The 142,971-nt window shown below is 40.6% G+C and overlaps 5 protein-coding genes across 5 annotated transcripts; 2 read left to right on the top strand and 3 right to left on the bottom strand.

The window, feature by feature from the left end:
* The first annotated feature begins 1,960 nt into the window (after positions 1-1,960).
* LOC141911003 (uncharacterized) lies at positions 1,961-2,972 on the top strand. Its single transcript, XM_074801934.1, has 3 exons — positions 1,961-2,035; positions 2,163-2,308; positions 2,419-2,972. The coding sequence occupies exons 2-3, from the start codon at positions 2,194-2,196 to the stop codon at positions 2,874-2,876; spliced, it is 573 nt and encodes a 190-aa protein (XP_074658035.1). The 5' UTR covers positions 1,961-2,035; positions 2,163-2,193; the 3' UTR covers positions 2,877-2,972.
* An 11,304-nt stretch (positions 2,973-14,276) lies between these two features.
* Positions 14,277-17,790, top strand: LOC141910545 (uncharacterized). Its single transcript, XM_074801237.1, has 6 exons — positions 14,277-14,415; positions 14,947-15,028; positions 15,791-15,947; positions 16,512-16,720; positions 17,140-17,406; positions 17,687-17,790. The coding sequence occupies exons 1-6, from the start codon at positions 14,359-14,361 to the stop codon at positions 17,788-17,790; spliced, it is 876 nt and encodes a 291-aa protein (XP_074657338.1). The 5' UTR covers positions 14,277-14,358.
* A 5,002-nt stretch (positions 17,791-22,792) lies between these two features.
* Positions 22,793-125,187, bottom strand: LOC141910544 (protein unc-80 homolog). The gene is made up of 48 exons (XM_074801236.1): positions 125,096-125,187; positions 125,012-125,021; positions 84,479-86,805; positions 83,439-83,689; positions 81,494-81,678; positions 80,670-80,818; positions 79,786-79,924; positions 78,851-79,022; positions 77,425-77,538; positions 76,303-76,635; positions 72,203-72,390; positions 68,823-69,042; positions 67,594-67,722; positions 66,032-66,514; positions 65,647-65,766; positions 64,914-65,033; positions 62,653-62,855; positions 60,770-61,000; positions 59,171-59,595; positions 57,943-58,147; positions 57,670-57,856; positions 56,053-56,187; positions 51,077-51,217; positions 49,989-50,176; positions 49,351-49,434; positions 48,566-48,664; positions 46,313-46,409; positions 45,735-45,856; positions 45,498-45,575; positions 41,513-41,665; positions 40,521-40,705; positions 39,538-39,667; positions 38,972-39,145; positions 37,913-38,073; positions 37,463-37,588; positions 36,390-36,603; positions 36,003-36,082; positions 35,407-35,626; positions 34,765-34,953; positions 34,434-34,557; positions 31,638-31,847; positions 30,490-30,674; positions 29,789-29,954; positions 29,544-29,705; positions 28,911-29,159; positions 26,934-27,110; positions 23,916-24,181; positions 22,793-23,209 (listed from the first exon to the last, which is right to left on the bottom strand). Exons 1-48 carry the CDS (start codon positions 125,185-125,187, stop codon positions 22,793-22,795), a joined length of 10,815 nt encoding a protein of 3,604 aa, XP_074657337.1.
* A 1,413-nt stretch (positions 125,188-126,600) lies between these two features.
* LOC141910543 (adenosine receptor A2b-like) lies at positions 126,601-127,701 on the bottom strand. The gene has a single exon (XM_074801235.1). It carries the CDS (start codon positions 127,699-127,701, stop codon positions 126,601-126,603), a length of 1,101 nt encoding a protein of 366 aa, XP_074657336.1.
* A 246-nt stretch (positions 127,702-127,947) lies between these two features.
* Positions 127,948-131,003, bottom strand: LOC141911430 (uncharacterized). The gene is made up of 3 exons (XM_074802450.1): positions 130,848-131,003; positions 129,852-130,123; positions 127,948-129,368 (listed from the first exon to the last, which is right to left on the bottom strand). Exons 1-3 carry the CDS (start codon positions 130,891-130,893, stop codon positions 129,015-129,017), a joined length of 672 nt encoding a protein of 223 aa, XP_074658551.1. The 5' UTR covers positions 130,894-131,003; the 3' UTR covers positions 127,948-129,014.
* Between the last annotated feature and the right edge of the window lie 11,968 nt (positions 131,004-142,971).

Here is a 142,971-nt window from a genome sequence, read left to right as displayed (position 1 = left end):
TCAAATATTCATTTCAGTTTAGCGTATAAATAGCTTATTTCATAGTGTATTGTTGGTTTATTATGGTGGCTGATAAGGGCCATAGCGTAAAATTCCTGGTATGTAAATGAGGGCGCCAGAACGCCAGAACGCCAAAACGAAAAAAAACGTCCAATTTTCTCTAAAAGTTCGTTTTGGCGCACCAAAACGAACTTTCAGAGAAAATTGGACGTTTTTTTCGTTTTGGCGTTCTGGCGCCCTCATTTACATACCAGGAATTTTACGCTATGGCCCTTATCAGCCACCATAGTTTATCTACAATAAACCATTTTAAAGTTGCTAGCCGCTATTTTGTTTTGGATACATTTTTCGATCGTTTTTCCCTAACTATTTAGAGGATAGGTATGAGAGGAAATGAAATAGAGCTAAAGAGAAGAATTGGTCAATAGCAGCTCTGATTAGTGTTATTTGTTATCATACGATCTGGGTTGTCCTGAAAGCTTTATATTCATTTAACTGGTATTTTGGTGGCATCAACCTCATATTGTCCAATTCCCCCAATTTCACTCAATCGAGCCGATAGAACCATTTGAGCCATATTCGAATAACAGAAATGTGGCACCCAGCCCAGAACTGAGGAATATGGTCCAGTAACTGTAGAACTGGGTCCAGAGCTGTTGAATTGGGTTCAGAACTGTGGAACTGAGTCCAGAACTGTGGAACTGGGTCTAGTAAGTGTGGAAATGGGTCCAGTTACTGTGGAAATGGGTGCAGTAACTGTGGAAACGGGTCCAGTAACTGTGGAAATGGGTCCAGTAACTGTGGAAACGGGTCCAGTAACTGTGGAAATGGGTCCAGTAACTGTGGAAAAGGGTCCAGTAACTGTGGAAACGGGTCCAGTAACTATGGTAATGGGTCCAGTAACTGTGGAAATGGGTCCAGTAACTGCGGAACCGAATCCAGTAACTGTGGAACTGAGTCCAGACATTGATCGCCGCATTTAAACATTCCTGGATATGAAAATATTACACAATTAAATTCATCTTCTGAATGAGGACGACTATCGCACACGAGTCTAATCGCATCATAATGGGTACGTTAATAACTGACTGTAATTAATGTTCACATGTCGATAGAAGAGAAGCTCACAGTTGAATTAATTTGTGGTTTTTGAACTGACATTTTAAAGTGCTATAGTCTCCGCTATAGATAAACAATTATTTACGTTATGACTAGAATCATAAAACAAATTGATTATGAATTCACCTGTACCATTCACACACATTATACAGACTTATCTATAGGAGGAATAATGATAGAGCTCCGCGGGTCTATTGAGAGTGAGTCATCGCGGGCATTTAATCCGGCCATATTAGTTTTCTTAGTGAAGAAATTGCCAGACCTAATTGCGAAATACCCTTATCAGTATTGGTAATACCCCTTATTAAGAATATATGGTGATCAGCAGATAATTATAGCGGATATAGTTAGTGAGCCACACCTGACTGTCACCATTCGCCACACTCTGCAGACAAACCTATAAACAAACTCAGTCACTACTGGTCTATGGTCTAGCGGTTAGCACATGCTCGGCTGGCATGCTGGAGGCTGCAGGATCGAGTTCTGATCGGGTTAGAGCTGTTAGGTTTAGGGTTAAAGGCATTCCGAGATATAACGTTACGCCTGATTTCATACCTTTTTACTGTTGGCATAAAACTGTCGGTTTCAAGCACTGTAACAACGTGTCGGGTTGTTAGAACTAACCAACTTCATAAGTGGGCCTACGAGAGCTTACGAAAGCCTCTGGGTTCGAATTTGTGCCGGCGTTTGGGCTATGGATGACCACACGTCTATGGGTTGGAAGAGCTGCGGAAATTAACGTTATCTTTATTTTATTGGATCATCAGCGTGGCCTGTATTTGAAGACAATAAATATATTTGATGATGGATATCTTTATTAACAATAAATACTGACATAAAACACGAATATAAATAGTCAGTGTCCTCGGCGATTGTTTGTAATCAATCGGTTCGGGTTTGAGCGGTCGAGAAGAAGGTAAGACAGTAGCGGGATGAAATATAAGTTAAACATGAAATAAATTCATGGGTTTTTAGTTTTTGTCATTTGAATTGAATTACATTTAACAAACGATCAAATATTGATAGTTATTTTCATTCCGAAGAAAGAAGTTGTTGTTCTTTGAAGATAGGAAAATGGTCAGGAATATCGTAGCTTTGATCGTCGTGTCTATAATCTGGGTCAATGCCACCGATAACGAAGTGTCTGAAGAGCAGTTGAATGGCGGTAACATCGAGGCGGTAAAACGAGGTAAAACGGTCTACCGGGGAACTCCACCGGAGACCTCTTCGTTCTAGAAGAATCGGGTAAGACTTTTCTGATCACCAGGTTTTCATAACGTTTTGTTTATATTTGTTCAGTACATGTCAGACACGAGGAACAGTGGAAGCGATATCTCAGCAACGACTTCGAGAACAAACATTTCATGACGACCTACGAATTCCAACAACTGGCGACCAACCAGGAACATTGGGATATAGAAATGACAAGACGGCTTCATTTCTACGATAACGATCCCGCAGTTATTCAACTTATCGTAGCCAAAGATTACTTCCGTCTTCAAAACGATGTCGCAAAAGAAGGAAATAAAATCGGAGGCGGAAATGTATATGAGACGAGAAATCGATATCGCGTGTATGACGTCAGTATCCGGGTACTTCTACGTGGCGGCAGGCGACGAGCGGTTGTCACTCGCCTTATCGATCGCGGAGTCGTGCATCTGATTTTGGGTTATAATCCAAATATAACGACGATGACGATGCATTTCAAACGGATCGTTGGTCCTGGAAGAAACAGACAAATTCACCTACATCAATAATATTTGATCCCGCTCGGTTTGCCTTGCCTTGCATTACTCAATACTGTCATTATTTGAAGAAATCGATCGACGAATAAAATTATTTATAAAAAGAAACTAACTGTACTTACTTACTTTATTTGTATTTTTATCAGTGTCATTTTTGCCGCTGACAACAAATACTTGGCCCGTGGTCTCTAGATTCGAAAACAGAGACGCAAAGTACGGAGCCTACACGGAAATAAACTTGTACACCGAGTAGCCTAACCAACGAACCGGGACAATCTTCGTATCAGAAGTGGTTGGAGACATCCTCCTCTAGGGTAAAACCAGCCTCACCCGCAGCGCAAATTTGATAAGCATTGACAAGGTGCGTGGATTTAAACGCGTTTAAAAGATACCGACCCCAAACGTATACTTGTTCAATCCACCGTCGGCAGGGATTTGAACCTGATTAACAGTAAATCCTGCTGAAATATCGCAGCGCCAGTTGTAAAACCAAAACACAAATTAGCAGTCGGTAATTCAAAAATGGACTTTTCACAGACCGAATGGGGCCGCACAAAATGAGACTTCAGATTTAAGGTAAACACATCAAAATCCTGCAATAGACCCCTTGAATTATTACATCTGAGAGTAATGATTGTTCTGATGCTGAATAGCATGTGTACAGTGGTTCCCGGATTCGAACCCAGTAATTACTAACACTGATTCAGAGTGGTCCTGATGTTGAATAGAGGATTTACAGGGGTGTCCCGGGTTCGAACTCAGTAATTACCGATACTGATTCAGAGTGGTCTTGATGTTGAATAGAGGATGTACAGGGGTGTCCCGGGTTCGAACCCAGTAATTAATGACACCGATTCAGAGTGGGGTCCTGATGCTGAATAGAAGATTTAGAGGGGAATAGAAGATTTAGAGGGGTTTGAACCAGCGTGTTTTGAATTAGCAAAACACTCATGAAACTGCGCGCTCTGGTGAATCACTCGCTACGTGAATTGAGGCTCGCTTTTATTATCTAGAAATATCAGGGACAGCAGAAAAAAAAACAAACTGGAAACCGCTCGTGAAAGCAGTTTCGGCTCCGAGATATCATTCAAACTAGAACAAAGTTCATATATGTTTACAGATAATGGTTTATTGTTGGCTGACAAACACAAATAACGCCATTTTACAAATCTTACAAAATGAACGTTTTAGTCCAATGACTATATTCCGTAGTTCAACGATCGTGATGTAGGCCTAGTCCGTTGATCGTGGGGTGGTATGTAGTCCAATGTGTTATAGTCCAATGATTTAGAAGCAGTCAGTTAGTCCTGTGGGTGGTAGTCCGATGTGTTAAAAGCAAATGATTGTGACGTAGTAGTCCTTTGGTCATGTGGGTAGTAATTTTGCTATAATTAATATCCCCGAGTATCAAACGGCTCCACTATATACTGGAAATGGAAAAGGTGACGCTTTGAGAAATTTGCAAAACGAAGGACTTTGGTAGCTGGCAGAATCTAGAAAACATTCACACACCAGTAAGTGTAAATTTGGGGTTTGAAACCAAGGGCACGAGGCACGTGGTATGTAGGTTTTTGGGTAAAAATGTTGGGTAAAATATATGGGTAATTTTTTTCTATATAATTGGAGGATGATATTTTAAAATTAACGTTAGCAGTTACTTTATCTAATTCAACAATTGATTATTTAGAAAAACAAAAATATATTCCTCTTATTGACGCATAATTTTTTACTAAGTAAATGGCACATAAAACATTCCCTGGGTAACGGATTCTCATCTGAAATTACATAAAATCTGCTGTCGTCGTTGTCATCGATCGTCAAGTGAACGCAGAAGTAGAATTCCATATGAAAAACCCTGCTATTTCTGTCCATATTACGTTGATTTGAGCCAGAAATCTCCAGGAATTGTAGCCAACGTCAATTTACTTACAAATAGAATTAATCAATTGACTCATTTTAGGGATCATGGTTCCGTGAAATTCATTTACGTCCTAAAACTCGCGATAAATTAAAGCCGAAAATGATTCAACCATCCGCCGTTGTTTATTGCGAACCGCTGTAGTTATTGTTCGCGGGAAATGACGGATCCAGACTGATGTAAGTCCGAATCCGTGTCCGAATCCGTGATTTACGGTTGAGTTTGAAGCTCAAGGTCGTCCGGTAATTTGTAGGCTTTTCGGGATGTACATTTATCAATAGATTATGAGGCTTGCGACATTCTTATTTGCTGTTTAGACCCAACAATTACGCGGAATTAATTCATAATGAATTACAATACGCAAATTCGAAATGGTCAGGCGCTGAGTTATATTTCTTTCATCATTGAAAATTACGTTTATTAGCTGTTAGCAGTCGAATCTGAGAGGAGTTACATTTCATGAAAAATGTTTGGCTGGAAAGCGGAAAATTCATGATAATAATAATAATGATAATAATAATCAACAGAATTACAAGAGGGTTTCTGCGAAAGCAGCAGAAACCCTAATAAAAATAAGAAATTTGGAACGAGTAATTCTGATTATATGATTATTCCTTATACAGATAATCCTGCCTATATCAGAAATTATGTGTTTAGAAAATATAATCCAGGTTTGAATTATAAGATGAATCATAGTTAATTGTTTTCAGAAATAGATTATTTGATTTAAAACAGAAAATTATTATCAATCCAAATCATTAGGATGTTCATATAATTTCTGTCAAAGTTGGATGGAATATCAATTTGATGATAAAATAAATCATGGAACTTTTGACATATTGAAAAATGTAACGAATCACCTTGAGGCTGACTTAACGTAACTGAACTGACTGGAACATTAGTCAACACACAGAATTACACCTCTCGGTCTCATTGCGTATGCAGCAGTAACAGTAACCTACGAATAATTAATAAGCAGTAAAAGAGTGTCTGGTTAGTTTGTGTACTATCGATTAGTATTACAAAATACTGGTAGTACGGCAGTTTGCAGCGGTATTATTTCCGGAATCATTTGAAATTTGGAATCCAACGAAAGTGGACAATGCAAGGAAAATTAATCATATTTGACTTAACCAATGAGTAAAAGCAGCCGAATGTAGATTCACATGCAAAACAGGGCAAAACACATATCTAAGTTGAACAGCGCGTTAAAGTTTTGTCGATGGAGCTTTAAAGTAACGTTCCATTATGTATCAAAACGACATCTCCAGCTCAGAAATTTAATAGAATAAATGTCGAATGTGTGAACACAATAGATTTACGCACGACTTAATAAAAGATATTTATTTGGCATCGTAGTTAGGAGCTCGTAATATGCTTGGATCATGTCAACAGCAAAGAATCAGACATTGTCTGACATTAGTTTATGGCATCCTGACCCGCGATGTGGAAAGACGATGCATCCGCTCTCCGAGGCTTTTACCACTGACTTTTACTATCGATATCAACTATCGATAATTCTTCTTCGTACCGTTTTAGTCGTAATAGGAATTTTTGCTAATTTCTTTTCGTTTGTGGTTATGAATGTAATGTCACTTCGAGGAAGCAGTGTGGTATATCTGAGATGTTTAGCGGTGTCGGATACGATAACCTGTATCACCGCCTTTTTCAGGGCGCCAGTTGTTTTGGTTGTACAGGCGAACGCGATATTTCGACCATCTCAAGAATGAACCTTATATCCACATGTTGTTCTATCCATATTTCTTCATTACGGATACCATATATCAAAGTTCAATACATTTAAGTGGAATTTTTTTACTGGCTTTGTCAGTAGATCGCTTTGTCGCCATCAGAAAGCCTTTACTCGCGCGTCGGTTGTGTTCTGAAGAAAAAGCAAAGAAGATTGCCATTGTTTTGTCCTTGGTGACGTCAGCCTTATGCATTCCTAAATTCTGGGATATCAGAGTCTACAAGCGTTTACATAAATGTACTGGTATTTTATTCGTTACTATAAAAGCTTACCTTGCACATAATCCGACTTATTCTTTATGGTACGATGTTATTCTCACTAAAGTCGTACTCATTTCGTTCCCTGGCCTGATCATACTTTCCTGTAACTTGCTCATGTTGATTACAATTCGTAAAGCAACATCCGAACGGAAGAATCTTTCAAATTCATCCGAAAAACCGGACACGAAACAAGGTCAACAAATAACCAAAGTAATCATTGTATTGTCAACTATCTATCTTATAGCAAGCCTAGTCGATGGCTATAACACGTTGGCGTGGCTTTTGCCAGTTTTACATGACTACCGACCGTATGAAATTGTCGATTTGCTTCTTTGTATCAATTCTTCAATTAACTTTTTTGTCTATCTCGCCATCCGTCGCGGTTTTGCGAAAACATTTATTTGGTGTTTATCTTGTACACTTTTTGGTAAATCTGGTTAGCAAGAATCAAAATGTCCTTTAATCAAACTCCTCATTGTCAATACGCCATAAAGAAGATTAGCAGTTAATATCTGTCGAAATAAGGCTCTCGACGAATATTCCACGATCCTTGTCACAAGGAGCAGGGGCGAATGGATGGGGTGGTCTCCGGGGTCCTGATCCGTTGCCTTCCCACTGAGGAAGCACATTTCACCAAGACTGGTATCATACATGCTGCAAATCTGACACTCATCCTTGCGGAACTTGCATATTCTCAGCTGTATTTCTTTGAAGATATTTGAAACCGAGGGTTGGAACCCGCTAGTCGCAAAGGAAGTGGCCGCTTTATCTGACGAAATGCTTTTTCTCTTCTTCTGGGTCCATGCCTTCCAAATTTCCAAGATCTGCCCCTGCAGGAGGTAATTGCAAAAAACCATTAAATTTATAATGCAGCAACATCAAACATACATTCGCTATTAAATTTCTGAATTGTATTTTCAATTCACTGGTGGTAAGTTAAGATGTTAGTGTATTCCACAAAATTCCGAACGTGTCCATCAAACCACATTTAGATTTTATTCAAATACGCGTTTAGAAACTGGTTTAGAAAAATGCTTAATAGTCTTGGCTGGATTGCACTCCACAGCCTTCAGCACTTGGAGTCACACTCCTTGTAAATCTGATCCCCTTTTAAAATACTGACAACGTCCACGATCACTACTGCTAGTGATATTTGACTGGAGACCGATGAGTATCAATCTGCCCATGTATCGTCGTATTGCATGTATCAATCTGTATCCTTAAAACACCCCTCCAAACATTCCGTATCCTGAACCAAACTTTTAAACCTTCTGTATCCCGAAAACCACCCCACCAGACATTCCGTAGCCGGTCTGGAGCCACCCCGTTAGGCATTATGCAGCCTTGAACCACTACTTTCGACATTCTGTCACCGGGAGCCACCCCTTCAGACATTATGTAGCCTGGAATCCAGTTGCCTTTTTAGTTCAAGTTATGGATGATCACTATTTGAAAGGTTTAACAGATGTCTTGCATTGTAACTTAATTTGCAAATAGAAATGCCATGGGTGACGGTCCTGGGTAGGAACATGATCCATACATCGGTAGTGATTCGATTCGGTTCTCCTTTTTCACATGATTCGAAGACTCCACCGACTGTACACGGGTAAAATGGTATACTGGGTAAGTGGAGGACCGGATGAATGGATGACCGAGTGACTGGACGACTGGCCAACTGGATGACCGAGTGACTGGACGACTGGCCGATTGGATGACTGGATTACTGGTTGTTCGGGTGACTGATCGTTTAGGTGACTGTATGACTGGATGTCCGGGTCACTGGATGACTAGCCGAGTGGATGACATTACCACCAGCCCCATCTCCATCTCCACAATCACCTTCTCCAGTACCATCATCATGTAGTGCAATGAAATCTTTTCTATTAATCTATCTTTATAATCTAGAAAGCTATGCCTGTCAACGCGTAAGTGTAGGATGCCAGTATATCATAATGATTAAATTGATAGATTTGCCCGTGTAAACTTTTGAAATGTTAGATCAAGAATTCAAGCAGGTCTTGTAAATATCTGGTGAAGCTAGAGGTTTTATTCAGCGGCTATAAGAGTTCCGACAGATTTCGGGCACCTTATGTTCGATCTTCATCTTACACTCTCATAATATCATTATGATAAAATCAAATGATATTTGACCGCCAGAATTCATTGAATCTGGCATCGCTGTGTGTGGATCATGAAAATATGTTTATTTGATTAGATTTGATAACATGTTCTAATAGATTCAATTCATATTCCTGCATCGTTCATAAACTATTCCAGCAATTTTCTAAACCAGTTACCCAACGCATGATTAAATAAGAATCTAAATGTTGTTTCCAAACTTGGGTAATGCGCTAAACATCTTGGAACTACGAGAACCAGTGAATTGAAAATGCTATTCAGAAATTGATGAGCTAGTGTGACTGCAGTATGCCTGAGGCTGCTGCTAGGGTAGGTATGATGTATAAATCTGTTCATATCTTTATTTGCAATTTATTCAGGGCGCGATTTATCTATTCTAGGATATTCGGGAGTCCAGGCTCCAGATGAAAAGGTATTTTCTTAGGTAAAGCAGTCGTTTCATAGGGGTCCCAACTTCGGTATTAGATATTTGCTTAGAAATACTTTGAAACATGCAATTTCCGCAAGGATGAGTGTCAAATTTGCACCAGCGGTCTCTGTCTTGATGAAATGGGCCACCTCAATAGGGAGCACAGGGTTGGACCCACGAGACCCCCTCCTAAATCCATCCTGTACCTTGCGAGGGTCATGGATTGTCGGTCACGTGCATCATTTTGACGGATAAATGAACCAATCGTCTTTATAATTGGGCCTCCACTCGAGCACAGCCTTCTGACTTGCCCACTGTCCTTTCGGTCCTTTCCCCTTTTTACAAAACATTCACGGCTGTATTTATGACATTGTATGAAATTTATTGTAAAAATGAGACAAATAAAGAAATATCATCAGAATTATCATAAAGTAATCACAATGAATTCAAAGGTTGTTTTTCGCTAAAGCAGATTTACCAAGAAGTGTACACGTTAAACACCAAAGAAACGTTTTCGCAAAACCGCGCCGGATGACGAGATACACAAAAAAGTTTATTGACGAATTGATACAAAGAAACACGTCGACAATTTGACGTGGTCTATAGTCATGTAGAGCTGGCAAAAACCACGAAAACGTAATATAACAATCTAATAGGGCTGATACAAGATAAATAGTAGACAATACAATGATTACTTTGGTTATTTGTTGGCCTTGTTTCGTGTCCGGTTTTTCGGATGAATTCGAAAGATTCTTCCGTTCGGATGTTGCTTTACGAATTGTAATCAACATGAGCAAGTTACAGGAAAGTATGATCAGACCAGGGAACAAAATAAGTACAACTTTAGTGAGAATTACATCATACCATAAACCATAGGTAGGATTGTGTACAAGGTAAGCTTTAATAGTAACGAACAAAATACCGGTACATTTATGTAAACGCTTGTAAGCTCTGACATCCCAGAATTTAGGAATGCATAAGGCTGACGTTACCAAGGACAGAACAATGGCCATCATTTTTGCTTTTTCTTCAGAACACAACCGTCGCGCGAGTAAAGGCTTTCTTATGGCGACGAATCGGTCTACCGACAAAGCCAGTAAAAACATTCCACTTACGTGCATGGAACTTTGATAAACGGAATCCGTAATGAAGAAATACGGATAGAACAACATGTGGATATAAGGTTCATTCTTGAGATGGTCGAAATATCGCGTTCGCCTGTACAACCAAAACAACTGGCGCCCTAAAAAGGCGGTGATACAGGTTATCGTATCCGACAACGCTAAACATCTCAGATATACCACACTGCTTCCTCGAAGTGACATCACACTCATAACCACAAACGAAAAGAAATTAGCAAAAATTCCTATCGAGAATAGAACAGTACGAAGAATAATAATCGACAGTTCATAGCGATAGAAAGAGTCGGTGACTAAAGCCTCGGAGAGCGGGTGCATCGTCTTGCCACATCGCGGGTCAGGATGCCATAAACTAACGTCAGACAATGTCTGATTCTTCGCCGTTGACATGATCCAATCATATTACGACAGACGATCCCAATGAATATCTATTAAGTCGCACATTCGTTTGCACATATTCGCACTTGTATTCTATTCGATTGAATAATACATATTTTCTGGAACGTTACTGTTACAATTTATTATAGCTCTGCCGCGACAAACTGTAACGCGCTCTCTGTTCTCTCAAATAAAATGTACCCTGTTTTGCATCTGAATCTAAACTCTCTAATGCCTGAACTCATTGGTGAAGTCAAATAAGATTAACCTTCCCGGGTTTTCTGCTTTCGATGGATTATACCGTATTTCAAAGGATTCCGAAAATAGTGCCGCTGCAAACTGTTGCTTATAAACTTTTCAAGTCACATCGGAGGAAAATGACAGCCTTGCAACCGGTTTTATGAGCTTATTTCCAATGACGATTCCCAAACTGATGCCGCTGCATACTGCAGTACTGTTGGTTCGTATGAGCTTATCAGCTTATTTGTAAACTAACTAAATAGAACACAAGTCGAAACAGTTTCCAGCAGCTCGGTGACAGTATGTTAGATAACCTGATGTGATATGATATGATATTCTTTATCTGGTGTATGGTATTTTTAATAACCATTTACTCTGTTACTGCTAATTTGATTGCTCGTAGGTTACTGTTACTGCTGCAAACGCAATGAGACCGAGAGGTGTAACTCTGCGTGTTGTCTAATGTTCCAGTCAGCAGTTCAGCTACGTTAAGTCGGCCTTGGGGCGATTTGTTACATTTCATTTTTGAGGTTAAAAACTCAGTAACTCAAACATTAGTAACTTTGAGATCTCCAGAAACAAAAAAAAATCGGGCTTAAACAACTAGGTTAATGATCAGCCGAATTAAGAAGAGCAACAATGTGAAGATTGAATAAATTACCTGAAATAACTGATATTAATAATTCAGATAAAAATTTTGATTCTAGAAAAATAACTTTCGAATTTGACACTCGTCCTTGCGGTTATTGTATATTTTCAGAAAATATCCGATACCGAGGGTTGGAACCCGTTTGTAGCAAATTACATGGCCACTTTATCCGAATAATGCTTTTTATTTTCTTCTAGACCCCAGCCTTCCAAATTTCCTAGATCCGCCCATGCAGGAGGTATAAACTGCAACAAAAAATAAAACATTAAGATATTTATGCAGCAACATCAAACATAATGTACTGTATTCGCTATTCAATTTCTAAATCGTATTTTCAATTCACGGGTGCTCGTAGCTACAGGATGTTTAGTGTATTCCACAAATTTTAGAGCATGTCCATCAAACAACACTTAGATTTTATTTAATTACGCGTGGGAAACTTGATTCCGGTACATAAATTCAAGTTAACCTTATTTATGATCTCTATTTGTTTAATTTCCAGCTTATATTATCTTATTGTATTTTAGGTCAATTGCTATTCTTTAATGTAGCTATATAAGATAATCTGCTATTATCGTTAAGGTGAAATGGTAAACTGGGTTACTGGAGGGCTGGTCGACTGTACGGCTGGGTGACTGGAGCGAATGGCTGGACGATTGGCCGACTGGATGTCGAATGGACGTCCGGGTGACTGGTCGACTGGTCGCTTAGGTGACTGGATATCTGGATGACTGGTGGACTGGATGACATTACCATCATCCCCATCTCCGCCATCTCCACAATCAACTTCTCCAGCATAAACTCCATCACCGCCATCATCTTCATCACTGTAAAGTCAAGCTGATATGTCAAGCTACATGTATTTGTTTTATAAAGTATTACCAGTTGTTGGTTGTTATTTTTGTCAGTACTCTACGTATAGTTTGTGTAGTATTGTAGTTGTTCTCTGGTATTATGCTATTTTCCCGCCTTAAAGTTTAGTGGCACATCCGGTTCCGGGTAACGCCCTCATAATGCATTGTATTTTGGCACTTGGGCGTTGGAGCTCTTCGGAGTAAGAGTGCTTGGTCACTGAGCAATATTCAAATCTCCCTCGATCGTCATGCAAGTTTTGTGCTAATCTATGTAAATTCATTGATAGAACTCATTAGAATATTTTCTACCCTTTGAATGTTTGTGTTTTGTAGGAACGAGTATGTATTCGTCGTGTATGTGTCGTGTTTATAAAGAATAAACGGTATAAAGAGATTTTGACTCCGTTTATAGTTCGCAACAATCACCTTCTCCAGCATCATCATCTCTATCAACATTACTACTCTCATCACCACCGTTTCCACCATATACACCACTACATTCTCCACCATCACCACCGTCTCCATAATTATCACAATTACCGTCTTTAGCATGACCATCATCACCCTAACCTGCTCCAGCATCACTATCATAACAAACTCAAGCATCACCATAACCTCAATCACCAGCATGACCTTCAACACCACTACATTCATCACCATTGTCCCCGACATATGCACCCCTACATTCCACCATTTGCAATATCACCACCGTCTCCATAATCACCACAATTACCGTCTCCAGCATGACCATCATCACCCTAACCTGCTCCAGCATCACTACCATAACAAACTCAAGCATCACCATAATCTCTGTCACCAGCTCACCTTCAACACCACTACTTTCATCACCATTGTCCCCGACATATGCACCACTACATTCCACCATTTGCAATATCACCACCGTCCCCATAATCACCACCATTACCATCTCCATCACCATCTCCAACATCACCATCGTCACCGTAAATTATATATTTCATGGATACCTATGTCAATAACGCGTGATATGTTCAATGATTTCGACTGATATTCGATAAACCACAAGGAACAGAAACATACACCGCCCTGAATCATTCATATCAAATCCAAAACCTGTTTTGATATAAGTCGAGGCTCGAACAATTAGAATAGTTTGTATGCTTCGGACAAATTCCTTTTAGAGATTTAAATATTGAAGAAGGCACCTTTTATTGAACGAGGAAACTTTTACTTTCTCATTATCAGTCATTAAAGTTAATCCATTATGTTGAACAAATTAATCATATATTATCAATTTGTATATAAATCTTGTATCTATCTATTGTAAATTATTCTGGAAATAAAGTATTATCGTCGGCTGTTGAGTTTAAAATGTATTCGAGCGATGATATGATTTGAAAATAGTTAAAGGATTAAATCGAAAAACTAAGCTGAATGTTTTCCCCGAAATAAGAGCCTGGTGTTATTGTAGTGTTTTAATCGATCGCCGATTATTCAATATCATAGTTTCATAACAGTAGACAGGATTTATCAACGTTGTTTTGGTAAAGCGAAAAGATCTTCAGACGTCAAAAAGGGCCAGGTGTTACATTCAGAAATTAGATCGACCTGTTTATTTTTTTGGAATTTGCGCGAATTGTTCGGCGCGTTTTGCCGTTGAAAAACACTTTAATTGAGGAGCGACCGTTCCCTAATCGTAATTGAGGTAGCGAGTGTTAGGACCCGGTTTGCATAAAACACGTAATGTTCCCTATACTTGAATTCACTCGATAGATTAAGATGATTAGTGTCCACGTTCTCGCAGCCGCGCTAAGTCTGTTCTGTATTATTCATCAGGTATGTTCGAATGATTATGTTGTTCCTTTACCGTAACCATGAATGCAAATATAGTCTATTTCAACTTCTAACTGAGCAACACAGGGACGGATCTAGCCTAGGTTTTGAGTAGTCAGGGGCATCAAATTGTTCTCTGCATCCACAAAATATGACATTTTGACATGTTAAACAAGATGAATCATGCATAAGAGATAAGAAGTTTACCCATTTTTGATTATTTAAATTGACCATTTTGAATTGCTTCTAACCAGAACTAGAAGATAGACGGACACTTCTACAATCGTACCGCTCGAGCAGTGTATATCTGTAGGCTGAATCGGCCCTTCCTTCATGTTTTTTTTTTCATTCTGTGTGTTCATCCTTACCATCTTTTGTTTGAACGTTTTTTGTCCATATTTTTTTTCCGGTAAAATATGACGTTTTGATCATTTGATGTTTCGCTTGTTATCTTCATTTGAAACACCTTTTTAGTTTCATGTATGAATTTCATACCATGCCGATCTAGAACGCGGTATACTATATCATCAACAGGTTTCTGGTTATAACCCTGATGCCAAGCAAAAACTTTGGGGCGATGCTTCACGAATCGAATATGTCCTAGACGAAAATTTATGTAAGCATTAACAAAAACCAATTCGTCGTTTTCATTTGTTATGTGATATTGTTTGAATCATGGAACGCGATAAATCTAGGAAACATGAGCGCTGCACCGAAGTGAAGCTGGCTACTGGTTCCTGGGTCCCGGTTCGGATAATTATTCAGAATATCAGTTTCGAATCGGGAACCAGGAACCAGGAACCGGCTCCCGGTTCGGCTACCAGTTCAAAATGTGAAGCTGGCTACTTATTGGGCAACTTAATAGACTTTGTTTGTTTTAATTGCCTCTGCCGTTAATAAAGCTACCTTATAGTCGATTCAACACTATAGTTTCAACATAAACGCATCTTCTGATATTGCAAACGTCTCAAATATACAACAGACGATTAGCTCGATAGGGGTCTTACCAATTCAAATGTCACGAACCGGGAACAACCAGTAAGCCAGCTTCATATTCTGAACTGGTATAGCGGAACCGGGAACCAGTTCCCAATTCCTGGTTCGAAACTGATATTTTGTACCGGTAGCCGAAACGGAACCAGTAGCCAGCTTAACTTGGTTATTTTACATTGACATTTCTTGTGACAAATATTCATATATCGTCGCAATTGTTATGCCGAGAAGCGGTTACGTTGCGTAGAGTATTTGTCGGTGCAGCGCTTATGTTTTTTTTTGCATTCATCGCATTTTATGATATATCGTATTCGTTTAGATGATTTTCCTCTTCGATTGTCATACAGTGCATAATTGAATGTGATTTCCTAATTTTCAACGCCAGCAAAACAGGATCGGAGTGATTTGAAAAGGCGATTAGATGGTTTTGCAACGCTCATTGGTAACATCAAGGACACCGACACACCCTGCATCGGATTCGTACCAAAAAACGATAGAGCGCGAACTGCGAATAACAGTTTCATCACATTCAAATTGAAAGGGTTAGTTTTTTCATTTTCCATATCATAAAACAGATTAGGTAAGACATAGGCCACAGGTGACAATGTTTCTCTGGTTTAGGATCGAATCTGTCGTCACAGATGTATGCATGAGGAATTTGCGTTTTTCCATTGCAGCATTGTGATTTATGTAGTATCTAGGCCAAAAGCTAGCATATAACATCGTGTCTAAGTTACATCAAGATCTATTATCAATATTGAACGAAGCTAAGTCGATGAAAGTCAGACACAGCGACACACTGTACGAAAACAGGCCTGTGCCAAGATTTTTCTAAATTTGGATAGAATTTTCAGTCATATTTCTTTTTGGAAAATCCCTGAAAAATAATCCATCTTCAAATGATTTATTCAGTCATGGAGAGTCCATGTTTCAGGTACGCGGGCACTTCATATCTAAGATCTGCCCTTTTTCAATAGGAAAGTGTCTTTTCTACGGTGGGCCTGGAAAATAAAGGTCTCGAAACGAAAGACCAAAAATCAACAGTCATTACAGTTTACACCAAGACAGATTAAAGAAACTTGAAGCAAATTTCAATTCATTTTCAGTTCCGTATGTGGGTCGTACTACAGCGGAAATGCTGGCAGCAGATTTAACGAAATTCGTCTCACGTCCACCTACAAAGGCCCGTGTAATTTACTGAAAGACCAGAACGGCTTCAACAGCGCTATGTTCAAACGACTCGGGCTGATGAAACAAACTAATAGACCGATTCGCGATGCCTTTGTTGACACGAGTACGGCGAATTGGATAAACTGTGCGTAATTCCATCGTATATATTCAGCTCCTAATCTTTGGAATGAACTACCTCGTAGCATAAGTCAGAGTCTCCATCCCGTCTCATTCAAATCCAGATTGAAAACTTTTCTTATTAAAAACAACCAATGATGATTTTCAACTTGTACTTTTATAATGTAGTTTTAGATTGTAAAGCGCGGTGGCTAAGATTTTATATCCGCGCTATATCAGAAAATAATAATAATTATTTGTTGTATAGAAGCGAATACAATGCTCCACCCATGTGGAGTTAGCTCCCATTCTCTGCTCGGGCGTCAGGCAATCGTCGGAAGTTGTCTATAAACACATTCTTTGTACTTTGTTTTATGTCTCGATATATAGAGTCCTTTGAACTACTATGGTATATCGGGGGTTGAGTGTTATATATGTTATTTTTAGGCACTGGAGCCCAAACCCTGGTGGCGAAGTTCCCGGACGACAGCTTCTACTTCCGCACGCCGTATAACATAATGTCAGCTTTGAGAGTGTACACGAAACGTAATTTCGTTCTAAGGAAGAAAATCGTCGAGACGGTCAACAAAAAACTAGTGGAACTCGGCGCAGACGTAACTGATATTGTCGCTATGTACAACCAAAAACCTTCGTGCAGTTATTTCGATATCGTGAATATTCGTCAAGCTTACTGTGAAGACACGGAATGGCTGAGTAAATAATCTTTTAATTAAATTACTATTCCCCGCTGATAAAGAACTGGTTATTGTAATACAGTCAACCCCCGATATACCGCCCACATCGGTGCAAAACGATTTTGGCGGTATAGAGAGTATGGTGGTATATCGGGGGTGTTTTACTATGTGTTTGTATAAAGATGTACATTGAGAAAACCTGGCGGTAGGTAGGCGGGGGTGGCAGTATATGGGAGGGCGGTATATCGGGGGTTGACTGTGTATACATTTTATTATCGATACATTCTATTTCGTTGCAGAAGATCCTAAGACTTTAGAACACATGGTTTGTATCGCAAAAGGAAAATGCTCGGAAAATCCTAGCGAAACCGATTTCAACTACAAGAAGTGGGTTGCTTTTTAATGGATTATGAAAAATCATTTGAAGTAGGATTATACGTCCTTTGGATTCAAATTGAATAAAGTTAGGATTTCAAATGATAAACTTCTTTATTATTGTATAGTGTATTGACTCCGATGTATCGATTTCTGGTGATTCATCACATTAAAATGGATTAGTATGACGATGTTTGCTTGCATTCATTGCTCCTGGGGCCTGTTGCAAAAACCCATTTCTTTCTATCAATGAATGAGGAGTGATGACACGCCAAGATGGCTGCCAATTGCGCCATGCTTGACTGATCAAACAATCTGTCAGCTATGTTTAAGAGCCTTTTCAAAGTATATATACATCAGGAATTGCAATGCAAAATGGCAAACCATTCGGAAGATACAGGTCTGACACAAGTGCTGCTTTTGGTGAACAGCAATGGCAGCCAGTCGGCCATCTTGATTCGGGTCGGGCCATTTTTCGGGCAGAAGGTGCTTCTAGGATAGATGTATAAACCGTTCATCAAGACTGTGACAGTCCATTGACGCTTCTTCAAAACTTTCCAAAATAACTGGATTCCGTCCACGGACAACGGACGGACGGACAAGAAGTCCCAAGTGGGATAATTACAGGGTTCGAACCCGGGCAACCCTACATCCTCGATTAGCATCAGGGACTTCTCTGAATCAGTATCAGTAATTACTGTATTTGGACCTGGGACACCCCTGTACATCCTCTATTCAGCATCTGCACATACTCTGAATCAGTATCCCCTCTATTCAGCATCAGGACCATTCTGAATCAGTATCAGTAATTGAACCCGGGACACCCATCTACATCCTCTATTCAGCATCAGATCCACTCTGGATCAGTGTCAGTAATTACTGGGTTCGAACCCAGGACACCCCTGTACATCCCCAATTCAGCATCTGCGTTACTCTGAGTCAGTGTCAGTAATCCCAGGAAACCCCTGTACACCTTCTACTCAGCATCAGCACCACTCTGAATCAGTGTTTGAAATAACAGGGTTTGAACTCGGGACACCCCTGTACATCCTCTATTCAGCATCAGTATCATGTAATTACTTGGTTTGAACCCGGGACACCCTGTCCAGTATTTAATGGTCTATGAGATACAAATAAATGAAAACAACAAAAGACATAAAAATACGATTTTTTATTTATAATAATCTATCTGTTTACAAGAAAACAACTTAACTTTTACACAATACAAAAATATATCAGCCTCCCCGGACCTCGGTTCCACACCTATCCACAGCCGGAGTTCCACACCAGACAGGTGCTTAGTGAATACGGTCCCTGGGCACAATTCCACAGCCTGAGTTCCATAGCTATCCCTCAACCCCGCTTCCACGCTGTCCTAACCCATGTTCCGCACTTAGCGGAATTTGTATTAGGGACCATCCATTTAGTATGTACGGAAAAAATATGCCGAATGTAAAATCCTTAGACCATGACACTTCATTTTTTATTTGAATTGCAGAATGAATGGTCAAGACACGTACACGCAATAAAAATACAATTAAAGGGGTAAATAGAGTGTATGAACCCCTGTCCCCTGTACGTACTAAATGGATGGTCCCTTACTTTCACTTGGGATGGAATCCTCACATGCCACAGTCGGATAATAACAAACATTCACATTCATTAGCTACTGCGTAATTAACGAGGAACTACGTATATCCTGTATAATACTGACATATCATTAAATATACCGCGGGCTTTAACACATAACTACACTAGGCCTCATCCAATTACGACATAACAACAGATCAGCAATTATTCATCTGTAAGACCCTGATAAATTAACATATATTAATATAAGTAGTGTTATCAAATTAGCATATCAATCAATAACTTAATTATCAAATTCATTATTCATTTTTTAACAATAATAATCGTCATCATAATTCCTTTACGTTATTTATAAATATTACTTTTCGATTAATGTTATTTTCTCGTAAAATTAGAAACGAACGTTCATCTAAAAACCGAACGGAAAAAACGTTAACAAAAAAAAGAGGAGATTCATCTGGCGAGTGCTATAGTTTAACAGGTGTTTATAGGGTTCTAACTATCGCATAGGTTACACGGTCTAAAACATCTTTTAACGCACAATATAAACATATAATATTTATACCGGAATACATCATCCGTCTAAAATAGACATGCAGCCATTGACACAGCATCATCAGCTAATTCATGGGTAAATTAATGTCTTATCTGTCGTCTCAGGGTTTTAAAATAAATGGAACCAAAATGAGCTTAGGTCTCGAGTTACCAGATTGGTTATATAATGTAGAACCAAAATGAGCTTAGATTAGTCCTAAGTTATGAGATTGGTTATAAAACTAAAATGAACTTAGACTGGTCTTAAGTTGTTAGATTGAGAACCAAAATGAGCTTAGATTAGTCCTAAGTTATGAGATTGGTTATAGAACCAAAATCAGCTTAGAACAGTCGTAAGTTATTAGATTGGTTATAGAACCAAAATGAGCTTAGACTGGCCTTAAGTTGTTAGATAGAACCAAAATGAGCTTAGATTAGTCCTAAGTTATAGAGATTGGTTACAGAACCAAAATGAGCTCAGACCAGTCGTAAGTTATTAGATTGGCTATAGAACCAAAATGAGCTTAGACTGGTCTTAAGTTGTTACATTGGCTAATTTGCTTGCAACCCACCACTCAAAATTCATGATCCTCTCAAAAATTCGGTTAGAGGAAAATCGAGTCATAATAATTCAATTCCACTTTTGTGGCTTTGTTACTACATTCCTGGGTATAAAAATGAGTAAAACGAATAAACAACAGCATTTTAAAGATTCAAAATAGTTTTCCCGATTTTCTATAAATACATCAGATATCTTCATCAAGACGTTTTTAAAATCTAAACTCTAAAATTCCTGATATCTCGTTCAATCCGACTACAAAATACTGAATAAATAATTACAGCCGTTATATTCAACAATCACGTACGAAAATAACATTATCATCGCTATGGTAACAATAATCTATAGCGTCCATTTTGTTTTACGATAAATATATATGTATATATCATTTACAATACATTTTCTATCTTCTATTTATCACATAGCTGGTTATATCGTAACAATGAATACACTTTACTACGTTTTTCAAACTTAAACTTTACAAACATTCGCTATTTTCAAAATATGGTTTTTCAACAATCTCGTAATAAAATGTAACGATTTGCTTGACTTTTACAAAATGCTTGCTTGCTCGAAACGGAGAGTTTCAAAATATAGAAGACAGCCCATAAACCGGATCATTCGCGGCCGATAAAATTCACCATGGCCAGGGTTGCAAAAGACAGGGAATCAGAGCTACCCCTAGGGATAAATCATCAGCCTAGGCCTGGTTTTATATATCGGTATGAACAGAGTTACCCAGGGTTAAATCCTCAACCTCGGCCCGGTTTCATATATCGGGTATCAAAGATACAACCACAGTTAATCTTCAGCCTGGGCCCTGCTTTATAAACTGGGTATTCAAAGCTACCCATAGGCAAAATCCAGATTGAACATCATATTTCACATACATTTATGATTAACTGAACCGCGAATATATCAGGATTACGCAAGGTCTAGAATACAGCACCCAGTTCCACAGTTCCGAGTCATGTGTTCATTTCTAATTGATTCAACCTTTAAGTCAAATATCTGTGGGCCAGGGTGCTGAATATGTTAGCGTGGACATCTTAACATTCAAAATATTTCAATTTGCAATTAAAATTACGGTTAATTAGCAAATTAAATGTTTTCACTCGAATACTGTGAAACTGCTTGAATATAACATAAGGAAGGAAGCACCCAGTATCTTACTGCGGGCACACGCCCGGTATCTTACTGCGGGCACACACGCCCCATATCTCATCGTGGGCACACACACCCAGTATCTTACTGCGGGCACACAAGCCCAGTATCACACCGCGGGCACACACACCCTGTATCTTACTGCGGGCACACGTACCCTGTATCTCACTGCGGGCACACAAGCCCAGTATCTCATTGTGGGCACACACACCCAGTATCTCATCGTGTGCACACACCCAGTATCTTACTGCGGGCACACGTACCCTGTATCTCACTGCGGGCACACACGCCCCATATCTCATCGTGGGCACACACACCCAGTATCTTACTGCGGGCACACAAGCCCAGTATCACACCGCGGGCACACACACCCTGTATCTTACTGCGGGCACACGTACCCTGTATCTCATCGTGTGCACACACCCAGTATCTTACTGCGGGCACAAGCCCAGTATCACACCGCGGGCACACGCGCCCTGTATCTTACTGCGGGCACACACGCCCTGTATCTCACAGTGGGCACACAAGCCCAGTATCACACAGCGGGCACACACACCCTGTATCTTACTGCTGGCAGACATGCCCCATGCCCATGGCTTCTCTACAATAGCACCCAGAAAGAAGCTGCAGGTCCAAACCATTGAAAAAATCTAGATTCGAGAATATGATACTCATACAATGCCTGGAATGTGCGAGGAAAGGGGAGAGAGTGGGTGAGAGAGAAAGAGAGAGGGACGGTGAGAGAGCTGAGTGAGAAAGGAAAGGGGACAGGGACAGGGATGGCAAAAGGAAGAAGAGAGGGTTCAGGTCTAAGCACTTGTCCGATTGCCTGGGACAAGTATATTTTCATTAGGGGAAGTTGGTTATCAGTAACACTTGTCCACAGGGCTAGTGCAACTTCACGTCTAGAAGCTTTTTCCCACTCGATGGAACGGATGATTGTGACACCAATCGCACTACTTGTGTAGGGAAAGTTGATTTTCCAGAGGGCAAGCGTTATTTCAGATATGCTTTTATTCCTTAGATCGAAACCCTGGGAGAGAGATCTAGGTTTAAGTAAAGCAGATACACACTAGGGGCGATCTAGGCATAGTAGGTTGCGTGTGTACAGCAAGCGAACGTGGTACGAGTCTCAAGACCTAGGTACCGGTTAGGTAGCTAGGCTCGGCGAGATTTCGGTCGATCAAACGCACGTATCCTGAACGTCGGTCGCGTCGAAGTAAATACACAACGAATTCTGAGATTTCGTTTTTTCGTCTTCTTTCAACAGCGCCGAATTCTCGCTCGTCGAAATCGACTCCACCGAATCGTACCGCGACATGTAGACCTGAACCTCGTTCTGATTTACGCCCGATCCGTCGGCAGCGGTTACCTCGCCGCCGCCTGCGCGGCAACTATCGTCGACGACGTCGACCGTTTCTTTGTTGGCTTGTTGCCGTACGGGGCTCGTCGACGGCGAACGTGAGCCGCGGCCTTTGTTGTGTATTCCGTGGCGGGCGATGCGGGCTCGGGCCGTACCGGCGGCCGCCCCTCCTCCGTGTTGCGGGTCGAATACCCCGTCGTCGTGGGACTTCGATTTCGGAATGTAGTGATGATGTTTCTGTAAAAATAGGCGTTTAGAATATTTTCGAAAAAAAAACAAGGCTAAATAAGAGATTTTTGGCGATGGGCCTAGTTGCAAATTAATGGATTAAGCCTAGCGTTTCAAAAGTTCAAAATCATAAGACTAGTCAATAGAGTAGTCCTCAGTCTAGTCTCAGATGTTGACTTCAGCTCTTCTTTCAAATTTATATTTTCTAAGATATTATAAGACAGAACTTAGAACAGTCTCAGATCTAAGTCTTGACTGCGCAACTGTACCCCGAGTTAAAACCGGTGTTATCGATCGGAATGCAGTCAGAACTTCCACTACGATGATCTTAGACTGGTCTTAAAGCAAAGCCATGACTGTTGTGCAACTATCACTAGATTATTCTATTCTATGCGACTAATGTCTATATTGACAAGGTCTAATGTCTATTGCTATGTCTATTATCTAGACTGGCCTAGCTCAGTTTTGGAAGTACATACATGACATAGGTCTTAATAGTTGACCAGCACAGATGGGCAATTAAACTTAAACATCGATTTCTGATCCATTTTACGCAAGGGTTTTTGGTAATTCTACAGTGTAAAATGAATTAAAAATTTATTTATTTTAAAAAGTTGGCCACCTGTGTTGGTCCTTTAAAGACCTTTTTCAGGTATGTACTACTATATCTGATAGTCACCAGATGTCCTCTCAAGCAAAGTTCAAATGGACTAACCTTGGCAGCGGGTTCGGTTTCCTCCTGAGTTGGAGCCAGGCGTTCGTCCTGCGTTCTGATCCCGGCGCTCACCGTCCGGTGCGCCGGCGTTTTACTCGTTTTCGCGCGTTTGATCTTGAACGTTTTGCGCGATTTCGCGTCTTGTCGTTGCAGCCGATGCGACCGAGGATCGAAATCGGGATCTCGTTCGGGAGACATTTCTTCCGCGTCCGACGACACCTCCTGTTGCTCGGGCTTCGTGGGCGGCGGGTGAAACGTACAAGTGCCTGTAATTCATAATTGAGTTGAAACATCGTTCAGCGGAATCAGTGATCTCAGTGAGGAATGTGAGACCTCAGTTTAACTGATATATATATCGTGGTGCTAAGGATCTAGATTTGCTCTGCACCCAGTTCCACAGATCTTTACAATCTGACTCTTATAGTCTTAACCCTTTCGGTGTATCTACACCATGGTGCAGTGTATGAATCGGAGATGGACTTTGTTGCTAGTACGCCGCATGGGATGTAATGATGTTATTAGTTTCTATCTATATTGAAAATCGGCAGCATATAGTAAAAAACACTAGGAACTAACGATACACCACACCACAATGTAGATGCCCTATGGTGGTATACCCGCTATTCAACAAACTGGGGAGGAATTTTAGGAAATTCTTTAATTATCGCCAGCACTTTCAGGTATTAACTAGTCAGCACTGAAAGAGTTAAAACATTGGAAATGAATTATTTCTAAGTTATTCATTTGTCGGTCAAAATTTGACAAAGTTTAACTCTTAAGGCCAAACTTAACTAGCGACTGTGAAACCAGTGGCGTTGGAAGTGCAGCGACTGCAGCAGCGAAAGCCGCGGTAATAATTTATTGAATGAAGTTTTTTTCCTTTGAATAAAAGTAAATTCGCCGCAGCAATATTTAGAACCTGTCCAAAATCGATATTTGGCTGCAGCAATCAAAAATTGCTTCCAACGCACCTGGAAACCTGAGATCATGAATTCTTTTATAAATCATTACACTAACTATTAAATCATGGGACCAGTTGCTCAAAAGTAGGTTCGAGTTAACTGGTGGACTTGTCACTAAGTCAACTAACCGCTGGTTAACTCTAACCGACTTTCGAGCAAGAGGCACTCGTCTGAGAACTGTGGAGCTTGGTGCAGAGTTAATGAATGTCTGAGGAGACTGCTTTGAAGAGGAGTGTTTCAATGGAACTATAACTACGAGTATATTCGTGAGTTGCATGGAACTACCGTAGACATCGTAGAATGTCTCGGATCAGATCCTTAAATCTCTACCAATTGCGGGGGTGTCAAATGCCAAGAGTTTGCTGTGATTCTACAAAGCATTCGATTAGAAAGTTAGGAATATTACTAGGAAGCTAATGATGCGGGATTTTGCTGAGGGAGGAGTTTGTTAAACTCTGTCCAGTGGATTGGGTCCGAGCGAGGAAATTGTTCGCAACATTTTCTCGGCTGCTGCGCGATTCTCAAGATCACGTGTACATCACGATAAATAACACTATATCGTGGGACGAATCCTGTTGAAAATATAAACGAGATTAGATTTTCTGTTGCTTTTTTTTCTTTTTTGGCTGAACCTTCTAGACGTCGGTGAGTATGGCTAGGCAGAGAGAGCTGGGTTTGACGCGTACCGGAACTATATTGAGACTACACACTTATTGCTGCTGACACAGAACCAGGAGACAAAACAATTCTACCACTTATAATAAACACACAGTGCACACAGTAAAATTCACGATTAATAAACGATTAAAAACAGGCCAAGTTTTTTAGGAGTTTATTTCAAATTAAATATCTTTCGAACGATCAAATTGAGTTGATATTCATTCAAATATTTTAATTAGTAAATATTACAATGCTGATATCATCCCGAAGTGGATACTGATGATATTCATTCATTTAATGAATTTCAAATCTTTTTTCTATTTAGATCTTTTTGACAACAAAACTGGGCCCAGGATAATAGCACTGTTACCTGTTTTTACTAAAGGCTAACATTTCAAACTAAAATTAGAACGTTGAAAGATTTTCCTTTATTTCTTACCCTTCGCATTTAAATTAATTGAATAAATTATGCAAGCATTCAAATTAATTGAATAAATTATGCAAATTAGCTGCGAATTCAAAGTCAAATTAATCAAATATATTATAAAATCAAATTCAAATTATTTGAATAAATTATTTACAAAACTAATCCACAATAATTTAACTTACACATTTAGGAAAACATTTCAACTTATTTTTCATTGATATGATGAAAACATTTAAAAAAAATTAAAAAGCTAGCTGAAATTTATCGTCTTCAAATCTTGATTTTTAGCACAATTATACGCGACATGCAATTCATATCAAAATCACACCGTGGCAAGTTGAAACAAACACATGTGCAGCACAAACTGGAACTGTATTTAACATTGAGAGTTTAGAAAAAGAAATGATTTCAATATAAAAACATTGAAATATATTCGATAAGACGAAAATGCGGGTTTTAGATATTATTCTAATAACAAGACGGTTATAACAATTAAAATTAACGACTTAAAAATATATATAAATCAATAAGGTTAATGATAAACTTGGTTAAAAACTTAAAGCTTTTTAAAACATGTATTTGTTAATATGAATTAGGTTTCGTTTGTTCGGTTTTATTTGAAATGATTAATGTAGCTTTTTTCCTTCTCGATCTCGATTTATAATTGTTTTCGTAACGGTCTCAAATGTAGTGTAAGGTGTTAAGTGCACTGCGGTCTAAATGTATATATAAAAGCATTGCGAATAGAATTGGCCGAACGTTCATGAAAATTTTCTTGCCGAAAAATTTCGCCGATGTGGTGTGTTTGAAAATATGGATGAAAACGAAAATCGAAAAATTTGTTTGAAACGAAAACTGAAAATCGAAACTAAAAAACGGTTTTGCGTTGTTGTTCTTCGTGTTGTCGCGCGTCAAACCCTGCCGCACGGTGCCGAGTCATAAACACCAGTCCGGTCGCCGCGTGGTTACCTGACGCGTAATGGCCGCCGCGGTCGTCGTCGTCCGGTATTTCGTACAAAACGGTTTCGATGCTCGTCTCGTAAACGTTATGCTGTTTGGTTATATGAGCGCGACGACTCGCGTAATGTATGCTCGCTTGACGCTGCAGTTTACTGCGAGTGTTTTGATTGGGTATAAATCGGCTAGCTAGAATAATCAATATTCATCATCATACACACCATATATAATATACATATCACAGACACATAGTGATCGATCGTCACCGTCTTCCCCTCCTCTACAGTGACCCCCGTCCATCCCTCTCCACACGGTAACCCTGACCATCTTCTCACCCCCACAGTGACCATGACCATTCCCCCTAATCACTTGGTAACCATGTGACCATCTCCCTTCCGTGATCCTGACAATCCCTCCCCCACAGAGTAACTTTGACCATCTCTTTACCTCCACAGTGACCCTGACCATCTCCCCTCATCACACAATAACCATGCGCCCATCTCCCTTCCCTGTCTGCACAACCGAGTTCTACCCTGAGTTTTGCATTAATCGAACGCATTTCCTCCCGTACATCAGGACCCACGTTCTGTTGATAAGGACCCATCTCTGTGAAGCTGTGCATTTTCTACATAGAACGCTAGTAGTACGTAGCATTAGAAACCCAGAGATGTGTGTGAATGAAGAGGTAAAATTCCACAATGAATCGCGAAAGACGAGTAAAATATAATTCCCACAATCAAGAAATCAAAAAACGTAAAATATTGTAACCTTAAAATTGATTCAAAATCCGACCTTTTGATTTTCAACTAAAAACTATTGCCAAGGATTTCATTCCTTGACAATACTTTTTAGTTGAAAACCGAACATTCTGATTCTTAATCAATTTCAACGTCACGATATCTTAGTTTTTCGGTTTCATGATTGCGGGAATTGTATTTTGCGTGCGAATGATTATTGGTGTTGAAATAACAGTTGCTGAAATCAGAATTACACACAGGAATTCGGCGTGATCCTAAAGTAACTACTGTCTGTCACACTACTCTACGTGCAACGTTTTGGTCCGTGATTTCGTTAATAATCAGTTGATCCGCAAATATTATGCATCAATTTGTTCAGTAAGGATTTCTCATTCAGAAATAAATTATGAACTGGCATGAATTTATTTTTGTTTTCATTTGTCAGCGATTGTTTACCTAGCATACGTTTGCGTAATGCTGAAAAACAGCTTTTGCAACCCGTCACGTGGCGCCACCTACTGTATTTTGTTATGCTAATGAGCAGGTGATGACGTCACTGTTACGTTTCCAAGCATCCGCGGATCAGTTTTTTAAGCATTACGCGAGCGTATGCCGAGTAAACTATCCCTGATAAATGAAAACAAAAACAACTTTAGTGAAAATTGTTGTTTATTTCTGAATGCAAATTCCTTACTGAACAAATTGATGCACGATAAAGGTAAATCAACAGTTTATTAATGAAATTACGGATCAAAACGTCGCATGAAGAGCAGATGTGACAAACAGTAGTGTTACGGGTGCGAAACTACAAATCAGTGCAGGAAAATATCTTCCTAAGCGACGTAACATGTTGCGCAATGTGACATGCACATGTGAAATGTAAATGTAAAGCACTGTGTCTCGATCGATCAATTAACATCGATTATTACCGAAATCGAAGAGACTTTTTGGTCGTTTTATTTTCGCCGCTATTTTTGAATCGAGAAATTAGAGAGAAGTTTGTCGTTAATCACAGTTCCACAATCTGTGAAGCTGGGAAAGTTTCATTCTCGCGGAGAAAATGCCGTAAGCTGGGTTCGAAGTAAGTTATGGTTCGGGTTAGTTTTGGTTCTGGATTCAAATGCACAAACTGCGGTAAATATTAGATAGAAACGGACTTGGATTTGAGCAGAGAATAGCTTATTTATGGTTAATCTAAGGTCGTGGTTAATCGGGGGATTAAACTGATGGATAATCTCAGGATTAAACTTACTGATGAACTCCGCTTCGTCCTGTTGTTTACGCTGGAATTTATTGAGTATCTGGTTGCCGTCGGACGCGGTAATTCTGCGACTGGAATGACGTCTGATGAGTAACGCGGTGTCGTCGGTATCCGTATCGACGCTCTCCTCGTGCCCGCTCTCCGGGCCGCTGGGCGACTGGGCCGGCGTCTGCTCCACGGAGGGCGGGGCCGGCGGAGAGGATGGTATCGGGGGTAGAGGACTCATTGGACTCACTGTTCCTACAACAAAACACATAAAACAAATACATCTAATACTATGGAGAGACTGAAATATTGATGATTTCCAGGTAGCTGAAGTAAAGTCCATTCTGATTGACTAATTTTTCTAGTTAACTATGTAAATCCAATCTGATTGGCACATTTTTCTAGTTACCTATGTAAATCCAATCTGGCTCATCTTTCCAGCTAGCTTTGTAAAATCCATTATTACTGGCTCATTTTTCAAGCTAGTTATATTGTAAAATCCAATCCGATTGGCTCATTTTACAGATTTCAAGCTAATCGACCAATCAAATCGAAGATTTTACAATCTATGAAAAGTATTCTGATTTTTCAAATCAACAATGAGTGCAATCCAACAACCTTGACCCCTCGATGTCATACCTTTACTGTTGCGTTTGTTGCCGAGGGGTAAAACACGGTTGCCGAGTGGTTCCATCAGATCAGCGATACTCGGACGCGGAATTCTAGATATGGAATTCGTCTGCGTCAGATCCAGCGTGAAATCCGTTGTCATGGTCGTCGTCGGTGGTCGGAAATCACCCGCTGTAAAACAGCAGACGAGTCAATACGATTCAGTTATTTATTTATTCAAATTTTTTCCGATACTTTTAGGTTGCGGTACCTACCTCCCCTGAGAGCCATATCTTCTTTAATGATTCTTAGTTCGTTAGCCAAATCGATGAGGATCGATCCACTACATTTAGGAGGGGGTAGCAGGTTACCCTGTAATCTCTGACCGACTAACTGCTGTAGATAATATTCGGCCTCAGTGTCACATTGTAATTTCAGCATCTGCGCAATAGAATAATGGAACAGTACATGAATATAGAAAATTAACGAAAATAGTCAAATCAAACACTATAGAACTCTGGGTCCAGATCTCAAATTACATTGAAAGACCCAGTTCCACAGTTCTAGATCCAGTTGCGCAGTTCTGAACCTAGTTCTATGGTAACGGATTCAGTTCCACAGTACTGGACACAGTTCCACAGTTCTGAATCCAGTTCTATAGTACTGTACTCAGTTCCACAGTTCTGAACCCAGTTCTATGGTAACAGACTCAGTTCCACAGTACTGGACACAGTTCCACAGTTCTGGATCTAGTTCCATTTCTGAACCCAGTTTCAAAGGTTCTGGATCCAGTTCCACAGTAGGGTGTGGATCAAGTTCCACCGTTCTAGGTTAAATTTTTTACTCTTAGGTTGAAACCTCGATAAAATCTGACTCCAGTTTTGAAGACACATAAGAAATCAATTGACTTCAAATCGCTGATTCAAATTTAACAGACGACTGTGAAACTCTGGGAGCTCAATTTAATGTTACGTACTTTGAAATGTATGAAAGGCCTCAGTATAATGTACAGAGGAGGCCGTATAGTGACTAGAAAATCAATAAACTTCCACAGGAAAGCGCCGCCCTGGTGGCGAGCGACAAGCTCCTTGATCGTGACGGCAATACGATGCCACTCCGCCGATAACTGTGATTGGAAGCACACTATAATTATCTTCAAACCTGAAACATATACATACAATATCTTTATAGATTTCATCTTTATTTATTTTCAGGATGTGTAAAATAGGCCTATAGATGATGAAAATGATGAATCAGCCCATTTCTTATGAAAGTGGCCAAATGAAATTTTGTTGAAGTCCCAGGCAAGAATCTAGATGAACAATTCGATAAGCAACAGGTGTATTGCCGTAACAAAATTGACCATATTCACAAGTGGCGGATCCAGGGGTCAAATCTGAGTACTTATCATAGTAATATTATTGTCTCCCGAAAAGCTGGCTGAAGAAATTTGAAATTTCAGGTGCTCTAAGCTCATTGCCTGCCAAACACGTTCTGGTACGTTCGATATCTCCCATCACTTGCCTACCAAAACCGTACTGGTACGGTTGACTTGTTTCATAGCCATAACGATAGATGGCAAATTCATCGCACAAATCCAGTTAGTTTAATGCCTGTTACTACCAAAACAGACTATCATCAGTCATTATATGCAGTGTGTTAGTGATTTCAACTATTGAAATGAGGGCTGAACACGCATGAATGGGCATATTTTCTGCGAAATACCCCCTCTGCACTTCTCTTCTAGTTTTAGTTTTATGAATCTCTGAAAAACACGGGAATCCTGGCGCAAAGCACAGCATTTCCTGAAAAATAGGCCTGGCAGGCAAAGAGTTAAATGCTATCTCGGCAACTTTAAAACAGGAATTACTTTAAAAACAAGTTGGCAAGCCGTGAGCCAGAGGAGTTCCTGTGGTGCACCGATCCACTATGTTAGGTACCACGTGTGCGACATGTATCGCAAAGACAATCATGACACATATTCCATAGGTCACATGCAGGCAAACATTGTCTACATTGAAAATGTTGTGGGGAAATCTTGAGTAACGCTCGAGCAGTACTCGCGGCAGGCTGGATCCGCCACTGTTCACCGGTGGAAAGCGATCGCGCGGATTTTGTACTCACCCAAGAACGCGGTTTGATAAACGGCGTCTTTGAGATGTTTCGAATATTTCTGATCGCTGGCTCCGAGACTGCTCAATCTACCGAGATCGCCGACGTTCAGGTGCTGGTTTTTGCCGGCCGCGTTCTGCGGCGTTCTCGTCGGGGGCAACAGAGCGCTGAGCACGACCGTCAGCGAGAATGAGATATCAATTTGACGAATCTTCGGCGAATCTGAAACGTGATAATCTCGAAATTGTACGATCATATATTTTTTGAAAGGCGCGGAAAAATTTTCATTTTCCATTTTCCTTCTAAGAGGTTGGAATTCGAGGATTACGCAGAGACTCAGTTCCACCTCGATGTTATTTAAGTCTGTAAAAGAATCTGTAAGATTGATCCAACAAGTCTTGGTTCAGTTGTTCAAAAGTTGGTGGCAGTTAACGCATTTGCGAATAACACTGACAAAGTAACAATCAAAACTGCATCAACTCAAACCAAATTATCTTGAGCAACTGACCTTGGACAGTAGAACTGGGGCCCTGGGCAAGCAGCTAACAACAATTTATACTTTAATTCATGCCGAAAAATTGCTGAAGAATTGTGTAAAATCTATGCTACACCAAGGCAAGAAATAATCTTGATTCAATTTTTCTTTCGATTCTATTTGAAAAGATTTGTTCGATTCATTCATTCACTTGCATGCCGAGTATGCATCACACAATGCACTTCACTGATAAAATAATTTGAACTTGAATCAAATTTAATGAATGCTGATAAATTTTGAAGATAAGATCAATTAAAAACAAATTAGGATATTCAGTGTTGATATAAATTTCGAATCATAATGAAGACAATTCATAATTATCAAACTTAATTGAAATGAAAAAATAAGTGATCTTCACATCATGAAGTGATTATTAGAAAGAAGAATTTGCGAAGCCGGTTTTATAAAAACAAGCTCGAGCCGGGGTCTATAAAACCAGGCCTAACACACGACGTAAGTAAGACTGTGAGATACAGCGTGTGTGCGTGTGCGTGTGTATGTGCACCTCAAACTGTGCGTGTCATTCTGTGTAAATCAAACCAACTGACACCTACAGACCCTACAGCTTTCGACAATGTTATAGGAGGGACTATCGGCGGCTGCCATCTTACCGTCGAAGGGTCTATACATGCCGTCAGCCGTACGTGAAATATTTACTGACAAATTAACCCGAATTGCGAAACACACAAAACTTCTGCAATCCATTTATTATTTTCCTACGTTAAAAATGAATTAATCATTTACTTTATTTTCTCAGGGAATTGAAACCCTCAGCCCACAGGGTATCGGTGTATATCCGAAAAGTAACTCGTTTTCCACTGCAAACTTTAAGCGTCCGATACTAAGAGAGGGATGGGAAAGAACGTATTCTCTCCCTCGGTTCAGTTTCGTGAAAAAATTTATGCTAAAAATGGTTGAGTTTGAATTGTTGTCCTCATTGAAAACATGAAATTGACATCTGTACAATTAGGCCACAAACTCAATGTCTTTTTTTGAAAAACTGGACCTGATGGGAGAATTCAAGGCAGTTTACATTATTCTAACCTTCACCCCATGCATAGGTAAAAGGGGTTCTCTAATACAACCCCATGGGAGGGCAGGGTGTTGTTCTATCCTCAGCCCTACATAGGATTTTGGAGGGTTTACAATCTGAGAAAATATAGCAATCATTAAAATACTAGGCATACACACTATAGGGTAGTCGGTACTCACAGTAGATTTTAGCCCAAGGGTCCAAACCTTTTTGAAGCATACAAGAATATGAAACATGAAAGAGAGAGATAGATAGAGATAGAGAGGAGATAATAATATAATAGAGATATATGTATATAGAATAAACATGCAAACAATTAGCTTGTCCTTCATTTATGTAAAGGAACTCACTTTCAACCAATCATAGCCCACGGAGAGCTGCAGACGTATTCAAATTCAAACGCTATGTAAATTTCCAAACTGGAGAGATTGTTGAAAGTTTTCTCAAGATTTGAAATTAGTTCGAATTCATAGCCTGCTTCTCCGAGTCCCATTCCACAGTCCAGACTCCAAGTCTCAACTGTAGAACAGGGCGCTGGACTTATACTTGGCTCCCTTTCAAGCTACAATGTTCATATTTATAACATGTGTACAATATACGTATTAGACGCAAATAAGAAAACTTGAAAATCAGACACTTTCACAGTTTTCTTATTCCATCGTCAAGTAATGTATATAATAAGTATGTTTATATCGATATTCAATATGAAAACATTAAAAGCTGAGAATAGTTAGAACCAGATTCATTCAAAGGGATAGTTAAAACATTCTGCAGTGCAATTAATACATTCTGTGGGGTAGTTAAAACATTTTGTGGGGCAATTAAAAACATTCTTTTGGGCATTATTAGCTGAATCTATGGGTCAGTTTAATAATCTGCGGGGGCGTTATTATGGGCACTATTATAAAAGGGATAGAGATAGTACCAAACAGCCAAATACATCTATACACTCAACCACTACTTCACAGGCACACACAAACACCCATCTACCCTACGGCCGGTAATGGTTCCGACCCTGGTCGATAAAAGAATGCAAGGATAAAGGCCATGCTCATTTCACGAGAAAGGGTAGGTAGGTACGGTTCTAACGATCCTAATCAATAATGAAACATCCTAAACCCGTTTATAGTCCTTAACCTGGCCGCATCTCATCATTACATGTGCATGTCGCAGTTACCTAAACATGTGACATGTCACCGGTACATGTACATGTGACATGTTGCCCCGCAGTATAACTGACCTCTACGTCCACTGCCCACTCGGATACACAGCGGGATTATCAGATTAATTAACATATTCAAAGTCTTCTCAGCAGTTGGAAATACGGACATTCCTCCACAAATGTGCTCCAATGAAAACTGCTCCTGAAAACAACCGAATAAATGTTATCAACATCTCACCCTGAAGCACGTTGCACAGTCATGGCTCCAATTTAAGACCGAGTCTATGCACATTTCGGTTCTATTAACCAATCTAACAACTCAAGTCTCAGCTTATCTTGGCTCTATCTCAGGTTAACTTCATCCAACACTGACCGCTCATAAACTGTAGTCCTACACTGATCCACTTACCCCTAGCGCTTGCATCTGCATCGCCATCAGTTTCACCACCGCCGAACAGAATCTAGGTGGCGCCTCTAACTGTTGACTGAGTAATAGGTCGTTACAGTTGTTGCTATGGGTGACGTTATGCAAACTATCGTTGATACTGACGGCGCCAACGTCCGATAGGATTATGTTCAAACACATGTTGATAACGGTCTGTAAATAGATATTCACAGGTCTTTATGAAATTGAGAGAAAATGATTAACCCTATCACTGTTGATTGTGCACGCCCTGTTGTACCAGATCCAGATGGTGTCAGCTTATTTTTGATGATGCATGTATGTGGTGACACCTATACAGCTGATAGGAACTACAATGAAAGTAGACAGTCAATACACACCACCTAGGTACCACATAGAAGTGCGCTGAGTAGCTAGTAGCCGACCAAAATTTCGCAATGGTGGATATAGTAGGAAGTGGGGAATCGTGATATTGATTTTGTTACGGCCTCTGAAAATCTTTGTCGACCACTTTGTTCAAATTACAAACCACAATAACAAGCAACTATTTAAGAACGAAGAGCAAAATTAGTGATTGAAGTTTCGGTCTCTGTTGGTAGTGAACAGGTTAAAAATTGTTTTCGTTTTTCGCAAAATCAAATGACATACCTTCAGGTGCGGCAGATGAGCGACGTATTTGTATCTAAGCAACGTTAAATAAACGCCTTTCAGTAAGTTGGCCGCCGAGTCCCAGTCCAGCTGGCGACGTAGTACGGCTTTTTTATAAATCTTATTGAACAGACGATCGAGGCGTCGTAGAATCAGATTCAAAGCCGGACGCACCGCTTCAATCGACCAATCAGTGATCGGTAATATCTCCGTCATATACCTACAATAACAAAGGTCAAGGTTTGATATGTCCTTTAAATTTGTTAAACACACCTATTGGCATTTTATATTTTAAGGCAGCAGCAAATTTGGGTTTTGATTATGAAAATTGAGACTGGGGCCCAGTTGCAGTCATGACTTGAATCCAAAAGATGTCTTTACTCTGCAGACTGGTATTGAGTTGTTTGGTTGGCTATAGAACCAAAATGAGCTTAGATTGGTCTTAAGTTTTAAGATTGGTTATAGAACCAAAATTAGCTTAGACTGGTCATAAGTTGCTAAGATGGTCTTAGAATGGTCTTAAATCTAAGCCATGACTATGCAACTGACCCCATTGCCACCTATGAAATAGTATTTTTTCACACAGACTGACTTACCGTTGTAGACCACGGCAACCCATTATTATCGGGTCGTATGGCGCTAGTTTCAGTAGCGTATGAGCAATATCAGCCAATCTCTGCAAAAACAAATAACACAACATAACATTCACTTAATTCATAGACATAAAGCAGAACAAGGAATTCGCACAGATAAGAGCAAATAAAGGCAAACAATAGTTTGACAGGCATTCAGTTCCACAGTTCATGTTTCCAAAGACAAACAATTATTAAGTAGCTGAATTTGTGGGGTTTATGCTGAATCTATAATCTAATTTGCATTGTGAGCTTTTTGATGTAACTAACATCACGAGCTTTCCGATCTAACTTACATTGTGACCTCTTTGATCTAACTTACATGATGAGCAGCTTTTTGGTCAAACTTACATTGTGAGCTTTATGATCGAGTAGATCGGGAAATCTAACATTCGGATCTGGGAGTAACTTCCGCAATTCTTTAACTCGCGGTAAACACTTCGCGAAGAATTCCACGCAAATATTCAACAACGAATCCCGCGGTTTCCGGAATTCGTTACGTAGTTCGGCGTCTTCGTCTTGAGTGGCCATTTGTCGATAGCGACCTTCTTCCATGTGACGTGGACTGAAATAAACTCAACAATTCAACGCTCATTTCGTAATTCAAGAATTCGTAATTCATCTTTTAAAGGAAGGTTTCAATTGAACGTATTCTGGTTTAGGAATATCAATTTTGGATTACAAAACTCTCTACTGGCCGCTTCTATCAGGTTTACAGATTATGCTATTCTGAAATAGGAAGAGCGTAAACCTGCCAAACTCTCTACTGGCCGCTTCTATCAGGTTTACAGATTATGCTATTCTGAAATAGGAAGAGCGTAAACCTGCCAAACTCTCTACTGGCCGTTTCTATCAGGTTTACAGATTATGCTATTATGAATAGTTAGTGTGTTCTGATCCAAACGAATGCGCCAGAAGAGAATTCCGCAATCGGTAGATCACAACCTACTAAACTCTCTAATGGCTGCTTTTATCAGGGTTACAGATTATGCAAATCCAGAATAGGTCGATCGAATTCTGGTCAAAACGAACATGCCAGAAGTGAACTCCCGAATCAGTACAGACAGATTGAAACCTGCCTAAATTCACCAGGACACAGTTCCACAGTAATTAGTGATAACTGTACGGTTAAAACAACAGAAATGAACTAATTTCAACTCTAGATTCGAACTTAAATCCGATCAACGGAACTGGGTCTTGTTTTTGTAAATACCAAGCTTAATACGATACACTTAAACACGTTTACGACTCAATATTAGCCGAGAATTTTAAGACTTATGAATTTGGATGTGGCCCAAATAAGCTAAAGCCTTGGCCTCTCTCAACTCTAGATCGGTATTACTGATTACTTGTAAGACCAAAAACATGCCACAATCGGGCCCATGTTAAAACAGGTCTCTGTCACATCTCAGGGTTAAACGAACCTGATGTAAGTAGAATCCTCTCGATCGTCATAATAAATACCGGCGCCTTGACTAGAACTATGATTCTGCACGGGTTTTATACTCGATGTGTTGATATTCTCCAAATTACGAGGTCCACTTATATTTCTATCGAAAAGAAAAAAAAAACAACTTCATGTTAACAAATCAAACACATCAATGTGGATGATGACTGTAGTTTGTCAGTTGCAGTCATCAGTCTTTGGAAATACTGGGGCCAGTTGTATTCAGTCATGGCTCAGAATTAAGACCAATCTAAAACTATCTTAGTTCAATATCCAACTTAAGACCAGTCTCAAGATTAAGACCACTGCGCAACTTGGTACTGGTCCTAAGATTTTTCTAAGATGGTTACAAAACCAAGACAAGCTTAGACTGGTTTTTATCTAAGCCTACACCGTGTAACAGGCGGCAGGGTAGTTTTTTTTTTACCTGGTCAACGCTTCACAGCTAGTGATCAACGCTCTCATACTGATCGCTAGATTACCGATGATATTGACTTCCTCTTGTATCGCTGCAGGGTTACTGTCGCGCTTCTTCGTTTGTTCATAAACATGAACCAAATACGGAGGGACAAGGGCTTCTAATACACTCTGAAAATAACCATATCAGTGATGTTGTAGGGAGATTGTTTGAAGCCATGATGGGTACCGGCATATGATGACATGGGGGATACAGTACCCCCTATGGGTGAAGCCATGGTGTAGGGTATATGATGTCATAGGGGGATTTGTGTGGATGAAGGGTATATGATGTCATAGGTGGAGTGCATGAAGCCATGGTAGATATATGTCACAGTATACGGAAAGGAGGTTATACTTACAAGCATTTGAATACTGCGATTAGAATCAGGGGCGTATGCTACGACCGCTACACACATATTTATAGCATCGATCATTGAAAACTCATTCAACTCCATTTCGTAACAAAAATCCTGAAATCACAACTTCAAACATGTACATGTGGTTTTACACATGTGCATCGTGTAAGTATATTTATTTGTACATGTACAGGGCAAGGGTAGCATTTGCAGTGAGGTGGACCAAGTTGTTTGCAAAATTCAATCTTATCTTAACCCTTTAAGTGCTGACTAGTTAATACCCTATAGTGCTAGAGATAATTTGAAAATTTTTAAAAATTCCACCCATAACGGGAATACCACTATAGTGCGTCTACACCGTGGCGCGGTGTATCGTTAGTTACTTGTATTTCACTATGTCTGACAAGTGCTGCAATTTTTCAAGAGAGATAATTACTAATTACATCAATACACCACAGTGCGGTGTACTAGCAAAATCCATCACTGATTTATACACCCCACTGCGGTGTAGACGCACTGAAAGGGTTAATATTATATCTGCATGGGGGCGGGGTTTCACAGTATAATTTCAAAACTCTATAATCAAATGTCTATCCACTTAACTGTGCTAATTCCACAACTGAGTAACTGTGCAGTTAACTCTTATCTCACAACGAGTATTTGAATCTTACCAGAGCTTTTAGAGGTTTATCCCCGTGAACGAGGTCCAGTATCTGAAGAGGGTCCGGTGTCGGCGTTTCAAGCGTCAATACGAGTTTGAACAGAGTCTTTGGCGGAACTTTGTTATAGTCGATGAATAAACTCTCTTCATCCACGTCTAATATCGGAGCAATCGCTCCAAACATCTACAGGAAGAACATGATATATCTTGTGATATTTCAAAAGTTTAGATTGAAATTGTCTATCGAAAATGAAAAGTTTGTCTATTGAAATTGTTCTAACAGTTCAGATATGAAAGGTGATGATGATATTAGAAGTAATTTCAGTTAATTAGTAGAGACATCTCTTTCCTTCCCTTATCTGTAAAAGGGGACCGCTCATTGAGTATGAGGGTAATATTTTGCAGATTTTCAACCCCCTCAGCCTTTACACCTAGAAATTTCTGACCCCTCAAGGATGCTTTCATACTTCAGGAATGACCGATTAAATATGGAAGGTATAAATTAGATATTTTTACGGTAATGCAAAGTTCTTCATTTCAGAAGTTAGATTGAATTTGCAGATTTGTGACACGTACCTGTAACACAAATGGTTTTCTATGTAGAATGTAGAACTGTTTACACGTATATTCGATGGATGAACAGAGAAGTGGATTCGCCTGATTGTGAGCGTAAACACGTAGGATCGTAGGCATTATATACATAAAACTAGAATAAACAATAAATGATAAACAATTATAGTAACATCTACAGTGGGCAATCACTTAAAGACTGGGACATCACCTCACTTGAATAGTGGGCCATAACTTCACATGAGGAATGGGCCATCACTTGAAGACTGGTACATCACCTCACTTGAATAGTGGGCCATAACTTCACATTAAGAGTGGGCCATCACTTGAAGACTGGGACATCACCTCACTTGAATAGTGGGCCATAACTTCACATGAAGAGTGGGCCATCACTGGAAGACTGGGACATCACCTCACTTGAATAGTGGGCCATAACTTCACATGAAGAGTGGGCCATCACTTGAAGACTGGGACATCACCTCACTTGAATAGCGGGCCATCACTTGATCAGAGGGCAATAACTTTACATGAGGGACGGGCCATCAATTAATAGTGGGCCATGCCTTCACTTGAATAGTGGGCCATAACTTCACATATATATAGAGTGGGCCATCACTCGAATAGTGGGCCACCACTTGAAAATCAATCTTCAATGCCTGACTTAAACCAGTAAGTCAGGGATCAAATTCATAGTTTAGATTCAAGACCAATCTAAAAGACCATCCATCTTTGTACTCTAGCCAATCTCCAGTCTTACGCTGTAAGATCATTTTTGGACTGAAGTCACAATTGTACAACTTGCCTGAGAGTTGTATTTTGCAAAGCTAATTTCGAATGAATTTTCAATGTTGGCTTAGATAAGAATCTGATTTGTAGCTGTTGGTAGCAGTCGCATGTGTGTACATGTTATAGTAACATGACCTACATGCTCATGTATATGTGACATCCACAGTAGCCCTACATGTACGTGCCACATGTAAATCACTCACCCGTTAGTGGAGAAGACATGTTTGAAATGACGAGCGGTGCTGATGTACGTTGCCAGGGAATATCGTAACATCGCCGAGTCGTCACAATGCAGCAACATCGTTCCGTTTATAACATTCAGAAACAACGGGATATCGGTAACCCACGTGAAGGTCGAGGTCATACAGTGAAACAATGTACTCACAAGCTGCAATCAATGATCAACATGATTTACGAAATCGTAACTTCAATTTCTGAGAGTTATAACTAGTCAAAGTCTGTTATAAGGCCGTCATCCTTTATAATGCCATTGGTTGCAATAACGCCGACATTTTTCCGACGACAAATTTTGCCCAAACAAACTCAAATCCAATGAAAATATTGTACTTTATAACGCTGCCAAATTCGTTATAAGCCATATTTTTCATTGGTCCTAACAGTGGCGTTATAAACGACCTTTACTGTAAAATGATTGTCAGATGCTAGCAACAGATCTACCGTACTTATATCAGTAAAGAATATGTTATAGATATTCTGCAGAAACCGGTTCCGCAGTTCGGTTTAGTTAGACTCAAAAGAGTTGAAATTGGTGTATTCTAGAGTGAAATATTATCCAAGAACTGTAGAACTGGACCCAACAATTTCCAGCAATTAACTAGGCCCTAATGTGCATACTGGATACAGTTCCACAGTTGTTGGCTAAGTTCGGCCGCAAACATTTTCAATGTTTTAGCTCTGTTGTCAAAGTCTATACTGTGGAACTAGATCGAAGGGCCTGCAGTTGCTCAAAAGTTGTTTAGAGATACCCGGTGGATAAATACCATAGTAACAATGAACTTCTAATTGTCCCTATGTCAAAGATCCACTGGTTAACTCTTACCAACTTTTGAGGAACTGCAGCCCCTGAATTTTACCATTATAAATATATATGTATGAACATTTATGTTACAATGTTTTGTGGATTATTCTTGATTCAACTTGCAGCTTAAAATATGAATAAATAATGCTACCATACCTTTCCCCAGACGTATTTATGAAGCATATCGAGTCCGTACATCTCCTGACCCATCGGACCTTTATACAAACTGAACTCTGCCTCCAGAGCTTTACGCGGAAACGATGGAAGCTTCGTCAGCTCTTCATGTACAAAGTTTACATGAGTTTGCATCTGTGATAGAAGAAAATTCATTTTTAGCATAATTTTACATTTTTCATTTTTCGTTAGACAATTCTGAACAAGTTTTTGCACAATCAGAAAGGTCCGAGTAAGATGTACAAAGGTTTACATAAGTTTGCATCTGTTAATGTGAAAAGTCGTTTTTAGCATTATGGTGGTTGTATTGATTCGACACCAGGTTAACATGGCTACTCTACGAATCGTACATGTCTATTTTCCTCAGAAAAATTTGGACAAGTGTTTGCACAATCGTAATAGTTTAAGTAATATGCAGGAAGTTTACATGAGTTAGCGTCAGTAACGAAAGATATATTCCATTGAAATTAAGATTCGTAGAGGTGTTAACCGGGTGTAGATGCATTATAACTCATGCCTATTATCTGGTGCACTGGGCTGAAATTTTTTAAATTATCTCCCGCACTCGAGGATATTAATTAGTCAGCACCGAAAGGGTTAATCTTTGCTGCTTAATTCTAATAAATACATCGCTAAAAATGTGGCTTTTGATTAAGAATCATCTCCCCGTTCTATCCGTTTGAATTACACTACAGCTGCCCATTTTCCTTTGAATAAATTAGAAAAATACCATTCTCGATGATATTAGCAATTTTATAGAATTTGAATTCATAATGTTTAATTTGTGTGCATGAATATCCCATCCTCCCTCGGCAGGCATTTGAACCTGATGGCATTGCTACACTCAGCCACGGTACGAACCCCTGCCACACTAGACCGGGTGCGCAGGTACATGCGCAGCTTTGCCGCACGAAAACTTGCGGCACCAATCAGATTGCTCGTTGTATAATCGCCGAGGTAAATTTCAAGGAAGAACTATAATTGGGAAAACCTGGGCTAAAATAAAACCGGATATCTGATTGGCTGATAATGACATCATCTAAGCTGGGCATGTAGCTGCGCACTCGGTCTTAGTGTGGCAGGGTTTCGTACCGTGGAAATCTCGATGCCATCAGGTTCGAATCCCTGCTGGGGGAGGATGGAATATCCGAACATGTGTCCAACATTCTTTCTACTGTACGTAGTAAGCATATCGATTGAAAGAGTATTTCAGTTTCTGTAGAGTTATCAAGTTAGCAAGCAATATCTGTTTATCTAAATGTTCTGTTTGATAGAAGTTTTTTATTGTTCATTTCTATAAGTTTAGGATAACAGGCGCATTGGAAGCATTTTTTGATGGCCGCGACCAATTGCCAATTTTTGACAGGTTCTAATATATTGCCACGGCGAATTTATTTCAATTTCTTCAAAAACATGGCATTCAAAGAAAACAAGGTCATTCAGTAAATTATCGCACTTCCAACCCCACTGGATAAAGATACCAACACAACGATATGCGTGGACACTGCATGTCATACAAATTTTAGCGCTTACTAACAACCCCTGTCCTCCCCAACAAAGTGTGTAAGATACACATTATTAGGTATCTGGATCCACCCTCAGCTCATATATAATATCAAAAAACGGCTGATCGCCCTCATAATCTTCACATTTCATTGACTTTCATAGATCATGTGTTTTAATCTAGTTGAAGTTCATATCCCTGCATTTACGAAGTGCCGTAATCAATGCTGGGTAAAATTTTCAAAAAACAGTCTTCTGAGGCGCTGCTGATTTCTACAGGATCGCTAGTTTTATTCGGCCCAGCCGGTCATTTTATTCGTGAAGTACCGTGTAATGAGCGCAGAATGTTGAAAGCCGCTTTTCGGAATTTATCATTTGTCGCACCATACACGATGAAGTTCACCGACGAATCGATGATCGAAAATCCTAACGCGATAAGCCTCACCCCGCGAAATTTAGGGATTATGTTCAAACGGTTGATAAAACCGATAACTTCACAAATAATAAACAACGAAACTACCGATAAAACCATCCTCAAAACCCTCATTTCCCTTTTAGACGATTCATCAGCTACACCGAGCTGTGAACGTCGAGTAACCCGACGATAAAACATCACTGAACTAATAATAGCGTTGATGACGAATAAAACGCAAATTGGGATCATAACAGTAAGATACATGAATAGATAGTTTGCAGATATTTCATAGCGCCATGTATGTAAATTTTTGTTCCAGTAATGATATTTCTCAGCCCGGATCATGATATACGGCCAATGGCTGGGACATTTCATAAACACAAGCCTGCGTTCTGGTATCAATAGAGCAAAATGACCGCAAAAACCTAACAGTGAAATAAACGCCATCGCCCAAACTGATACCAACTTCTTGGGAATTCCACGCGATTTTATCGGAAACAATACGACGATAAACCGCTCTAGACTGAGCAGTACCGTGCACCAGTTACGGGTCATCTGAAACATGTAGAAAAATGGCAAGGTGACCGAGATAAAAATCCAACCGAAATTCCAGTTATTCCAGTGAAATACAATATCCCCCAGAACGGCGTAAACGTACGCAGTTCTCAGCGGATAAAGAACGAACGTAGTGATCATAAACAAAAGATCGTTTACGGCTAGAATTTTGATGAGAAAATAAACATCAGATTTAAAATTCTTCAGAACTAAAAGAGTGAATGCGTTGAATATCATGCCCAGCACTGATGCCGGTAGGTACCAGCCTAGATACATTGAGACATTGTATTTGTTCATCCATTTAACAGGTCGAGTTTGAAGTTTCTGACACCGGCTGAGTTGAGGTATTGTCAATGCGGTAGACGTGCTGCTAATGTTGTTATCGAACATCTCAGAAACTGTACGCCGCAATCTCTTGATGTTAATCTTTGCTGCTAAATTTGAATGAATCGTTAAAACTTTCAACGAATGAGGCATAGATTTGATTTAGAATCATAGTTTTATTTGTTAGAAGGTAAGTTGCCCATCCCTAATTGAATAAGCTAGAATATCATTCTCGATGAAATCAATTTGACACGATTTGCATTATTGAATTTACCATAGTACACTACGAATGCTGCAGTAAAATTGTACAAATGAATATCTGAACAGCAGTGAGACTAGAACGCTCTGTACACTGTAAATCAAATCAGTATTTCAGAGTTTCAAGCTCTTCTGTTGGATGTGATTAATCATTTTTCATTCGTCCCAAACAATCTACATATCTACAAGTACAACTTGACAGCATGTGTGAACGTTGCATGTACATCAATAGCACAATTACATGAACTTTTCGGCTATGAATCCTTCACTGAAATATAAGATGCATTTCTTAATCTAAATGTACAGAGTTTTCAGTGGATACAGAATAAATGTAGCGACCTTAAACAAAATATCGTTTAAAGCAAGAATTATGAGATGAGAAAATAATTGTCAGATTTAAATCGTTTTGTAAACGCGTCGACTGTTAAACCCAGTACTGACACCAGTAGATACCGGTATGTAGGCAATGGCGGTGGAAGTGCAACTGCGAAAGCCGCGCCAATAATTTACTGAAAGACGTTTTTTTTTGTCTTTCTATACCACGTTTTTTAAGAAATTAAGTAAATTCACCACGGCGGCAATATTTAGAACCAGTCCAAACTCGGCATTTGGCCGCAGCGATCAAAAATTGCTTCCAACGCGCCTGGTAGGCAAAAACAATGAATTTGTTTATTCATCTAACAGGTTGAGTTTGAATTCTCTGACACCGGTGAAGTTGCGGTGATGCCAATGCGGTAGTTTTACTGCTAATGTTGTTCTTTCATTCGCCTGATGAAGCTACTAGAAGCACTACACTAGAAGCGAAAGCTTGCACATCAACTAAACTAGTCAACCTCTGAAGTACTTTTTGTCTCGTATTAAAATTAAGAGTAATTCTTGGCTGAATAACGTTCTAAGGTATGATTCGCGTACCTGTCCCGGTGGTGTGCTTTGTAATACAGCTGTAGAAAATAATACTTTTCCAACTTCAGCGAATTTCAGTGTGAAAGCCTGAAAAACAAAAACACAATCCTCTGAACTCTGAATCATCGTAGATCGTAGTTCCATGAAACCCAGTCAAAATTTCATCAACATTCTAAGTGAAACTCTGCCCAAATTTTTCTAGTTCTCAAACAGATTCTCGTCAATGATACTTTAGCGACTCCCTACCTGTTTTTGAAGAGAATTGAAGGCGTCTTGAGAATCCATGTGAACCATCGATAGTTGTGGGTAGAAATTACGACGAAAAAAGTAGAAATCTCGAACGTACGAATTGAGATTGTGCATCTGACCTAGAAATACAAAGCAATATTATACAAAACAATGTCATAATCTGACAGAAAACTGATTCGTCGCGTAAAGATAATCAATAACTTCACCATTGATGATATTTTAAAGTATATTTTATTGACAGTTTTGAGATTTATCTAAATCTCATTGTCACAGAAACAGTAAAATGAACTTTATCATTAACTGCACGGTTTTCCATTTATAGTTTATCCATAAAATTTGCCTCAGCGATTATACAAGGGGCAATCTGATTGGCGTCGCGAATTTTTGTGCGGCCCGCCAACTTGTGCATGTACCTGCACGCACAGGCTGGTGCGTCAGGATTTTGTGCCGTAGCTGATTCTAGCAATGTCATCAGGTTTGAATCCCTGGGGAAGATGGTATATACCGGTAGTGGCACACGTATATATGATAATACATGTTCAACATGTGGCACATGTACATGTTTGGTTACATACTTGTTTTGGTGTCAATCAACGAATACGAATCCTTCTCATCGTCCGGGATGTTGAAGAAATCCAAACTGTCTTCGAGAATTTGAGAAAATTGCGTATCCTAAAAAATTAAACAGCGCAATCGACTACAATATTGAGCATTAGACTGTTTGGTCCGGACACAGCTAAACATTGGAGTTTTCTGGAGCAGCAATTAATCGACGATTAACATAATAATCCAAATAGAATTCCAAAAAGACACAGATATAAATTCATGCAAACTGTTTCAGTATCTTTCAAACTGATTGCAAAAATATCTATGAAGAATTTTTTGAGCAAATTTAAAAGAAAACATTCTTTCAGTCAAAAGCAAAAAAGTGAACAATACAAAACATATTTATGCTGTTCATTTGAGAAATATCGTTTGTTGAAAAGCCGAATATATCTTAAAAATATGTTTGAAGAATTTTATCTGTTGAGTGTTCGTAACGTAATGCTGCTAATGCACATGCGAAAAGTGATTTCATATACACGCGTCGTCCCATGCATGCAGCGTCTCAAAATGCCAACTTGACTTCCCCAACCACGCTGCGAATACAGTACACATTCAAATATCCAACCCAGGGAATTAGAAAAACATATTTCCATTAAAACCCGCTGAAAATGTGAAGTTGCTTGAGAAAGAACATGCTAAACAACTTTAAATAATGAAAATCTTGAATACGTCTTAGCTTTGAGTCTGTGCTGTGAAGTGATACAATGCAGTGAAACTAGCTCAACCCTTTCAGTGCATCTACACTGCAGTAGGTGTATGAATCGGTAATGGATTTTGCTAGTACACCACACTGCGGTGTATTGATGTAATTAGTTTTTAGTTTTTATCTCTATACAAAGATGACAGCACCTGTCAAACATAGTGAAATATTAGTAACCAACGATACACCGCACCGCGTTGTAGACACACTATAGCGGTATTCCCGTTATTCAACACACTAGGGTGGAATTTTCCCAAATTTTCATATTTTCTCCAGCATTGAATTAGAAATACAACTTGGAACTAGATGACTTATAAGTTGTGTCATGACTTAAATAGTAAATAGAATTGGAAATACACTAAATTAGGACTAAAAATATAGATGACGAAGTAGATTGAATTAGAAATATTAATTGGGAAACAAAAATAGAGATTATTTTAACTCATTCAAATGATGACTTACACCAAGTGAATTGAGTTAGAAATACAAATTGGGATTCAAAAATAGACACGACTTCAGTAATGTGTTGACGACTTACACTTAGTAAATTGTTTTAGAAATACTAATTTGGAATAAAGAATAGAGATGACTTTGACAATGTGAGGACTTAACCGAGCTTGACTATTGAGTCGATGTGTGCTTATATAAATGGATCTTGTATTCAGAATTCTAGAGCAAGGACATTCATTCATGGCGCATACAATATTAAAACAGTACAGGTGCAGAAAATATTGTACGAAAAGAATTAAATTGACTCTTTTGATATTTTAGAAATCGCGGAAGCCTGAGGTTATTAGAGAAAACGGAAAAAAAGAAAGACTTAAGAAAACAAGAATTTCTCATTCCCGTCGTACCACATCCAAATTGACCTGAAACATGGAAGAATTTCTGATGTAACTTTAAAAATATTGAGAAAGCGAAATTAGGAAAACTATCTTCGATCTCAGGGGATGACTTTACAATAACAAGGGGAACCTGGGGCAAAGCGTTTTAAAATAGTTCACAGTTATGATGCTCTAACTATAGACAATAAACATATAGTGGGATACACAAGTAACATTAGCTATACAAACAACAAATCTGATTTAACAATAGCAAACACATCTACATTTATATTTGCTAACATATGTAGTGGAGAACCTAAAGAACAGGCACCAGTTGCTCAAACTTTGGTCAAAGTTAACCATCACTACAAATACCAAAGAGTTGCCGTGTTTGTTACGAGCAACTTTTAAGCAACCTGAATCCGGTTGCAGTGTCCCGAGAAGAATTAGTTCATTTTCAATTGGTTAGTAAAGTAAAATCTGACGTCTGCAGTTGCTCAAAGCTGTTTCGAGTTAACCAGTGGATAATTGAAATAGTGACAATTAAAATTGCATTATTACCATGGTATTTATCTGATGGTTCGACTTGAACCTTTTTTAGAGCTACTGGTTCATTGTCCTTAGGAACAGTTTTTTTATGTTGAATTAAGTTTCATCGTGATAAAGTTGTACGTGTTATTAAGTTGTATATATTTTACCTCATGTATCGGGAATTGTGATGGAATACCCGTTAAATCCGGTCCGTGAATGATTATCTTTTTAGCGCTCGGAACATTTGCAGTTACCAGCAACGTCGGCTGAAATATCGACGCACAGATATAATCCATACTAAACATTGATACTGGATTCGGAATAATCGTCATTGTTACTTACATCGCATTGTTCTTTACGTAACGTCTGTTTTAGATCTTTGAATGAAATTCCCTGAACGTGTGGAACGATCTACAAAACAGATATATATATATATATATATATATATATATATATATATATATATATATATATATATATATATATATATATATATATATATATATATATATATATATATATAAGATATCAACTCAAACTCAGTGCCAATCGACGTGGGAATGGTGATAACCGGGTTAGAATGTGGGACAATAGGGTTACAAGGCTCGAATTGGACTGGGATGTTTATTCGAAGGCTCCAGGGACTGGGCATTATGGTACAAAGCACCCGTGAGTCTGGAAAGTTGATTCCAGGCCTCCATTCGGACTGGACATTTTGCTACAAGCCTCCTATGAGTCTGGGAAGTTGATCCAAAGGAGAAAATGAGACTGAACATTTTGCAACAAAGCTTCGATGAGTCTGGAAAGTTGATTCCAAGGAGGCAATGAGACTGGGATGTTTGTTGAAGACTGGAAAGGCCCTACTAGTGATTTTGGTAAGATTGTTTGAAGATCCTGCACAGTGTCTGCAATAGTTCAAGTCATACATTTCTGATCTTTCCATGATACATACCATCCACAGTAAAGCCATCGCACCACCGATCGCATCCTGAGAACTTTCACATGGAGAACGTACATAGAACATCACATAACCAATCTACAACAAGAAACAAAATTCTTAATATGGACTTTACGTGATGGTGCATGTTTAATCCATTCTCAAAATTAAACGTCAGTTAATTATACTATTAACTTCTAGTGTTTAAGCATTTATAATTCACAAATATTTCATTTTAAGCCTACTCCTTATTTTAAAGATTTAGAAAAAGTTTTCCCAAGTATTTCATGGATGAGTTTTCAATTTTACCTAATAGAAGTGGAGCCATCATAATACTACTAGGGACGTCAATATTTTAGTGGGGATAGGTTGATAAAGGTGATTTCTAAGGCAATTGCTGAAGAAAGTTGTGCATCTGATATCCAGAAATGAGACACAAGAAGTATAAAATGAATTTTCCTAAATACTTCCTGTATGAGGGGAAAATCTATCAAATTCCCAAATATTTCCAAACTGGGAAATAAGTTTTTGAAATTCTTGACGTTTTTCTCATTTTCTCAAGACTATGGGAACCGTGATAAAAAAACCTAGCAGTGAAACAATTGGATCAAACTTCATTGCATCAAAACTGACAAACGAACTGTAAATCTTACGATATAGTTGAAGAGGGCGTGAGCAGTTTGAGCAGGCAGCTCTGGCATGCGGAGTATCAGCCGTCGAAGTACGAAAAAGAGTTCGTCTTGTTTATCGCGAACCGTCAGTTTCTCGAGGAAATGTCGGAAGAATAAAATCGGTTCCTCGACAAGAGACGACCAGATCACTTTATCAGCGACTTCAGCCACTAGAAAATATTAACAAATGCTTCACGACTATCATAGATATATGCACCTTTCAGTATATTATCAGCGTTCTTCCAATTATTGATTGTCTATACTTCACATGTGTACAGAACTTCACCAGAGACATTTTTAATGAACTGCAAACACTAGACATTAGATATTTTTATAAGGCCCACTTGCACAAAAACTGATCGTCCACATTTCGCATGTGTTCAGTACTTCACCAGAGACATTTCTAATTGAAGATGAACTACAAACACCAGACATTAGACGTTTTATCAGCAAATTCTCAAAAAAACTGATCATCCACACTTCACACTCAAGAGGGTGCAAGTTCCAGGCTATCAGACATACAATTGATTGTTCGATTTGGGTGGTAGGAGGCTGCAGATTCATTCTATTTCATTTCTTTAGATGACAAGGTTTGGGTCATGAAAATAGCATCGATTAGATGGAAGGGTCACGATTGCTTGGAAGTAACATTTATATATCAGATCTTTATTTACAAAGAAATTATAACAAGTTATACAGTGGGTGTACATTCAGAATATGAAATGTTATAATATCAATTGAGGGGACCCAATGAAGCAAATTGCTTGTTACTTGGTCACCCAGACACTCTCTTCCCTCATTAATGCTGGTTCTAGATTTTTGGAATTTGCCTTAAAGTGAATAAATCGTTTCCTAAGATCTTAAATCTTGTTTCAAATTTTGCCAGTTCATAGGAATTAAGCACAGGAAGCTTTTACGGAAACAACTTTTATTGTGTAACGGAATCCGAGGGTGGTTACGTTGACGAGTATTGCGATTGTGGTTAAAAGAATTCCTTTGAAAGATATTCATGATAGGTACCGGTGACTGATTATTCGAATCATCTAGAATATTTTTCGCACAATTCCTACCTGAAATGCCCTCTTGATTCACTTCTAGGTCGTCGAGCAAATGAATTATGGGTAATACAGCTGCACAGATGCATGATGGGAAGACTCCTTGAACAAGTTGCATGTGATGTGAATGAGCGTGTTCAACTCGCTCTTCATCACCTGGAAATAAATTACAACTTAATATTTTACGATCATTGAATCCAAGATTCTTTAAAGTGCTAGATTATATCGTATTCAACCTAAACTGTGTTACATTGTTTTTTAACCCTTTCAATACTGGACCCAGTTTATCGCTGAAATCTATCGAAATTCTTCTGTAATTCAGCTCATCTTGGATTGATTTAAGAACTGACTTAAAAAAAAGAAATTCAATTGATTTAGGAATAGAAGAGTTTTACTGGGCCAATGTCATGGGGTGGCTGAGTTGCACAGTCCTGACTCGATTAAAGTGCAAAAATGGTTTTGAATCTAGAGACCGGTCCCAAGCTGTAAGATTGCTTATAGATGACTCCTGAGCGTTTGTTAACAGCTCAGTGTTACTTCTCCCCAGGGAGAGATGACTGATACATGTTAGAGTATAAAAATTGGCCAGGGTAATAATATCGAAAAATGTAAAGCGCTCTAAGTAGCCTGGCTGGATTTAGCGCTATATAAGACACATATTATATTATTATTATAGAACCAAAACGGTCTTAAATCTCAAGCCATGACTGTGTAACTACGCTCTTGTTAAAACTTAGCCCCTGATCTCGGATAGCGTTTTCCCAACAATGTGCATCAATCATTACTGCTCGAATAGCAAGCAAACTCAGCTTTCAGATGTGTAACTGGTGGATGGGGTAGGGGAAGGTTTGGTAGGTTTTGGCAGTGAAAGGGTCAACACTAAACTTGAATATATATACATAGAGCCGTTAGAATACAATCCATTCGAATACTGTCAACAGTTCTATGTCGGATATCTTGAAAAAATAACTAACATCTATTTTTCTATCATTCAAATAAATGACCCGGATGAGCGAATAAACCCTGAAAACAAATTCTTATTCGCGAGCTAATACAATGTGAATCATTTGTAAACTACCAAAATTTTCGATCGAATTTCAGGTGCAATTTCCGTCACACTTACCACTCCATTCGTTCAGAGTTCGGGAGAAAAAAACAGTTGAATGTATACAAGAAATAAAGAAGGGGTTTTGTTAGTAAAGTTTATCACATGCGGATATGTAAAACATGCTGACTCGAAGCAAGCGGCAATTTATTTACTTAATCTATTTAAGAAATTCTACTCGTCAAAAACAAGACGCATGCTACCCTCAAAATGTAATTGACACATTCTGCAATATCTCCCTCGTAACTACATATTTCTCGGGCATGAGGTAGATGCGAGGGTACAATTACTATTTTTAATCATCCACAAGTTTGAGCTGCTGATAATGGTTTTCATGTTGTGAAGCTTGATTTGTGAAAATATTTGTATTCTCATATTCATTTACAGTTTATGACACAGAAGGTGAAATATATCGTTCCGAGTACGAAATTGTAATTTCTTTGCTTTAGTTTTGCCTAAAGATGCCTTTCTCGGGACTGGGCGAATTTAGGATTCATGATTGCTGTCAAACGGTCTGATTGTAATAAGAGAATGGTTGGGGTATATTTGCTTGCGAATGCCGGTCACCATACAAGACTGGTCACCATCAGCTAAACTAGACCAACTTACGTACAAACTGGCCCAGGTTCAAATCCCAGTGGGGCTAGGAAAAGGCTTATGGAGCAAGGATTAGGGTTACATACCTAGGCTTAGGTCCCGGAGCAAGACGGGCTATTTTCGTCAAAAAGCATTCCAGTTTAACCATATATTTTAGTCCTACTGAATAAGGAATTTAATTTTCTTATCAAATTTTCTTTCATTTTCGATCAGTTTTGAATTCCGATGAGTTTCAGTGAGTTTCCGTTCGAAGATCTGTTGGTTAGGATTACGGGCCTAGAAGTGTCCTTTTAGGAGGAACGTTTTGGACTGATGCTGCTCTCACACTGTAGAGTGAAATCAAATTAATCTTTTCCTGTTGTACTGTATAGACAACCATCATTTCTGGCATATAGAGTCACTGCTACCATATCGGATCATTTCCCAGTCCATTCACTGGATCTTCACAGACAGCAAGGTGCTGCCCTGTCTGAATACTAAAATCACCGACGAGAAATAGAGAAAGTAAAGGGGTACCAGCGCACACCAGATGTGCACTCAGTGAACTGAATAGACGGTGAAAATTGGTTCATTTTCAATGAACTTTGAACCGGATTTTTAGGCTCCCAAATGGAAATTTTGTCAAATGAGTAATCAAATACGAGCTCATATAAGATTGGCGTTCCCAATTAGTGTATGGTATAGATTTGCCGATGAGAAAAGTTGACAATTAAAAATGTAGAAGAAATTGAAGCGCAGTAACCGAGCAACCATTAGCGAACGTGGTGGATCCTCAACTGCTGGTAACCCATTACAAATGTTTGTTTGTTTGTATTGCGATGATGCTAGTTTCTTTCTGTATTGAAAATATATATTTTCACCGTTCAGCTAAAATAACTTGCAACAAAAAATTACAAATTGTGCTATTCATAATTATATATATATATATATATAAATATAAATATATGTGTTAGACCCTAATTCATCTCCAAAACCACAACAAATTATCATTCGAACAAACCCAGTCTCATAATAAACATCTCTAAAATATTTCAAGAAACTGAATCAACACTAGCTGGCCCTTGTAGGCCTAGCCCACTGTCACAGTCTTGGTAAAATTTGAAGATTTTGGCAATAAAGGGTTAACATAATGAAATCGACAACAGATAATAATGAATCAATATTTGTAGCGTTTTAACGTTTCCATGATGATTCAGCGACCTTTTCAGTGACCTTTACTATTTACATACATTGTTTGAATACATGCGCAGTGTAAGCGTTAAGCATTTATAAACAGTTTACTCTATATATGAACTGAAAAGAAAATTGCGCCATGCATTTGATGATAACAAAAATGCATCTGGAAGGAGTTGAATACATTTTTACGAGGCATCTGAAGTTTGATGCTAACGCCTTTAACCTGACCTTTATGCATGAAAATATTACTTCGTGAAATATTTTAAACATTGAAAAAAAAAAAACCAAGTAATCTATTGTTTAGAGCTGAATAAAGGTAACAATCGATGAAATGCTCTTGAGTCTGTGTTGTAAAGATAACATAAAATCCCTCACTAAGAATAGAAGAGTACGAAATGTTTCCTAGAGCGAGTAGTTTATGCCTTTTCGACTTTATCCTAATAGTCATCATCAGGAATAGTGACGTGTCCTTCATTTTTCTATTGGTCAGACATCAGGAAAAAAGGGCATATTTTAGGTTTCCATAAAAGTGAGCACCGTAGGCACGGAGCCCCATGCATTAAATTAGGATTGGCAGTTCTTACAGTTTTTGGACCATTTCTTCCAGTCCAAAATAAATACATTTTCGGAATTTTCAAAAGATTCGTGGTTTTCATTATTGGTCTGACAAATGTCGGACCTGTCAGACCTGTGGTGACATCACTGGAATATCTTTTTGTTCTCTGAGTGTGGGATTTTATACTATTTGACTATAAAGTCTTTGAGGTGTGATTCAAACTTAAGGTGTGCGTTGGACTCTGGAATCCTACAGAAGTAAATGTATTTATTTCAGATGAACTTGCTGCTACAGTCTACGCACATGGTTCCATCTTGAACACTAAAAGATCTACAAGCATCCTACATCCTATACCCAGCGGTCTACACCCTACATATACCTACTGTTAATATAACACCTCAACATACATTCACTATTCGATTAACCCTCGAAATTCACCAAGAACTAAAGAAATATGTATCAACAAAGTGAATTGCTGTTTGAAACTGAAGATCTGACACAAGTGAAGAAGATAGCGCCTTTTCAGTAGAGAGTGTACTGGGGCCAGTTTTATAGATCAGGGGCATTTTACAGAACATCAGTACTGTATTGTATGATAGTCGATTTTTCAGTCAACTTTTCAGTGGTTCTGTAAAATGGGCTCCACTCATCTCTCCGTTGAGCCGGAACTCAAGGATCATTTTGAGAATCTTATAGTCTTCCTGTGATCTGTAAAAACCGGCCCCTGATGACCAAAAAGTAGCTCATCTTACTGATTGTCACTTTTTGTTTGTGTTTTAAAATGTGTTTAACTAGAGAGTAAAAGTGAGGTTTTTATATTGAAAACTCATACCAGCTAAAAATGACAAGTGCAACAAATATATAAATCTGAATTCAATGAACCAGAGGGGTCGGAGCTATAGTCTAGATTTATTTTCGACCTGGTCTTCGACTTAAGAAGAATCGGTGCCAATTCGATTAATTCAACACCAGAGCTGAGCTTCCGATGCAAAAGTGTCGAAAGCTTTTCTCAAATCAAGTTACGCGCTGCTTAACTCAAGCCAACTTTTGAACAACCGACCCCTGTAAACCTGAATTGCTAATGATTTTGAAATCTGTTGCACTTCATTATTTCAAATATTAACGGACAGCATAGTTGTTTAAACAGACAGCAATGTTGTATAAACAGACAATATTGTTGTATTTCTTCACCTTTGTTTGCGTCATTACTTTTTTTATCTTGAAAAAAAAAAAAAATAACAAACAATATTTCAAAATAATTTCTACATTTCTACAATTGCGCGATAATAATTATAATTATGATTAGTAAGTGTTTTATTAGTAAAGCATAGAATAATAAAAATATATATAACATTAATATTGATTATAATAATAGTAATGATAATCAAAATGTAGGTGGATTATTAATAATTACAATAATTGCTGGCGACATGCAAAGCCCGATTGACGTTTTTCATTAAAATAAATTCCATCATTTTTGATAATGATAGCAATAAATATCGAGATATATATATATATATTTTGATATTGATATATCTAGAGAGAGGGGTGTTATACCTTCAAGAGGCGATCTCGCCCAAAACATGCTACCGTTTCTCCAGGATAGATTACGACACATCAGATTCGATGTACGGTTTGGTGCCATTGACATTCGTCTTGCGGCGGCCATGTTTATCTCTTCTGGGAGTACGACTACAGGTACGGATAGAACAACACAAACAGATTAATCCGGTTAATTACGGGCACACGGAGACAGATGGACGGGACAGGGCAGGGCAGGGCGGGGCGAGGGTTGTGCGTGTAGGCGGGTCACATAAGTGTTTAGGTTTGTGGTTTAACCCCTTCATTGCTGTTCCCTATCCGCAGTGGGCGTTTATCCCTAAATACTAAAATAACCCAAATACTTTTTGAAACTTCGTTGCAAAAATGTTTTGGCTCAAGAATGTGGCATCTCGTAATATGCAAATTCGGTTGAACGCAGCAGGGCGACAAACAACAAAGAAAATTAGCACCACACTGATACTGCATCAACTAAAGGGGGCAGGGGGTTGAGCTAATTCCTCTCGATTGACACCTCATTTTGAGAGAACTTAACTCATATGCAAGGTAGGTGGTGGCTTTTTTGGGTCAAACATTGAATAAAAGATTATGAGTTAACGAAGCAAAGGGGCCACACAAAAAACATGAATATGGCCCCAGTCAAACTCAAGTAATACCGTATATCTGGGTTGAGGGTAAAGGCCGAAGTGAAACCCTTCTTAGTCCCTCACCCTTCCCTCAGTATCGCTGCCCCTAACATAAAACTTCTCAATGCCAAATAATATACGGACCAAATATGGACTAGACACACGCACGGCGGGCGGGATAAAACATTTAATATCAACCATGGCAACAACGAGCCAACAATATGCAACGACGTAAGCCACTGATAGAGAGAGAGATGAGAGAGAGAACGGGAAGAGTTGATATTTAGTCATGTATAATTATGAATCACTCGTGGGGGCCATGCTTTAGAGAGAGAGCTGTGTTGGAATATATATATAATTAAAAATTTGGCATGCAAGCACGCAATTGATCAATCAAAATCAATCAATCAATCAATCAGTTAAACTATTAGAATTATTATTCATATCAACTACAGTTCAACTGAACAGCTACAAAAACTGTCACTTCACAGAAAATCACAAATTTTTTTAAGCCCGAGGTCCAGTTTCATGAGAAATCTTCATATCTTCTTAAATCCGTTTTAATTTCTCCAATAATAATTTAGTTGAATTCTTAAATTGAATTCAGAGTTATTTGAAACTGGGCCCAGGGTGCCTGGTTGCGCTTAAAGGCTTTGTTTTCGTCTTGACTTGAAGACTCAAACGGTAGAATACATCAAAACTAATACATGTACATGTTTGCACACACATGTACATGTTTGTACACACATGTTTATGTTTGTTAACAATTGTACATGTTTGCATACACATGTACATGTTTGCATACACATGTACATGTTTGCATACACATGTACATGTTTGTATTCACATGTAAATGTAAGATGGCCGCTGTTTTTGTACCTGTCCAGTCGAATGATTAATATATTCAATCGATATTAAATTTGGTGCTTGATTATTTTCTAATTTCATTCTCGCGCGGTCTCACGTGCATCCTGATTTCAGCGTTTACCTTCCTCGTGTTCCTCGCTGCTGTGATGCAATGCCGGCTCCTGCGCGGCTTGTTGCGCGATAGCGACTGTCGTCAGGTGGAAATTCTCGCGCGACGCGCGCTTTCGATCTTCCTCCGCGATCAACGCTTTATGAACCATCTCTTGTTGTTGCTTGCGACGCGTCGTCGTCGCGGTTACCAACGATTTCTACAACAATAGATTAATTTTTTTTTTTCGTTCAATTCGATAAAACAATCCGAGAGCTTCTCAGAGTTTACGAACTAATCGCTCACCACTCCCTCCTTAAGGGTGACCTCCGGAACTTTAGTTTTGAAATGGGGCATCCACGGTGGGTCGATAACATTCTGTAAAGGCGTGCCGATAGTCGGAGACGGCAGAACGAAGTCGATATTCGGCGGTGGAACTTTGAAGAATAGATTCGCATTTTCTTCCATTCGTGGCCAAACTTGAAAACGAAACCTCCACAAAACGTTGAATCTATAAAAAACAATAAGAAACAATGATATCACATCATCAGAACATACATGTACATGTCGTGAAACACATCGACCATGTACACAACGAATGTACAGCTGCACATAATTGAAAAAGCCCCACAATTTGAATTTTAGACAATAGAATTTATCATTATGACAAGGAGCCTATCGGCTTATATAGCTCCGCTGTGTGATTTGAATACAATAGAAGCTGCATACCTAGGGGTGCCCCCTTTTGACCAAATCCAAAAAGGGCTCTGTACTTAGTAGTTATTAGTCCATAGAACATTCATACCAAATTTGGACTTGATCTGATTAAAACTGTAGGACAAATAGCAATTTGAAGAAATAAAAACTCCACCCCCAGTGTTGCCCCCTGGTGGACAAATCCACAAATGGCTCTGTAACTTTATAGGCCTTGGTCCATAGAACATTCATATCAAATTTGGAATTGATCTGATTAAAACTGTAGGACTAGTAGCGATTCGAAGAAAAAGTTGACAGATGAACGAACGAATGAACGCACAAACGGACAGACAGACGGACGGATGACGCCGGCTCATCCCCTAACCCACTAGCTCCGCTGACCTTCGGTCAACACACAATATTTTGGCTGTTAACTAACAGCCATCATCGGGTGGAATGAAGATAAACAGACCAACCAATAGAAACATCAATAGGGTACTGTAGAAACGATAGAAATTCTGAACAGTTCTGAACAAGTAAAGTAGAAGTTGATGGAGATAGCAGAGTTACCCATAGTGACGTAAACCCAAAATCTAGTAGAGAGTTGATATGTCTAGATCCAGCATTTATCAGTAGATAAGTTAGATTTTGAAAGTTTACAAATAAGGGCTGATTCTACTATACCTTTCTTATGCGTAGATGCACATATTTCATATGTGTAGGCATACCTAATACATGTACAGGAACATGTGTTTCATCTGCATGCACATGCACAGGTGCATGTAGATGCACATGAACAGGGAAATGTAAATGTCCATGTACATGTTTTTACACTGACCTCAATATACCGTTGATGCGTTGATTGACGTCTTCGTGTTGTAGCTCTTTAGCCATCAGTTCCTGCACCTGATCCGGTACCTTAATCGACGATAGAATGAACACGGACGCAGCAGCTGCCGATAATTCCTGATCGTTTTCCAGCAACAATTCCCACGCGACGGGTAACATGTCGGTGAAATGTTCCTCGGATAGAATCGGCGCCGACTTATTCATGATCGCCATCGGGCTGTGGCACAGATTTTTCACTTGCGTTCGCACGTATTTCAGTATCGAAGAGTCTTCTTTCTTCTTGCGCGTTTTCGCATCTTTTTTCTCGGGTTTCGAGATTTTCTCTTTCATCAATGCAATATCCGTGCGGATTTTATCGAGCAGCGGTGTGCTCTCACGTCGACGAATCGGGGACGACGATTGAAATACGGATTCCTGAATCAAAACATAAAACGAAACGAATCTACGTGAGTGTAATCAGAGAGCAATCCAGACCCATACAAGAATGTAACCTAAATGAACTCAAAGGAACCAAACCTGTATAAATGTAGACTGAAGGAACCCAAAGGAACCTAACTCAAAGAGAATAAACGCAGAATTAACGGAACTTATAGTAATGTAACTCACATAAATATCATTTTACACAAATGTAGAAGGTATAGATGTAGAACAAAGCACCATTGCAAAATTACCCACAGTAATGATACCCAAAGCAACCCACAGGAATGATACCCAAAACAACCCAAAGGCATGATATCCAAAACAACCCACAGGAATGATACCCATAACAACCCAAAGGCATGATATCCAAAACAACCCACAGGAATGATACCCATAACAACCCAAAGGCATGATATCCAAAACAACCCAAAGGCATGATATCCAAAACAACCCACAAGTATGATACCCATAACAACCCAAAGGCATGATATCCAAAACAACCCACAGGAATGATACCCATAACAACCCAAAGGCATGATATCCAAAACAACCCACAGGAATGATACCCATAACAACCCAAAGGCATGATATCCAAAACAACCCAAAGGCATGATATCCAAAACAACCCACAAGTATGATACCCATAACAACCCAAAGGCATGATATCCAAAACAACCCACAGGAATGATACCCATAACAACCCAAAGGCATGATATCCAAAACAACCCAAAGGCATGATATCCAAAACAACCCACAAGTATGATACCCATAACAACCCAAAGGCATGATATCCAAAACAACCCACAGGAATGATACCCATAACAACCCAAAGGCATGATATCCAAAACAACCCAAAGGCATGATATCCAAAACAACCCACAAGTATGATAACCATAACCCAGAGTAATGATATCCAAAACAACCCAAAGGAATGATACTAATAACAACCCACAGGAATGATTACCCTAACAACCCACAGAATTATACAACCCACAGGAATGACAACCACAAGTACTTAATTTCTCCAGTAGGCCCATTCCTGAAGATGTTATTAGGAAATAATTGTTATGTCGAATAAACTACTAGTTCAAAGAAACATTACCAACACTTTTTCATTCTGTGCAGGAATTATATATATATGTATCAACCCTATTTCTTCAATACTCACTCTACGTTTTAATTTATCTCTAAGATTTTCTTTACTCTTCGACTGATCGCCGGATTTCTCCTCGTCTTTAGGGGTGGCAGTTTTCTCGGGTGGTTGATCGCTCTCGTAGACCTTTATGACGCCGGTCATCAATCGACTGCAGCTCCTCTGTTGTCTCTCGTAACAGTTTGGATGGCAGAAATCCTGGTGGTCGCAGATGAAATTGGATGTGTTCGCAAACTGAATTACTACCTACAAAATACATAAAGAAACACATCACAAATATCAATGAAGCAAAAAATATTCCGGAATCATTGGGTTCAGTTACTTATCATATTCTCAAATTTGCATAATCGTGATGTTGTAAATTTATTTTTGTGTCTCAATCAAGATCTTAATAACAGGGCTGCCAACCTTTCAAAATTCCATTTAGGGATGAATGGCAGATTAATTAGGAATATTGAAGGTTTCAATAGGAATATATCGAAACCGAAGAAATTGTGACTTTTCCAAGTAGGAATATTTTGCTTTCAATTAGGAATACCTTTCACGTGTAATATATGAAAGCTGGATATGAAAATATGGAATTATTAGCAAAATAAAAAATCAGCAAATTCTACAGAATGTATTTTTTCTTTATTATTTTATGAAAGATAAAAATCAACAGTGTTTATCAAAAATATACAATAGACTAAAAAATAAGAACATAAAACTGGCATAAATTGTCAAACGAATTACATAACACTATACAGCTGTCATGCGAATATATCCATTTCCAGCATCAATTCCACGATACTGTCCAAGAGAGACTCCACGTACAGAACTGAAAGATACAAACAGTAAAAAGTCTCTAAATCTACATGCTACTCGATGGTGCTGCCATCTGCCAAATATGCGAACTAAAAGTTTACTTTGAGATGCACTGCTCAAAAGCATCTTAAATTATCTTTTTAAATCAAACTAACACAAGAGTGGCAACATTAAGGTTCAAACTAGCAAAGCAATTGCTTACCGAAACATTTCAAAGAGTCCACACGTTGAAATCTAACCCGGATCTTCGAATGCTAATCGCGCTGCGAAAACGAGCTAATTACCGCAGTAAACCGATTCTTCTCCGAAACGATGCGGAGCAATTTGACAATAACAATCACATTTTGCCACATGTCATAATATTTTCACAAAAATGATTGAAAACAACGTATTTTAAAACGAATGAACTTTATTTTTATTCTTGAAACAAATTAAAAAGCTGCTCTCCTACTACGAAATAATCGTACGCCATGCGTAGATAAAATCAATAACACAGCTACTCTCATACACACACACGCACGCACGCGCGCGCTAGTAAGCGCTGTTATCGCCTGACCCACGTACACAGTATATAGCCACGCACTCATCCACCGCGGGCGTGCATATAAATTCCCCACCTATTCAATTCTGTTCTACCAAATCATCATATTGTGTTACAACGCGCTGGCGGGTGGAAAATCGGACATCGCCGAAAAAGAAAAAAAAAGTCGGAATTGTGTATACCCGATCGTATCGTCGGAATTTCATCACGCAAATCGGGAGGATTCCGAATAATTCGGGAGGGTTGGCAGCCCTGTAATAAGAACTGTGTCTTCATAGCTTCAAAGTAGATATAAAACTGTGGACCAGGACCAAACTTAGCTTAGGCTGGTCTAATCTCAGAAGCTAGACCTAAATGAGCTTACGCCGGTTTTATCTTAAATCTCAACCGTGAAACTGGACCAAAATGAGCTTTGCCCATGCTCATTTTAAGTCACAACCATGAAACTACACCAATATCAGCTTAGACTGGTGTTATCTCACATCTCAACTAAAAAACATGACCAAAATAAGCTTAGATCGGTGTACTTTTGAGCGTGAATGCCGATTCTTACCTTCATCCAGGGTAAATGAGTATAAATATATTCGTCATCGACATCGAAGTCGGGACTTTCCGGATTTTCGTCGCTCATCACCCCTGGCGACTCGATATCCGAACTGATTTGTTGCTGTAGCGGAGGGTGTAGTTCTTCGTCCGATTTATCCGAGCGAATCGATTGGACGCTGATTTTACGTAAACTGCCGACGCGTTTTATACCTGTTTGAATATTTAAACCAATCAGAATCATCCGGAATCGAAGTAGAGAGGGGGAAAGTAAATGGGTCAACTAGAGTTAACACTTTACTGTCAGAAATTCTTACATTCAGGTCACCATCTGATATTCAAGGGTATTATCTGAGATTTGATCGTATTTTCTAATATTTAAAGGTATAATCAGATATTTGAGATGGTATTTTCTGATACCTCTGATATCTCTTTCGGGTACTACCCGTTATTTGAAAGCAGCTATGTATACTTTTCTATCAAAAAGTAGAAGTAGGTATTGTCCCTGTTATTTATTTGTTTGGAAGATTGAAGATTTAGTTGTGTGATTGGCGGTCGAATTTATATAGTTATTTTCGGGTAGTACATGATGATATCTGAGGGTATTATCAAATATTCGGTGTATCTTCTGATATTTAGGGGTACTATCTGATATCTGCGAGTATTTTCAGATATCCAAGGGTATCATACGATGATATTTAAGGGTATCATCTGATATTCAAGCCTACTTTAAGGGGTTACAAAGCAATGTTTTCATTAGAATTTTAACCATTCATTTTCAGAATCCAATAAATCAGGAATTCGATACAACTTCCATAGTCACAACTGATACCCGAGAATCTTAAACGTCATTCGAAAAATGTATGGTTATCATTTAAGACATTTAATATAAATCTACATGTACATATGTAAGGTTTTGAGGACAGATAGATGTGCAGGAGGACGATTGTGGAACAGGATCCAGTTGCACAGTTGTGAGTTAACACTCGAGTTGAAATCAGTTCAGGTAAACTCTTTCTGAGGTTGTATCTTAAACTCACAACTGTGGAACTGGATCCAGGACCGGTTCTGCTGTCGTCAGTAAGAGTTAAATTCGAGTAGAAGTTAGTTCATTCTCAATGCGCTAACTCCGAGTCAAATTTTTTCTCACAACTGCGGAACTGGGTCCCGAATCATAAATAACAGCATGCGTGCAATAAACAAAATGGAAACAAGATTGTTAGAAAAAGAAGTAATCATATATGCACAATACATGTACACATAAATGATAGAAGAGGGGTCAAAGATTCTTTATAGATAGAGACAATCGAAAGAGAGATAATAGCTGATACAATGTCATTCTTATACAACACAAAGACAGGTACGGTTAAATAGAGTGGGTTTAAAAATAGGAATCAATATCAGTAATGATGGAACAGAGGTGGTCAGATAATTATAGAGTACCGGTACATTGTAAGGGATGTCGGGGCAAAAACACAGCATGAAGCTACCAGTAGCAACATATTTCTGAAGATAGAATAGCGTTGACGAAAGCGAATTCAGTAGACTGTTCCTTACCGCGTAGTGTAGGTACTTGAAATTCTATTCAAATCAAGTTTAGTAAAATTCACCCAAACAGGGGCGGATCTAGGGTCTGATTTAGAGATGAGTGCATGTCCAAAATAGGGTATACCATATAATTAAAAGGGCATCCCGAAAGAGAAAAGTCATCGGAAAACATGAACTAATTTTTGGAAATACAGGGGACAAGCATATGAATCTAAACTTTTCTAGGTATCAATTTAATGTTTTTAGGGCAATTTTAAGAGGGACCGCTCACCCCCTGCACCCTCCCCTTGGATCCGCCCCTGCGTTGACCTGTACGGAGTAAGGCGGAGTCTACCGTAGGTAACAAATAAAACATCTAATCGAAATGTAGAAACAAGGAAAAAAGCGCATCTTAGAGGGCGGCAAGTACTGAAATATAGGATCATATCTATATACGTATGTATAAAACTAATTTTGAAAGTGGGATTGAACCCTTAGTTAGTAGCGAAAAGTAGAATTTGAGCGGAAAAGATTAAAATATGATTGGTTCATCATGCATTTTACGCGTGAAAACACCAGAACCGAGTTAGTATAGAAAAAAAAATACCAACAAAATTTGTGACTAAGAAAAAAAAATATTATGATATCATAATGATAATCTATGGTGCGAAAATAATTCAGCCAAAAAATGTGTAATGAATAATGATTATAATACTAATTGATAATGAATTTAATTTAGCGTACTGCCCCCGTCCGTTTGCTTCAGTTTAAAGCTTGTTCTCATTGGTTGTTTGAAGCTCATGTTATGACCTGAATTACGTCTGGTTTTCAGTAGTTTATTGCGACCTTGGGCCAGACGTCGTCCTGCAAAGAGAGCGCTCACAATCACAATCGAGTTTATTGAGTGAACGGGTTGACCGATACGAGCCTCGAATACGACTCTTCATCAAGAAATCATTGAACATAAGCAGCGATCACACGGCGACGATTTGGCCCGGGCCAAACAGGCACGGATCAGGCTCGATCCAAATTTGGCCCGTGCCTAATTAGAAAGAGCGTTCACACACGCAATCCACTCACTCGATACTAAACAATGCTTAAACAAAGCGAAGTGGGTCATTTCTGGTACCAGTTGTAATTCAAACGCGATTATTTGTCCCGTGCTAAAATTTGGTCGGGACAAATTTGGCGCGGGCCAAAACGCTCGTGTGATCGCGGCTATAGACGTGGTAACAACAATCATACTGGAGAAATTTCATAAAATGGCTGATCTTTCCCGATTCAAAATGAGTAAAAGAAGACTCATTTGGCAATCCTTCAAATCCATACAAAACTGGCATAAAATAGATAGTGCAGCCCACGTCCAAGATTTCTAAGTAATTTGAGCACCTAACTGAGGTATGTACCCCTAACATCGAGCAAGATATCACAGAAAAACAAATCCGATAGATAAATGTCACATAGATAACGAACCCACCACCTTTACTGCGATCGTCCTGACCTTCGGTTGTCGCCGACAAGGTCGTTGTGCTACTGTGTATCGAATCGCTACGTTCCCCGAGAACGGCGAAACTGATCTTACGATCACCGGGGCTACCTGAAAAACAACGAACGAAACCGTTTTAAAATTCGAATCCAGACGGCATCGACGCGCGATCTCAAAAATACTCGAAATTGGTGCTTAGCAACGGTGTGACAATAGAGAGAACGGTTTGACAATAAGCAGACAACATCGCTATGTGTGTGAGTGAGTGAGTGTGTGTTCATTGTTTGACGTCTGCAGCGATCATCTCCATAACGATACTTTTACGCACAGTAACGCCACCTATACACGATAAAAACCATGTACGTGTTATTATTACCTATATCGGAGGCGGTCGGCGTGGCGACGGCCGGATAAGAGGAACTTCGATCGGATTGGACGCGTTCGACAGGTCGATGATGGTGATGATGATGATGAGAATGATGGAACAGATAGCTGGGTAGATGATAGAAAGGAGCGGGAGGATAAGACGGAAGTTGTTGCTGCTGCTGCTGCTGCTGTTGTTTTTGATTATGGTGGAAGGGAAGTTGTTGTTTTTGGTTGGTAAGGTAACAGTCACCTATGAGATCAGCGGCGGAGAACGACGCGGCCGAGCTGCGGTCCGAATGCACCGGACTGCTCAACACGCTGCTCCATTTGCGCGACGTTTTCTCGAGCGCGTTTTCGCGTTTGCTCGACGACGATTTGAACTTCGGAATGTATTGGTACGTCTCGCGCAGGAACGTCGTGATCTCGCGTAGCAACTGACACGCGACCATCTTCAACGCGTACGGACAATCGGAACCCGTCTGATTCACGGTCGCTGGAAATAATCATAGAAAATACGCATCGAATTAATGGTTTTTACTTCTTTTTTTTAAGTACGAAATTCATTATTATCAATAATACTAATAATTTTCTTTTATATAGCGCAGGTATCCTAACCAAAGTGAGTACAGATGCGCTCCAAATCTTTCGGTATTATCCCCCCCCCCCGGCCTGTAACTCTATTTCATGCATCAGTCATCTATCCCTGGGGAGAAGTTACATCCAAGCAGCTGCTCAGGAGTCATCTATCAGGCCAGGTACCCATCTACTCCTTGGTGGAGAGAGACAATGAGGTTAAGTCTTGCCCGAGGACACTGCGATAATCTACGGGATTTGAACCCACGACGTGGCTTCCCAGAGTTAAACGCTCTTAACCACTTGCTATTATTGTATCGAAGAAAATTAACCAACAATTATGAAGATAAACTACAGGAGTAGTGACATTTAGACCCAACTACTGAAGAAAAATATTTTCACTAGCAAATGACCCGCCCAAAGCAGGCCCATGTCGAGGGGGGAGTTCAGGGGTAGCGAATGAACCCCCTAACATTTTCAAAGTGCCCTTCAAATGGTCAGGTTAAAAAAATTTAGGTCAAGACTAGAAATATGGATATAATTTGCATGTTTGTTTTTTTTTGGAAAATGAAGTAATCAATTCTCAAATGATTTATTCAGGTACCCGGGCACTTCAAGATAGCTGCCCTTTTTAAATAAGAAAGTGTCCGTTTTACGGTGAAAAAGTGCCCTATTTCGTGAAATAGAAGACAGGCTTTATCACGAATCAATTGACAATTTTGCTTCTCGTGGGTTATTTTTTTCACCTTAAAATTGACCCCTCTCACTTATTTGATCGGTAGATTCGACTTCACTTGATCTGGATAATCAGTTGAGAAATACATATTCCCTAAACTACTGACTGTATCATTAGCCCAACACCTGGCTGCTTCTGCCCAAAAGTGGTTCATAATTTCAAGACTAGTCTTAGGTTGTTAGATTGGAAATAGAACTAAGATGAACTTAGACTGGTCTCCCCTCCCTTTACTACCCCCGTGCACTCTCCTCCTCTCCCTATACCTTCATCCATGAAGTCTTCCTCTTCGTCCTCCTCTCTCAACTCTTTCTTTTTATTCTCATCTCGAACCTGATTGACGACGTCGAAGCGATTTTGATTCTCTTTACGTAGAATATTCTCCAAATGAATTCCTTGAAAAAAAAAAAAAACGAAAACTAAACTTAACATGTTAACCAAATATTTCTGATTTGAGAGAGTCTATTGGAACCATTGGCTGCAGTTGCTCCATCGAAAGTTGATTGAAGTTAACCAGTTGACATCGCAGACATGCCGACTTTTCAACTTCAAGGACAAAACTTTCAGGGACACAACAAGGATATAATGAAGAATAAGAAGGATATTTAGAGGGAAAATAGAAAATTGTATGGGTTTTGTTCGATAGCATCAAAAACACCCTCAGGCACAGTTAGGCACAATCAGGGACAGTCGCAGCTCTGATATAGTGACAATTGAATTTGTTCACCATTTAACTGTAACAAACTTTTGAGCAATTGCCCCCCCCCTTTGTTTAAAAGTATGTTCAAGTTATTGAACGATTATTTCATGTTATCTATGCGGACAACAATTCGAAATTAACCGTTTTCAGCAGAAACTTTCCCCAGAAACTGGAGGCTGGACACTGTGACCAGTTGCATAGTCAAGATAAACGTTTAAGACCAGTCTAAGACCATCATAGTTCAATAAGCGATCTTACAACTTAGGACCAGTCTTAAAGTTCAAGACATGACTGTGCAACTGGGCCCGGTACCTTAATCCCGATCGAAATCGGGAAGTTTTCGAAAGTTAACACCTGCCGACTACGAGATATCTCTCGGTGATAATGAGGACTCTGTGCCACCAGCTATCCCACTAGATGGCGTGCGTATCAGTGCGACAACCCTGTCTAAATCTTGCTCATTTTTACATACAGATAAGTTTCATACAGATTTTTAGCCTCCCTCATCAGGTATTAGGCAAATCACTGCCCTTGATAAACTCTTTAGGCTCATGTATACAGAATTTTTCTGATCACCATTCAAAGAATTTGAGAAATTATGGATAGATTCTAAATGAATCTGAGAAGAAATCTACGAGTTGTCGTCTGAATGCACACTAGCGAACCTGATGGAGCTTCGCTTGCCCCAAGGGGAATCCTCGATAGCCACTGTCGAAAGTAGGGTCCTCATTGGGGGCAGCACCGTATAACCACACGGAAGCCGAAGACAGTCGCGGATGAAATTCAAATATTTACCGATCATTTCTCCCCAAGAATAGAACATTCTACCCGCCATTCTCTGCATCATCGTGTTACGTTTATAAGCCGACGGTTGGTTGCGGCTGTGCAGCGGCCCGACCTGACGGAAACTCGGCAAGTTCAATTTCATCCAATTCGGCCAGTCGCCGCGGTTACAACGATGCACGAAATGAGCGCATTCCAACATAAATGTTGCCCTGGCAACGATTGACGCTTCCTGGAAGAAAAAGAAAAGCGTAGAGTTGGCTTCAATCAAAAATTGACAAGATCACCAGACAGTGCTGCCGTCTAGTGGCGGTTCAGTTAACTCAGTGTAGGTGGATCGTATTGAGGGAAATTGAAATGTTGAAATTTTACAAACCATCCGAACAATTCATTTTGAATTGATTTGGCTTTTATTGAATCGGGAAATATAGAAACTCAGGGAATTGTTCACCTTCTGCTTTAAGTTCCACTGTCAAACATGAAGGTATAGAGGGAAGTACAAAAGTTGTCACAGCTACCAGAAATACTCTCCACCGCCCCTGGCCTTCGGTCACCCTCAGCCAGTTTTTAGCTCTTTACTGCAAGAGGGTTGATCATAATTTTGAGCAATAGGGTTAAGATGGATAGTAATGTAATGGAGGGGAAGGATCTGTTACTGGTTTTGTAAATAATATGAATGAGAGGGAGGTATATGAGGGGTTTTTAGAGTAATGTCTTAACTGGTACTGTTTTCTAGCAGTAACTGTAAGGAACAGTCAGTGTTGAGGATGAACTAGGGGTTTTAATAGCAATGTCTAAACTGATACAGTTTCTCGCTGCGACTGTAAAGAACAGTCAGCGTTGAGCGTGAACGAGGGGTTTTAATAGTAATGTCTAAACTGATACAGTTTCTCGCTGTGACTGTAAGGAACAGTCGGCGTTGAGGGCTGAACGAGGGGGGTTTTAATAGTAATGTCTAAACTGATACAGTTTCTTGCTGCAACTGAAAGGAACAGTCAGTGTTGAGGGCTGAACGAGGGGGGTTTTAATAGTAATGTCTAAACTGATACAGTTTCTCGCTGCGACTGAAAGGAACAGTCGGTGTTGAGGGCTGAACGAGGGGTTTCGATAGTTATGCGTTTAAGCTGATTAACTGATACGAGGACTAGCTGTTTCTAGCTGCGCGACTGCAAGGAACAGTCAACGTTGAGGGCGAACGAGGGGTTTCGAAGGGTTTCGATAGTAATGCGTAAGCTGATAAACTGATACTAGGACTAGCACTGTTTCTGGCTGTTTCTAGCTGCGCGACTGCAAGGAAGCCATCAAGTAAACACTCGGCGAGATGTATTAGCGTTTAAGTGCTACGGATAATGGAAGCCTTATCTACTCGAGGATTGGTAAACTGGATAAATCCTAGCATCGATCAGCAGCGCAGTGACACACGCGGCTCTGTGATACTCTATACGTAGCGGAATGACGACGACGACGACAGAGTTGATTAGATCTTACGAGTAAAACGTCCCCGGGAATCTATAAGTGTGTAACTGACAGACGGCGTAAATAGACATTGAAACGCGGATCAAATATACAATACTACTAATAATGACACACTCGTGAGTCTGTGTTATTGTCATTCCTATGCCAGAATGGCCACTTTCATTTGACTTGCTTTTTTCCTGACGCGTACGTCGTTTTCCCCGACATGATTTGCTAAGAACCCAATCAATTTACACAGTCAAATATGTAAGACATAGACCGAAACTCTTCGATCTAGCGATTTCGACAAAATTCCTTGAATTTATTAAAGAAAAGAAATTTGATTTCCAGGTAAGTGGCCAAAAAGTCTAAACTATTTCCTTGAGCTAGTAGTTTATTTGACATTCTGATCTATATCCTAATAGTCCTCTATAGGAATACAGGCGATTTAACAGAATTATATATATTCAATCCTGCACAAAGTGACTAATTAATTAAGTGAGTTTGCTCTGTTTTCATATTCTTTAGTTCGTAACTGTTTTTACGATAGATATTTGTTTGTATCACATCCTACTGCTTTAAACAGTCTCGTTGTTCCGGATTGCATATATTTCATGATGTAATCACAGCATTTAGTATTCTACAGTTGCGAGTTCAGATTCGACTATCGGGATATAGTCAAAACGTCGAATAAACTTCATCATAGCTGAAAGTAACATTTCAGACTATTTATTGTTAGCGTAGGATTTCATACTGTTTTTCAACGCGGACTTGGAGTGCTTCGACATCAGTATTCCTGAAGCTGCCTATCAGGATATAGTTGAAACGTTGAATAAATTACACTAGTTCAATGAATACAGTATTCCCGAAGATGACTATCAGGATAAAGTCGAAATGTTGAATAAACTACCAGCTCAATGAATACAGTATTCCTGAAGATGACTATTAGGATAAAGTCGAAATGTTGAATAAACTACTAGCTCAATGAATACAGTATATAAACTACTAGCTCAAGGAAACATTTCAGACTTTTTTTTCTATTCTTAGATGATTATGCCATACAACTCAATTTGAAATTGACGGGATCAACATTGATTAATCTATAAATCTACTCGATCAGTCGTACGATAATTAATCAATTATCAAACGAGATAACGATCTAATTAGTATCGACGTCTGCTATCGACACCGCGATGAGGCGTGTGTGAGAGACCGACTGCGGCAAGCGCTCGTGTAGGGATGACACTTTATAGCAACTGTCATTTTACAACTATCTGTACCTCCTCTCGCTCTCTCTCTCTCTCACAGCTAATCAATTATTGATGATTAATAGCTATAAACATTTGTTGAAGACACATTGACTAAACGGGAGCAGCAGCAGCAGCAGTAGCAGTAGGGTATAACACATTGACCTGTCACCTCATGTGATGATTTCCCTCTTTGTCACCCTCTCTCTCCACTCTCACTAAGTCTTTCTCCCGTCCCTCCAATACAGATCTGCATAAATCACATATGAAAATGTCACTTGTGATGACTTATCTGCCTCTCCCTCTCCCCTCCCTCCCTTCTCTCTCCCTCTCCTCTCTTCTCTCCATTCTATCTCCGTTTCCTCCTCTTTCACCCTCTTCCCCCTCCATTCTCTCTCTCTCTCACCCTTTCCCTCTCTCTCTCACCCTTTCCCTCTCCCCACCCTCACCCTCCCCTCCCTCCGTCTTCTCCCCCACCCTATCCCTCCTCTCTCCCTCTCTCTCTCTAGTTCAGGTGAATTCACATTATTTCGACCAATCACTTATGATACTTCTCCCTCTCTCTCACTCACCCTATCTGATACTAAGATTGGTTTTATGATGCTTAATATCTAAAGAGCACCTGAATGACTGATGAATGAACAAACTGTTTCTGCTGCTGCTGCTGCTGCCGTTGAAACTATCACTTACCAGATCGAGCATCGCGGCGATCAACTGACAATCGGGAAACGAACCCGGGTGACAACAATCGAGGAAAAACGACAACCGCAACATTCCGCATTTCACGTTGTAACCGTTGACGAGTTTCTTCTCGCGTAGAACGATGACTTCGGTCGCCTGGTCGCCGACGTTCGCTACCGACCCTCGGCGCAGGTTATCTGTGACAATTATAGCAAAACAGTTTAGACGTCGATTCACGGATAATTTCAGGACCCGACCCACAGTTCTATAGAGGTGTCGGTTGAAAATGATTAAATTTTCGATTAGCGAAATCTTAACTCACACAACTGCGGAACTAGGTCCACGCCGTCCTGTACAGACGTGACATCGAGTCCCAAGTGGTTTTTAATAGTAAAACTGGTCTTTAACGAAGTCATCCAAAAAGTTTGGACTGGTCTTTTGTTCGGTGGGTTATAGAACCTAAATTAGCTTAAACCGGTCTTGGATCTAGGCAACTGGGGCTGGTTGCACAGCCATGACTCAAGTCCAAAAGTGATCTTAAATCTTAAGACTGGTCTTAAGTTGTTAGATTGGCTATAGAACCAAAATGAGCTTAGACTGGTCTGAAGTTGTTAGATCGGTTGTAAAACCAAGAAAATGAACCGAGCCTGGTCTTAAGTTATTGGATTGCTTATAATGGCCGAAATGAGCTCAGACTGGTCTTCAATTGTTACATTGATTGCAGAACCAAAATGAGCTAAGATTAGGTCTTAACGAAGTAAGACTGGTCTTAAATCAATGCAACTGGCCCCCAGGTCCTTGATCTACCTTCATTAAAGTACAGACTACGGTAAGACCAGTCTTTAACGTATAGGACCAGTATATATAACTAATAGACCCGGCTAAACGAAGTCTAAAGATCGTTTAAGACGAGATTCTTTATTTTTTCGCGTGCGTAGTCGTTTTTTCCGACGACGCGCAACAATGGCGACGACGTAACCGCCGGTAATCGACCATCGATCGCCGCCGTTAAATAGTTTCGATTGTCACCGGGGGTAACGACGACGAGACAATTACGATAATTATGGATTCGCGTCGCGCGTCTCTCGGCCTCGTAGAAACACCTGTCACGACAAAAGTGAACAACCGCAGTCGCTGTTCGTAAGTCGTCGATGGCAACCGACGAGTCATCGGTAATCTGTATTAATTACCGCCGGATGACGTCTAGATTATGCATCGCCGTATTCCTCCGCAATACAGAGATACATAATCAACCTTTACTCAACCCTTTATATGTCTTTCACACAGGCTTTCGGACTTAAGTCACAACGGCAACTGGGCTCTGGGCTCGGTTTCACGAAAAAGTTAAACTGAAATTTTTGGTGTAATTGCCATTGGTTACTTCATGTTTTCAATGAGGACAACAATTCAAACTCAACCGTTTTAGGCTTAAACTTTTTCGTGAAACTGGGCCCGGGAGTCAATTTTCATGGTAATTGTTGAGGTTGTGGGTTCGGATCCTACTGAAACCATGTTATTCAGGCAGGACGCATATCAGTGTCTCCTGACTCGCTGATAAACAACATAAGTCATACCTGCTACTAATACTCTTCCTACCGGGGGTTCAGCAATAACTAACAGATAGATAGAACCCTACACGTACACGCAAGTCTTCTGGCTCACTAGAACACTTTTACTAAGCACAGTTTCACTGAAGCTCTTCGACTAAATCTTTCCAATTTCTTCGTTAATTCAATTTTTGTTAAATCAATTTTCGATGAAAATTGGAACCAGAGCCTGTTGCACAATAGCGGCTTCAAGCCAACAAGGGTTGTAAAGTCTTTAATTTGAGGAATGGTTTTTTAAAAGTTGTTAGATAGTTATTGAATTTAGATGGCCAATCTAAGTCGTTGGCTTCTGGGTTCATCTCGGGTCTAATACATTCTAGACCGACTGGCTATTCAATAGATTTTAAACATTCTGAATTCAAGAGTTTAATCCTATCCTATTGGGCCCTACGGAGCCCTCAGCATTCGAATATATTCATAAACAGTTAAGTTTATTTCAGGCTATCATAACATTCAATTTTAAATAACTCATAGTATTCAATTTCAATGACTTTCCAATGGCTTTTCAGAAAAAAAGACGCAATTTCATGACGGATAGAAATTCTATTCCAACACAGCAGTACAAAATACAACTATCAACTAAATGCCTATTCTTAAAGGAGCCACTGTTTTGTTAGAGCTGCTGAAAAACTACACGAAACGATCGCAACATTTACTACTAAACATTATGAAAAAGCCGTATTTTCAAATGCAGTTTACGAGGATTCTGCTGCTGCTATTGCTGCTACTGCTACTACTGCTGCTAACACGCCTCTAGAAGCAACTGATTAGAAAAAATAGATTGGATAGAAAATTGTGTGATTTTCGAAACCAGTAATTGCTGACCAAGTAGGTCTTGTATTAAGGGTCCAGGATCATGGAAAAGTTAATATATTTTTATCAAATTTCAAGACTTACTACATTTACCAATACTGCCTTATGAATTGTAAATGTATATACAATTTATAAGTATTTGTAAATGTCTTGTTTCAAGCCATAGATTGGAAATCATATAGATTTTTGTTTTTTTCTAATTCTTTATTTCACCCTCTAAAAGTCACATAGTAGAGGTCAAAGGCATAAAGATAGAAGAAAAAAACAATACAAAATTTGTATAATTTTATTACTTTTCAAAAGCATAAAATGGTTAAGTTTGAATTGTCATCCTTACTGAAAACATGGAGTAATGAATTCAGCGATTAAACCAAAAACTTGAGTTTAACATTTCCACGAAACCGGCCTGAGATCTGTATTTTTGACTAAAAGGTACGAAAAAGAACACGTCGAATATTAGTAACTCAAGATGTTTTTAATATTTGAGGAGGAAATTGATAATTGCTTTAGTAGTTTTTAGATCGCGCAAATTCAGGTTTTATATTTAGAGAATCCCACCCTGACAAGATGAGAAAGATGAAGTCTGAAAATTGATGCTTCCTTAACACTTTCAGCGCGTCTACGTGGTGTATGAATCGGTGATGGATCTTGCGAGTACACCGCACTGCGGTGTATTGATGTAATTAGTAAATATCTCTCTTGAAAAATGGCAGCACCTGTCAAACAAAGTGAAATACTAGTAACTAACGATACACCGCGCCGGGTGTAGACGCACTATAGTGGCATTCCTGTTATTCAACACACTAGAGTGGAATTTTTCAGAATTTTCCAATTATCTTCAGCACTATTGGGTATTAATTAGCCAGCACTGAAAGGGTTAAAAACAATTAAATTGATTTTTGTTAACTCAGTATTCCTGACGGTGACTATATAGGTTATATTCGAAACGTGAATCAATAAATCATTCTAAGGAAACTTTTCGGATTTCATTTTTTCTCGTTATATCAGTGTGGAATTCTCTATATATATCGTCACAACACGGACGCGTGTTATCATCAATGGTTATCAGGTTTTAAAAAAATTTGTATTAAGTTTTTAGTCTCAATTCAAGATTGTGAGTCGGAGAGGTTTTGTTAGAATGGCAGACGTTGGAGAGAATTCACGTGTACCGGCTTTGAGCTTCAATTGATAAATGACGCGGGATCGAATTCAACAGTTGTCAGTTCAGTTCGACTCTCAGGAGTTCATATTAGATCATTTTGAATTGCGGTATTGACTCTATTGAGTCCTGGGGCTGCAGTTGCTCAAAAGTTGGTTAGTGATAAATTTCCATGATTTTTAGTTTTTTTAAAAGAAATTCCCCGACTTTTTTGGAAGAGAAGAAAATTCCCGGACTTTTTTAAAGAAAAGGAAATTCACAGACTCTTCCCTGATTTCCAGGTAAGTGGCCACCCTGTCGCTGTAGCGACAGGCAACAAGAGACAGTATGAAGCCACCTTGGCCTTCCTGAAGCTTGATCGACAGCTCGAGGCCGCATTATTAGTGCGAGGCAGTGAGAATTCACGCTGTGGTGCGAGGCAGCATGAGGCTATACCGTAGCAGTGTGAGGCCTCAGCCGGTATCAGGGGGGGCTGTGTGCCTGTGTGTGTGAGGTCGCTCGGTGCGATAAGCGTGTATCACGTGACTTACTAGTGACTGAAGCATGCTGGGACACATATTCAGCCATGCTGACAGGTGCGTGGCCGGTAACGGTCGTGCAGCTACCACAATGATCACCACCAACATTACCCTCTTCGACGCTTCCGCGTTTGCTCAGGCGCTTTTTGCTGAAGCTTTTCAGGCCGTCCTCGAGTCGCCGCCGCGCGGTCAGGAAGCTCAACGTCGCCTGGCCGGCCGCCTTGAACGACATGCGCTTGCTGCGGTTGTTCATCGACTCGCGCCGCGCCTCGAACGACGACGACGACTGCTGGTGTTCGCCGGCGCTGTCTTCTTCGTGGTCTGATTTCGCTGAACGTTTCCAACCTAGAGAACGATACAGAAATATAGTTTAATACTGAGGACAGTTTGCGAATCCAGGGGGGGAAATTTCGAAGTACTTGTCACATCCAAGAAGGCAATATTACCAATGCTGATGGGCTAATCAGACCTTTTAGAACCTTTCAATGCGTCTATCTACACCGCAGTGCTGCGTATAAATTGGTGATGGACTTTGCTAGTACACCGCATCACGGAATATTGATGTAATTGGTAATTAGTTTTTATCGCAGTTTTATCTATTCGTTGTCTTTCATGTGGCAGCACCTATCAATCATAGTGAAATATTAGCGCACCTGTCAATCATCTAGTGTACCTGGCGATCATAGCGAAATATTAGTGCACCTGTCAAACCTGTAACTAATGATACATCGCACCGCGGTGTAGACGTACAATGTTTTAAAATTTTGAATATCCTGCACTTTTGGGAATTGATTAATTGGTGCTGAAAGGGTTAATAACAGGCACAGTTAGCAGCTCTGAAACAAGTTGAATATATCCTGTGTTTTACAATCAGGATGCGTCGCTCAAAGATTATATAAATAACTCTCCATGCTGCATAATACAAGCTTCCATCACCTGAATGAGATACCCAGCCACCAGCAGTGCAAACCCAGACACCTGAGTAAAACCCAAAGTGAACCCGTTTACCCTAAGCTCCGTGACAAACCCAGCCACCAGAGTAAAGACAAAAGTGAACCCAGACTGAATCCAGGGAGAACCCATCCACCAGAGTGAACCCAGCCACCGATAGTTAGATGATTTTTCAGTTATTACCGATGATTCTGTACTTTCCGGCTCGAATCTCGACTGGAGACAATCGAACGGGAGTTTTCGTAGCTGGGAAAATCCGATTTATCAAACTGGGGGCCGACGCGAACAATTTATTACCTGCAAACAGTTGTTAGGACGATAGAAAAGAGAATCGAAATTTTTCGAATTTCTAACGGTTGGTAATCGTCGTAAACAGACGGATTTTTTTCCCCAATTTTTCCGCGTGAACATCCTCTGGCACCGCGCCGAGAGAGAGAGAGACAGGGACGACAGAGATTTTTAAACTGATTGGTCAAGCCGTTGTCATGGTTACATAACGAGAGACCACCCGAAGGCCGTCGTGACGCGTGGATCGCGCACGCTCGTGACAAGTGATCGCGGCAGGAAAAATACGACGACGGGATGGATACGAGAACGTCGTCGCCGAGATCGCGTGACCTTTTAATCCGCCGTCAGCTACGTCTGCGTCTGAATCGCGGCGGAGTCGGCGCGGAAATAAAGCGTTAAATTGGATTAGAATTATTATGACGAGTTTTAAAAACGAACCTTAAAAAGAAAGTGAAAAAAATGTAGAGATGACTCGTTTTGAAATATAACTAATTTCAACTTTTAATTCACAACTGTGGAATTGTATCCAGGGCTGTATAGTGTGTGCTCAACTCAGGGGGTATATATGATGGGCGCATGTGCCCGTAACAAGGCTTGTAATGGGCAGATTAGCCCCTTTTCTTATCTTTTCCAAGCTCCGTCCTCTTTTTAACCCAGACTGGATTTATAGACTGGTATCATCTTTAACCTGGGGAGTTAAGACTCAATTGAAAATAAATTACTTTAGCCTCTTTTTGTTATCTTTTCAGTTGCACAGTCGTGACAAGTCAAAACAAGGTCCTAAATCTTAAGACTGGTCTGAAGTTGTTAGATTGGCTATAGAACTAAGTTGGTCTTAGACTGGTCTTAAGTCTAAGCCATGACTATGCAACTGGCCTCTGGGTTAAACTTAATACCAGTCTATATATAGAACAGGTCCCTGAAGTTTCCAAAACCAAAAAAATCTGAGTGAATAAATTGCGAGAGAATCAGAATTGTGGATCACAATATCCATGATAAAACGATGAGTAAAATCCCACAATTTGAATTGATCTAATAAGTTTACTTAAAATATTTGAAATATTTCGCGTGGTTTCTACCACCAGGGCTACCAACCAGTGAAAAGTGCTATCAGTAACAAATTGAGTTTGTTTTCAGTAACATTTCTGCATTGAAATATTAATCAGTAAACAACAGTAAGACCACCAGTAACATCTTACATATTTCTGTATACATCAAACAAATCAAATCAGTATTTCTCATCATAGAATAGTAACAAATACTGAAAATCAGGAACAGTTGGCAGCTCTCTTCTACAGTCTAGAAATTGCGAAGTACTTACCGATATTGAATTTACTGAATTTACGTTTAGGAGTACTCGGGTTGGACGGCGGGTCGTCCTCCGTAGCCGACATGCTCATTCTACACGGACTCAGTTTTAGGTGTTTAGCGTGGGCCGGGTCATCGAGGGTTTCCGTGTCGCTGGCGGCCATATTGTACGAGGAAGACGACTGCTACAACGAAAACGACAAGTCTTACCGGGAGAGGCCATGTTTATTTGACTTTTTCCCTGATTATTCGCTGATATGCAAATTGTGTTCCCTGACTTAATCTGCTAAGAATTCAATCAATTACCAGTGAAATATGTAAAACATAGATTTTTTTAAACTTAGATTTTACACGCGATCTAGCAATCTGAACTAATTTCCCAGACTTTTCCCTGATTTCCAGGTAAGCAGAGACCCTGTTTTTTTTTTCTCAGTTTGGTTACATTTTGAAATACAAACCATCACCAGGACTACAATACTCGGAAAAGTAACAAATCTCATTGAAGGAAAAGCTTGTACATTAATTCCGAGCTCCATGGTATACGGCTTAAAAGGTGATCCAAATATTTTAACGGACACTTTTCTTGAATTTTTCACAGATTTTCTTTCATTTTTCCTCAACAATCGCGACTCCTGTATTACAGGATGGCCAATCTTATCTTGACTAGCTTTTCCCTGACTTTTTTCGCAACACGCGCGTTGTTTTCCCTCTGGCTTGATCAAGAATCCAATCAATTAACACACGATCTAGCAATCTCGATAAACTTCCCCGATTTTTAGCTTTCTTACACAATTCCCTCAATATTCCCCGATGTCCAGGTAAGTTGCCACCCGTATGCGACGTAAAAAGAGGATCCAAATATTTTTAAAGATACTTTTCTTGAATTTCACAGAAAATTCCTCAACAATCGGCGACCCCCGTAATTATCAAGTGTTTTAATATACGGACCTTTTTCTGAGTTCTACGTTTAAACAACGACCGTCTGGATCTGGCGGCGCTAGGAGCAGCGGGCGGCTCTTCGGGAGTACCCGCTGTAGATTTAGTCTCTTTCTCATCTCCGCTGTCCGAAGTCATCGACGTCGTTCGTCTGAAATTTAGAAGAACAAATATTCTCCGTCTAAACCCCCGGTAATAGAGGAAGCAGGCAGGGAGTGGTTCTAACTCTAGCGCCAAGTGAAAGTTGACTTTGGGGAAACTTGACCCGGGTGATACTTGACACGGGAGTGACTGATGAGTTTGAACCGAGAAGGATATCTTTAAATGGAAGAACTAATCAAAAATCATAAGTCAACCAAGAATTGAACTATGGAACTATAGATCAAACTGTAGAACTATAGATCAAACTGTGGAACTACGGATCAAACTGTGGACCTATAGATCAAACTGTGGAACTATGGACCAAACCAGGGATACATGGACCTGTAGAACTACGGAACAAACTGTGGAACTACGGATCAAACTGTGGAACTATGGAACAAATAGTGGAATGGATCACACTGTAGAACTATGAATCCAACTGTGGACCTATAGATCAAACTGTGGATAAATGGATCAAACTGTGGAACTATGGAACAAACAGTGGAATGGATCACACGGTAGAACTACGGATCAAACTGTGGACCTATAGATCGAACTGTAGAACCATGGACCAAACCAGGGATATATGGACCTGTAGCTGTAGAACTGTCAAATTATCAAACTGGCTTGATAAAACATTTTGCTGTAAGGCTTAAATATAGGTAGGATTGAAAATGGACTAATTTCAACTTGGGTCCAGGTTGAACATACATGTATATTTAGTCAGATATTCTAAGAATCTGTGAGATACATACTTGATTGGTTGAGGATGTTTAGGTTTGGTTTTTTTAATAGAAGGTCTCTCCACAGCATCAAGTAATCCACTTAAAGCAACACGTCTGAACGTACCACCGTGTAACTCTTTAACGTATGTCATCATCTGACGTACATCGCAATATATACTCTACAATATATACACATACAGAAATACATACAATATCATCACAAATACCTTTAGATATCATCATCAAATACTCTTAAATAACTAACAATCAAATACCCTTAAAAAACTAAACCCCTTATATCATCATCAAATTACTCTTAAATACCATCATCAAAACCTTTGATTACCATGATCAATTACCCTTAAATATCATCATCAAATACTCTTAAATATCATCATCAAATACCCTTAAATATCATCATCAAATACTCTTAAATACCATGATCTAATAATACCCTTAAATATCTGAAAACATCAGATAATACCCTTAATAACAATTGGTGAAACAGTGTCTGTGTTGTGACGACGATATATAGAGAATCCGACACACTGATATAACTAGAAAGATGAAACTTTTCGGAATTCATCTTTCGTTATATTAGTGCAAGATTCTCTATAATAGCCTTATATATCAAATACACTTCAATATCATCACATAAATAGCCTTAAATATCTGATTAATACCCTACAATATCTGATTTCCTGATCAGACAAATATCTCATCCAATTTTACCGAGAGCTGATTATCTGAAAAACTGATGCTGAAATATCTGATTTTGTGATCAGACATATATTCGATCCGATTACTTTTTTCGAAGAGGTTTTTGAGGAATAAACCACCGCATTGATACTCACGATATTCTCGTGACTGTGCAGTTCCTTCCACGACTCGACGAATCGCGAAACCAAAGGTTTCAATATATGAGCCATGACCGTACCCTCGATACCCTTCACGCCGGCACCACCTATGCTCTGTCCGAAATTGACGGCGTACCCAGTCCGCGACGGCGCGCCGCTTTCTTGCGAACCGCGTTTCTGAGCTGCAATAAGAGAAAACGAAGAGTTTATTATCACGAAAGTTTAGCCGACTAAACGCGAGGATGGACTGGGCCCTGAAATAGCGAGCCATAATTAACTGGTCCCTCAAGATAAACTGTGGTCCCTGAATATATTGGGTCACTGAATAAATTGGTATTAAGATAAACTGTGGAATAAATTGGAAAAATAGGTCGAAAGATTAACTGCAGACACTGAACAAATTGGGTCAACTGAATAAATTGGTCTATAGATAAACTTCGGTCACTGAACAAATTGGGTTATTGAATAAATTGGTCTAAAGATAAACTGTGGTCCTGAGTAAATTGGGTTATCGAATAAATTGGTCCAAAGATAAACTGTGGTCCCTGAATAAATTGGGTCATTGAAAAAATTGGTCCAAAGATAAACTGCAGACCCTGAATAAATTGGGTCATTGAAAAAATTGGTCCAAAGATAAACTTCAGTCACTGAATAAATTGGGTTATTGAGTAAATATCGTCTAAAGATAAACTGTGTTTCTGAATTAATTGGGCCATTGAATAAATTGGTCCAAAGATAAACTGTGGTCACTGAATCAATTTGGTCATTAAATAAATTGGTCCTCGGATAAAAGCGGATGGATTTAGTCACTTTGTAAAACGCAATCTGTTTGAATGATTAAATGAATGGTTTATTGGTTGTTTAAAGGTTGAACCAGAGAGATTGATAATGACAGTTTACATGCATGGCAGACGACGCCAGACCATTATCACCGGAAACTGATTATTAATAACAACATCCTGGTTAATATTCAACTAGATGAAGCGAGTGAGAGCAGATAGAGGAGAGAGGGAGGCGGGAAGGCTGAGCAGAGAGAAAGAAAAGAGGAGAGAGGGAGGGAGAGAGAAGCAGAACAGATAGAGAAGAGAGGAGAGGGAAAGGGAGGGCGAGAGAGGGAGAACAGTTAGAGAGAAGAGAGGAGAGAAAGGGAGAGAGAAGAGAGGGGATAGAAAGATAGAGAGAGGGGGGGCAGAAAGAGGTAGACAGAGAGTAGAGAAGAGAGAAGGGAGAGTTAGAGACAGGTGAAGGAGATAGAGAGGTATTGAGAAGAGAGAGGAAAGTTTGACAAGGGAGAGGTAGAGAGGTAAGTGTTTTTATGATTGGACCTGTGAGAGGGCAGCAGGGGGGAGAAGAAGGGGGCGGTGTAGTGATATTGTTCAGATGTTAAGACCTCCTGTGTGTGTTGTGACGGTGCGTTTGTAATAATGATCACAGATCCAATAACAATCCATCATTCATTCATTTATCACGAGTCATGACTTTCTCCTCCTTCTCCTTCTCACTGCTGCTGCTGCTGTAAACTCTATTCATAAACAGAACCTGATTCATTGTAGAGGTTTAAATATAACACATCTCATCGGTGGCAAATCGACAGGACCCAATTGCAGATTCCCAAACACCAGACATTAGATCTTATTTTTATCAGCACACTTTCAAAAACTGATCATCCACACTTCACATGTTCAGTACTTCACCAGAGACATTTTTACTCGAAAATGAACTACAAACACCAGACATCAGACATTTTATCAGCAAACTTTCTGAAACTGATAGTCCACACTTCACACGTGCGTTCAGAACTTCACCAGAGATATTCTTCATTGAAAATGAACTAAAAACACTAGACTAGACATAAGACCTTTTATCAGCAAACTTTCTGAAACTGATCACCCACACTTATTTACAAACACCAGACATCAGACACATTTATCTGCACACTTACTTGTAGGTGAATAAGTACTGGACGAATTTTGTCCGACTTCCGAACAAAATCCGAGAAACGAATGCATGAAGTCGACGATGTCTTGTAGCGGTTGTTTACCGATGAATTCTCGCAGATATTTCCGGAATTGAGCGATGTGGATTCGCTGTAAACGCTGCAAACAATGGAGTCCTTTCTGTCGGACCTGTTCGGCCCCGGTGCCGCGGAATCCGTCCCCGCACCCGTTTGGACAGCCCATCGCTTTGAATATCCTACGGTCAAATGAAAAACGATGGATTAGAAAACGGCAGTTCTAACAGTATTTCGCAAACTACTTTCATCGATGTCTTCATGTTTTTCTACGTCTAAATGAATATCTTACTCAATTCTCAATTTTCAGCGATAAATGTTTTGTCGCTTTTGGTTTAACCCTTTCAGTGCGTCTACACCGCAGTGCAGTGTATGAATCGGTGATGGATTTTGCTAGTACACCGCACTGTGGTGTATTGAGTTAGTTTTTAGTTTTTATCTCTATACAAAGATGACAGCACCCGTCAAACATAGTGAAATATTAGAACCTGATGATACACTGCACTGCGGTGTAGACGCATTGTAGTGCTATTCCTGTTATTCAACACACTAGGGTGGAATTTTCCCAAATTTTCACATTTTCTCCAGCAGTATAGGATATTACTTAGTCAGCACGGAAAGGGTTAAAGGACTGTCTCAATTTTCTGCTAATACTTAAAAGAACCATCATTAAATTATCAACTTTTCAGAAGTTTTTAAGTCGAACTGCACGACACTGGACCACGTTTACACAGTTTTGATTCCGAAGTTAAATGAAATAATAAAAAGATCACAAACTCACAATGGACAACTGTAGAACCGGGTCGAGACCCAACTCAACTGTAGGACTGGGTCCAGACTCAACTCTATGGAACCGGGTTCAGAGACACAACTGTGTAACTGGGTCCAGACTCAACTCACAACTGTGTAACTTGGTCCACACTCAACTCACAACTGTGTAACTGGGACCAGAGATTATACTTTCTAATTACCTAATCACGCATTCCATGGCTAGATTATGCATTGTCATCTGTTGTGATTTTTTACTCTGGTCGGAGGATGCAGCAGCTGCTGCTGCTGGCTTACGAGTCGCAGCTGGAGAATCCTTCTCTTCCTTATTCATCGTCATGGATACGCCCTTTTTATCGTTATCGTTGTTATTCGTGTTGTTATTATTATTCTCTTCGACTTTAACTTTCTTCGTTTTTTCGATGACGTCCAAATCGAGCAGCACGTGCAGTATGTTGAGCATGGTCTCCGAGACGCGCGCGGTCACGCGACCCATCGTCACCGCGTGCACGGCCTTCAACACGACCTGGTAGTTGATATGGCCGTTCTGCTGTATGTAGTGCACGGCGCCGGTGACCTCTTCGACCGGTTCCTCGCACGAGTAACTGATGTTCGAATCGGTGAGACTGCGCGGCAGCTGCGGGAAGTGCGTGCCAGTCGTCTCCGACGCGAGGCTCTCGCGTTTCTGCTGCGACCGATTCGACGGCGTCGGCGACGCGGACGGCGAGTCCTCGGTGATCGTGATGATCGGCTTGCTCAACGACTCGGGACGCAAGCTCAAAGTGCGCGTCACCGCGTCTTTTAAACTGTTGAAGTACTGCGCGGGCGTCGACGTCGACGCCAGACTCTGTTGGCTCTCGGTCTCGGCGAGGCCTGTCGTGCCCGTACTAGCGCCCGCGCCCAATGACGGTAAACTCTTGCGCCGCGTTAAATCCGAGAAGCTACCGTTCGGGCTGTCGTAGTCGTCGTCGTCAATGCTGTTGTCGTGGTTACCGCACGCGTAATTAGCCATCGCCGAGCTCGGTCTCGGCGGCGGAGTCTGTTCCTCGTCCTTTTCGACTTTCATATAATCCTTTGATTTCTCTTTCTCTCGATTGTTGTCGTCGTCTTCGGCGACGTCGTTGCTACGACGATGATTATCACGTTGTTTACGGTAACGGGATTCGCGCGCGGTCGCCGCGACGACCGGCTCGTCGCCGTCCAGACTCTCGATTCGCGACAATTTCGACTTCGTGTCGAAGAACTGCCGCAGTTCGGAAACGCGCATCTTCTTGTTGGCGATCTCGCGGCACACCGGCGGGATTACGCTAAACGACGGCTTGATGCTGTCCAACAATGACCCGTCAGACATGCTGCTGCCGAGTTCATCCTCACTGCCCTTCGGGGACGACGGCGTCCGGTACAGCGAGACCATGATCTCTGGAACGGGTAGCGACTTGCTGCGTTCGCGCGTAGTCTCCGTGCGCGTCAGCTCGTCGTTGACCTCGAGCAGCCGGCGGTGCACGTAACGCAGCGCCCAGTAGACGCCGTCCTCGCTCCATGTCGGGCTGAACAAACAGCGCAGCACGCCGACGTCGAAGTAACTCGCTGCCAGGATGTCCGGATTCGGCGGGCCGCGCGCCGAACTGGCGATCGCGTTTTCGATGCGCTGCTTCAGAAAGTCCTTGTCGAGCGGCGACGCGAGTTTCTGAAACGCGGCGCTCAAACGGAAGTTATCGTTATTCGCTCCCCCACCTCCTCCGCCTACGACTCCGACACCCCCTCCGACGCAGCGACACGGCCCGAACAGCTCGCCCTGCTTGTTATAGATCACCGTGTTGCACACCTCGCAGACGACCTCCATCGTGACGGACTGCGTGTCGGAGATCGTGCCGCACACGTCGCTCATACGAGCCAACGGCGCCAGCGGACTGGTCAACGACTCGACTAGGCTCGTGCGTTGACTGACCGGGTCGACGCCAAGGTAAATACCCGGTATGTTATCGGCCGAACAGCCCTTGCCGATGTAGATATTCGCGGCGTTCGTGTTCAGTTTCAACATGCTGTGGTTCGCTTTCAGCACGTTGCGTTTAGGTTTGACGGACGTCGCGAAGCACGGTATGTCCGGTTGTTGATAGTCCCACAACGGTTCCCACAAGCGCAAACCGTTCTCGAGTTTCAACGTTTGGAAATCTGACTCGGCGACCGTGTGGACCAGCGGCGCCATCAGGTAGACGAACAGTTGTATGACGGTGAGGCTGTGCAAGGCGATGTTCGCCGATTTCAGGCCGTTTTTCTCGTCGTTGTCCTCGCACTCGGACGCCGCGTCCAAGACGATCCAGTGCAGCGTGTACAGCAGTTTCGTCTCGCTCGCGCTGAACTTCTCATCGGGGTTGTTCAGCTTGCGGTTGAGCAGCAGCGCGGCGCAGCAGTGCACGATGTGTGGGAACGCGGCCTGTATCAGGCGCCACCGCGATATCGACTGTATCGACTCGCACAACGCCGGAGACTCGCCGTGCAGTATGTTCTGCACCAGGACGCGTTCGAACGACTGAAAAATACAGAAACTAAGAATTAGTTATCATCATTATTTATCATGATTATTATCGTTATTTCCTGTGAACTATAGTTCAAAAGTCAAAATATCTTATAATTATCTGTAAAATACTATATTCATAGTACATACATAATGTAGACAGAGATGATGAGATAAACGATGATTTAGAGATACTCTCAATGAGTACCCCTCACCCTAGTATATACCCTGCCCAATGAGTACCCCAAGCTCTTGTAGGTAACCTGCCCAATGAGTATCCATAACTCTTCTAGGTACCCTATACCCAATGAGTACCTCTAGCCCTAGTAGATACCTTGCCCAATGAATACCCCTAGCTCTAGTAGATAGCCTACCCAATGAGAACCCGCAGCTCTAGTAGACACCCTGCCCAGTGTGTACCCCTGTAGATCAATGGATACTCCCAATTAAATGAATAAGGACAATCCTTCTTTCAAGATCAAAGCAGCATTCTGATAGCTTCATCTGATGGAGCAGCACGAGTAGTCAATAAATGATGCTCTAAACGATACCTCTAACGCGATGTACCCCACAGTCTATACCCCTCCCCCTAGTAGATACCCTTAATGCGGCGTACTCCCCCTAGTTTATACCCCCAATGTACTCCCCCTAGTTTATACCCCCAATGTGTAGCCCTCTAACATTCCGATAGCTTTCTCTAGCAGAGCAACCTAGACATCGATGAGGACACAGGGCAGCATTACAATATCGACATCGGTCGAGGAACAAGCGAATCGAGGAATAGGGAGAGGTGAGAGAGGAAGAGGGAGAGGTGAGAGAGGAAGAGAAGGAGAAGAGATGGAAAGAGACGAAGAAAGTCTGACTAGCTAAAGGCTCGATCATAAGCAAATTTAGAGTTCAAAAGACGTGATGAGATGTCAACGATTGAATTGACGATCTTTTGAAGATTGACGAACCACAAAGAGAACAACTTCTACCGATACGGCCTCAGGGACGTTCTGTGCTCTCTCTCCTCTCCGCGCTCTCTCTCCCTCTCTCTCTCTCTCTCTCTCTGCTCTCTCATCTGATTAAATCATATTGTTAGTAATGATCAATAGCCGTATAGTGGCATGCCTTGATCTCTGACATCGGTTTGATCTTTCAATTCCCGATTGTCTCAAAGGTTCCCGATAATGTCATTAGTCGCGGCCTCCCCGCGCCCTATACCGGCGTAAATACAGCATGTCTCGCATCGTTTGAACTGTAACCTAACCCCCCCTCCCCCCAATTATAGAACAGGAAAACCTTTTACCGAATTTGATAAAAATAAAGCATTATTTACGCGTATCAAAAGATCAATTCCGTACTCACAGCCACAGGGAAAAGGGGGGGGGGTGAATGTTATTTTTCAGATTTGTTTCTTTTTAAAGTTTTATTTCTATTGCGTTGTAATCATCATTATTTCAGCAATTGAGTAAGAATTCCATTCCTTTTAGGCTTTTCTTTCTTAATTACTTGGAGTAGGTTTTTTCATTACTCCTATCATTGGAAAAAGATTCATCACAATTTTCACTCCTTTTTCATTTTTTTCTGCAGTCCTTCGTTTGTTTGTTGGCTTTACGTCCCTCGGATCTCGGTTTCCCAAAACTAATCCTTTTGGATTATTCATTTAACCTCACGACGGGACGACCTAGAAGTGTCGCCCGCGCACTCTAAGCAGCCAGAGATTTTAAGCGGAAAATACTCCAATAATAAAAAAAAAACTTTTATTTTCATTTTCTTTCCTGTTCCCTTCCATTTTAAAACGCTTAGTATAAAAAAATCTTTTTAATTTTCCTTTCTTGAAAAAATCCTCTCTCCGAGTAATGGAAAAAACAGGTCGCAGCTACTGATACCGCGAAAGCGTTTGAAATAGCCACGGGGAAAAATACGATTTATGAAAGACAGAAATAAAGAGAGAGACCAGGGCCATGCGTGATATATTTACTATCGAGTTACCATAGAAACCGATAATATACATATATATATATATATATATATATATATATATATATATATATATATACATATATATATATATATATATTTGTTGCTTATATCATGGACCGTTAAACGATATAAACGTTGATAGGTTTTTTTCGCTTCAGAAGGCTGGGACTAACGGACCGGCGCGAGGCGCGGTACCGGCGTTGCGGCGTATATAGCTTTTTAGAGAAAAAATACCGCGCGTTCGTTCGAGCGCTTTTGAATCCGACAGGTTTGAAAATGTTTGATGCGACTGATACGTGCAATTACTGATTCTCTCTAGGTATCAATGTATCGGAGACAGTCGAGAATTACGCCGAAGGTCTGATGGTGATATCTATTGAAATGAAGCTTGTTGATATAAGATGGTGTTTGTTGAACGATGATTGATTGATCACCGCACGCGGCTGACTGCGTCGGTTTTATGCAAATATTTCTCGATCTCTCGATTTCATATCTTTATCGCTGCCCTAAAAAATAAGCCTTCCTTTTCCATTCTTCCCCTCATTCTCTCCTCTCTTTTCACTCTTCATCTTACTCATTCCTCCTTACCCACTCGCATTTTTTCCTCTCCTCTCTCTCCCCTCTCACTTTCACCTCTCTCCTCACATTTTCTCCTCTATACAAACTATAGCCCTCCCTTCTCCCCGACATCTCCCTTATCTCGTCCCTTCCTTCTACTCTCTCCATCTCCCATCCCCTCATTTTCTTCTCTCACTCCCTCTCTCTCCCTGTCACTTTCTCCTCTCCTCTCTCCCTTTCACTTTCTCCCCTCCTCTCCTCTCCCTCCCTCTCTCTCCTTTTTCTCTTTGTCACTTTCTCCTATACTCTCCCTCTCACTTTCTGCTTTCTCTTCCTCTCTCCTCTAAACTCCTAACCCCCTTCTCTCTCCCCTACAAACTACCTCTCCCTGCCTCCTCTACTCTTTCTCCCTTTTCTCTCTACTCTTTCCTTCTTACCCTCTCTTCGCTCTCTATCATATTCTCCTCTCTTCTCTCTCTCCATCACGTTTTCTTCCCTCTCCGTCACTTCTCCTCTCCCTCCTCTTATTCTATCCTAACCCACTTCTCCTTCTCTCCCCTATCCCACTCATCGGACTATAAAACCGGGGCCTAGTAGAGCACTTCATTACACATTCACAAATGTTTACATTTGTTTACTGCGTGAGGCCCTCGAGAGGAGGACATATATAGACTGCATTTTACTGGTTCTACTGCTGCTGCTGCTGCGGCTGCTTCTGCTGCTGTTGTTGACATTTTAGAAGTTTTTCGTCAATCATAAAAAAAAATAAGAAACTAAAAATCCAATAGTGATAAAATATGACAAGGCAATTTATAATTTCAGGGGCAAAGACCTGGTAATAACCGCTTAGAGACTTCATAAAACATTGATAATGGCCTAAATTCTGTCTAAAATATTGGAAATGACCTACATTGAGTTTAAAACATTAAAAATGACCTAAATTCAGTTTAAAACATCGATAATGACCTAAATTCAGTATAAAACATTGATAATGACCTAAAACATTGATAATGGCCTAAATTCAGTTTCAAACATTGATAATGACCTAAATTCAGTCTAAAACAGAAAATCCTAAATTAAGTCTAAAACATTTAAATGACCTAAATTGAGTTTAGCATCAGGTTTACCTATGGAAATACTTAATCAAAAGTTTGATTCTGAACTTGAAATAAGTACATATTACAAAAGATCTAATCCAAGCGTCAAACTTGGAGAACTGTATCCACAACTGTGAAACCGGGTCTACAACTGTAGAACTGTGTCCAAAACTGTGGATCTGGGGCTACGACTGTGGAACTGGGTCCACAACTGTGGAACTTTGTCCTGGTAACGGGTAATACCCAGGGTAATGCGGCGGGTATACGAAGAGTATTACATTTAGCGTTATGTGTAATATGAACCGGAATGAGGCCACTCAAGTTAATAACAGATCACGACAAAAACCGAAAACACAACAAATCATTCGTCGCTCGTCGCTCGTTCGGTGTGTTCCAGCCATCCACGCACCGCGTGTCGTTTATTACCATGGTTACCGGTCCTGTTAGTGACACAATCTGACGAATTCTTCCCGTGCCGGTTTCCTACCGAGGATTAGCACAGATTTACCGAGAACTGAGCGGGGGAGAGTAGAGAGAGAGAGAGAGAGAGAGAGAGAGAGAGTGAGAGCTGAGATAGCAGAAACTAGCAGTGATTTATCACCGACTTGGTGGAGATTGTGGAGATTGTGTCCACTAGCTATAAACAGCGCAGGACACATAACTCACTGCGACACTAAAACCAGGAACCATTTCTACCATTCAAGACCCAGTTCCTCGGTTCTTGTTACATTTCCACAGTTCTCGATCCAGTTCCACATTTCTAGTTACAGTTCCACGGTTCTATTAGCCTAACAGTTCTACAGTTCTGTATACAGTTCCATAGTTCTGAACCCAGTTCCATGTAGTTATAATTCCACAGTTCTAGATCCAGGATCCAGTTCCACAGTTCTGTATAGTACACAGTTCCGTAGTTTCTAGACACAGTTCCACATATATTTAGACCCAGTTCCATAGATCTGAACCCAGTAAGAAAGCCACTTAATATTAGGATGGATATATGAGAGCTGTGGGTACTGGAGTGTGTAATGGGTAGTGTAGTGTGATCTGTGCATTTGTGGCCAGCACACAGATCACATTGTTCATTGGGGTTTGGTCCAGGACTCGCGAGATTTTCAACAACACGGAAGTAACGCGTAATAAATGATGACTTGAATTGCATGACTACCAACCACCCCTCATTATTGTTGGAAAACTAAACTTTCCGCACTGACTAAAAATTAGTAATAATAATTAATAACATTTTAGAAATGGCCAGAATTTTAACTTAGGTTCTATCTCATTTTTATTTTACAATTGCGATTGGTATAATTTTTTTTAAACGGCCGTTAAGGCTTCATGTTTCGTCTGCAATTCACTGCAAATAGTTACGCAACTACGCACATTTCAGTGTTTTTGGCAGCTGTACACTCAATCGGCACCGTTCGTGACTAGCTTCACTGCGGAATTATCATTAATTAACATCGCCATATCACATCATCAACTTATATTGTGCCTTAAAACCCTAACAGCCGAAATAATTGAAATGCACACACGATTTCTATCATTGAAAATTGAGAGAGTGGCCGTGTTTGTGTTCTGCTGCTTCGCGTAAATCCCGCGCGGTGGCGCAACCGCGCGGAGTGGGGCCGATACGTCCAGTTCCATAGTTGAAGACTCAGTTCCAGAGTTACTGGACCCAGTTCCTACAGCTCTGAACCCAGTTCTGAAGTTTTGGAATCGGTTCCGCAGTTCAGGATCCAGCTATAAACAAATGACCTCATACTCGTGGGTATTGTCTGTCTGGTACGTTAGATGTTGACGGCACATTTTCTACGAATTTGAACCAGTTTTCAGACACATCGATTACTGACACTGATTCTCTCTCTCTCTCTATATATATATATAATTATCAACATCTCAAAGAATCTCATCAAATATAACTAGACTGAAATAATCAATAATCAATAATACCTAATCAATGATAACCGATCAATAAAATATCATCGATAACCGAGATACGTAATGAGTATATCGGACGATGACAAAAAAGATGCTGCGAGATGGTTCTCACATCTCAGACCAGACCTCATATACCTCGTTCCTAACCCTCTCCATTTTCCTCCCTCCTTCATAACCCTCTCCCTTTACCCTTCCTGCCTCTCCCTTTACCTTACCTCCTAACCCTCCCACTTTACCGTCCCTTCCTGCCCCTTTCCTAACCCTTTAACCTCCATCTTTCCTTCATAACCCTCTCCATTTACCCTTCCTACCTCTTTCCTGACCCTTTAACCTCCCTCCTTCCTTCATAACCTTCTCCCTTTACCCTCCCTCCCTGCCTGCCTATACTTGCCTCCAGCCTAATGCTCCACCTTTTTCTCTCTTTCCCTCCCTGCTACCAAATTGCCTCCCTAAATTACTGCCTGCCTTCCTTCCACTCTCAGATTCACCCTCTCTGCCCCCTATTTCCTACCACTCTCTCTCTCTACCCCATTCTCGTTACCCTTTCCCTCTCCCACTCCCACATCGCTGTAATAGTTTATTTCACTGTTTATTACGTAATTCCGGTTTGTTTGTTTGATTTAGAATTGTGTAAATAATGAACTGCAACAGATTTCAATCAATAATCTAAATATTAGTGATTAACTTTCTCATTCTGAGAAACTCAGACATGTATAATTTCCCTCCAATCTTATAGTGGTTATTTCTCCTCATTTCAACATAGCTTTACCATGGTATCAGGACAATTGCCCCCCCGGACAATTTCCCCCCCAAATTAAATCTTTTTAATCTAAAAGTAACACAGATATTTACTTCAAATTAATTAGACAAAGTGAACTCATTCTACTAATTTTTTTAGGACTGCTTTAAAGTTTTTGATTGGCTAAAGTAACACTTAAATTAATTCCAATAAATTAGCCAACATTAACTAATGCCCTAATAAGTGGACTAATTAAGTTTTCTTTAATTTGGTAAGTGAATTATTATAGCTCAAGGACTGATTTAAAGTTTTTGATCTGCACACAACATCAGTAATTCTATATCTCATAAATCTATATTCAATAATATACAAATGAATTTCTAAGTAAAGTATTTAGGTGGTGTTAATCCAAATCAAAAAGGATTTTATTCGGGGGGGGGGGGGTAATTGTCCTAGGAGGCAAATGATTTACAATTGACTCTGAACTCAGGATTCAGTTCCACAGTTGTGATTTAAAATTGACTCTGAACTCAGGATCCTGTTCCACTGTTATGGGTTAGAGTTAACTCTGAACTCCAGGATTCAGTTCCACAGTAGTGATTTAGAGTCAACACTGAACTCAGGATCCAGTTCCACAGTTGTGATTTAGAATCAACACTGAACTCAGGATCCAGTACCACAGTTGTGAGTTAGAGTTAACTCTGAGTTAATTTTCAATGTTTTAGAGTCAAATGAAACTCCGAACTGTGGAACTAGGTCCAGCATAACAACTGCGATATATAACCGGAAATCTGTACACGGAGCTCAGAGTGTCGCGGGGTGTCAGTAATTTAAACCTGTAGTAAATCACTGTACGTGGTGGTCGGTCGGTAGTGATTGATATCTACTCCCGGATTAAATCTATTTATTCTCGGCTAATATTGACGGTCGACGGTCGGTCGTTGGTTCTGTTCTGTTCGTAGCCGGTAATCAGATTATTATCAAATTCAATCAATATCAATATCGACATTGTAACTGGAGTTACGTGAGAATGGCAGGAGTAAGAGACTGGCGGAGAGAGAGAGGGAGGAGAGACCAGGGAGGGAGGGTAGAGAGAGAGGGAGAGATTAGAGAGGGAGAGGCAGGAGAGACCAGGGAGGGAGGGTAGAGAGATAAGAGAGGGAGAGGGAGGAGAGACCAGGGAGGGAGGGTAGAGAGAGGGAGAGAGAGAGATAAGAGAGGAAGAGGGAGGAGAGACCAGGGAGGGAGGGTAGAGAGAGGGAGAGAGATAAGAGGGACAGGGAGGAGTGACCAGGGAGGGAGGGTAGAGAGAGGGAGAGAGATAAGAGAGGGGGAGGGAGGAGAGACCAGGGAGGGAGGGTAGAGAGAGAGAGGGAGAGAGATAAGAGAGAGGGAGGAGAGACCAGGGAGGGAGGGTATAGAAGGTGAGAGATTAGAGAGGAGTGACCAGGGAGGGAGGGTAGAGAGAGGGAGAGAGATAAGAGAGGGAGAGGGAGGAGAGACCAGGGAGGGAGGGTAGAGAGAGACCGGGGAGGGGGGAGGGAGGGAGGGAGGGAGGGTAGAGAGGAGAGACGGGCAGGGAGAGTAGAGAGGTAGAGGGAAGGAGGAGACTGAGAGGTCATTGTAACTGGAGTTATGTGAGACAGTCTGGCGTATAGAGGGAGGAGAGGGAGAGGGAGAGGGACAGGGAGAGGGACAGCGAGAGCGAGGTATTTATTGTGTAAGGTGTTTATTGGCCGTAACCGTTTATAGACCTCACTCTTATAGAAGAACTGGGAGAGGGAGCAGGAGAGATAAGGAAGAGGGGAGTGAGGAGGGAACAGGATGAAGGGGATCCGTCCTGGTAATCGGGTGATTCACTGCGCGTTCTTACAAACATGGAATGTTTTTATTGGCTGTATATACCCGTTTGTATAACTCGCTCTTATAGAAGAACTAAACGCGAGGCAGAAACTACCCCAGGTGTTTCTGCTTCTCTCTTAAACTGTATCAGGTCAATTAGCCATCAACTATGAGCAACGGCTTTTATATCACACAGGTGAAATTCTTCCAATAAGACCGCCGGAAAAACTTTATATTTCTATTGAAATATCGACATTTTCCGAATGAGAGCCATAAAAAAAAACACATAATATTTCTAGCGAAATTCTCGCAAAATCTTCGTATTTCGGGTGAAATTCCCTCAACGAGCGCGATGAAAAAACTTAATATTTCCGGCGAAATTCTCTCCATCGACTTAATATCAGTTAAATCCAATATTCGAAAACCCCGCTGCGAGTCAAATGAAAGACTGTAGTCGTATTGTTGTAACTAATAATCCCGGGGAGTAAATCTCACGATAGATTAGATTCGCCGCGATCGAAAGCCCGCGCGTGTGAAATTAGAAATCAATTCTCGATTATTCGAATATCGCCGAATGATTCGACTGAGAAATCGGGTATATGTACACAAACGAGATCATTTCTGTATCACCACGGCGTACGACACGGTTATCATCACTGCGCGCGGTGAAGAGACACCGTCTCAGCAATCAGTGAGAATCTCCGAGAAAAGTAAAACATTGAATTGAATCGTCACCGCGAACAGGGGTTAGAGGAGAAAGTGGGAGATAGTTGATTGGAGTATAGAGGAGAACTTAGAGATGAGGGACAGGTAGAGAGAGGGAGATGAGAAACGTAGATAGAGGGACATAGGGACAGAGCGAGGAAGATAGGGAGATAAAGGAGAGAGAAGAGAGAATAATTGGGAGCGGAGAGGTAGAGAGGGAGATGAGAGGGAGGGACAGTGGGAGAGGGAGATGAAAGGACAGAGGAGAGAAGAGAGGGAGATAAAGGAGAGAGAAGAGAGAAGAAATGAGAGGGGAGAGGTAGAGAGGGAAATGAGAGGGAGGGACAGTGGAAGGGAGAGGGAGAAGAGAGGGAGATAAAGGAGAGAGTAGAGAGAGGAGATGAGAGAGAGAGGAAGATGATCTGAAGTAAAAGCAAAATTACACTAGTTATTATACTTTCTTGTGCCTAAAAGATATCTTTATTAGTGAGAAATTGCTGTTCACGTTAAAAGGATTGCTGTTATTAGCCTGATGGTTATCAGAGAATTATTGACTAGTGAATGCCAGTCACCACGCCTGGCTGGTGACCAGTCCGGTCACCACACTTGACTACAGTCATCAGTCTTCGCACCTGACTGGTAACCAGTCACCACACCTGACTGGTGACCGGTCACATAAATGACTGGTCACCAGTCACCGCAACTGATGAGGCCACCAGAACTAAACTAATCAGAGTCAAATCTGAGACACAGCTTCAAATCCTGGTCAGAGCCTAAGGTTAGGGTTACATGATACAGATGTAGGCCAGTCAGGGTAAATTTCAGCATCGGTGGTTGGGGCTATTTCTTTCTTTAAATGTCATAGTTCATGAATCCGGGGCTCATTTCATTAATATTGGCCAAAAAACTGACCGCAATATCCCAGTTTTAGAAACTGTTCATAATATCCGAGTCTCAGTTTTGCCTAACTGAAAGATGTCTCGAAAGAATCGCTCTTTTCGAAAAAAAAGAGAAATTAAAAAATTGCCGACTGTGAGAATTTCGAGGAGTTACATTTCTTCTTGTGCGTATTGAATAATTAATCGACGCGACAATAACACGACGACAGAACCGACGACGGAACTCACAGAGAGTCGACGAAACGGGAACTCTCAAAAACTAAAAACACCACCGCCACCGTCTCCTCCGTAAGAGTTCCGCCTGCTGTCCTGTTCAGTTGTCATAGTAACAATGATTTATCAAGTCACCGGGCAGCGACGGTTCTCGGTAAACGGGGAGAGTGCAGGTAGAAAAAAAAATAGCGGCAACTCGAAAACGCTGGAGAGACCTTCAGCGATTCAGCAGCAGCAGCAACAATAACAGCAGCAGTGGATTGAAGAGTTGTATTCTGTAAGCTGAAGTCAACAGGTTTTTATTCAGCTAATTTCACACGCAGGATTTCAGTAGCATTCAGTAGATTTCCCGATCAGCGGTGTTCACTGGCAATCACTGGCTAACAGTATGTTCAGTGAAGTTCAATGGTATTCAGTGGTGATCAGTGGCGTTCACTAGCGATCAGTGGCATTAACTAGCGATCAGTGGTGTTCACTAGCGATCAGTGGTGTTCTCTGGCGATCAGTGGTGTTCACTGTGATCAGTGGTGTTCACTGCGATCAGTGGCGTTCACTGTGATCAGTGGCGTTCACTAGCGATCAGTGGTGTTCACTGGCGATCAGTGGCGTTCACTAGCGATCAGTGGTGTTCACTGGCGATCAGTGGTGTTCACTGGCGATCCGTGGTGTTCACTGCGATCAGTGGTGTTCACTGTGATCAGTGGTGTTCACTAGCGATCAGTGGTGTTCACTGGCGATCAGTGGCGTTCACTAGTGATCAGTGGTGTTCACTGGCGATCAGTGGTGTTCACTGGCGATCAGTGGTGTTCACTGGCTATCAGTTGTGTTCATGGGTGTTCAGTGGTTATTTAACACAGTATTCATTTTATTTGTGGCACAAACATACATTGAGGAACTTGATCCACATTTCTGATAACCTTGGAATCGGTAGCAGTGAGACCTTTAAACCCAGCTGCTTGATTTAGCTAAGTTAATATAACAATTTGAGACGATACTGAGCTCATTTTACTTCTATAACCAATGTAACAACTTAATACCAGTCTAAGCTCATTTTGGTTCTGTATAACCAATGTAAGAACTTAAGACCACTCTAAGTTCATTTTAGTTCTATAACAAATCTAACAACTTAACACCAGTCTAAGCTCATTTTGGTTCTGTATAACCAATGTAAGAACTAAAAACCAGTCTAAGTTCATTTTAGTTCTTTAACAAATCTAACAACCTAAGACCACTATAAGCTCATTTTGGTTCTACAGTCAATCTAACAACTTAAGACCACTATAAGCTCATTTTGGTTCTATAGTCAATCTAACAACTTAAGACCACTATAAGCTCATTTTGGTTCTACCGTCAATCTAACAACTTAAGACCACTATAAGCTCATTTTGGTTCTACAGTCAATCTAACAACTTAAGACCACTATAACCTCATTTTGGTTCTATAGTCCATCTAACAGCTTAAGACCAGTCTAAGTTCATTTTAGTTCTATAACCGATGTCTTACGACAAAAGATCACTCTTGGAAGTGAAAACTATGTAACTGGGACCAATATTCCTGAAAATGATGATTAGGATGTTGAAACATCGAATGAATCAACTAACAGTTCCTATTCTAAGCGTGCAAGGATTTCAGATATCATCTTTACAACGCGGACTCAAGTATTTTATCGTTGTCGCGTTCAACGCCGCAGTATTGAATAGTTTAGATCAACGGCTTCCTCCTCGCTTTAAAAGTAACCCGAGAGAAACCGACCTCCCTCCCTCCCGCTCCCCCATGGGTATCGCGCGTCCCGCTATCAATATTTATGGTCGTTAAACACTCTTTTCATTTCCGACGGATAGTAACGATGCGCGCGTCGATATCGATCGCCGATTGGTCAGTATCGGCTGACAAGACACAGGCGCGTCGGACAGCCGGACGTATATTAATGCACGCCCATTAAACCCCTTTAATTATTACTATTACGATGATCACTTTTCAAAGGTACATTTTACTATATCTAATACGCGAACGCGTTGATGTATGCTGGGGCATGGTTCGGACGTGAATTCAAATCAATATCAGTAATGTAATGGTCATCTCACTCGTGCGCTTAACAGGAAAATGTGGAAGAGTTTTAAGTTTTTAAAATATTTAATAATCACCACGTTATTACATTTCATGATCCATAATACCGCCGTGTTGTGAGTCATGATTTGACTCGAGAGTAAAACTCGTTCAGAATGAAAACTAATCTTTTAACTCTGAGTTAATTCTATCACTCATAACTGACTGGAGATGGTTCTTAAGGAGCAAGATGGTTTTAAGAGGATGGTTTTTAAGATGGTTTTAAGGAGGGATGAATTTTAAGAAGATGGTTTTAAGGAGATGATTTTTAAGATGGTTTTAAGGAGCGAGATGGTTTTAAGGAGAGATGGTTTCTAAGATGGTTTTAAGGAGGGATGGTTTTTAAGAAGATGGTTTTAAGGAGGGATGGTTTTTGAGATGGTTTTAAGGAGGCATGGTTTTGAGATGGTTTTAAGGAGGGATGGTTTTTAAGAAGATGGTTTTAAGGAGGGATGGTTTTAAGGAGCAAGATGGTTTTAAGGAGGGATGGTTTTTGAGATGGTTTTAAGGAGGGATGGTTTTTAAGAAGATGGTTTTAAGGAGGGGCGATTTTAAGGAGAGATGGTTTTAACTATCGTACAAAAGACCGTTTTAAATCAATCTCCGATGACATTTTCACGTGTGTATGTAATCGACGAACGGTTTAGTAACGTATTGAGCGACGACGCGCGGCGCCGCGCGGTTCAATAAAACACATCTAAATCATCATAAGACAATTTTTACAACATCCGAAAAATCTTCAGACGAGTAAAATTCATACGCGTGTATTGATTATCAGTCTATCTGTTGTATGAGGGCGGCGGTATTGTGGTAACAGTCGCGTGTGGTGACATTTCAAAAGTTCATCGGATATATAGAAATAACAAACGCGGTGTTCAAAAAGCGTCGAGTCTCGAGTAGCCGATAGATAATGCCGTAAAATTCAGCAGAAATCTATCAAGTCGATCGCCCTGAGGGCAACGTTTCCAGCAAAACGGCGACTCTCAGTTGAAACAAAGACGAGAAAGAAAGAAAAATTCAAGTCGATTTTAAACTGAAAGTTTGGATTGTAATCGGCATTACTGGAGTTCCTGAATGTAGGTTCCCCCAATAAATATCCCCCCTCTGGTAAAAAGTTCAGTTTTCTATCAAACTTAAGTAAAAACCTAAATGAAAACAGATGATACTCTTTACAATAATACTTATACTATTACTTTTGAACTAGTTTTTTTCATAGAAATTTTAAAACATGTGATGATATCATTTTCTATGCACATTGCTTGCTAAACGTCACAGAATAATGTCATTTTTTATGCACGTCAGCTAAAAAAGTCACAGGTTATCCGAGGTGAATATTGTGAAAAACACCACGGAAAATGTAAAATTTTGGAAAACTATTTAAGTTCTTCAAGATAAGAATATCGAAGTATTTTATTATACTTTGCTGTGGAATCAAATTTGGGGGGATTTTTTACCTGTTACCGCAAAAAGGCAACTTTCAGTTGAAACAAAGAAGCGAAAGAAATATTCCAAATGATTTTAAACTCAATGCTTGGACCCGGCATTACTTGAGTTACTGGTATCCTTCAGGGGCATCCTAAAATGTTACCCGGCAGTCCGGCAATGCGACTGGAGGTCGTGGAATCTTCCCACCTCGATTCAAACGATCCGGCATAGATTAACCCATTAGCCCAAAGCCGCCCGTATCCGCCCTGCCTATTACACCTCAAGCCGCCCCAATCCGCCCCGGCACTTTTTTCCGTATGCTGCAGAAAACGGTTATATAGTGGGATTCGAGCCTAATATCTTATGATGAACTCGACAACCGAGCCCTCGAAATCAAAACGAACAAAAATCAACATCCTCCTATTTCAATTTCTCGAGTATTTCGAGTATGAACATGACACATCTGAGCGCTCACTTCAAATCCAAGTAACTTTGGGTGAATTTTGGGGGACCAAAAGGACACGATTTCGGCGGCCCACCTCATCAAATCTGACATTATATGAAAGCCTTGACAATTAACTGCAAAATAATTAACTGTAAAAAAAAATTAACTGTAAAATGATGAGCTGGTCGCGGCTACTACTGGGAGGTCCTGGAATCCTACTGGGGCGTTATCGGATTCTACTAGGGGTCGTGGCACCCTTCCGCGCTATACCGCGCTACCTGGGGTTTCAAGCTGTATCTAAGCCGTACTGAACCCCTGGGATCTTTAAATACAGTTTCTATAAATCATCCACTTGTATATTGTATTGTAAATTAAACAGGTGTCGCCCAAGGGTGCCATCTGTCACCCGCCCTGTATATTTGTCAGGTTTTTATGTTCACGCTATAATGCATAGTTGTCTGTGTGTGTGTGTGCAATCAATTCACATGACACTGACTTCATAATAATAATCAACGTGCGCGGCTGATCAATTAAAGACAGTTTATCAAACTCTACCCGTTCTGTGAGAGAGACTGCATGGTGTGTCAGTGTGTATGTAATCAGTATAGAAATGAGAGCTAATCAGTGATGACCTCCGCACCTCCCCTTACCCTATTGCCCCCCCCCCCCGAGTAAAACTTAATTGCCCTCTTCCCTCTTCTTCTCAATGCAACATAGCTGAAACATCGCAAAATTACTGATCTCCCTCAGTCACACAATGACTCCTTTTTTTAAATTCCATTTTTTTAACTCCCTCAACCCACTGACTACAACTCAGGACATCAGTAACGGATTCGAGGTTTCTTTTTCCAAATGGGGGAGAGACCAGAGTAAGAACCTTCCACCGAGAAACTCTGCCGCCACCAGGGTTTGAACCCATGAACCCTGAATTGACGAGACCAGTGACCGGCGGCTTGAACCACTCGAACACTGCACCTCTCCTGAAGAGTGACTCCTAGGGCCCTGTTCCATGGTTCTGGTTTCTGGTGGGGCGTTTACGAGTTCAATTTTCGAACGCGACGAAATATAAATCCACATCAGATGCTGCCGCTACTAATGCTGGTACTGTCGCGCTGCAGCTGCTGAGTAATTATTGTTACGAATACTGCATGAAGAAATAAAATGACAATCCGGAACGGTTTGTATAAAAATGTGTCCCGAGAGATTCGACGATGTCTGTTGCTTTTATTTGTTTCTCATCGACAAAAGACAACTTTTTTTGCTTTGCTTCAACAGCTAAATGAAGATGATTGAAGGGCTTGCTGTCGCAGAGACAGCGGCAGCAAGAAAGCGAGAGAGAGAGAGAGAGCGGGAGAGAGAGAGAGAGCGGAAAGAGAGCGCAGAGAGAAGAGTTGCTGATTGAATTTGCCAGACTAATGCGATTTCTATGTCATCTCATGTTTGATACAGATAATACAATTGTAGCGCGGAATTGAAACGAAAATGACAACATCTCAACAGCAAATGTCTACAGTAACATAGCCGCATCGAGAACTGTGACAGTACCAGTACCAGCAGCAGCAGGAACAGTCAGCAACACCAGCAGCAGCAGCACCACCAGCACAAACAGTAGTACCAGGAGCAGCAGGAACAGTCAGCAACACCAGCAGCAGCAGCACCTCCAGCACCGCATGGAGCACCAGCACAAACAGTAGTACCAGCAACAGCAGCAAGAGCAGTCAGTATCACCAGCAGCGGCACCACCACCACCAGCACATGGAGCAGCAGCAGCACCACCAGCACCACATGGAGCACCAGCACCAACACAAACAGCAGTACCAGTACCAGCAGCAGCAGGAACAGTAAGCAACACCAGCAGCGGCACCACCACCACCAGCTCATGGAGCAGCAGCAGCACCACCAGCACCACATGGAGCACCAGCACCAGCACAAACAGTAGTACCAGTACCAGTACCAGCAGCAGCAGGAACAGTCAGCAACATCAGCAGCGGCACCACCAGCACCAGCTTAAACAGCGGCATCAGCAGCACTAGCACTAACAGCAGCACTAGAACAAACAGTAGTAGTAGCAGCTGACAAAGCAGCAGCAGCAGCACCAACAGCACATAGAGCAGCAGCACCACCACCTCCACCAGCACCAGCTCTACCAGTACCAGCACCAACACGAGCAGTAACAGCACCAGCAACAACCAAAGCAACGAAAGTAGCAACAGCAATATCTATCAACACACAAACAGATAGTAGTAGTTAAATATATCACCATGTGTCGTTCGATGATAATTCAGTTTAGTTTCAATTCGAAACATGTGACGAGGCATAAAATTGAATCTAACGAAACGCAATCCCCTTTTCTATATCAATAATTCAGTATTTCATGATAAGTGTTTTACAAAAAAACAGATGTTTGAATATAAGTCGCGAACAAATAGTGCTGGCGTCATACAACGCAAGGCGTCTAGAGGTCTTGCTAACTGGAACCGGAGTAGAACTATACACCCTGTGACATGTGGCCCGGAAGCAGGATCCTGAGGTTCAAGGAACAGAGTACTGGCACAAGGAACACACCCGGAATCAGGACACAGATTTCTGGGTCCAATGAGCAGAGCCCTAGAATTGGGACCAGTCTAGGATCCAGTAAGACATAGAAGTCTTCAGATATTGTGTTTAAATTTAAGATTGTTTCTTCGCGCGCTTCAACTTGGCCCAAACCCAATTTTCTACTTCTGACACTCAAGACTGAACATCCCTGGATCCACTTCCACAGTTCAGGACCCAATTCTATAGCTCTGTATCCAGTTCCACAGTACTGGACCCGATGCTACAGTTCTAAACACGGATCTGGGCCCAATTCTATAGCTCTGCATCCAGTCCAACGCAGTTCAAGACCCAGTTTCAAAGTTCAGGACCCAATTCTATATATAGTTCTGTGCCCAGTTCCACAGTTCAAGACCCAGTTCCACATTCTGGAACCAATTCCACAGTTCTGGAACCCAGTTCCACAGTTCAAGACCCAGTTCCACATTCCGGAATCAATTTCACAGTTCCGGGACCCAGTTCCACAATCAAGACCCAGTTCCACTGTACCGGGACCAAGTTCCACAGTCCGGGACCCAGTTCCACAGTTCCGGGACCGTTCCGGAGAAAGTTCCACAGTTCAGAATCTAGTTCCACAGTTCTGGACAAAGTTCCACACAGTTCCGGCTTCAGTTATTCTCAGGTGTTGCTACTAGATCTAAATTAAACGATGTTTATATCCATCTAAACGAGTCCCTCGTCCATGAATCGGTGAACTCAGAGAGAGAGAGAGAGAGAGAGAGAGAGAGAGAGAGAGAGAGAGAGAGAGAGAGAGAGAGAGAGAGAGAGAGAGAGAGAGAGAGAGAGAGAGAGAGAGAGAGAGAGACAGAGATTTATAGGAGGAATTATCATACAATCACGCGGAGAATCAACCGACACAATTTGTCGCCGTTCTCTTCGAGATGAGTTTAATTGATATAATTTACATCTCCGCGTGCGCAGGAAGAGAGAGAGAGATATTCAAATGTTTATAGACGCAGACATGCGAGTTTTAACCCTTTACGAGCTGAAACATCGACGTCACCGGAAAATATCGGTCCATCGCTTATTACCATACAGGACTGAGTTCCGCAGTTGTGAGTTAGAGTCAACTCTGAGTTAAAGCTAGTCCATTTTCAAGAGGGGGCCAGTTTCTTACAAGCCCCGCCTTTTTACTGTTTCCTCCCCTCTATTTCTGTTATATATGATGCGAAATGAATCCACTTACTTATCTATTTACTTAAATACTGATATATGTATTGATGTATGTTAGTGTATTAAGTATAACAATGATTTTACATTGTATGTAACTGAAATTGTAAAGGAAAATATATGATGATATGATATATGTGTTAAATCTTAACTCCGAACTGTAGAACCGGACCTTGAAGACTGCGCTTGTGCCTGATCCCACGGGACTGCGGTATGCGAATTCCGGGGCAGACGCTGTCCCAATGATTAGGAGTATAGTATATTGTAATTCGGGGTCACGCGATAATCGGAGGCAATCGTCTCCTTAGACAGTTCAGTCTGCTGTGTAATAAGATCATTCTAACAACCAATCTAACGACGATCTTAGATTTTAGATGATTTGTGGGCATCGCTCACGACTGAGTTGAGGTGGTCAGATATAGAGGTCCGGACTGAGCTGAGGAGGCAAGATATAGAGGTCTGGACTGAGTTGAGGAGGTCAGACATATGAGGTCCAGACTGAGTTGAGGAGGTCAGACATATGAGGTCCAGACTGAGTTGAGGAGGTCAGACATAGAGGTATTGACTGAGTTGAGGAGGTCAGACATAGAGGTCCAGACTGGGTTGAGGAAGTCAGACATAGAGGTCCAGACTGAGTTGAGGAGGTCAGACATAGAGGTCCAGACTGAGCCGAGGAGGCAAGATATAGAGGTCTGGACTGAGCTGAGGAAGTCAGATATAGAGGTCTCGACTGAGTTGAGGTGTTCAGATATAGAGGTCCGGACTGAGCTGAGGAGGCAAGATATAGAGGTTTGGACTGAGCTGAGGAAGTCAGATATAGAGGTCTGGACTGAGTTGAGGAGGTCAGACATAGAGGTCTGGACTGAGTTGAGGAGGTCAGACATAGAGGTCCAGACTGGGTTGAGGAAGTCAGACATAGAGGTCCAGACTGAGCTGAGGAGGCAAGATATAGAGGTCTAGACTGAGCTGAGGAAGTCAGATATAGAGGTCTGGACTGAGTTGAGGAGGTCAGACATAGAGGTCCAGACTGGGTTGAGGAAGTCAGACATAGAGGTCCAGACTGGGCTGAGGAGGCAAGATATAGAGGTCTCGACTGAGCTGAGGAAGTCAGATATAGAGGTCTCGACTGAGTTGAGGAGGTCAGACATAGAGGTCCAGACTGAGTTGAGGAGGTCAGACATAGAGGTCCAGACTGGGTTGAGGAAGTCAGGCATTGAGGTCGGACTAAATTGAAAAGTCAGACATTAGAGGTCTGGACTGAGTTGGAGGTCAGACATACAGGTCCAGACTTAGTTGAAGAGGTCAGACATAGCTGTCCGGACTGAGCTGAGGAAGTCAGGCTGTGGTCAGACATAGAGGTCTGGACAAAGTTGAAGAGGTCTGACATAGTGGCCGCCCAGACTGAGTTGAGGAGGCCAGGCATTACGGTTCAAATGAGCAGAGGTCAGATTTAGAGGTCTGGACTGAGCTGAGGTCAGACATAATGGTGGTCCAGACTAAGTTGAGGCAGTCAGACATAGCGGGCTGAAGAGGTGAGGCATAGAAGTCCTATATTGCCTCAATTGTCATGTTATGCGGCCATGAAATATCTAGAAATGAAGCTGTACAAACACAACATTTCTATTTTATGTTTAAAAGCCATGATTTTTTTTACCGATGATATACATATTGAAGTCATATGTAGTAGTAGTAATGAGATGGTCAGTGACATGTGGTGCGTTCAGTTGCATATTAACAGAAATTAAATATGTATCGATGTAGAAATATAAATTAGATATAAACAGCTGTTTACATATAGTTTACGACAGATGACAATCTACTGATTACACTCGTGTAAGACCACTGGAAACCACCGAGTCGAGGTTCAGTTAAACCCAGTCCGAGACCAGCGCTCGGTTCGACGGTTCTCTCGAAACTATCGTTAAAATGAGTTCGTCTTTTATGCGTTTTATACATTTTGAAATTAGTTCATTTCTGATATTTTCTTGGATGGCTATATTCCTTTCATCTATTTCTTCTTGATTGTTAGTTTTTGACTTGATTTGGTAGCCCTTAAAAACCCACCGCACCTGGATATTGAGTAAAATCCGGACCGAAAACATACAATATGGAATTGAGTGCAGGGCTATGACTACTGCTTTTTCACCGGGTGGCGCTGACATTATTTTGATATTATTTGTGAGTTCGGCTTTGTGTGGATCCAGATTCAGCATTTTAACTGAATCAGATCTTAGCTCACAACTGTGTGGAACCGGGCTACAACTATATTGTCACCAGGGGGCTCTATGATTCAGGTCGCACAGAGCTACAGTTCTACAATGTCACCAGGGGCTCTGTGATTCAGGTCGCACAGTGCTACAGTTCTACATTGTCACTATAGGGGGCCCTGTGATTCAGGTCTCACAGAGCTAGAGTTCTATTTTGTCACTAGGGGGCTCTGTGATTCAGGTCGCACAGGCTACAGTTCTACATTGTCACTAGGGGGCCCTGTGATTCAGGTCTCACAGAGCTAGAGTTCTATTTTGTCACTAGGGGGCCCTGTGATTCAGGTCTCACAGAGCTAGAGTTCTATTTTGTCACTAGGGGGCTCTGTGATTCAGGTCGCACAGGCTACAGTTCTATATTGTCACTAGGGGGCTCTGTGATTCAGGTCGCACAGGCTACAGTTCTATATTGTCACTAGGGGGCTCTGTGATTCAGGTCGCACAGGGCTACAGTTCTATATTGTCACTAGGGGGCTCTGTGATTCAGGTCGCACAGGGCTACAGTTCTAGAATGTCACCAGGGGGCTTTGTGATTCAGGTCGCACAGAGCTAGTTATATATTGTCACCAGAGGGCTCTGTGTGATGATGATTATTCTACGCTCAATCTAATCTATTTGGTAATATTTCACACGGAGATCCACGCTCAACGAGTTCTCAGAACGCCAGTTCTCATAATTTCATATTCGCCTCGACGACGGTAATTCTATTTCATGTCGTAGCGCGTGACCTCGAGGTAGCTCCGCACGACCTTCAGGCGGCTCCGCATTCAACGCTTAATGTCACGCAAATTAATTACATTCTCGTCGTAACTGACTGCGGGCGACCGAACAGCGGCAGACGCAGTTCTCTCTCGTACAGCAGCAGCAGCTGCTGCAGATGCTGTTCTCTCTCACAGCAGCAGCAGTAGCAGCATCAGATGCTATTCTCTCTTGATCAGCAGCAGCAGCAGCAGCAACAGCAGCAGCAGCAACAGTGGCAGACACAGTTCTCTCTCACACAGCAGCAGCAGCAGCTGCAGACGCACTTAATTCAGCAGCAATCAACTACCAGTACAGATCGAACCAGGGTTCGGAATCTATTCTTGAACAGGACCACCCTAACCTTTTCTTCAAAAGGACAATCCTAACCTAAATCATTAAACACGACAAAGCCTATTCATGAACATAAACAGGACTGCCCTAACCTATTCTGATAGGGACAGGACCGTCCTAACCTATTCTTCAACAGGACCCTCCTACCCTATTCCCTGACAAGTCTTAACCTATTTTTCAAATGAATCGTCCTATAACCTATTCATCAACAGGACTGTCTTAACCAATTCTTGAACAGAACCCTCTTAGCCTATTCTGCGACAAGGGTCCTAACCTATTCTTCAACAGAATCGTCCTATAACCCATTCATCAACAGGACTGTCTTAACCTATTCTTCAACCGGACTGTCTTAACCTATTCTTCAACAGGACTGTCTTAACCTATTCTTCAACAGGACTGTCTTAACCTATTCTTCAACAGGACTGTCTTAACCTATTATTCTTCAACAGAATCGTCCTATAACCTATTTTTCAACCGGACTGTCTTAACCTATTCTTCAACCGGACTGTCGTAACCTATTTTTCAACAGGACTGTCTTTTAAACCTATTCTGTGACGAGAGCCCTAACCTATTCTTCAACGGGACTGTCTTAACCTATTCTTCAACAGGACTGTCTTAACCTATTATTCTTCAACAGAATCGTCCTATAACCTATTTTTCAACAGGACTGTCTTAAACTTCTTCAACAGGACTGTCTTTTAAACCTATTCTGTGACAAGAGCCCTAACCTATTCTTCAACGGGAGTGTCCTAACCTATTCTTCAACAGGACTGTCTTAACCTATTCTTCAACCGGACTGTCTTAACCTATTCTTCAACCGGACTGTCTTAACCTATTCTTCAACCGGACTGTCTTAACCTATTCTTCAACCGGACTGTCGTAACCTATTCTTCAACAGGACTGTCTTAACCTATTCTGTGACAAGAGTCCTAACCTATTCTTCAACCGGACGGTCCATAGATCACAACCCAGAACAGAATGACGAGGTCATCGACTGGCAGTTCACCTCTCACTGTAGAAAACTACACATAAAGATAAACTCAGATTCAACATGTAAAACATATTCAAATAAATTCCTGATTTTGAATAATTCTCCACATAAACCGAAGAATATCCGGTTAACGAAAGTAATTATACGTCTCTCGAAGACGCCGCCGTACGAACAGACGCGCACGGGTTTTTTACCTGTAACCATCACCCCCGGCAACGATGACAATGATCTATGATTTTGTGAGCGTGTGATTAATTTGTGTTGAAACGTTCAATTAACTCCGCGTAAAAGCGACGCGAAAATGAAATGGAGATTTTTAGTTTCATTTTTGATGAGTTGAATCTTGAGATTTCATCACGCAAGAAAGGGAGGGTGAGCATAGAAACAAAAGGGAGAGAGAGCGTAGAGACAAAAGAGAGAGAACGTAGAAACAAAAGAGAGAGAGCGTAGAGACAAAAGAGAGAGAGCGTAGAGACAAAAGAGAGAGAACGTAGAAACAAAAGAGAGAGAGCGTAGAGACAAAAGGGAGAGCGTAGAGACAAAAGAGAGAGAGAGCGTAGAAACAAAAGAGAGAGAGCGTAGAAACAAGAGAGAGAGAGCTTAGAAACAAAGGGGAGAGAGAGCTTAGAAACAAAGGGGAGAGAGAGCGTAGAGACAAAAGAGAGAGAACGTAGAAACAAAAGAGAGAGAGCGTAGAGACAAAAGGGAGAGCGTAGAGACAAAAGAGAGAGAGAGCGTAGAAACAAAAGAGAGAGAGCGTAGAAACAAGAGAGAGAGAGCTTAGAAACAAAGGGGAGAGAGAGCTTAGAAACAAAGGGGAGAGAGAGCGTAGAGACAAAAGAGAGAGAGAGCGTAGAAACAAAAGGGAGAGAGAGCGTAGAGACAAAAGAGAGAGAGCGTAGAAACAAAAGAGAGAGAGAATGTAGAAACAAAAGAGAGAGAGAGCGTAGAGACAAAAGGAGGGGGAAATAGAGAGCAGAATGGGAGAAGGGAGAGGAGGAAAAAGGGAGAGGGAAAGGATGGCGGAGAGGGGGAAAGAAGCGAGGGGTGATGAAAAGGGAGGAAGGGAAAGAGAAGGGAGAGATGAGCATTTAGCAGAGAGAGAGCGAGATGAGTGAGAGGAGAGTGAGAGGGAGAAAAAATGGGGAAGGAAAAGGGGAGTGGAGAGGGAAGAGGAGGGAGAGGGGAGAGAAGGGAGTGAAAAGAGTAAGATAGAGGAATGGAGAGGAGGGGAGGTATGGAGAAGAGAGGAAAGAAAAGGGAGGAGAAGGGAGAAGAAAGGGAAGGGAAAGAGAAGGGATAGAGGAGAGTGGAGATGAGCATTTAAGATGTGCCACAATACGGCAGTACACGATAGTAATCAATAGTAAAGTGGTCAGTTAACTGGTATTGATTGATAGTGACCACGACTGATCATGGGTCAATTATCACTGATTACTGTCATCAATATCAACGAACCCCGTTTCACAAAATCAGTTAATAACGACAACCATCGACGACTGATACGCATGTTACAATAAAGCTCTAGTTCTACAGCCGAGGTCAGGATTCCCGGGCAGGAGAGGAATGAAGGGAGCAGGTGGAGGCGAGGGTAGGGATGGAGGGGAGTATAGGGGAATGAGGGGAGACTTATTTACGTATCAACTCAGTGAATAGTATAATGTCAAACTACGCCACTACGAAAACGTTCCGAATTGAAAGGTAGACTATTTCGGAGTGACTGTTTTAAAATGTACACTGCGGGAAAAGTAGTCGATATCGTTTAATTGCTTATTGTTCTCAAGTGGCTACTAAGTGAAAGGTTTGCGCTCAAAAGTGCCTTTCGACTACTTATCTTGTATGACATGAGATGAAAACAAAACTATACCATAAATCATAATCATCATTGTCATTGTTATTATTATATCGTCATTATCATCTATATATTGAAGCGTAAATAGTAAGACCAAAATATGATACAACACGATACGATAAAAGTGCAATTGTATTCGCAGATACGGCATCAAAGGTGAAGATGTAGCAGTAATAGTCGGGCTATAAGTGAATGTGAAAAATGCAGCTGTCTGATTTATATAACATCAAATAAACAATGTACACTGTTTAAAGAATATACCAACTGTAAGCCGAGAACGCTGGTATTCAAAATGGCTACCAGGCAGCCATAACTAACAATACAATATCTATGCAGCGAATACGAAACTACTGCGCGAACGGAGAAAATTTCAAAACTTTCAAAATGGCTGCCGTATAGATGAACTGACTCTAGTTCCAATGCATAGTAGATATTTCTAGAAGAAAATCCAAAATGGCTATCAGGCAGCCATATTAGCGGAGGTAGATACAGTATGGACCCAGGTGACACGGCAGAAACAGATATTCAAAATGGCCAGCAGGCAACTACGTCACAGTAGACGCACATTTTATTAGTAGCAACATGACAGCGATATATTTACTCAATATCGTGTAAATCACACGTATCTTTAGCTTCAGACAGTGAGTAGCCTCAGTTCTCGTATCGAGAGGCGATGGAGTATCAATTCTACTCCATTCACTATTGAGACCAATTCATCTCCGGTCCTAAATCAGTTTGTGTTCATTCACGCCTGCACTGTATCACTGTATCCCAGACCTTTATCGCTGTATCCCAGTATCCTGGTATCACTGTAACCCTATATTCTTTTGTATCCCTTATCCGGGTATCCCTGTATCCTGGTGTATTGCTGTATCCCTGTCTGGTTGTATCACTGTATCAATGTATGACTTTATCATAGTATCCCTGTATCACTGTCTCCTTATATCCCTATATCCTGGTATCCCTGTATCTCTGTATCACAATATCCCTGTATCCTGTATTCCTTTGTATCCTGGTATCCCTGGGTTTTATATCCCTACATCCTGGTATCCCTGTATCACAATATCCCTATATCCTGGTATCTCTGTATCACTGTATCCTAATATCCCAGTAGCCCTGTATTCCTTTGTATCCTGGTATCCCTGTATTACTGTATCCCAATATCCCTGTTTTAGCCCGGTATCCTAATGTCCCTATCACTGTATTACTGCATCACTGTAAACTGGAATCCCTGTATCCTAATATCCCTGTAACATAGCTCTCTGTATACTGGTATCCCAGTATATCATGGTATCTCAATATCCTAGTATCCCTGTATCCTGGTGTATCACTATATTCCTGTATCACTGTATGTCAAATACATATCAACATGTTTACTGAAAACTGATATTCCCGTTTTTCTAAACGTTCACTGAAGATTGCAGATCACTCCTCTGAGGATCTGCGAAGATTGCAGATTACTCCTCCGAGGACCCGTGGAGATCATGATCACTCCTCAGAGGATGGCAGCGAAGATTGCGATCACCCCTTCGGGGATCGGCGAAGATTGCGCAATATTTAATGCGATCACTTCCCCGCGGGACGAGTCAAGAGATCAGACGCAATCAGAAACCAGTGTAAAATTACCTCATTAACTATTCATTCTCTGAAACATTATTCACTATTACTGTTTAAAGTGCCGCATTTTATTGTCTCTAATTTACGGAACAAATAACACATTTTTCAAACAGTCACGGAGAGAACTGAGCATAGAAGAGAGGTCGGGAGACCCCTGCGAGATGAGAGGCCCGATTACCCAGCCGCTGTGGGAATGGCTGAGATGTGACCCATTTGCGGAGTCACTAGGAGAATGCCCAAGATGAAAGGCTCATTTGCCCAGCTACTATGGGCCTGGCCAAGATGAGAGGCCCGATTGCGCAGCTGCTGTTGGACTGGCTGAGATGAGACCCAATTGCCTAGGCCCTTGGAGATGGCCCTCCCCAAGATGATAGGCTCAATTGCCCAGCTGCTATGGGACTGGCCAATATGAGAGGCCCGATTGCCAAGCCACTGTGGGACTGGCTCAAGATGAAACGCTCAACTGCCCAGCTGCTGTGAGACTGACTGAGAGGCCCTTCCAACATATGAAGCAGCCATCTCCCGGCTAACCATTGATGAAACACTATGTCCACGTTGTGACAAATATATATATATATATATATATATATATATATATATATATATATATATATATATATATATATATATATATATGAGAATCTCTATCTATCTCCCGGCAAGTTTGGAGTGTGCTGAATTTACATGGAAGCCCAACCACTTCGTCTCCCCCACACTTACTGCATCTGCCCCCGAGGGACTCGCTGTACGTCTTCAACTTTGAGAATGACATAAACTTTCTGTAATTGGGTATAAAGACAGCAACAGCAGCAGCAGCAACAGCAATATGCATCGTCTCCGTCGTCACTGCTGACAGGAATTAACGTAATAACAGGATGGAATATCTGTGAGGAAGATTGAGAGATTGGAAACCCTGCAGCTACCGTAGAAACACCGTCTCTCCCGTCCTCCGACGCACCTACGGCACTTTCTATCCGCAAACGCTCCTCTTTCTATACTGACCAACTGACCGGTGAACCATTTATTCCGGGATTAGCTGTTTAGAAGTACGGCGACGACGTGTCGTCGTGTTACTCCTGGATTATCCTGTCATTATTCACGTCGTTTATCGTGATTATCACCTGTCAAATGGCGTCGGTCGATTGCGAGCGTATCGTTAATTGCCATAGCTGCAACGACCATATCAACACTCAGTTCAACCGTCAAAGAGTGGTCTTAAATTCCAAAACCGATCTAAAGCAGTTACAATACAGGAAATAGTTTTGCTTCGAAATGTTATCATGTAAAGCGCTTTCCAGCAATAATGATAATAATAATAATAATAATAATAATAATAATAATTATCATTAATATCGTTATCATTATAAACAAATAATGCATAATTTCTTTTCGTGCGAAGGCAAAGAGTGCAGCTATCCGGAAAACCCTATATCGCTGCTTTGCAGCTATATTTAGAATTCATCCTTTGATCAGTACAAGCTATTGATTCTGTAGGATTATCGACTGGAATCATTTTTTTTCTTATAGAGTTTATCGACGAATGTTATTCGAGTCGAACTTAATGGAAACAGTAATAAATTCATCGGACTTAATCCGGGGTTTTTATCGGAATAGAACAAAAATCGATTATTGCAAAGTTTGAATTAGAGATATTGAATGAGATATCATTGTCTCTATTTGAGATATTGAATAAGATTACTGAAATATCGCCATCTCTATTCGAGATTCTGTAGTTTCTAATGATATAAATGGCCCTCTCATCTCTATTCCTCTCCCCCTCTCACTTTCCCTCCCCTCCCTCACCCATTTCTCCGCTTTATATTAAGATTTAATCTGTTATTGTATGCACATTTTTACAATGATTCAATGCTCATTCAAACCGCATTCTCAACATTTATTTAAGGCGCAAAATAGTAACGAATACGCTGCATATTACGATTACATACAGGGCTGTGTGAATCAGTGAGTGCCTTGAGGGGTAGGGGTCAGCAAATACGGACAGTATTTCTAAGGTATTTCCTTTCAATTGAACCTGTTTCTATACATACAGCAACTGAACATAAAATACCGAGAACTTGACAGAATATGAAATATGAATTGTAGAAACAGCAGCAGCAGCAGCTGCAGTAGTAGTGGAGGCAGTGGTGTTATTAGCAGAGTTAGAATCAGTGATTGTCTGATAGCAATCATTGAATTCCCGAGGTGCCAATCTACATTTATAAGACTTCGCCACGAATACATCACAGTTCTCCAACTACATCTTAGTATGAAAAACTATCTGAGACTTCAGTATCAATAACTATCACAGATCTGAGTATCAAAAACTATCCGAGATCTCAGTATCAAACAGTATAGTATGAGATCTGAGTATCTAAAAACTGTGATCGCAGTATCAAACTATATATGAGATCTGAGTATCAAACTATATGCAATCTCAGTATCAAACTTTATGAGATCTCAGTATCAAACTATAAGCGATCCCAATATCAAACTATACGAGATCCCAATATCAAACTATACTACATCTCAATATCAATCTGAGATCTCAACTTCAAACTATATGATAGCTCAATATCAAACTATATGCGATCTCCATATCAAACTATATGCGATCTCAATATCAATTGATACGAGATATCCATATCAAATTCTGCGAGTTCTCAGTCAATAACAGATGACACATTTTTAGTTATAATTAAATAATAATATTGATACAATTAACCCACTTACACCTGTCACGCATACAAACCGCATGATACACAAACAACGGATTCCAGCGTACCGGGTACATAACCCTGCATCAGGCAAATTAATGACAAAACTCTTCAAAATTATAGTTGAAATATTCGGATTAAAATAATTAAACCCTGCCACATAACCTACAGGGAATAGTATAAGTTTATTGTCAGTGCGATATCAATGTCAATCTGCAGAGATACGAAACTCATACTGGAATTACTCTAGAAGAGGGGTCTCCCTCTCCCTCTCCCTCTCCCTCTCCCTCTCCCTCTCCCTCTCCCTCTCCCTCTCCCTCTCCCTCTCCCTCTCCCTCTCCCTCTCCCTCTCCCTCTCCCTCTCCCTCTCCCTCTCCCTCTCCCTCTCCCTCTCCCTCTCCCTCTCCCTCTCCCTCTCCCTCTCCCTCTCCCTCTCCCTCTCCCTCTCCCTCTCCCTCTCCCTCCCTCTCTATATACATAATTATTATACATTTAAACCGGTATCTTCATATTGAAGTTTTACATTTGAATTCTTCGAAATGAAAAAAAGTTCGTCGTGACAACAATGATGGCGGTTTGGAGTGAGATTGCCGTGGATATGCGTATAACCGGCGGCCTGCAGCCAGCCAGCGAGTGTCTTCATCAATCCTCGTGAAATGAGAATCAAATTCCCACGTCGCATTAAACCGAAATGCTACGATCAAGACATCATTTGATTGATTATTGATTTTATCGATTATTCCGCGTGTCGGATAGATATTTAGCCGGAACGTCGCTCGGATAGATTGGAGTACCAGGTTCACTCGCGACTAGCTCCGGGGTGAAACTGTTACATTACTAACTAGATTGAAATGAGATGACCTGGAGAGGTGAGCGGGACCAGGGAGGGAGGGAAGGAGAGAGAGGGGGAGCGAGGTAGGGAGAGGGGAGCGAGAGAGAGGGAGAGAGGCAGGAAGGGGGAGGCAAGGGGACGGACAGGGAGGGAGATTGAGAGGACAGGGAAGATGCAGGGGGAGGTTGCATCTTCCCTTCACATAAATCCCTCTCTCTCTCTCTTTCTACATCGCAACCAAAACATTTTTTGCAGAAGTTTCTAGCTTCATCTACATAACATAACACAGTGAAGAGATTGTGGCTTATAGAACGCTCTTTATCCAGCATCACGGTGTTAAATACTGCTCACAGCTTCCTCCCTCTCCCTCCCTCTTCCTCTCTCTCTTCTCTTTCCTTCAGTGAAGGGATTAACACATGTGTGTGTGTGTGTTGTGTATGAGATAAAACTGTTCAGTCTAATACTGATGAGATCAGCTCACAGAATGGAATGTGTTCGAGTCAGGGGGCGTTTTATTACTGACTGAATGACTGAATGCACTGTATTATACTCAGTATCTAACCCTTTTACTCAAATACATCACTTCTATAACACATAGGACCATCCGAAACCCTTCTACAGACCCTGCTCCAACCAGCAGACCTCACTCCAACTAGCAGGCTATACAGACCCCACTCCAACCAGCAAGCCATACAGACCCCCATGCTCAGAATTCATTAAAATGTAACACAAGCCTTCTTGCAGCCCTGGATAGTGAGGGCTGAATAAATGAGCGGAAGCTATAATCAGACAAATACAGAGAGCAAACATTTACCTAGAATAAATACAGAGACTGACAACTCATCCTTATAGAATAATGAGTACAGGAGAGAGGAGAGAGAGACACTACCGAGGTACACTATCTTATAGATCAGAGGGGGTTAGGGGTAGGCCCCTGCTGTTCTTTTATAGATCAGAGGGGGTCGGGGGATAGGAAGGAGTAAGGGGCTCAAACATTACAAACATCATCTTTAAGCAGTTGAACGAATAACTGACTCGAAGGTCTTATCAGAAACACTGAAAAAAGTCAAGTGCTTGAAGCACCTCTGAGGTACCATTAAACACTGAGGTGGGGAAATTCTTACGAAGGGTGAGGGAGAGAGGGAAAATGGGAGAGGTAGAGAGAGGGTGAGAGGGAGGGAGAGAGGGTGAGAGAAGAGAGGAAAGAGTGAGGATGAAAGAGGTAGAGATAGGGTGAGAGAGATAGAGAGGCTAGAAGAGGTAGAGAGGGTGAAAGAAGTAGAGGGTGAGGGAGATAGGGAAAGAGGGGAAATGAGAGAGGTGGAGAGAAGGTGAGGAGGGAGAGAGGGTGAGAGAGGTAGGGAGGAGAGGGTGAGACTGAGAGGGAATAAGGGGAGATAGGGAGAGGGGAGGGTGAGACGGAGAGGAGAATGAGGGGGAGGATGAGAGATGGGGAGAGGGCGGATCAGTTCCCCCCACCGACGCATCCGGACTGGAGAACGAAAAGTGTCAACGCGCCGAATCTTCAGCATTCAGTCGCTATGGAAACTGGATCTGAATCAGTGCTACTTTAACACCCGTCATTTCCTGGCCGTCCTCCTCCTCCTGCTCCTGCTCCCGCTCTCCCGACGCGAGAGAGATATACTCTCAACGACTACGAATTAACGCTATTTACAAACACCGTCACTGATACTAGAGCGAGAAGGATGACAGAGACGACGAGAAAAGTGACGATGATGATGATGATACCGACTTCTTCGACTCGTTTGACTAAAAACTCATTCAATGAAATGAAAATAATTCAAATTTTAAACTTTTTTCCGAGAAACAATTTTTCCAAGCTCCTTGCTCCATTTCAATCACTTTTCCTCCTTTACCTGTCTCTCATCTCTCCCTCTCCTCTCTCTTACTCTCTTCTCAGTAGTCTATTTACGCACTCCTCTCTCTCTCTCTGTCTCCCGCTGTAGCTGGTGACTGATGCACAGATAAAGACAGAATCACACGATGATTTATAGAAATCTATTCTCAACGCGTAATGAAACTTTATGAGTTCAATTTCAACTGCATTTATCACCAGCAACACCAGCAGCAGTAGCAGCAGCACCAGCAGAAGCAGCGCCAGCACCAGCAGCAGCAGCAGCAGCAGCACCAGCAGCGCCAGCGCCAGCATCAGTATCAGTAGCAGCAGCACTACCACCAGCAGTACCAATGCCAACAGCAGTAACAGTACCAGCAACAGCAACAGCACCAGCACCAGCGGTAGCAGAAACAACTTTTTACTTTTATACCGGAATTAAATTCATCCCGCACAAACTCGACACCGTAATTAAACGCAGTAAATTTACTCGAGCGTTTGAGCCTCGCGAGGAGTCGAACACGACTATACACGTTCTAATCCTCGTTACGCCTCGGCGCCGTAGTCGCGTAAAGAATTAATCCGGCTCCGAAAAACTAAACATCGCGAGAATTCTGCCGAGGATTTATCAAAGCCGGGATTTGCAGCGAGATTTTTCACGATCGAGATTCAAGTTTCTAAAAGGCGACCGACGTCGTAGATTAATTCGAACAAAAATTTCTGTAAATTCTGCCGATCACACAACTATATTACTATATGTCTATTTCAACGTGACTTGAGAGCATACCGGGTGCCCTAGCTCAGTCAGTTTTGATACTACATACCTGATAAAGGTCTTAAATATTTTTTATTAGGGGTCATTGATTCTCAGAGGGCTGCATTTATTGTTAAGTGTATAACATTGTGGCTGTTGAAGTAGCAAGGCTTTCGATCCCCCCCCCCAAAAAAAAATTAAACTCAATTTTCCTGTAATCTCCAATTTCCGGTAGGGGCAGCTGATATTTTTTACTTTTCATTAGGAGCGGCTGATTCTCAGAGGGCTGCATTTTATTGTTAAGTGTATGACATTGTGGCTGTTGAAGTAGCAAGGCTTTCGATCCCCCCCCCCCAATAAAAAGCAAGCTCAATTATCCTGTAATCTCCAATATTCCAGTATAGGGGCAGCTGCTAATTTCTTATTCTTAATAAGGGGCAGCTGATTCTCAGAGGGCCGCATTCGTTGTTAAGTGTATGACATCATGGCCGCTGAAGTAGCAAGGCTTTCGATCCCACCAAAAAAAATTAAACTCAATTTTCGTGTAATCTCCAATTTCCGGTAGGGGCAGCTGATATTTTTTACTTTTTATTAGGAGCGACTGATTCTCAGAGGGCTGCATTTATTGTTGAATGTTTGACGTCGTGGCTGCTGAAGTATCAAGGCTTTTTCCTCCGCAAAAATTACAGAAAATTTAAGCTTAATTTCCGAGTTAACTCTATTGACGACCGATATTAAATCTAAGAAATGTCAACGCGCAACTGTTCCCCGATTGACGATTGAATACAATAACTACAAGTTGATCTCGGTGTAAGGTCACAATGCTGCGAGGGGGTATTATGGAGTTACAATGCAGTATAACATGTGCATCTACATTTATCTTCAAATGATTAATTATACAGTCACATTACACACACGTACACACACAGTAACGCTCAATCCGGAGTCGAGCCAGTGGCAGAAATTATCAATTCTACTTTCAGCTTTTGATCGCACAATCTAACCGCGCAAGGTTTTCAGTTCGTAATGCGCAGTTGTGGTGTTAAATATAAGTAAGACCGGGTTAGATCGACTCAAACCAAAATAAGCTCGGACTGGTCTTAAGTTGTCAGATTGGTTATAGAACCAAACGAGCTTAGACTGGTTTTAAGATGTTAGATGACTAGCTATAGAATCAAAATGTGCTAAGACTGGTGTTCAATTTGTAAGATTGGTTATTGAACCAAACGAGCTTAGACTGGTTTTAAGTTGTTAGATGACTGGCTATAGAACCAAAATGAGCTTAGACTGGTCTTAAATTTGTTAGATTGGTTATAGAACCAAAATGAGCTTAGACTGGTCTTAAATTTGTTAGATTGGTTATAGAACCAAAATGAGCTTAGACTGGTCTTAAATTTGTTAGATTGGTTATAGAACCGAAATGAGCTTAGACTGGTCTTCAATATGTTAGATTGGTTATAGAACCAAAATGAGCTTAGACTGGTCTTAAATTTGTTAGATTGGTTATAGAACCGAAATGAGCTTAGACTGGTCTTCAATATGTTAGATTGGTTATAGAACCAAAATGAGCTTAGACTGGTCTCCAATTTGTTAGATTGGTTATAGAACCAAAATGAGCTTAGACTGGTATTCAATTTGTTAGATTGGTTATAGAACTAAAATAAGCTTAGACTGGTCTCAAGTTGTTAGATTTACGACAGAACTTATAGTTCAGGCCTTTCTTATGACAGATATCTGCTTGCATCAGAGCAAAATAATAAGGCGCTTAAAGGAAAATTATGACATCGATAAATTGATGTTTTGATGTTAGTTTTTTCACGAGTTCCAGAAATAAACACGAAAATCGTTTGCGCCGACATTTCAGTCAAATATAAATATAGAAACATCATCTTTTTATAGATGAGAAAATCTATAAAACCCTAGACTCCATTCAGTATAAGAGCCTGACTGGGTGGCTGGCAGTTTGGCTGACCTGCAGTTACATGCATCCATCTGCTTGGTTTCGAATCATTTGAAAATATGAAGAATTTTCTATGTTCTACCATGGACTCTTAGTCCATGGTTCTACAAGAATTTTGTTATTTAAAACGCCTCCCTATGAAAGGTATACACCATTCCCTATGATTGGTTTAAAATGCCTAAAAACAAGGGATAAAACCCTTCCCTATAATTGGTTTAAATAACTAAAAAAAGGTATAAAGCCCTTCCCTATAATTGGTTTAAAATCCCTAAAAAACGCATAAAACCCTTCCCTATAATTGGTTTAAAATCCGTATAAAACCCTTCCCTAAATTCCTAAAAAGGTATAAAACCCTTCCCTATAATTGGTTTATAATCCCTAACAACAAGGTATAAAACCCTTCCCCATAATTTGGTTTAAAATCCCTTTAAAAAGGTACAAAACCCTTCCCTACAATTGGTAAAATCCCCTAAAAAGGTATAAAACCCATCTCTATATTTGGTTCAGACAAAATCAAGAAATAAAACGATGAACTTAAATACTATAGTCCCTGTAGGGTAAAAACCCATCCCTTATAATTGGTATGAATTCATATTATTCGCGAAGCAAACTTTGACATTTAAAACTACTGACGGCATATTTTGACAAAAAAACGCGCGTATTTCTTCAACAAATCAAAATATTTGTTTTCGCTTTTATCAACGGCTGAAAACAGGTTCGGATAAACCGCTGTTAAGGATGATTCGTTTTCACAAAAAAATCATTAATATTCAACACAGAAAACGACGTCCTGAAATAAATCAATCCTTGCTAAATTTCGTCGATTGAAAATATCGCACTAAAGTGGAACGCACTCATTCGACCCGTAAATAACACAGCTTCTCAATCCAGTTGCAGTTTTGAGTTAAGTGTTAACTGTTAACTGAGGATCCAGTTGCACAGTTGTGAGTTGAGAGTTAACTGTGAACTCTGGATCCAGGGTCGATTTCCACAGTTGTGAGTTTAGAGTTAACCGTGAACTCAACATCCAGTTGCATAGTTGTGAGTTGAGAGTTAACCATGAACTCAAGATCCAGTTGCACAGTCGTGAGTTACAGTTAACTCAGACGGAGAGTTAAAATGAGATCAGCTCGGACAGGTCAACTCAAAAAGGGTCAACTGAAACAGGTCAGCTCAAACAGGTCAACTCGAATAGGTCAAATCAAGTCAGCTCAATCAGGTCAACTCGAATAGGTCAACTCAAACAGGTCAACCAAATAGGTCCTATCAAACAGGTCAATTGAAACAGGTTATTTCAAACAGTTGAATTGAAACAGGTCATTTCAAACAGGTCAACTGACACAGGTCCTACCAAACAGATTGAAACAGGTCAATTGAAACGGATCGATTAACCTGATAATTAAAACTGCTCAAACCCCCTGTTACTTGAAATTGATAACATCAATCAACTCAAAACTATCGCTGCAGTGCTCTAAATCAATTACAAACAAATTATTGACGGATTAAAAATATCATCATCGGCGCGGAAGAATCTGTTCTATCCGTTTATTAGATGTTACGACCTGATAGTAGAATGTTTTATGATGCAGATGTTAATATTTGTAGTTCAGGGGTTGAGATGCGATGTGGTCTGGTGTATACAGCCAACAGCTGCGTGGTAGATCTGTAGTGCGTACTGTATAAACCCCTATAGTACTATAATACAGTACTTTTAGCACTCATCATCATGTGCAAGTGTATTTCAGATTCATTTCAGATTTTGATCTCAATCAACTGTAACCCAATGAAACTCATTTTCTTGGATACCGTAAACTCGGAGATGACCTAAGAATTACATAACGTCGTAAATCTAAAACCTAGACACTTCGCATTTGGCCTTTATCAATTCTAACGAACCGATTTTCTTAAAGATCGCAAAGTTTTTAGATCATAGACTTGTAAATAAATACCACGTAAAAATATAATTAATATATATATCTATATATAATATATATATCTATATATATATATATACATATATATATATATATATATCTATATATATATATATATATATATATATATATATATATATATATATATATATATATATATATATATATACACCCTTTCTGCTTTTGCTTTTCTTATTCGTAATCACGTAGTACTCTTGATTTTGATTCATGGCGAATAAATGAATTCGAATTTTTAGAGTCGTCGAAAAATCGAGAGAGCTTATTATAAACTCGTCGTTCATCTCGCGCGTATGAAAAATATATTCCTGATCGGATACAACCGGCCCGGTCGCCCCTCCCTGTCGCAGCCACAGCCGACCCATATATAGGTCTTTCATCTATCTTCGCTTAAATTCACTCATTTATTCGATATTTCGAATAGAATAATGCGAATAACGATGCACCGAAACGCAGGTGTACTTTAGTACAAAAACAAAATTCGATGAAATTCCTCCAGAATGTGTTTTGCTACGGTAAACACTGTTTAGTGAATTTAGTGTCATTAGCAAGAGATTAATATTCACTAGAATTACGAAATGAGATTTGTATCGTTCCTACGGATGAATTTTTTCGATGAATTTTTTAAACAAATTTTGACGCGTACGGCCCCAAAATCATCGCTACTAGGGGGCTCTTTAAGAAAATAGACACCATCGGGTGCATTTTGGAGGGAATCGGCGGGGCTCAAAACGGCATATTTCAACATACCTCAAAATTCACGAGAAAGCCTTAACTAAGAACACCGATGAGGGGTCAAAATTTTTTTGGGACTAGCGCTACTAGCACTGGTAAAAATCGAGATTCATGTTTTATTCAAAGATCTTACGTCAACTCCCCCCCATCTGGCTTTTTGGGCGTTTTAATGAAGTTCGTATTTTTCAATTTTTCCAAAAATAGGTCCGAGCGTACGTCCTGTCGGGCGCATGGCAAAGTCACTGTTTACGTACAAGAGGACACTGCACAGCGAAATGGATGTACTTCGTTCTGTCGAGTTTTTAATCAAGTTCACTCCAGGGCCTGCTGAATCAGCAACGGAAAGCTAAATTAACCCCGTACTTTCCTACGTGGAGTTTGTAAATAAAGTGTATCGTTTAATTCCATTATGATTATGTGTTTGTTTAACTGCGCGTGATAATCTTTATCAAGTAGAAATTGGGCTGGTTTTATCGTCATGGCCCTTTCAATACTAAAGAGACGCTGTCTGTGGTACACAACAATGCCCCCCCCCAGAAACTTAAAACGAATCGGGGATTATCGGCATCATTTTCCATCTAAAGGCTGGCTTATGTCGACAAGCAATGCGACGCCTACCGGATCAACCGTGAGCAACTGCAATCGCAGCCCAGCTTATGTCGACTGCGCTCCGATTCGCAGCAACTGAGGTCGACTAGCGGGATACGAGATCCTCCCAGTTACTTTTCAGCTTATGTCGGTTGCGATTGAAAGCAACTGTCCGCCTACCGTAGGCCGGAGTAGAACATGGGCAACTAGCCGGATACGGCTTACGACTAGTCGGTAGGCGTCGGGATCCCAAAATATAGAATAAGGCGTTGTAAATTCTACTTACCAGACACGATGCCTCGCATAGCTTGCCTAACTTCAATTTGCCTAATTTGGGCCTGATAAATGGACTGAAAAAGAAGTTAAATGAATGATATCCTCAGGATTGTCTGACACTTTGAACTGTAATAGGTTCAACAAAAAAAAACTATTTGTTTAAAAACCAATAAAAATTTCTGGGCAACTATAAATTTCCAGGGGTTGTTTTTGACGGGGAAAAATCAATCTTCTAAATCAGTCTTTTTTATTTACTTAAAACAGGTTAAGATTTTTTTCAAAAACTATGTGCTGTCCATAGTCGTTTGGAATTGGGCTCTGACGAGGATACTCTACTGGATGTGACCTTTTTTGGGCAAAATGATTTTTCTGGAATTGTTTTTGACAGTGAAAAGAACCCTGAATCAATGTTGAGGATGATGTTGGTTTCGCTCGCAGGTCAGAATCGGTATGAAATACGCGCTCGCAATCACCAGCTCAAATAAGTTCCACCTCATCTAAATACACACCCACTCAATATCCAACCCCAGTATCCATGTATAATAAAAAAAAAACAACATTTTTTTATCATATAGGGTTTACTGGGGTTGGTCATTGATAGTGGTTTTATTCATTCACTACCAATAGTGACAAATCCCTGCGGTTTCGCTCTTAATAGCGCAGCAGAGTTAAAAATGACCTACTTTGATACATGCGAATCATGCGGCTTCAGTGTACAATATCTAGGCCTAGTTATAGTATACAGAGCTCTGCGTGGTGATATTTCAACACTACTACGGGATACAAATACATTCAGTAAGCCACAAGAAACCTAGTCCGTCGGTAGTCTAACCCGAGTCTGTGGTTTATGTTTCACAATCAAATATTTTCACTAAGCCCACACGAATATAACCAAGCTCATGAAAGCTTTCACCACCAACGATTCGTTAACAACAGACTCGTTTTGTCTTTTTGACCCGGTGCGGTGGATGCGCGAGCGCCCTTTCTTCCACGACCCTTCCTTCCTGGTTAACCGATCTATTTCAAACAATTCTAATACCTTTTTAAATCTTAAAAAGTTGCAAATATATTTCATACTCATTGCGCGCTATATTATACATAAATCAATTCTCAAAACGATTACCTGGTTTGACCCCAGAGAAATGTTTGTATCGGTAACGGTACAGTCTGATCACAGACGCGGTCGTCGTCTTCGCCGAATTTACGCTTCGGCATCTTGCCGACACCGGTTCTGCTAATAAATATGATCCGTTTACTAATCCAACTGTTAATCCGGTTGTTAATCCGCTCGAGATATTAATCCATTCGATGAGGCGCGCGTGTTGTACGGTAAGTTGAGCCGCTCGTTCCCCGCGCTTGTTAGCGCCTAACTGTCATGCGGCAAGGAGACCATGTGCTTTCACACCACATGGCACCACTGCATTTGTTTACACTTTTAGTATCCCTAGTCGCAAACAGCGCCGCCACCTCCCGGTACACTATTGCATTTACGAGTTTTGCGGGCCCGGCGCCGACCACAGCGCATTGAAACTAGGACAGAAGGCTGTTGGACCCAAGATTCGCGTGTTATTTTTCCCTTATCTTGGAATAGGAATTCACCCTGTTATCTATTTGATTGATAGATTTCATTTGATTTTTTTTGATTTGGTATAAACCCACCGCACCAGGTGGGCCGGGAACGAAACAGGGGGCTTGATTTTGATAGATTTTGATATCGGTAATCGAAAAATGGACAAGTCGTGTGATTGGCATTCGAGTCTACAGAATTTTTTATTTAAATCGAAGTACATAATTGAAAATTTCAAAATTCAAAATTCAAAATTTGGTCGGGGTCACTTTTGTTGGCTGCCTTAATTCAATACATCGAGATTTTGAAGTAACTATACATTACAAGGTTGAAGACAATTTTTCCATTTATATAATTTTTGGTCGTTTTCAACGCGTAAATTACCTCATATTCCCTCTTATGTCACTCACGTTCATTAGAATACACTGAAATCTTAAAACCTTTCAAACCCGTACACTTGGCCTCGTTTGCAGCTTGCTCTTCTCGTGGATTACTGTGCCTTTTTCAGTTAAAAATGTCATATTTACATACTCGTGCTGTCGTCTGCGGCTGGATCTGGCCCCTGAATTTTTCGACGAGTCTAATCAGATTTCTGATCCGATACCAATAGTGCCTACGTGTAAAACATTTTACAGCTTCTGATTCCATTGAATTCTATATTCGACCCAAATTTATATTTGTTCTCGTTTTTTTTTCAAAATTATTTTTTTTTCACAACCGGCGTCTTTAGTTAGAACCAAATTGGGCTAAGACTGGTCTTACATTGTATAGATTGGTTATAGAACCAAATTGAGCTTAGACCGGTCTCAATGTCGTGTTAGATTGGTTTAGAACCAAAAATGAGCTTGAACTGGTCTTAACTTGGTGTATGATTGGCTGTAGAACCAAAATGAGCTTAGACTGGTCTTAAGTTGTTACATTGGTTATAGAACCAAAATGGGCATAGACTGGTCTCAAGTTATTGGGTTGGCTATAGAATCATATTGAGTTTAGACAACGATGAATCTGGTCTCAGTCATCAGACTATGTGCACACGAGGCGTATTCATTGACACGAAGAGCTTACATCTTTTTACAAGCCGCGCATAGAATTAGTTCCACTTTGTGCCGAAAGCGGCGCCTCGACGCGCAGTAAATAACGAAATTAAACGTAGCTAAAATCATCCTCGACAAATTTCTGAATCCGTTCAGATAAGGGGTGGCCTTAGTTCGTCCCGGGGTACCTGTATACAGAACTACTAGATTACTGACAGAAGCCTGCAGTGAAAAAACCTGTTTCAACAGAAATACGCACGATATTAGAATCAGAGTTAGCGTTAAACTCCTTTCGTCGCTGGTTCCCTTTTTAAAACTCGTCCCCGACAAATTCTGTCGTTGTTTTCGGGCTTTTTTCAACGTGAATATCAGCCTGGTCGTCGAACACGACAACAAAACAGTAGGCACGATCGTCATGATCGTACGGGTTACGAACAAATCGTAATATTTCACGTAGAGGTTCTTGGCGAGGGGCGTTAGTTTCTGCGTCCAGCGTTCGTGACCGGTGCACGGGTTTGTCGACCTACGAGTCGTGTACCGGACCCAGTTCGTCCAGCCGCACGCGAAAGTCACCAGAAACAAAACCGTAATTTTGACGCGAGCGCGTTTGTTCGTGACGATTGATTTTGCCCGTAACGGCCAGCACACGACGATATATCTATCTATAGCGATTATGACGACGATCAAATCGTTCAATTTCGTAAAAAATAACATGGAATTTTGCGTGTGTACGGACGCGCGCTTCATCGCGTGGTTTATCTTCGAAGACATGTCCAGTAACAGAGTGTGGTTGTACAATTCCTTCTGGAAATTGAAAACCAAATACGACGCGCAGGAGAACACGTCGAATACGGCGAGGTATTTCAGATACAGAATACTAGTATTCGCGCGGTGATTCGACGACGACAACGCGACGTAGGCTAAAGTGTTGCAGACGACTCCGACGATCGCTGCAGCGGAAGTGACGTAATTACTCGCCTGGTAAAACGTGTTCAAGTAGAACGGTTTATAGTCGGAGTAGTGAATGAATTTACACCTGGGATGTGGATTAAACCGGTTATAACCGGTAGTAGCGGATAATCCGTATTCCGATATAGTTGTATTACTTGTCTCTCCTTCGGCCGACATCATCTGACTATCTTGAATGTGTTATTTTCGGGAAATATGGATGGTATATCCGCTCTTTCTCTCCTCCCTTTCTACTCGACTCATTCGTGTGACTTGCCGTAAATTGAATCCATTTAACGAATTCAGCCGCTTCGCTGAAGTCTGATTGAAATACTAATGGAATATCTTTAAAAATCTGAGGTCGCGACACGTGCCTCGGCGCACGGGTGTCGCGATCAAGACATCTTTAGAAAAAAGTAAATATAGTCTATGTAATGTATGCGCGTTGCAGAAATGAATTTATTGCTTTGAAGAATAAAACGTAGAAAGGATACAAAATAGCGTTTGAGCAAATGGTCAGGTAAAAAGGCACGCAGCAATCAATAAAATTAATTATCATCTATTTGTGAATGGAACCAGATGTTAGGTGTTAATGCGTATATATCGTGTATTGGAGGCTAAAGTAAAATATTAACAACATCAGGACGAAGTTCTACAGTCGTCACTTAAGTAGAAAAGAAGCGGTCTTAAATCTTATGACTGGTTGATAGATTGGCTGTAGAACCAATGAGCTTAGATTGGTCATAAGTGGTTAGGTTGGTTATAGAACCAAAATGAACTTAGATAGCTTGTTCTAAATTGTTAGATTGGTTGTAGAACCAAATTGAGCCTAGACTGGTTCTAAGTTGTTAGATTGACTAAGATCCAAAATGTTCTTAGACTGGTCTAAAATGGTATTGGTTATAGAACCAAAATGAGCTTAGACTGGTCTTAAGTTGTAAGATTGGTTATATAGAACCAACATGAATTTAGGCTGGTCTTAAGCTGATAGATTGGCTATAAAGCAAAGGTGGTCATAGTTCGGTCTTAGACCTAAGCCATTAATGTGCAAGGACCCTGTTCCACAGTTCTCTGTTAAAGGAACTACAGTAAATGTAGTTCATGTTGTGATCCTGACTGTCTTTCTCCTAGACATTTGGTCGTTAGATTTGATGCTTATTTGGTGTGTCGCGTATATACCCTTCGACCAGTCACACCTGCCGGAGGCGATACAGAGGGTTTGAATTTGAAATCGGAAATCGAAATAACAGAGTGATATAGTCGGAGTTCATGGTGGATGGATGCTGGTCGGTATAACAGAATTCACCGTACAAATAGAAATATGTAAAAATATAATTAGATATTTTGGTTACGGTTCGTTCAGACAATCTTTCATCCAACCCGAACCAGCGGCAAGCGACTGATCGGGATTTATTTTCGATGTTTCAACTCGAGGGTCTAATTCTAACTATGGAGAACTGTCGAAACGGGTACTAAAGATTTTCAACGATTCTCTAAAATTTGAATAAAGAAAAAAGTGACGTAACGAAGATTAAACTGCTACTGATAGCAGGAATCGCCGCGGATCCGCGCGCGTAGTTGCACAGATTAGCGTGACAGCACATCTGTTGAATTTGCACCAAACTGTTGTATTTATTCTGCGTGTAGAAGTACTTGGAGCCGGCGTGGCAGTAACCGTCCGTTTTGTCTTTTTTGCATTTCTTTTTGTCTTTGCCCTTCGAGTTTTTCTTCATAGCATCGCAAGTCAGCGCCGTGTAGCCGGTTAAACCGGAAATCTGCGACCAACATCCGTGAACGTTGATGTGCACTGACTTGCTGTTCGGCAACTGGATGTCCATTGATGACATCTGAAAAATAAAATAATACACATTTAGATCTAGATTACTATATGAATTGGTTGGAGCGTTTTTGGAGGACGAATCGCGGTCATTGGGCGGGGTGTTTTGTGTTGATGTGACAATTCTTTGGTCCTAAATAACCCCGGGAAAGTTTTTAGCATAGTTTAAAATGTGAATGATCACAAGGATGCATTGAATTCAGTAGGAAATTAGTAAACCATTGGCCGTTTTGGGAGTGACGCTGATATGTTGATGTCTCAACATCAATCCGAAGGCGGGTATCCTGCTATGGAGGACACATCACGGTAATTGGGCGTCGCTGTAGTTTCTATTAGGGTCGAATCCCACAGTGATATAGATCATTATTTAAAATTTGATGAACAGTGTCGCTGGTTTATTCATAAGCGGCGCTAATACTTCATGTGAAGCGTCTGATTGGCAGGGATGTCCGCCCTGAGTCGCGCTCAAAAACCTCACATCATCGGTACTTACCCTGCACCAGCTCCCAGACGCTTTACAAGTTTTAGCAGGTTTTCCTTTGTCCTTCTTCAACCTCTCAGCCGGATCGCAGGCGTAGCTGGCATATGTGGTCAGAAAATAGTTCAACATAGTTTCCAAAGCGCTCCTCTCCGCGCTTGTTAGTGACGTCGCTTTATCCAGTAGGTTTCTCAAAGTTGTTATTGTGACGACGGTATTTTTAGTCAAGCCGGTGCTAGTACTGGACTCAACGCTGATACACTTGAAGCAGTCCTTTGCTGCCGCAACTGCGAAAAATAAACATATCATAAAATAGAAATACATTAGAAATACATGGTCGTTCCGGTGCAGCACAGAGATCGATTAAATTTACGAATTCAAGTTGATTAAAAGGTTAAGGGGCCGGAAACAATTGAGAACAGTGACGATGTGAAACCAAGGACCGCATATCTTAACCGTGCGTAAAAGAAATCGCAATATTTATAAATTTTGAAATATCTAAGTATGTCTTGAAGCTATATTTCCTTTTTTTCACAGAGGTTAAAGAGGGTTATTTGCAGTTTAAGCCTGCGTTAAGATCTTTTGAATATCTTTCCTGACGACGGATCTGTACCCGCTTGAGTTTGAGATTAAGCGCAAAAGGGGTCTCCCACTGCGTACCACCATTTCACTGAACATCTTAGGTCGGCATAGTAGTTTTAAGGCTGGAACCTGTTCATAGTTCATAGAATTTTACTTGAATTTTGACGGGGTAAAACGAACGGATTTTTCGGTGCGTATCTCTCAAAGGTATGTTTAAAAGAAGTGTGTTGAATTTTGTTAAACCTTAGATCGATAGCCCTACGTCACTCAAGCATTTTCAAACGCACTTATAAGTCACTATGATAATATGTCAGTTGTGGTTTACTTTGACCAGGGAGCTTGCACCTACCTGCAACTCCAAGCAACCGGATCCCATTCATATGATGAATAATATCAAAATATGTATTTTTGACAATATATGATACTCACATGACAGACAAACAGCCAGCAGACAGACAGCTTGGTAGATCTTCATCGTAACGCGTCTTATTTGCAGAACTGTTGACACCGAAATGGTAGCAAATTCACGTATTATTATTTCAGCAAATATGTAACTCTTAGTTTCAACAACAAAACCGCAGTAAACAAGTTGACGACGGTATTGACTACGATAGATAAAAATACATTCTCAGTCGATCCCTGAAAGATTCAAAGAAAATTGTTCGTCGAATGACGTTTTATTCGTGTCGAGTGAACAAATACTCTTTGAATGTTGTGATAATTGAAGAACAAAATAACAAAAAACAGGTTCTGGAACTAGAACCGAAATAGATTCTCAGTCGATCTACGATTGAAAGAGAAGTGTTCGCCGAAAGACGTTATTGTGTAATAGTGCAAAATAACAGCGAGGATTTCAACAGTTAAACGCAATCATAATGAAGAGACATTGGCAGGTTTCCAAATAGTGACAATATTCTTAAAAAAAAGAGTCGTTAAACCCAAACCAAGCTAGTCAATGACACCAGCATGTCACTGACTAACTATAGCCGGCCGTTTCCCTAAACCTGGCAGGGCGCGAGCTTGCAACCTTCAGCATGCCATCCAAGCGTACCCACTAGACCATTGACGAATAGTAATTGCCCCAGTTTGAAAGTTTGTCCGATTGGTGTGGTTACTGGTGACGAGTCAGGTGTTGTGACCGGTGACCAGCCAGGTGTAGTAACCAGCGGCGGATCCAGAGGGTGCACAGGGGGCACCTGCCACCCCCCGTAAAGTCCTTGCTATTTTTAGGGACTGACCTTTTAGTGAGAAAGAAGAAAAAGCTCATCTGAAAAATTCCTGAAAATGTCTTGGCCTAATAAGCGTTGTCGTCGTCGTTTACCGACGCTTTTCTCGGCTGTCCTCTAGTTCATGGCGTTTCATCGATGTTCATTGCTGCGTTTGGTTGAATGACTGGACTGGTTCCGGGTCGGACGTATTCCGATCGTGCCTAGAACGCGTCTCCGTGCATCTAATTTCAGAATATTTTCTGGGGGGGACCCACAGACTCTCCTTCCTAATTTGTGCAACCCTTCCCTGAAATGCTGGATCCGCCGCTGGTAACTGGTCACCAGTCAGTAAGGCAATATTTCGATTGGTATAAGAAAGTACAACTAGTATAGAACATGAAACAAGATTCCAAAACAGGAACTCGCAAGTAAATATTGGGATAAAAAGTAGATCACATATATTACGGTAGAGTCTATGAGTTCCCATACGATATCCCTAGTGGTTACACGCTAAAAATCTGGCCCCAGTGTATCTCATTTCATACATATACGTATACCAGCTGTGTATTTTATTGGTAAGTCATTTTAGACTGAAGAATGCGTGTGGTAGCGACCACCCGAAATATTTCTAATAAATCAAATAAACTCTTAAGATATCCATTCATTTATTGGGGGATTTTATTCTGATTATTTTATAACGGATATTGTGATCTACAACTGATTCAACGCTGAAGTTATCGATCGCTTGAAAGATATTTCGAACGAGGAACTCCCTATAATGAGTCAACTTCGATTATTTCTAGACTCTTAAGGTTTGATGAAATGAAAAGGTCGCATCCAGAGCACAGATCTTAGTTTTGAATGTAAACATCCAGTTCACGTGCACAAAGATTCTAGTTTGGCTCGTCTGAACGTTCATAAGGCATCATCTTGATGACTTAGAATTTGGTATTAATGCGATTGTATAGCGAAAAATTCTTGAAAGAGTGTGAATTCCACAGTAAAGAAAAAAGAATTCCGTCTAATACGCCATGCAAAAAATATTGCTACGTTTCTTCGTCCGGTTCTTCGACCGGCGAAGAAACGAAAATTACCGCGCAGAAACGGGCGAAGAAACGAACGTGCGTTTCTTTTTCCAGAGCATATGCTTTTTGCACTTTGGCTATTTTAGATACGTGTTAGTACATCTTCTATATATCACTTATTCCGTTATTCCGGGTTCTGTGTCATTATGGTTAGCGATAAACATAACCTATGATTAAAGGTGGTCATGCTTAACAGTAACTGGTACATATTGAAATTTTATAAATGATGATTTTCTTCGTTGTTTTCGCAGATTTTGCGCACGTTGTCGCTCCTTCCTTGCCCAGGAAATGCTGAAGTTCGACCGTTTCTTTTAAACCGTCGTCGTGTGTGGAACGGAAGTTTATAGATTACGCGAGCTCATTGGACAGGAAAGATATTGAAAAGATTGATAGGTCTTACTAAGTATGCACTGAAGAAAATATAAGGTAACAGTACGCTAACGTTTAAGATGAATTACGTAGCTACGCTATATTGCGAAATTGGATGCGTTCTGTTTTTGCGGCACCTCGAACGATGGTGCTCTTAACCCCCGTCTCATTTGTTTTGCAGAGGCGTCTGATGACATAACCCTACCCTACCGATGGCTCTGATGATCCAGCCATTCAAATGATCCAGCCATAAATATCAGTTACGGCGTGACAAACCATCCAATGAGGGTGTGTCATCATCGTCGGCATCGTCGCTGCCGCCAAAACCACCACCACCGGCACGTTCAGTCATCCAGTCGTTCAGTCGTCCAATCTACCAGTCGTCCAGTCACCCAGTCGTCCAATCATCCACTGAGTCGTTCAGTCGACCAGTCACCCAGTCGTCCAGACGACCAGTCGTCCAGTCGTTCAGTCGACCAGTCACCCAGTTGTCCAGTCACCCAGTCATCTATTCGACCAGTCGTTCAGTCGACCAGTCACCCAGTCGACCAGTCACCCAGTTGTCTAGTCACCCAGGCGACCATTCGGTCAGTCGACCAGTCACCCAGTCGTCCAATCGTTCAGTCGACCAGTCACCAAGTCACAAAGTCATACAGTCGACCAGTCACCCAGTTGTCCAGTCGCCCAGTCGTCCATTCGACCAGTCGTTCAGTCGACCAGTCACCCAGTTTTCTAGTCGTCCAGGCGACCAGTCGGTCAGTCGACCAGTCACCCAGTCGTCCAGTCACCCAGTTGTCTAGTCGTCCAGTCAGCCAGTCGTCCATTCGACCAGTCACCAAGTCGACCAGTCACCCAGTCGTTCATTCGTTCAGTCGACCAGTTGTCCAGTCACCCAATCGTCCAGTCACCCAGTTGTCTAGTCGTTCAGTCATCCAGTCGTTCAGTCGACCAGTCACCCAGTCGTCCAGACGACCAGTCGTCCAGTCGTTCAGTCGACCAGTCGTTCAGTCGACCAGTCACCCAGTTGTCCAGTCACCCACTCGTCCGTCGTTTAGTCGTGATACCTTTCAAAAAACGTAAATAGATATACGTTGCAGAAATGAATTTATTACTATAAAGAAGATAAAGAGCTTGTATAACGTAGAATGGATACAAAATAGCGTTTGAGCAAATGATTCAGGTAAAAAGGTGCATGGTGAACCATAAAATTAATTGAATTTATCATCTATTTGTGAATGGAACTCGGTGTTAGGTGTTACTGTATACATCTATTTGAGTGAAATTATAAAAAGATATCAGGACAAAGTACTTCTGTCGTGACTTGAATAAAAAAGTGGTCTTAAATCTTAAGACTGGTCTCTTTAGTCGTAAGATTGGCTATAAAGCGAAGGTGGTGATAGGCTGGTCTTAGATCCAATGACTGCGCAAGGACCCTGTTGCACAGTTCTTGGCTAATTTAGAGTCTACAGTTAGAATTAGTACATTTTCAACGTTATGACCTTAAAATTAGGGATGGCTGTCTTTTTCTGAGTTATTTGGATGGTGTGTTGCTTATATTCGTTGTGACCCGTATAAACCCTACTACCAGTCACACCTGCCGGTATCGAAACAGGGATTGATTTAGAAATCGGAAATCGAAGTGGGTATGCAGTTGCGTGATCGGCGGTCGAATTTACAGAATATCTTGTTCTAATCGAAGTATATAATCGGATATTTTTGTTCAGGTTCATGTGGAAAATTTTCCAACCAACCCGAACCGCTCACCAGCTGTCAGCCAAGCAAGGCGAGAGTGACTTCTAAAAAGGTCATCATTATCACTACATATATATTGCGTATCACAAATATGATAGATACATATATAATTTCGAGGTAAGATTCTATTTCATTTATTGACGAACTATGAACATGTTTAAAAAGCCAGATTAAAAAGCAAAATTATACAAAGCAAAATTATGTCGATTTTTTTCCTGTGGGTCATCCTCCACCGCCAGGTATTCGAACCTGATGCCAGAGATTGCTACGATTGTCTATCTCAGCTGGATCGCAGTGTAAGTATTCTGATGACATATCATCGATTCTAAACTGCTTGTGACGCCGCTTCATCCAGAAGGTGCTATTGTGACAACGGTGTTTTTAGTTAAACCGCTGTCACTACTGAACTCAACAATCGTATGAAACAACTCGGTGCTACCGCAACTGCGAAAGAAATAAATACATTTTAAGAAAGATTTCGAAATGCGAGATAAATGGGGTACCCGAACAACCAGCTATCCCACCAGATGGCGTGACGAGCAATAGTTCGCCCGGTGTAAAATCTAGTTCATTTGCAATGAACTTTGAGCTGGATTTTTAGACTCCCGTATCCATATATTATCGCAGGACCCACCACATTTACAATACTTTCATTCCTTCACTCGGATATCTGTGTAGGTTAATGAATAACCAATTCATTTAAGCGAAAAGTTCATTCAGATTTCATCGCAATGTAGAAGAAATTGAACGCGGACGACCAACTATCTACTAGCGAACCTGGCGGATCCTCGCCTGCCATACGTGGAATCTTCGATTGCCACAGTAGCACTGCGGGTACCCCATTTGGTCCTTATTTTAAGCCCATTACAAACACATGATCGATCCGTCGCAGCCCAGAGATCGACTAAAAGTATCTAACGGAGTAAAAAATCGAATGTATCGTATACGTAGAAGGAATTAGTTTGGAACAATTCCAATAATTCATCGAATTTGACTAAAATTTGACCCGGAGCAAAATGGACGGATTTTCTGGTGCATATTACGTTTTTTGAAAAAATTTGTTAAACATTGAATCGATCGCCACACAACCTGTGCATTTTTCATATCACTATGCTATGTCAGTTATCCACTGGTAAACTCTAACCACTCGAGGGAGTTAGCAACTACCTGTTCCAAGCAACTGGCCCCCAGACTGCCAGGCTAAAAGTCTATTTTGTTTTGTCTGATATCGATTTTTTGGAGATATTTATCTTAAACTTTTGAACACATATCTCAAATTGGTCCTGATACGACCAAAGAACCTAATGCAGTCTAAGTAAACCGTCGTTTTTATATCCATTTACACCGTATTTAAAAAAAAAATGGCTGATCTTTTTACTTTTTAGGAATGCTTCAATTGAGTGTAAAATGATGGTTTATTCAGACTGCACGCGCACAGTTTCACTGGTCTTATGTCGAATTTATTAAGCGGAATATCCCAACAAAATCGATGTAAAAAAAGATAGTCTTTAGGAGTTTTTACTGTGGCCCATGCAAATTCTAATCACTCAATATTTTCTAATATACTCACTTGACAGACAAAAAGCCAGCAGGCAGATAGTTTGGTAGATCTTCATTTTAACGCATCTTGTTTGCAGAACGGTTGACACTAAAATGATCGAAAATTCACGCATTACTATGTCAGCAAATATGACTCTTAGTTACAACAACAAAACCGGAAAAAAGAACGATAGACGACGATAGATTTAAATAAATGCTCAATCGATCTCTAAAAGATTCAAAGAAAATCATTCATCATAGGACGTTTTCATCGTGTCTGAGTGAACAATACTTTTTGAATGTTGCGTAATAAGTTATACGGATGATTGAACAACGAAATTATGAAAAACAGGTCGTGATATTTCAGTAAACCCCCTATTATCCCCTACAAAGCCCTATTACCTAGAATAGGTCCTGATAATAAGAAGGGCCCCCTTTATAGACTAAGGTATTCTCAAGCCCCCACGGGAACTGTCATTCAGGGATTTGAAATTGTTATTCATACTTTTAATGTCTGCACTAAATGTTCGGGGAAGGGAATGTAGCGACTATAAAGGAGGTGGGGGGGGGGTGGTCCTTTGAATTTTCTCCTGTCAAATAAATGTTTGAAATTGTGCAGTACTAGTAAAGAGACATTGGCAGGCATCCAAATAAATGACAATTTTTCGTCCAAAAACAGGTCCAACAACCCAGACAACCATAGCTTGTGTTTTGTCTGTCAAAAATAAACGTCGGAAAAATGTGCAAAATAATTTGAATAAGGTTTTCAACAGTTTTATATAGTGACAATTCGTCCAAAAACGGGTCCGACAACCCAGACAGCCATATAGCTTGTGTTTATTCAGTCAGAAATAAACGTCGGAAAAAGTTGAATACGGTTTTCATCAGTCTAATACAGCGACAATTCGTCCAAAAACGGGTCCGATTACCAAAACCGTAGGTGTGTCCACAATCCAGGCGCTCGTCACTAAACCTAGCCGTAACTCTAAACCTAGCAGGACTCGAACGCGCGACTAAGAGCATACCAGCCGAGCATGCTAATCATTAGATGATTGCATAGAGAGTGATGGAGTTTATAAGTTTGTCCTGTCAGTGTGGTGACTGGTAACCAGTCAGGTGTGGTGACCGGTGACCTAAAGTGGAACAAAATACACGGAATGCCGCGAGCGCCCCCCCCCAGAATTTTTTTTCATTTAAAGTACTCGAAGGTGTATTCTGAGTGCTTTCTGGCTATCTTTTTTTTCTGACATTTTCCATCACGAATACGGCAGAATCTGAATCAATTTTTCATAATCAGATCTGAAAATTTGATTTAATGCTCATCACTTCATAGCAATGTTGGCCTAATCATTGAATGCTTCCAACCCACAGAAAACGTATGCAATCAAAAAACTTAAGACTCATGTAGAAAATTCGTGACTAATTTAACGTTTATTTTTTCAATTCATTTGCATTTGAGGAACATCCCATGACGAAACAGGACTTATACAGAAATCAATCGTCCAGAAGGATATATGATATACATCATTCTCACGACTCACTCACTGCATAGAATAATTCTATGCAATAAGTCCCTGTGCTATCATGATCTTTTACCATGTGCATACTACTGGTGATAGGCAGGCCTATACAGATTGGGATAGGCCTAATATGCCTGTTTCAAAATTGTTTATTGACCGCAGGATACCAACGTCGCAAGGGGTCGGGGGGGGGGCGTAAGTCGGTTGCGATGCGATTATCAGCAACCGTGTGCGACTAGTTTGTGCCGCCTGCGCGTAGGTCGAAGCGACGCGATCCGCGATTCTGGTTGTCACGTGGTAACTAAAATTAGCACCAAACTGAATGCAAATGGAAGAGATTTAGTTCACGATAAGAAATTTTTCGAATCGATCAAAAATTATTCCAAAACGCATCTCATTACCATAGTGGGTGCGAATCCTACATCGTTGGTTCGAATCGCGTCAAATCCCAGTCGCAAGAGCGCGTAGGTCGGATGCGACTGTCACGTCGCGTCGCAGAATGTAGAACATGTACACATTTTCTAATCATAGTGATGAAACTAAAGGCGGGCGTAGGTCGGCCTTGCGACGGCTTGCGACTCATTGCGACGCAATTCACTGCGACCGCCAGCGACGATCGCAACTAGGCGCACACAGTCGCCGATAATCGCGTGCAATCGACTTATGCCCCAACTTGCGACACAACGCGACGATCGCATCGCATCGCAAGGCCGACCTACGCCCGGCTTAACAAATCTATATCGATTGCAGTTTCGGCGTCTGTCGGTACTGAGGTAATTTGCACAAATCTTGTATGAATGCATGTTTTATTGTGCATAGTGCTGACCATAAACTATAACGGATCCAAAAAAGGTTCGTCTAGGCTTCTGTCAACATCTGATGGAAAGGAATTGATTTATTGTATTGAGATTGGCTTGACATCGACGAATTGTGACTGGAAGTTGTCATTTCGGATACCATCATACTTATTCACCCATGCACTGAGTGCACCCGGCATCAATTTTAGTTTAGTTTAATGGTAACAGGTTGCTCGCGACTAAAACCGAGAGTAGTTTTATAGTCGCATGAATCCGAGTAAGCGCGATTTTCAAGCGATTTCTCAGTCGCCAAAATAAAGCCTGTCTGCATCGAGGCTTAACGCGACATGTGTTTCACCGTGTTTTATTTTCACCTATACATGATTCATCTGATTTTTACAGCCTCTGGCGCCTATAGTCATTGTCTGTCTCCTATTTTTGACGCCTTAAAAACCGTTACAATTATGTTTTCTTTTGATGCCTACTGTCTGTCACACATGCTCTTCGTGCGACGTTTTGGTCCGTAATTTCGTTAATAATCGGTTGATCTGTAAATATTATGCATCAATTTGTTCAGTAAGGAATTTGCATTCAGACATAAATCATGAACTGGCAGAAATTTGTTTGCGTTTTCTTCTATCAGCGATAGTTTACCTAGCATACGCTCGCGTAATGCTGAAAAACGGCTTTTATGGCCCGTCACGTGGCGCCACCTACTGTATTTTGATATGCTAATGAGCAGGTGATGACGTCACTGTAACGTTTCCGACCGTCCGCGGAGCGGATTTTTCAGCATTACGCGAGCGTATGCTGAGTAAACTATCGCTGATAGAAGAAAACACAAACAAATTTCTGCCAGTTCATGATTTATTTCTGAATGCAAATTCCTTACTGAACAAATTCATGCATAATAAAGGTAGATAAACCGATTATTAACGAAATTACGGACCAAAACGTCGCACGGAGAGTAGGTGTGACAGACAAAAGTACTTCTTCTATGACATCACCAACACCGCTGCATCACGATGTGATGTACAAGGGACCCCAATTATCGCGGTCTACAGTAAGTTCCTCCAGGAAAGTTAGCGTTTCGCTTGGCGTCAACTTAAGATCAAGTTCTATGTCCACAAGGGCTAGGTCTTCACGAATTATCGACAACCAGGATACCTAGTACATGTATGCATTATACAGAGGTGGGAGTGACTCCCACCTCCCTGGTTATATGAAGTGTTCTGTGTGAGTCGATGTGCACTACGTCATCAATATTGGTGTTTTCAAAATGACAATTGATTGCGAATTTTGGCATTTATTTTTCAACTAAACATATTCCATAAATCTTATTTTATTTTTGATAAATTGTGATGATTTATTCTGTGAGGATGTGTGCTACGTCATCAATATATCGGGGTTAGACTGGTTGGCGGTTTATTCAATTCAATTATTAATATATTCAAATCTAAAATGACTTGAATGATCCTTGATATGTATCTGATTAATATCACCTTTTTATTGTCGACAGTATTAAGCAATATGTGTGTAGGCATCAAAACTAGTCAGTTTTCTTGTTACAGCGTCTTGTCGCCATATCAGATTTTATTCAGGATATTCAGCGTTTCTGTTGTTTATGCCCCCATCAAAACCAGTGAGAAAGGGTTCGAACCTAGAAGATTCCCGCGTCTCCTCTGTATTCAGCATCCTGAAATAGACTTGAAATCCAATGTGTTCAAAACGTTGTTGCCAATATTTGTCATTATTGTTCTTCACCTCAACAAATCGTAAAAATAATTCATTCATGATATTCAGATAAACACTCGAGTCATAAAATGAGAATATACATGTTCACATTTCAAATGAGGCACGAAAAAATTACTTGATAAATGTTCAATTTTGAAAGCCGCTTACGAAATACTGCAGTAGAATGTATAAAACCGATCGATTTATTTTGGTAGGGAATTGTTCTGAAGCTAAAAACTCAGGTAAGACCATAAGCTACCGGTAACAAGGTAAAAAAACTCATCGTCGATCAAGCAGTTTCATGATACGAGGTAAAGAATGGGGTAAAAAGTAGAAACTACCAATTTTAAGATGTTTCCGAGATGTATAAAATGCTGACCACTGCGCGTACAATCGACTAGAGAACGATGGAATGTGGGAGGCTGCGACCATGCTTAGAAGAATTGGTCCGGGCGGGTCAAACTGGTTCGGACCTGGTCTTGGTCCGGGTTTGATTGCCGATACGAGACACACGGTCACACGTAAATCACTACGATCGGTTTGGCCGAAAATGTGTCCCGTCCCCGTGCCAAGCAGGCACGCCGGGACATATTTAGCACCAGTGGCAACGAACAAGATGAGTAATAGGGTATATGTCTTTTCATACCAGAGGATGAATCATGTGATTTATTGCTTCGAGTATAATTTTTTCCACAATTACATAACGCTTTTTCATTAGGTTCATATTTCTTTTTAGGTGTAACAATTTTATTGTCTAAGTTACATTGAATTCCCACATCTTTAAACGATTTTTCATTTGGAATGTCTGGGATAAACCTTTTTTCTTGTAATCTGAAAAACATAACATAACATTCTCTGAAAGGGCAATAACGTAAGTGTATAAATAATGATTTATCCGAATTTTCATTATTTAAAAGTGATTGTTTTTCATCAGTAATTATTAAATGTTTATCTATTTCATCAAATGTTGTGAATTTTGGAATTATTGTATTGAATAAGATGTTATCTTTTTCATTCGATAACTCTATCATTAGATAATGATTTTTAAAATTCAATTCAGTAATATTATTCATTTGAAAACGAAAACGTGCAGTTTTAATCAAATCTTTAATAGGAATAAAACGTTTAATTGTAAAATATTTTTCATGTAAATCAATATCTTTGAGATGTAGTATCTCTCATTTATAAGTAATTTTTTTAATCAAAATTTTCATCAAATCGTTAATCACTTGTTACTTTTTAATTCTTCTAATTCTACCATTTATTTTACATATTTGTTATTAAAATTGATTTTCATATATATGATATTCATTTATATAATGTTCATATATATGAAATTATTAGAGTAATAGGGTATGTCTTTTCATATCAGAGGTTGAGGGGGCGAGTGAGTAAAAATAAAGATAAATTCGAGCGTGTGAGAATCTATAATCAATTTTCATTTTTATGAGCTCGACCTCTCGACCTCTGGTATAGAAAGACGTATACCCTATTACTAACATGAATTGTGATCACGATTAATCAAATTCAAAATCAGGATCAAATTCTGATAACTTAAAGGATTGAATAGAAAAACTATACAAACTATTTCATTGTCGTAGTAGTAACTCAGCAGAGAAATTATGGACATTTCTGATTCAATTTCAGAATGTTTACCAAAACCCTGTTCATCGCGTTGGCCTTGTTTATGGTCGTTGGAGCTATCGCGGCATCTGAAGGTATCGAATTTGGTTTTTAACAACCCGTGAATTTTATTCTAATTTACAAGTTTAATCAAAGTGGCGTTTAATCTATTTACAGAAATTCAGATTGAAGAGCGAGGTATATCGTGCACTTGCAGAGGGAGAGCAGGTACATATTGGTTCTGGAGTTTTAACCAAAGTTGTTGTCGTTCTTTTATGGGAAAATGTTGTCCTAATTAAGATTATTGTGTCTGATATTTCACTAAGTCTTCAAGGAATTGAAAATCTAGTCGAATAAAATGGCAACAATGTAATGTACGACCTATTTTCTAGTGTTTAGTTTATTCTCTGTTTTAGCTCCAACAGGCTGTATTAATTTTCAAGTTTTATTTGGGAAGTTATCGACGCGTGTTTTGATGGATTGCCTTTAACTCATTAGTTGCAGTTCATTCGTAATGATAGTTTGACTGATCGCGTTGTTTTCAGGTCGACATCGCTGATAGTTTGGGGCATCGGTACATCTCTAGTTTCCGGTAAGGGTAACACGAGTAATGCGGTAACCAGTCCAATACACTCGATAATCACGCCCGGCAACCAATATATAAATTGAGCCTGAAACAAATCAATCCTTAGCTGGAAATTTTGAATAAACAAGTTATAGGATTGAAAATGTAAAAGATTTTTCAAAGGCCTACCAAATGAGCGGCGAATGGTGCTGTCATATTGCCTATTCGGGCAAACGCCGAAGTAATACCCACGGTGCGGTTTCTGTGAAATATACATCTGATTAATAACTAGAACATTTTGGATCTTCTCTCTAAAATTTTTAGTGTAAAATCTCACCTGAAGTTAGTCGGGTAAAGTTCA

This window comes from Tubulanus polymorphus, chromosome 9 (genome assembly GCF_964204645.1).
Source record: "Tubulanus polymorphus chromosome 9, tnTubPoly1.2, whole genome shotgun sequence".
Taxonomy (NCBI): Eukaryota; Metazoa; Nemertea; class Palaeonemertea; order Tubulaniformes; family Tubulanidae; genus Tubulanus; species Tubulanus polymorphus.
The sequence above is the reverse complement of the archived record's forward strand: the minus strand, read 5'-3'. Positions and strand labels throughout refer to the sequence as shown.

Bases quoted from the DNA above. Each gene is read 5' to 3' on its own strand.
- LOC141911003 (XM_074801934.1), top strand. From the start codon at position 2,194: ATGGTCAGGAATATCGTAGCTTTGATCGTCGTGTCTATAATCTGGGTC. The intron at 2,309-2,418 runs GTAAAACGGTCT...ATATTTGTTCAG, and splicing joins CATCGAGGCGGTAAAACGAG to TACATGTCAGACACGAGGAA.
- LOC141910545 (XM_074801237.1), top strand. From the start codon at position 14,359: ATGATTAGTGTCCACGTTCTCGCAGCCGCGCTAAGTCTGTTCTGTATT. The intron at 15,029-15,790 runs GTAAGCATTAAC...TTTCAACGCCAG, and splicing joins TGTCCTAGACGAAAATTTAT to CAAAACAGGATCGGAGTGAT. The intron at 17,407-17,686 runs GTAAATAATCTT...ATTTCGTTGCAG, and splicing joins TGAAGACACGGAATGGCTGA to AAGATCCTAAGACTTTAGAA.
- LOC141910544 (XM_074801236.1), bottom strand. From the start codon at position 125,187: ATGCCGAAGCGTAAATTCGGCGAAGACGACGACCGCGTCTGTGATCAG. The intron at 66,515-67,593 runs GTATAGGGAGAG...GATTATTTCCAG, and splicing joins GGAAGACTTCATGGATGAAG to CGACCGTGAATCAGACGGGT. The intron at 40,706-41,512 runs GTATGGTAGCAT...CATTGATTGCAG, and splicing joins ATAAATACGTCTGGGGAAAG to CTTGTGAGTACATTGTTTCA.
- LOC141910543 (XM_074801235.1), bottom strand. From the start codon at position 127,701: ATGTCGGCCGAAGGAGAGACAAGTAATACAACTATATCGGAATACGGA.
- LOC141911430 (XM_074802450.1), bottom strand. From the start codon at position 130,893: ATGAAGATCTACCAAGCTGTCTGTCTGCTGGCTGTTTGTCTGTCAT. The intron at 130,124-130,847 runs GTGAGTATCATA...TATTTTTCGCAG, and splicing joins GCTGGCTGTTTGTCTGTCAT to TTGCGGCAGCAAAGGACTGC. The intron at 129,369-129,851 runs GTAAGTACCGAT...TTTATTTTTCAG, and splicing joins CGTCTGGGAGCTGGTGCAGG to ATGTCATCAATGGACATCCA.